Source organism: Helianthus annuus, chromosome 15 (genome assembly GCF_002127325.2).
Source record: "Helianthus annuus cultivar XRQ/B chromosome 15, HanXRQr2.0-SUNRISE, whole genome shotgun sequence".
Lineage (NCBI taxonomy): Eukaryota > Viridiplantae > Streptophyta > Magnoliopsida > Asterales > Asteraceae > Helianthus > Helianthus annuus.
The window spans coordinates 115,015,397-115,159,575 of record NC_035447.2 but is presented as its reverse complement, the minus strand read 5'-3'; the positions used below and the strand labels follow the sequence as shown (position 1 = coordinate 115,159,575).

General features: G+C 36.9%; 4 protein-coding genes and 2 long non-coding RNA genes across 11 annotated transcripts; 3 read left to right on the top strand and 3 right to left on the bottom strand.

Annotated features, from left to right (window-relative positions):
* Positions 1 to 41,947: 41,947 nt before the first annotated feature.
* On the top strand, positions 41,948 to 43,093 carry LOC110914054. The gene has a single exon (XM_022158870.1). It carries the CDS (start codon positions 41,948 to 41,950, stop codon positions 43,091 to 43,093), a length of 1,146 nt encoding a protein of 381 aa, XP_022014562.1.
* A 31,736-nt stretch (positions 43,094 to 74,829) lies between these two features.
* Positions 74,830 to 83,878, top strand: LOC110912213 (protein BREAST CANCER SUSCEPTIBILITY 2 homolog B). 2 transcript variants are annotated; one of them, XM_022156893.2, is made up of 22 exons: positions 74,830 to 75,098; positions 75,537 to 75,692; positions 75,824 to 75,982; positions 76,644 to 76,793; positions 78,314 to 79,072; positions 79,228 to 79,352; positions 79,445 to 79,593; positions 79,736 to 79,858; positions 80,014 to 80,196; positions 80,269 to 80,350; positions 80,443 to 80,493; positions 80,569 to 80,644; positions 80,720 to 80,831; positions 80,920 to 80,991; positions 81,127 to 81,313; positions 81,396 to 81,578; positions 81,703 to 81,845; positions 82,107 to 82,169; positions 82,259 to 82,469; positions 82,626 to 82,793; positions 82,880 to 82,927; positions 83,576 to 83,878. In XM_022156893.2, the coding sequence occupies exons 1-22, from the start codon at positions 74,948 to 74,950 to the stop codon at positions 83,576 to 83,578; spliced, it is 3,354 nt and encodes a 1,117-aa protein (XP_022012585.1). In that variant the 5' UTR covers positions 74,830 to 74,947; the 3' UTR covers positions 83,579 to 83,878. The 2 variants fall into 2 exon arrangements, with proteins under 2 accessions (XP_022012585.1, XP_022012584.1); XM_022156892.2 differs by having other exon boundaries at positions 75,534 to 75,692.
* A 7,673-nt stretch (positions 83,879 to 91,551) lies between these two features.
* LOC110912214 (uncharacterized membrane protein At3g27390) lies at positions 91,552 to 97,701 on the top strand. The gene is made up of 10 exons (XM_022156895.2): positions 91,552 to 91,986; positions 92,764 to 92,872; positions 92,956 to 93,148; positions 93,242 to 93,375; positions 93,462 to 93,750; positions 94,497 to 94,603; positions 94,699 to 94,825; positions 95,945 to 96,116; positions 96,216 to 96,459; positions 97,304 to 97,701. Exons 1-10 carry the CDS (start codon positions 91,893 to 91,895, stop codon positions 97,542 to 97,544), a joined length of 1,710 nt encoding a protein of 569 aa, XP_022012587.1. The 5' UTR covers positions 91,552 to 91,892; the 3' UTR covers positions 97,545 to 97,701.
* Positions 97,702 to 103,075: 5,374 nt separating this feature from the next.
* Positions 103,076 to 105,868, bottom strand: LOC110912215. Of its 3 annotated transcripts, XR_004882586.1 has the most exons (7): positions 105,794 to 105,868; positions 105,531 to 105,633; positions 104,760 to 104,859; positions 104,611 to 104,673; positions 104,343 to 104,517; positions 103,518 to 103,733; positions 103,076 to 103,407 (listed from the first exon to the last, which is right to left on the bottom strand). XR_004882586.1 is itself a non-coding variant. In XM_022156896.2 (5 exons), coding segments are annotated over exons 2-5 (417 nt in total). In that variant the 5' UTR covers positions 104,636 to 104,859; positions 105,441 to 105,580; the 3' UTR covers positions 103,076 to 103,406. The 3 variants fall into 3 exon arrangements, 1 of the variants encoding a protein (XP_022012588.1); XR_004882587.1 differs by lacking the exon at positions 105,794 to 105,868 and having other exon boundaries at positions 105,441 to 105,580; XM_022156896.2 differs by lacking the exon at positions 105,794 to 105,868 and having other exon boundaries at positions 104,611 to 104,859; positions 105,441 to 105,580.
* An 86-nt stretch (positions 105,869 to 105,954) lies between these two features.
* LOC118487673 lies at positions 105,955 to 107,489 on the bottom strand. 3 transcript variants are annotated; one of them, XR_004882590.1, is made up of 5 exons: positions 107,068 to 107,489; positions 106,856 to 106,947; positions 106,476 to 106,635; positions 106,093 to 106,216; positions 105,955 to 106,021 (listed from the first exon to the last, which is right to left on the bottom strand). It is a non-coding gene; the product is annotated as an uncharacterized LOC118487673 (long non-coding RNA). The 3 variants fall into 3 exon arrangements; XR_004882589.1 differs by having other exon boundaries at positions 107,074 to 107,489; XR_004882588.1 differs by having other exon boundaries at positions 106,856 to 107,489.
* A 30,303-nt stretch (positions 107,490 to 137,792) lies between these two features.
* LOC110910092 lies at positions 137,793 to 139,606 on the bottom strand. Its single transcript, XR_002575866.2, has 3 exons — positions 139,486 to 139,606; positions 138,922 to 138,986; positions 137,793 to 137,931 (listed from the first exon to the last, which is right to left on the bottom strand). It is a non-coding gene; the product is annotated as an uncharacterized LOC110910092 (long non-coding RNA).
* Positions 139,607 to 144,179: the final 4,573 nt, after the last annotated feature.

The window sequence follows — 144,179 nt, the reverse complement described above, 5'->3', positions numbered from 1 at the left end:
TGAGAATTAGCATCTACTTTGATTGTAAGTGTATGGAGTAGAGTTTAGCCTAATGATAAGCCTGATAACCTAATTAAACAATAATGCACACGAAACTAGGTAAGTAACTGAATACAACTTTTACAATAAGCTCACGAGATTAAAACCTCACAACGAATGACAAAGTGCGATACTTAAACATCCAGCGGATTCGCAACGAATAATAGAGTATAGCCCGAGTTAGGGCGACACTCAAACATCCTGTCGGAATCACGACGAATGACAAAGTATAACCCGGGTTTGAGCAGCACTTAAACATCCCTCGGATAGTTTCAATCGATCGGATATTAAATCGTATCAGTGATCGAGTTAATACCCTGTATCGTAGCAGCGTTTCGTGCTGTGTGTGTTTTGAAGTAATTGAACGATATCTCAGTGCCTAAATTGAATTTGTACGTCGAACCAACGCCCAAATCTAAGTCCCACACTCCTGAATATATACTGGAAAAACGGCGCGGTCGCGCCACGCGATACCCTGTCGCGCCACGCGACACCCTGTCGCGCCACGCGACGGGGACCCTTTTAGCATAGGGTAGCCACGTCTTTAACTAGCCTTGGTGAGTCGACGGATCGAAGAAACTCGAATTTTACAGCGAGATATGAAGATAATCGTCAAGTAGGGGATACCCCCCCTGAGTTTTAGGGGCCCTGATCCTGATTCCAATTGTTCTGAAAATTTTAGGGTTTATGCAGGATCACTTGGGGGTCTTAATTAGGGTTTCTTATTTGACAAAATAAAATAATAAATAATAGTTTTGGGTGAATCACAAAAAGGGAATAAAACGGTGAGAAAGGGGAATGGACTCTCTTTGTAACTTTAGAGTTCAACTAGAAAACCTCCTGGTATAAATCTTGGGTATAATTTCTGAGCTATTAAAATATATATATATATATATATATATATATATATATATATATATATATATATATATATATATATATATATATATATATATATATAATGCACTCGTGGTAAGTATAGTACCCCTAATTCAACCTTGTCCTTATGTCACGAGAAAGAACCCAAACGAACTTAGTCGGGCAGAGCCTTGACATGCGTTATGGGGCTTAGATCAATCGGAAAGGGTAGTGGTGATCGGGAGTTAAAACACTTAAAACGGGGCATGGCTTTATCATTATTATAGTGTAAATAATAATAATAATAATAATAATAAATATATATAGTAGAGGGCGAGACTTAAACAGAAGAAGAAAGAAGAATGTACACCTTTGACTTGTTTTGATGAGATATATATTTATAGTGGTTCCTACTGCTTTGTAAAGATTACACGTGCCCATTAAAGGTTACTCAACCTTCTATATTGTGCACGTATACATTCAATTCCCATTTGTAAGATTTTTATGATATTATTATATTATTATTATTTACGTAACATGAATAGATAGAATGTTGATTTTTTTTAATTCTTTTATTATTAAATATATTATAATTAATTCAACTGCTTCATTTATTTGGCGCTTATAACTTCTAAAATATAATGTTTTACAAAACAATAAATATGTCATTTAGAATGAGGGTAATTTTATCTACATTTTGAACCAAGTTTCATAAAAATGGAGTAGGTTCAAATATCATGTATTTTTATAATTTATTTATTAAACGGTCTCTAGGCCCGTCTAGGTACTTCATATTTCTAATTTTCAACTTATCCATAATCTACCCATCTAATAATATAAGTTTATATACTTTTATTTTATTTAGAAAGGTTACCCATATACAGGCCAATTAATTATAATATTTCAACCAACTATATAAAATTGTTTTTAAAATTATTTGGGTCGAATAATTATATTAAAAATAAAACTAGTTACTAGTGGCTAATAAATTTAAACAACCTATCATTCTTATATGATAAAAATAGGAATGTTACAATTAAGACTTCTCTCATGATGTGGTTACACATTTGATGTCTCGTCTTTGACATTTAGTCAATGCAACAACTCTTAAGTTGTTTATGTCCAAGAATTTTCATGTATTATCCGTTTAAAACCATATTCTGTTAAACAATGTATAATTGGCGTTATAATTATTTTCACAAAAATAATTTTTACGTCACAAAACAATAAAATACATTGAAATTAAATCATAAGTGCCGAACACTTTGGAAATTAAGCGGAAGCATAGACGATATGTAGATATCAAATATCAAAGTGCTTTGATCTTCAACACTTTATAATCTGACCGAAAACTTATCAACGATATCGTCCCATGGCATGTCTTGAGGTACCCCCTCAATAAGACTCCATGCACTTGTAAGTACAAGTTCCCCATTTCATCTTGAAACTTTAACTTGGACAATTATGCTCAAACAACACCAAGTTGTTTTTCACCAAATAACATGCACGAGACTGTTACTTTGTTTAACAAATGCTACTTCTAGCAAGAGTAGCAGACCATTTGAATTCTAAAAACGAAACGTTTACAAAAAACGTTTTCCAAAGATAAAATTTATAAAATAAACCATTTCTCATCATTTTTAATGCACACATAGGCAATTAAATGTTTACACAAAACATTTCCATTCATTATGGCTTATACAATGTACAGTCTCTAACATTGTGTTTGTGATACACGTTTTCTAACCCACGTGAAAATTTAAGTCATTATATATATATATATATATATATATATATATATATATATATAACATGTCTATTTGGGTTTAGAAATCAGAATTAAAGTTGGTGATAAATCCCACACAACTACACCATCACTTTATGGTGATTTAATTCTTGTATTCTTACTCTTGTAGTTTTCCAATCTCATCAAGTTAGGCACATAGCCTACTTTTAATACAAGAGACGTGATGTGGAAAAGAGTCTCACTTAATTAGAGATTTTGTTAGAGACATAAACTCTAATAAAATTAAAAACTAATAAATTGACATAAAACTCTACTTAAGAGTTTATCTTCCATATGAAAAGTCTAGTAAATAATTATAATTTAATTAAATTATATAAATAACAACACCATCACTTTATTGTGATTTAATTCTTGAAGCCAGTCAAACATCAACTTCAATGTATGACCTTTTATTTCTAAACCATACAAAGCATAATATAAGTGTTTATATTCATTAAAATCATTGCTAAAACAAATTACTTATATAAAATATTTACATAAAACATTTCAAAGCATTTGTATTTTAACCATTTTTTAACAATCATGTTAAAATGAAAGAAATTCTAACGTGCACGTTAGAAATATTAACATTTCAACAAAATGTTAATTCGACTTGCTATAAACACATATATGGTTTGAATAAATAAGTCATTTTCAATACACTCGTTAGAAAGTAAACAATTAAAAAATTGCTTCCAAACTAACGCTTTCCATAAACGTTTCCAACACACATGTTATAAGACAAATGATTTCAAAAATCATTATAAGTCTTATTTGTTCATATCAATACATGGGTGGATGAATAGTCTACTTTAAATAGAGACTAAATTAGAGACATAAAACTCTAATCAAGTAACATAAAACTCTTATTAAAAGACATAAAAACTATACTTAAGAGAATTTAACGTTTACAAAAAAAACATATGGTTTACACCCATAATTCCGGTTTAACACACAAGTTAGAGAATTTAACGTTTACAAAAAACCGTATGGTTTACACTATTAGACATATTCCTAGCCGGCCCTAGTATTATTGCCGTATTTATATTTTCCTATTTTATCTAGGTTTTCCTATTGAGTTTCCTAGTCTATATATTCATTGTAATTATCTTGTTTTCTCAATTAACAAAATACAATTACCTTTGTCAACTTAATTTGGTATCAAGAGCCAGATTCAACCTTTTTTTAACCCTAATCGGCACTATCAAACATCTGCCGATCAACAACATCCAGCCATAATTAACAGCCGATCAAGGATTCTGCTGATCAATCAACCTTCTACCACAACATTCCGGCAATCAACCTTTTGCCGATCTTTTTTCTGTCACAATCAACAGCCGACGTAACTTCTGTCCTTTTTTTAAAAGCCTCGATGGCAGCTATTATCATTTTCTCAAATCAGGAAAAGACCACTCACAATTCACACAAATTTGTTTTCACTCTCAAACCCACCAATTATGGTTATTGGAGGTCCATGATTGAATCATTCCTAACGTCACACAATTTATTTGGGTACGTAGATGGCACTGTTCCATGTCCAGATCAGAAAGTAACCATTGAAAACGCAACTACTAATAACCTGAGTTACGGCCCTTGGATCTCAAACGATGCTCACATCCGAACCCTAATCATCTCTACTGTTTCTGAAGACTTATATCAACATGTTCAAGGACAAACTTCTCGTGAAGTATGGCTGTCATTAGAGCGGGCCTATGCGCCTAATACAACTTCTCATGATTTTATTCTCAAAAGCCAATTACTTCGCATTTACATGAAGGGTGATGAAAAACCCATTGATTATCTTCTCTGGGCACAAGAATATGCAACCGCTCTTGCCAACCTTGGAGAACCGGTAAAAGACAAAGACCTTGTGATGTACACTCTTGCAGGGCTTCGTGAAGAATACAACAGTTTGAAGGGAAGTTTGCTTGGCAGAAAACCACCCATTTCCTTTCATGAGATTTACTCTCTCTTATGTGATCATGATTATGCAGTCACCAAGATCATAAACCCTAATCCACAGGCACTTCTTACTACGGGTTCCCTTGCCTCACCACAACTTTCGGCTACACCTAACCCCTTGCCACCCTCACCTAATCTCGACCAACTCTAACAACAACTTCAAAACATACAACTAATGGCATCTTAATTAGGTTACCAACTTAATCCTACTTCGCCACAAGCACAAGCTTATTTTGAATCTCGCTCCTTCAACAACAACCGTGGTGGTAGAAACACTCGTGGCAGGGGCAACTCACGTGGTTCTTTCACTCCACGCCCAAGAGAGAACAGTGGTAATAGGCAATTTTCATGGGCGTCTACTCAAAACATGGTCTTTGGCCATTGTAACCGTTGTGGCATAGGTCACATACCCTCTCAATGCCCGAATCAGCAAAACAGTCACAATCGGCCTGCTCCTCATGTAGATTTCTCAGCCTTTTCAGCTGCTGCCTCGTCTTCCGGAACTGCTTGGAAGCCTGATACTGGAGCCACACATCATGCCACTCCAAACTTCTCTAGCTTTGACAACTCTGAGGCATATTATGGTAATGATTCTTTACTTGTTGGCAATGGTAATTCTATCCCCATTTTTCACATTGGCTCTTCCAAGATTTATCCTCCTCATAAAACCTTTAAACATTCTGATATCCTTCATGTCACTGAACTTAAACAAAACCTCTTATCTGTTCAGAAATTTTGTACTGATAATGATTTTTCTTTGAATTTCACTCTGCTTATTTTGTTGTGAAAGACGAGTCTACACGCATTACCCTCCTCACGGGCCCCAGTGAACAGGGTCTGTACTCTATCCACCTTCCACAATTCAAGTCTCTACCCAAGGTTGGCTTCACTGATGTCAAAGCTTCTTCGAGTATTTGGCATCAACGCTTAGGACATCCACATGCTCAAGTTTTCAATTCAATTGTTTCTCATTGTTCTTTAGTACTTTATGTTCTTCTTGTTAAATGGGAAAATCTTCTAAATTACATTTACCTGATTCTACTTTTCATAGTCATCATATTTTGGATCTTCTTTACTATGATGTTTGGGGTCCTTCCCCGTCACCATCAATTGATGGTCACCGTTATTTTTTGTTATGTGTTGACCATTGGACTCGTTACATGTGGATTCACCCATTGTCCAAAATATCTAATGTTTCCACCATCCTAACCAATTTTATCACCATGGCTGAACACCAATTCAACACCAAATTAAAATGCCTACAATCTGAAGGGGGAGGCGACTTTCGTCCTCTCGCCAATTTCTGTCGCAACCTTGGTATCATTCATCGCCGTTCTTGCCCTCACACTAGTGAGCAAAATGGTTTTGTTGAGGGTCGCCACAGGCACGTTGTTGAAACGGGTCTCTCCCTCATGGCCCATTCACATCTTCCTCTGCGTTTCTGGCACTTTGCCTTTGAAACAGTCGTTTACATTATAAATCGGCTTCCTTCTCGTGTCAACTCAAACAAATCCCCATTTGAACATGTGTTTGGTTGAAAACCAGATTATTCATTCCTACGTGTCTTTGGCTCTCAGTGTTTCCCATACCTTCGGCCTTACAATCGCCACAAGATTGAATTCCGCTCCACTCCATGTGTCTTTCTTGGCTATAGCCTGTCTCACCATGGCTATCGGTGTTTTGATCCTCTAACCAAAAGAATCTATATTGCTAGACATGTTCGCTTCAACGAACACATTTTTCCTTACACCCCATCCCCAAAACCAAATCCCTCACCACCACCTGAATCCCCTTACATATCCATCTTTCCCGATCCACCGTCCGGGTTCCCGTCCAACCCTACCACACCAACATCCCACTCACCACCACCTACCCCTATGGCCTCCCAACTTCCTACGGCCCCCCAAAACCATACAACACCGCCACCTCACAACCCTCCTACACTACCACCACCTTCTCCACCTCAACAACCTTCCCCACCAGCCGAAACACCCTCCGTGTCACACCCTCAAAATCCACACGCGGAGTATCACCGCTTGGAGGCGTGACTGACCAGGATCAAGCCACCAATCATATTGAACATTGTAAGTAATAAATAAAAATTCAATCCAACAATACGAAAGGTGTTCAAAACAAAACATAGTTAAGTGTTTAGCGGAAGCATAAATATGAAAACCCAACATAAGTATTAAGTTTGAAATATTATAATGTTTTTAACATGGCACCCACTCTCCATGTCCCACAACGACCGCACCTCCCTGTGCAAGCTCCATGAGTACCTATCGACCTGCAAGGCATGTAACAACGAGTAAACAACAAAGTTGAGCGAGTTCACAGTTGATTGTTCAGTTATTGAGTTCGTTTCAGACATCGTAAGTTTTGTTTCCGAATCATGTGTTACCCAGTATCCTTGTTTCCCAAACCTTTACGATATTTAGTGGGGGCTTCCCATGTTGTGTATTACTAGACTAGTTGTATCTATAGGTGTCCTTCCCAATCTGAGGACAGTAGTAAATATGAGATTACGTAGGTTTTACGTAAGTGCCCTTCCTAATCCGAGGACAGTGGTAAGTATGAGGTTACGTAGGTTTTACGTAAGTGCCCTTCCCAATCCAAGGACAGTGGTACGTAGCGAGTACGTAGATTTAGCGCTGGCGTCCTTCCCAATCCGAGGACGGTGGTAAGTAGTCTAGTAGTGGTAAATGTACAAGTTCTGTCGTAGTTATTCAATTCCATTCCCAACCCACCGGGAATCCCATGCCTTAGAAGTGTGAACTCACCTTGGTTTGCTCGGTATGCTAAACTATGTGCTCACAATCAATCAAGGCCTATATTTGGCACGTACACACAATCAGTTGACATTCACAAAGTTCGACTAACAGTCAAGATCATCACGTACATGTAGGTAACAGCTAACACATAGCATTTATCAGTTATACAGGCTCATGCAACCATACTTTACATTTAACAGTACATGACTAACCTAGTTAATCCTTAACAGACTTAACTGAGTTTACTGTGCAGTTTAATAACTCGACGAAACACACTTGTTTCGTCGTGAATCCCCTTCGACGAAACATCCCCTGTTTCGTCATGATTACCCTCGGCGAAACTCTCCTGTTTCGTCGTGCCTGTTTCGTCGTGATTATCCTCTGGCGATACGCATCCGTTTCGTCATCATCGGCATTTCGTCCATTAAGTCAGTTACATAGTGTAACTGATGATTACCCAGAAACCCTAACCGCCGATCATCATCACACAGCAATCATACAATCATACAGCAATCATCGATACCATTTATCATACCAATCATAACAGAATCATGTGTTATAACCTTAAACAATCTAGCATATACGATGGCCATTACATGAGAACAAGTTCACGGATTCAACAATATCAACAACCTATCTCATCGATCAACATCGTATACGGATCAACAACAACAAGAACCCTAATCAATCACTAATCAGATCGTCGTGATTACAAACATTCATCACTATTTATCATCATTAAACCCTATTCTATATCGAACTGTTAATAAGCAAGCATACGAGTCATGCATTCCTGGATCATCACGATACACATACTAATTTCATAAGAAATTAGATATTAGCAAATAACTAACCGAAAGGTATAGGGATTAGAACGAAAGGCCTGAAAGTCTCCAAAGATGACAGTGATGGTTGCCGTCAGTTAACATAGAGGAAAAGAAAGCTAGGGTTTGCAAATCAGCCGAATACGTGTTCTAGAGCTACCCTATATTGTTATATAATCGAGCTGGGCCTTTTATGGGCCTCGGCGTAATAGTGGGCCGGCGAAACGCTGTGTTTCGTCGAGATGAAGACGGCGAAACACTCCCTGTTTCGTCGAAGTGGTTGTTTCGTCAGGTTGTTTCGTCGGGTATAGCTCCGAATCTCAAACAGTTTACAAGTTCATGTAACCAAACACTTTAATCACATTAAATAGGTAACATATCAAATAAACATCTCAACGTATAATCCAACATGTACAATTACAAGGCAAACAAGTCATGTAAGTAAACAACTAAACAATTAACGTGCAATTATTGTGAAGATGGAATCTTGGAAACTCGAGTTGTCATACTCCGAAACCCCACCCCCAGACCCTGTTCGACCTCGGCCTGCCAATCTACGGCAAAATCCTAAACAACCTGATCGATACAACCCTGTTGCCTACACCGCCTCTACCTCCTCTTCCCTACCTGCTGAACCCACCACCTTCTCCATTGCTAACAAGTACCCTGAATGGCGCCATGCTATGTCCGAAGAGTTGGTCGCGCTTTATAAGAATGGCACGTGGACACTTATTCCACCCGTCCCTAATGCTAATGTGGTTGATTGTAAATGGGTTTACAGGTTGAAAACTAATGAAAATGGGAAAATCAGCAAGTACAAAGCACGCTTAGTTGCGAAGGGTTTTCATCAACAACACGGTGTGGACTATCATGAAACCTTTAGTCCTGTCATTAAACCTGCAACAATGAGGACTATTTTATCCTTGGCTGTCACTAATCAATGGTCCCTTAGACAGTTGGACATTCAGACAGCTTTTCTGCATGGTGATCTTGAAGAAACAGTTTATATGCGTCAACCAAAAGGGTTTGTTTGTTTGTCTTCTGAACCAGTCTCTTTATGGCCTTAAAAAGGCCTCGCATGCTTGGTTTAATAAACTGTCCATAACTCTTCTTCAGTTGGGATTTCATGGGTCCAAAACCGACCCCTCCTTGTTTATCCTCAACTCCTCAGGCACCCTGATTTATCTTCTTGTGTATGTTGATGATATTATCATCACTAGGAACAACTCCAATACTGTTAGCATGATTATTGAGCGTCTCAACTGTCTTTTTGAGCTCAAAGACTTGGGGCAACTTCATTATTTCCTAGGGGGTTGAGGTCATTCACAGGAAATCTGATTTGGTTCTATCGTAACAAAAGTACATTGGGGACATTTTACATCGGGCTGGTTTGATGGACTGCAAACCTATCGCCACCCCCATGAGCACCTGATGCGTGTCGGTGTGTATATATTTTAGATATATATTTTAGCCCCTTTTTACACTTTTAGCCAAGTTTTAAATTTATAAAACACGATATTTACTAACACTAAACACACATATGGGCAAGTGCACCCATCGTGGACGTAGTATAGTGTTGGTAAGATACCGAGGTCGTCCAAGGACACAAGAGCTTTTAATACCGGTTTATCCTCAACGTCTAACCAAATCAAAAAGTGAGAAAAATGTTTTAAACTAAGAAAAATAAAAACTAACTAAATGCTGAAAAATAAAATAAAATAAAAAAAACAGATAGACAAGATGAATCACTTGGATCCGACACGTGTATTAGTATAACCTTTGATTATTTTCGCACTTTTGCACTTGTTTAAGAGATTATCTTAGTTATTGTAGTAGGCCCCTCTTTTGAAGGCGACGTTACCCTCAACCCAGTAGTTTGAGTCAGCAAGGATACAATCCTAAAGGGTCGGATTATTGAAAGATAATGAATTAAGTTATTAATGCAAATTGTGGTAGGCCCCGCTTTTGGCGGTGACGTTACCCTCGGCTAAGTAGTCTGAGTCAGCAGGGATACAGTCCTAAATAGCCGGGTTATAGTATTAATAGTAGTTAACTTATGAGGGGGTCAAAGAGTTTGGATCCCCGCCATCCAATACCTATGGGCATTGAAGGAGATCCTACTAAACTTGACCCAGGTCCCAAGCAGGACCTCTAAACGCTGAACAAGGGCAAGACCCTTACCAAACCGTTCCCTTAACCCCCGACCAGGTAGCCAACATACCTCCATATAGACCGTGGAGATATGAATGGTGAAAATCTTTTATTTTATATAGACAGTAAAATAATGCCAAGACACCACGGACAAACGATAAGGAAAGATCACCTTCAACATAAGTAACTAGTTATTAAAGTCATTAATACAAAACCAAATAAAAAGTGCAAAAGATTAAAAATAAAAATTATTATACTAAACACTTGTCTTCACCAAGTGATGTAAGAGACTTAGGCAAACATGGCCTTGATTGTCAAGAACTCTTACTATCAATCTTGGATCCCGAGACGACTCACACACTCTACGATGGACAATGGATGATGGTGGTGGATGATGGTGTTATGGTGGTGGTGGGTGGTGGATGAAGTGTGAGAGAGGTGGTGTGCCAAGGGATGAGAGAGAATGGAACCAAGCTCCTCTATTTATAGGCTGAACAGAAGGCTGGACACGGCCCCGTGCCCGTCTGACATTCTCTCTCTTCATTAATTGTAATTCGCAATTACAATTAATGCGCCTGCTGTACTTTCACCACGCCCCCGTGTCCGCTGGACACGGCCCCGTGGTGGGCAATGGAAGCTTCTACTGGTTTGTCTTTTCTGCTGCTTCCTGGGCACGCCCCCATGTTCGCTGGACACGGGGCGTGTTCAGACTCTGTTTCTTCTCTTTTGCCTTGGGAGGTACCGTTGAGGGTCCGGGCAGTCTACTTTTGTTCCTTTTCTTGTATTTATGGTAGAATTAGTCGTCTTTTTGCTTCTTTTGTGATTTTGAGCTCATTTCATCCTGAAAATACAAAAGGAAGACAAAAACACTCTTTTTCCAACATTAGTACTTAAAAAGGGTTAGTTTTATGCCTTCATTGATGTGATTTATATGTTGCATTTTACACACATCAGCACCTCTCATGTGTTACTCTCAGATGACAGCCCTCCTCTTGACGATCCAAACTCGTTACTGACAGACTGTTGGTGCTCTCCGGTATGCCACTCTGTCGAGGCCGGACATTGCCTTTGTTGTTAATCGAGTTTGCCAGTTTATGCATGCTCCAACCAAAAATCATTGGGCAGCTGTCAAACGTATTCTGTGATACCTAAAAGGTACAACTAACATGGGCCTTCGGATTCGTCATTACATGGGTTATCGGTTACAGGCCTTCTCTGATTCTCATTTTTCCAACGATCTCCAAGCTTTCTCAAATTCTGACTGGGCTGCTTGCCCAATTGTCACACCCCGATATTTCCACGTATTACCGGTGGGCCCGGTGGGGAGTATCGTGACGTAGTTGATATCATCATAGTCATACAGCACAAATTTAAATGCACAGCGGAAGCAAAAGATAGATTTATTTCAACCGAATAAAATTATAATATTAAGTATCACAAACAGTTGAAACAGATCCACAGCCGGATCGAAAGAAAAAGGAAATTTGTTCAACAGACTTAAATGCATCCAAGCTTTGCGAGACTCTTATTGATGCTAAGGAGAGGCCAGCCTATTACGAGTAGTACCTGCACTTAGCCTTTTTGGGAAAATACGTCAGTTTACATTGGTAAATACAATTTAACTGACTCATTTTGAAAATGTTTGAAAATTTATTTGAATGCACGTGGCACAAAAGATTTTTATAACTTGGGATAATTATATATATATATAATCTTGTAAAAGAATTACATGTTTCTTATACGTTCAGTAGCCCGGGTTGAACGCCGGGTTAAAGATTAATTGACACACCACACGGTATAGACCCCCGGCGGGTTATTCCCGAACCGGCGGTTATACCTTATTATTTATAAATGCACTGGCGGGTGTATGCCTACACCCGCGTGCTAAGGTTGTGGCCATTTCTTAAAATGATGCCAAGGATATCCGGGACATGGTCTTTAACCCCCCAAAGGTTTTAAGCAAACAAAACAATTTAAACGGGTCATTTCAATGAATTAACCACCATACAATTAAAGATTCAATGCCCGACCAAGCGGTATTTTATATACCGTACCCCAAGCCCGTATAAGGGAAAATAAGTTAAAAGTATTTACCTTTGCAAGTAATAATCACAATAAGCAAGTGCACATAGCTTTTACCGGGTCTCCTATTCTGGAAAGAAGGTTTATAATAACCTATTAGATTCCTAACGGATCTTTAATTTAGCCTAAGCTTAGACCGGTTAGTTTTAAAGAAAGATACGGTTCAAACGCATGATAAAGCGAGAACCGGAATAGAATGTGATTTAGACCCGACAAGTTGAAGACTTGCTTAATATGGGTAAACTAAACACATTCTGGATTTTGAGACAAAAATGATAAGGTTTGACCCGTTTTGGTCAATTTATGCAAACTAGTTATATAAACCGAACCGAACGCGAATAATGCGTAACGGGTAACCATAAGAGTCATATACAGGTTTCCTAAGTTAATATGACTTAAATATGTTGTGACATCAGTAAGATATCTTCTATTATGCCCAAAATGATTTTAGACTCAAACTATGCCCCGTAGGGGTATTTTGGTTATTTTAAAGGTTATAAAAGAGTTTAAATAATAATCTGAGTTACAGGTCTAATTTAATCAGTAAATATACTTAATTTAATAAGTTATAACAGTAGGGTATCATATATATGTGAATTTTGATAAATTATAACCATACTATGCAACGTAGGGGCATTTTGGTAATTTCACATAAGCCTAAAAGCCCAAAACTGGAAATCTGAGTTTAAAACTTTTGCTTACTGTTAAAATATAAAAATTTACTGAATATATCAGTAGACACCAAACCTTATAAGTTTAAAATAGTTTTAATACATACTATGCGTTAAACACGCTTAAAAAGGCGATTTGGAGCCATTTCCGGGTTTTTAAAGGAAAGCTGATATTTTTATTATTCCAGAAGGCTCAAAACATTTTATTTATTATATTAGATCAGTAGAAAAAGGTTTGGTATCAAAAGGATTTGTAAAACTCATTTTATAGCCCAAAAGGGCAAAACCGACAATAACCGAATTATACTTAGAACTCTAAGTTATGCTCAGCCTAAAAATAAATAAAAATCTCCAAAAATCCCAAAATATTATTTTATATCAGTGGGTAAAAAGTTTGATATAAAAAATTGGGTTTAGATAGGCTATACGCTAATTATGTCATTTAATTAATAAAAAGCTTTCTAATTACGCTAATGAGCATAACTCTTAATCTAGACCTCAAACTGATGTCAAATTTTAGGTACAAGTTTATAAATTAGTAACTAAGGTGTCCACTCCTTTACATTTTCAAAAATCATGTTTTAAGGTGAAAAGGGCATAATAGTCAACATTTAAGCATTTAACGAAAACATGCAAATGATTTAGATAACTAATTAACCAAGTTGTATAATCTCAGAGAGTTATACTTATATGAAACCTGGTCCTAATAAATCTCTAAGGCATTTCTAAACTATGCTAGAACGGGTCAGAACTGAAAGTCAAAGCAGAAGTCAAATTATGCGACTTTCGGTTCCGAACCGAGCATAAACTGAAAATTGTCGGGGTGAACATGTTTAGGCATGTTCTTACATTAATTACCAAGTTATATTAATGATAAAACAGGTTGCATGGATCCTACATTGCTAATTATGCATTAATTTGAAAATAAGCTTTCTGTTGACTTTTTAAAGTTAACTTTGACCCGACAATTGACCTAGTTATAGCGGGAATCAGAGAGTACCCTTTTAAGGGTTTATTACCCACATAATTACCAACTCATAGGTATTTTCAATTCGAGATTTGACTGGACAAATCTTGATAAATCACGAAGTCAAACCTTAATTACGACGGTTTGACTTTTAGCTAATTAACTAAGCTAAACTGAATTAAAAAGGGCTAAGGACACTTACAAGAGTTATAAGTATGATTAGGGATCCTAAGAAGGCTTGTTGCTGATCAGAGAAGCTCCAGAATAATACTTCAAGTGAGTTTGAATGAGCAAGTTCTTAGTGTTGCAACTTCAAGTCCTTATATAGTGAACAAAAATACATGAGATCCTTACAACTAAGTCTAGGACTGATCCCAGATGTAACCATGTGTCCCTATAATGCCAAAACCAGTTGCCAAACTCCTGAATTCGAAAACCACTTAAGTAAGGCGGTGCAACAGGCTGAACAGGCATCTGTCCATTTTCTGCTGCCAGCGACTGTCTTACGGACCGTAAGCCCTTGGCCTTGCGGTCCATAACCGACCTTGGATTACATCACCCAGTTGCAGTGCTTGTGGACCGTAAGCCTAAGGCCATACGGTCCGTATCCGATGACCAGAATCCAAAAACTTGAAAACTTTCAAGCTTTGGCCATGCAACTTTGAAATCTCCGAATCTTATGCTTTCCTTTCAGTGTAGGGACCATGAAGTCAGTCTTTGCATGTCTAGCCATGCACTTACACAACTTGGATCCTTATGGGGAATCTTGTCATGCATTTGAATAAGTTAAATCCTTTTGAATAAGAATTGCGATTATGAACTTGTTGTAACATCATTTAAATACCCAAATTCTTTATAAATTGAATTTATTTATTTAGGAATAACCGGCTAATTACATCAGATGTTTATCATAATGATTTAAGGTCTTGGGATTTATAACTTTGGTCGCTCAGAGGTGTTTTTATAACATGTCGCCCTTTTTAAATCCTACCATACATCTTTTATTTGATCCGGGTTCCTGACACGTTTATCTTACATGACACATGTCTTTATTTCATTGGGTATGATTTTTACGAGGTGTTACATCCTTACCCCCTTAAAATAAATCTCGACCTCGCGATTTACTGGAACAGTTGAGGGTACTTTTCTTTCATGGTAGACTCTACCTCCCACGTATATTCGGGACCTCTGCGGGCATCCCATTTTACCTTTACAATAGGCACATGCTTCCTTCGAAGCTTCTTTACCTGTCGATCCTCAATCGACAAAGGTTTTTCCACAAATTTCAATCTCTCATCTATGTGCACATCTGCATGTGGTATGACTAGCGATTCATCAGCTAGACATTTCTTCAGATTGCAGATGTGGAATACATTGTGAATACCACTGAGCTCTTCAGGTAAGTTTAACTTATAAGCTACTGTTCCTACACACTCGATGATCTCGAATGGTCCTATATACCTTGGGCTTAACTTATCTTTCTTACCAAATCGCATTACCCCCTTCCAGGGTGATACTTTAAGCAAGACTTTATCACCAACCTCAAACTTTAGAGGTTTTCACCTTTTATCAGCATAACTTTTCTGCCTATCCCTGGCAGCTTTCAGGCGGTCATGAATCTGGACAATCTTGTCCGTCGTTTCAAAGACTAGGTCAGGTCCTGATAACTAAGTTTCTCCTACTTCTGCCCAACAAATAGGCGTTCTGCATTTCCTACCATATAATGCCTCAAAAGGCGCAGCCTGAATGCTTGTATGGTAGCTATTGTTATAGGAGAATTCGACCAACGGCAGGTGGTTATCCCAACTACCACCTAAATCAATTACACATGCACGTAGCATGTCCTCCAGAGTCTGAATGGACGCTCACTCTGCCCGTCCGTCTGAGGATGGTAAGACGTACTAAAATTTAAGCGCGTGCCCAAAGATTGTTGAAAACTTTTCTAGAAATGTGATGTGTATCTGGTATCTCTGTCAGAGATAATAGATACTGGTACGCCATGAAGAGCTACAATCTTATCTACGTACAATTGGGCTAACATGTCGGAGCTATAAGTTTCCTTAATGGGAAGGAAATGTGTTGACTTAGTCAGTCTAACTACTATCACCCATATAGTATCATTTCCTTTCTTTGTCCTTGGTAGCTTGGTGATGAAATCCATTGTCACCATTTCCCATTTCCAAGTGGGAATCTCAGGCTGTTGTAGTAAACCTGACGGCTTCTGATGTTCAGCTTTGACTTGCGCGCATGTCAAACATTTAGCCACATAGGCAGCTATAGACTTCTTCAAGCCTATCCACCAATAACTTACCTTCAGATCCTGGTGCATCTTATCAGCTCCAGGATGAACGGAATATTTGGATCTGTGGGCTTCCTGGAGGATGACATCCTGAAGTCCTCCATAAACTGGAACCCATACACGTCCATTTAATCTTAGGATTCCATCCTTGCCGTAGGATAACTGTTCTTCAGTTACTCCTAGCTTTTCCTCAGGGTAGTTAGCTTCCAAGACAGCTTCCTTCTGCGCAGCTAACAACCTTTCATTTAAACTGTTCTTTATCTCGATGCTCTTGGCATTGATTCTTATAGGCTTCACTCTCTCCTTCCTACTTAAGGCATCCGGCAACCACATTCGCCTTGCCTAGATGGTATCTTATCTCACAGTCATAATCATTTAAAGTTTCCATCCACATTCGCTGCCTCATGTTCAAGTCCTTCTGATTGAACAAATGTTGAAGGCTTTTGTGATCAAAATAGATCACACACTTAGTTCCATACAAGTAATGCCTCCATAGTTTTAGTGCGAATACAACATCACCCAACTCCAAATCATGGGTGGTGTAATTCTTTTCGTGCACCTTTAACTGGCGTGAAGCATAGGCAATGACTTTGCCTTTCTGCATAAGCACACATCCCATACCGGTGTGTGATGCATCGCAATATACTACAAACTCATCAATCCCCTCCGGCAATGTCAGTACTGGAGCGTTGCTCAACTTCTGCTTCAGAATATCAAAGGATTCTTGCTGCTTAGGCCCCCAATCAAACTTGCTATTCTTGCGCGTAAGTAAAGTCAGGGGTGCTGTAATTCTTGAGAAGTTTTCGATAAATCGCCTGTAGTATCCTGCCAGTCCTAGGAAGCTGCGTATCTCTGTAGGCGTCTTCGGCTCTTGCCAGTTCATGATAGCTTCAATCTTAGCGGGATCTACTTGGATACCACGCTCACTAACAACATGTCCAAGGAATTGGACTTCACGAAGCCAAAATTCACACTTTGAAATTTTGGCATAGAGCTTTTCTTGATGAAGTAGTTTCAGAATACAATGGAGATGCTTCTCGTGATCAGCTTGACTCTTTGAGTAGATGAGAATGTCGTCGATGAAGACGATGACAAATTTATCCAAGTAAGGCTTGCAAACGCGATTCATGAGATCCATGAATGCGGCTGGTGCATTTGTGAGCCCAAAAGGCATCACTAGGAACTCATAATGACCATAGCGAGTCCTAAATGCAGTCTTGTGTACATCTTTATCTTTAACCTTCAATTCATGATAGCCTGACCACAAATCAATCTTGGAAAAGTAGCTTGCCCCCTGCAATTGATCGAACAGATCGTCGATCCTGGGCAAAGGATACTTATTCTTGATAGTAACCTTATTAAGCTCATGGTAATCGATGCACAGACGCATCGACCCATCCTTCTTCTTAACAAATAGGATTAGCGCTCCCCAAGGAGACGAACCAGGTCTAATAAAACCTTTAGCTAGCAAATCATCTAGCTGCGTCCTCAATTCCTTCATCTCTGTTGGTGCCAACCTATAAGGCGCCCTCGCAACAGGTGCTGCTCCGGGGATGATGTCAATTCTGAATTCTACTTGCCTATCTGGTGGCAAACCAGGTAGTTCTTCAGGGAAAACTTCAGGGTATTCAGAAATGACTGGAATCTCTTCAATCTTGGGCTTCTGCTCATCAATAGTCACATGTGCCATATAAATGACACAACCCTTCTTCAAGCATCTAGATGCCTTGAGCATGGACACCTGCCCAGGTAGTCCATACTGGGTATCTCCCTGAATGGTAAGTGGCTCACCAGACGGAGTCTTGATCACCACTTGCTTCTTATTACAGACAATCTGGGCTTGGTTATGCGATAACCAATCCATATCTATTACTATATCAAAACCGGCTAACTTAAAGGGAAGTAGGGACAAAGGAAAAGGGTGGTTCCTAATGGATATAACACATCCATCTAATACAGTTGAGGCTGTTTCTATGGTTCCATCAGCTAATTCCACCTCATACTTCACACTTAAGGTTTTAACAGGCAATTTCAACAATTCACAAAACTTATTGTCTACAAAAGACTTATCTGCTCCAGAATCAAATAACACTCTTGCATAAACATCATTAATTAGGAAGGTACCTGTTATCACATTGTCGTTCTGGATAGCCTCCTGTGCGTTCATCTGAAAGACCCTTGCATTGGTCTTTTTCCCTTCTTCAGCCTTCTTCGCAAGTTTCGGGCAATTTGACTTAATGTGCCCCTTCTCGTTGCAACTGTAGCATGTTGCGTCCTTCAGCTTCTTGCAATCGAGAGTCTTGTGTTCACTTGACTTACAAATCCCACATGCCCTTGGCTGTAACTGGGATTTCGACTCATACCTGCACTTCCCATAATGATGCTTCTTGCAGGTTTTACACTTGGGCTTGTCACCCATCTGCTGACCCTCCTTCTTAGATCCTGAACCCTTTTTATGGTCATTATTTCCCTTACGCTTCTTATCTGACCGCCGTGAGGTCATCCTCACGTTTTCTTTTCGCAGCATTTGAGTTCCTTAGCGATCTCTGCCTGACCGCGTCCAATGTAAGGGACAATGATATATCTGCTATAGACCGAAAAGTAGCTGGCCGAGAGGCCTTCACGCTTGCCTTAATTTCTGGGGCTAAACCCCCAATGAAACGAGCTATTATTTTGGGTTCCGGGGTCACTAGATAAGGAACCAACCTTGACATTGTATTAAAACTCGTAAGGTAAGCTTGGCAATCCAGGTTCTTCATAACCAACGATAGGAAATCAGAATCAATCTTGTCAACCTCATGCTGAGGGCAGTAGTTCTCCTTGATGAGAGCAACAAATTGATCCCATGTCATATTATACAGTGGAATCTTCCCGGTAGCTTGAATCAACGATCTCCACCAGGCTAGGGCCTCACCCTTGAAAGACTGAGATACAAACTTTACAATATCCCTTTCAGCACATCCACTGATATCTACCACAGTGTCCATTTCATCTAACCATGTCATGCAATCCACTGCCCCTTTTTCCCCAGTGAAATCCCGGGGTTTGCAAGAAACAAAGTATTTATAAGTACAGGACTTAGCACGTGGTTTGTCATCAAATACTATCCTTTTGGATGGAACACTGTTTTGGTTTGAGGAATGTCGACCATCATCTTTCTTTGGCTCTTCTTTCTTAGAGGGTGGCTTGCTATGAGCCTCAGAATGAGTCTTAGGCTTGGAATGCGGAGTGGATAGGGTCCTACATCGAGTCCCACTAGATTCACTATACTGCCGTTCCATAGCTTTTTCAACAACATTATCTACTAATGCTTGCAGTTCTGCTCCGGTCACATGTATCTTAGCGTTTTCATGGTTTTCTACCGGATGACTGTTTACCTCATCAGACCCAGCCATGTAGCTTTAAATGCTACATATAAGAAAATAATGGACAAGGTTTATTTAGAAGCTTTTACAATATTTTATGAATTATTAACCATGGTTTAAATAGCCATTTTGGGTTAATTTGTTAATTATTTATATATTCAGGACCTTTATTACAATCCTATATTATAATTTAATAATAGCACAAAAAGCCTAGTCATACAGACAGATTTAATTTATAAACCAAGATTTTTACAGAATCAAGGTATTTAAGGTTTGAATCAAAGTTCATTACCTTTTTCTAGACAGTGAGTTGTAGGCTACTACTGTCTTTAGTCCCAAGGACATTAATTATAGCCCGTAGGCACTTCATCCATAAGGGATGGTTATAAAAACAAGGGAAATTTGGAATAATCCAAAATAAAGATGACTTATGTGATTTTAGCGAATCACGTTTTGCCAAAAATGTTAACATACTTTCAGATGCTAACAAGAATTGGAATCCTTTATGTAGGTTTTACCATCTTGGCCATGTCTGCAACGACATATAGACTAGGTTTTACCTTTAAGATTCTTTTAATAATTATCACAGAACAATCCTAAATTGAGATGTTAATATGGATCTGAATCTAATTCTTGGCCCTGTCTTAAGATGACACATGGCTAGGTCTTGTCCTTTTTAGATTTTGCCATTTTATTATAATGGTAGATCTTTTAATAGGAATGTTATTTTCATTTATTTTATGTTTTATGTTTATGCATATCATTAACAATAAACATGAAAATTAAAATTAAACCATTCCATTACCAATTCAAACAGTACAAATTTTGCCCTAAACGGGACTTCTACTGAAATAACATGCCCATGCAGGGGCGAAATAAACAAACAACCATACCCACGCAGGGGTCAACAGAAAGACATGCCCACGCAGGGGCAGAATACAAAAAGACAAGCCCACGCAGGGGCTGAGTACAGAAACAAAAATCCACGCAGGGACTTGATTACAACTAAATAAATAAACAAGGGTCTTCAATAATCCCTTCTCTTGGACTTCCCCTTGAGTAGGCCTGCCAAACCTTTGAAGAAGCCTTGACGTTCCCTGCGGTCTTCTTGAACTTCCCGCTCAACTTGGTCCAATCTATCGAGAACCTCTTGTTGGTGTTCTGGCGGGATCAGTTGCGGCCGCGGCGGTGGCTGATACTAGGGGTGTTCAAAATCGGATATCCGGTAATTCGAATATCCGAATTTCGGATATCCGAAAATTTCAGATAGCTATTTTCAATATCCGAATCCGTATCCGAAATTTCGGATATCCAAAATTCGTATACCCGAAATTTCGGATACGAATTCGGATATTAAAACGGATATCCATATACCTAAAAAAATAAAATAAAAATTGTGCAGGATCTCAAATAACAAAGATCTTGAGATGCTTTTTGGATCTATGGTGCTAATATTATGCAGAATCCATTATATGATATTCATGGCCACCAAATGAAGTTATATATAACCGTACATATTAATTTCATAGATAACTCAAATATCTTTTGGATTTCTTATCATTTAAGTCAACAGAAATCTAGAAATCTATCAAGATATTCCAATCGGATTACAAGGACAACATACATAATTTTTTTTTCAAACAATTTCAAGCAGAAGATTTTGAACGATGTCACGATGTCGAGCATTTGAATGATTCGTGATGTCAGGCAGATGATTTCAAAAGATGTCAAGATTCACCATCTCGTGACCGTCGAACTTCTGTAGATTCAAGATTTCTTGAACAATTTCATGAAGATGTTAGATTGAGAGGGGGAGAGTGCTCTGCAGTGGGAAATGGGGATATGTATGCGGCGGAATGTAGAGATAGGGTTTTCAAAAGAATCGTGGATGCATATATATATAGGGGAAGGTTCAAATGAAAACCACTAGTTATTGTGAAAACTAGAAAACTAACTAAAACCCACTAAAAAGGAGGGGGGGAAGACTTTTAATGAAGGAGGGGTAAAATTGGAACAAAAAATATATAACTTTTCAAACATTTCCCATTTCTCTATACGTTATCATTTTAAAACAAAAATGGCACCATAAGATCACAAATTTTCTTATCTTTCATTCAAGTATATTTGAGCATATTTTTTATGACATAAAAAAAGATTTATGGTGTCATCTTGTTTTCAATACTATTATTATAGTAGTGCACATGTGCAATATAACATGTACTACAATGTGCATTACATGCTTAAAATTAGCTTTTTGATTCTAGTTTAGCTTTTAGGGTTAGTTTTTTTGGAGGTTTAGGATTAGGATTAGGTTTTTGGGTGTGGGGGGGGGGGGGGTTTAGGTTTTTGGGGGGTGGGGGTGGGGGGGGGGTTAGGTTTTTTTCGGGTTTATGTTTAGGGTTTAGTTTTAGGTTTTCGGGAGGGTGGGGGTGGGGGGGGTTAGTTTTTTTTTTTTGGGGGGGGGGGTTAGGCTTTTGGTGGGAGGGTGAATTTAGGTTTTGGGGGGGTGGGGTGGGGTGGGGGGTTTAGGTTTTTGGGGGTGTCGGTGGGGGGTGGGTTAAGTGGTTTACGCTTTCCGTATTAGTGCACATGTGCAGTACAACCAAAATTTTTTTTTTTTTTTTAATTTTTTTTCCATATATAAAAAGTAGCGATTTTTCTAAAAAAAATTGTAAAAAAAAAAAAATTTGTATGTTTTTTAGGTTTTTTTAGGCTTTTTTAGTTAGTTTTCGAGTTTTCACAATAAAAGTGGTTTTCATTTGAACCATCCCCTATATATATATATATATGTATATATATATATATATATATATATATATATATATATATATATATATATATATATATATATATATATATATATATATATATATATATATAGGAGAGGGTTTAAATGAGAACGCTAAATATTGTGAGAACCGTGACAACAAATAAAAAAACCACGAGAACTTGGTAAAAAACAATTCAAATTCAAATTTTTTTTCTACACTTATCATTATTATTCTAATACAATGTTAGAAATTCAATTTACACGTTTAAATTTACGTGAATTCGTAAATAAAGAAAATTTACACATGTGTAAGTTTGCCATTTACACATGTGTAAATCTGTTATATTTACACATGTGTAAAAAATCTAAAAAGAGTGATTTTGAAAGGAGAAATGAATTATTTGATGTTATAAATTCTTGTTTTGATGATGTATCTTAATTACAATGAGGTTTGTATTAAAAAAATTGGTTTTGATTGCTTTTTTCGTTCGTTCTCACGGTTCTCGCAATAATATTATTTAATATTTCGGATTCGGATATCCGAAATATCCGAAAATTTTCAATATTACTATCCGAATCCGAATTTTCGGATATCCGAATTTTTGGATATCCGAATTTTCGGATAATTTGGATTCGGAATTTCGGATATTTCGGATTCGGTTTCGGATTCGGATTTTTTTGAACACCCCTAGCTGATACAGTGGTTGAGGAGGTGGCGGATGCTGGTACACATAAGGTGGGTACCCAGTAGTCTAAGGACCACCATAGGGCCCTTCAGGATGAAGAGCATTGTAGTCCCATGCTGCCTGATAAGGATCAACATCCGCATAGTTGTAGTTTGTGTGGGCCGGCTGCTCAAATGGGTTATACGCCGCTGAACCGGCGTATGCAGGGATTGGGTTATCAAAACCCAATGGTGGCGCTACAAGCGCAGAGTCTGCTTCCGAGACGGGGTTTGATGGTCCCCCCATCTGTGGTTCTTCTTCTTGGAGTGGCGGGTAGTGGCTGCCACTCGAGGGTTGAGGAGTGCTGATGCGGACTCTTCCTTGCACGGACATCCGTGTGTTTGATCTTCTCCGCCTTGGTGGATCCGGAGGCGGCTGCTGAACTGGTGGTGGTGGCGGAGTGACTGCCACAAATCGAGAATCCTCGGAAGGATCCTGCTGCTGCTGGTGGTATGGAGACGAGTGCTCAGAGGGGGTAAAATACCACTCAAACTGGTTGAACCTCGCCTGATAACTGTCTGGACCACGATAGGGTGATCCATGAAAAGAAGACCCATCAGAGATTTTGATGGGATGGTTTGGGGTTCCGGTTGCAGGCTCGACGGGGTCCGAGTCCTCGTCCATATCCATGGCGTGATCGCCGGAGAAGTGGTCCTCTGGTCCCAATGGGTTATGTAGGATCGTTTGCTGACCCGATGAGTCGTTCAGAAGAGCACTTAGACTAATCCAGAGGCGGAATTCATTGAATTAGTCTTCGTAAAGCTTGATTTCACTATTTAACGTCTCCTTTATTGATTAATTGTCAGATTACAAGTACTTGGAGACAAACGGACAGAGCTTCGCCTTTACACACACTAACCTCTACCTGGATCGTTCATATGGACCACTATTTATAGACTTTGGGGATCGCTTATAAGACCTGGTCCAATAAGCGACCCATACACTTGCCATATCAGCGGTCCAGCCCATTAACACATTAGCGGTCCAACTAAGATGTCATATGAACGATCCCACTCACTAATTGGGCCACAAAAGCGATCTAAAGCCCAATAAGCGATCCTATCTTAATATATGATTTCTCGTTTACTGTTCACTATACAATTTGCCCTATCCTAAGACTCGAACGAAGATGTAGTCGACAGACAACTGCACCAACAGACTCCCCCTTGAATGTTGACGGAATCTTCAGTGAGAGTCTTTAATCATTTCCAGCTCTTCACTTCTTGTTCGGTCTTCTTCAGGAACTCAGCCTGGAATCAATTTTTTCTTACAGAAACTTCTTCCTGAAATCATATGCCTGGGTCTTTCTCTGGTTTTAACTTTCGTCAGACTCCCCCTATCATCATGCTGGGATCTCTGTCTGGAAATCGTTATCACCATTGAAATCAACTCCTGGCTTTCTCTGTAGCAACCGGATCAGAAGCCTGCAAAACTCAAACACTCTATCACAAATCAAAATAATTGTGATTCAACTTAATGAATCAACTAATCATTTGATAACTTTTTCAAATTAAACACTAATTCACAATTTTGAAATATTTCAATTTCTGATTCAACCTAATGAATCATTTTAAACATTTCAAATGATTTAACCAACCCGTCTGTTCATCAAGTTTAGCCTTTGAGATTTTGAAAATCAGCTCTTCACCATCAGTTGTCAAAAATCTTTTTGGATTTTCAAAACATAAAATGTAAATGCAAAAACAGAAATTTAATGCAAAACAAACATATTTTTGTGAGTTTGTGCAAGAAGATCATATCAGTTTTTGAGACATAACACAAGCACCGTTAAGCCTTTAATCGTTTTAAGTTCTAAACGATTCACGTAGATTGACGATATAATTGTCCTCTTAAATTTTCATACAATTTTCAATCTATTCAGGATACTATTTAGGTATTTTATGAACTTAGTTCAATTCATGTGTCCCACCTCTTGAATATACTCCCGTATCCAGAATCCCAATATTCAGTCTTACAGGTTATGAACACTACAACGATGTCTGTATATAAATTAGGGGAAAAATGCGAGAACTGAGGGATCTCAGGTCAGAACTTCCGTTCAGCAGAGAGATATCAGTTTCGACTTAGCAGTGTGTCCCCTTTAGAGGATCTTTTAGCTACAACAGATGAATATCAATTTTATTGTCTAATCATTCTGAGGGCTATAATGCTATGTTTCAAGCATTTTGCGGAAAGTATTAGCCAAGGACTAGGTCAGAACTACCGTTCAGCAAAAGTCCCGGAATAATACCCCCAGACATCATAGAGTATAAACACCTAATATATCAGAATACGAGACCTTTCAAACGAGATTTCAGGGGTTACCTATATATCCAAGTAGTGTTCCCCACGAATTTCACAAGTTTGAAATTTTAGGTTTATATCCCGAATAAATCTACTAAATGTACAAAAACCTATCGTCACATCATCAGTGAGACCGTTTATCACGTTTGGCATTACATTTCTTTAGCGTGCTGTGATAGTCTACTGATTTACTATCATTTCCTCTTGTTTCGCAACAAAACTCATTTTTACAATTTTTCAATGTTTTTGACATTTTCAAATTTTCTAATTTTTTTAAAATTTTACTCCCCCTAAAATCAAAATATGTTTCAATTTTGATTTTCTGGGAAAATTTGAAACAAACTGTACAAAAATGACAACATGATGAGAATCACTTCAATTCTCCATCCATATGGCATAAACAATCAGAACTCCCCCTCACAACAAACTAATTCCCCATTGTGATCTCAAAACACTTAAGTTTGTTTTAATCAAAATGATTTTTTCGAAAAAATTAGTTTGTGTTCAAACCATTTGTAGGTTCGGGGTTATCTCTTCATCTTGTTTTCTTCAAACATTTTAAAGATTTATCATTCCCAGTTTACCATAAACCATCTGCAGAAAATCAAGTACAAATTAATGTCCCTGATTTACTACATGTAAATCGAAAAATCACCAAAGTGAAATTTCTCAGGAAATGTGCCGATTCATGATCCACGATACCATCTTGGGATCTCCGGCAAGTCAGGTTTTTCATTTAAACAGATTCACCCAAGCCTGACGGTCCTTGGGTGATTTCGAATTCTTGTTCAACAATGGTGGAAAATTTGCATCATCCATTGCTAAACCTGAATTCTCCTTTTTTACCTCAACCAAAGGCTCCCCTGGTTTTAACGAACCAGAATCATTGCCTGAAGGTGGCTTGTCCGACTCTAATCTGTCAGATTCATCGCCGACCTTCTTCTTTTTCTTCTCCTTTTTTGTCCCCAGATTTGTATCTGATGAATTCTTTTTGCTTGTTTTCGCGGCTGAGGGAGTCGATTCATCAGAACTGTTATTCTGTTTATCCCGTGAACCCGAGGACAATATCATCTCAAGATATTCTCTCGCCTTCTTTCTCTTTTTCCTCAGTCTGTCTTTTTGCCCCTGTGAAAGCTTTACTTTCTTTTCTTGAATTGACCGTTCTTGAACTTTGGGTTTCAGAACCTTCTGTTCCTGGGGCTTGACTTTGACTGGAATCTTTGCCGATTTATGAGAATTAGCCCTCAATCTTTCATTCGATCTCCTTGGGCATTCTCTGGCAATGTGACCTTTGATATTGCAATTAAAGCACCTCCTGGTCTCATATCTCCAGTACCGGCAGTTAACAGCAATGTGTCCATGATAGCCGCAGCTGTAACACACTCTGTTATCGTACCCATCACCATTCTGAGTCCAAACACTCAGATCAAAGCATTGTTTGGCTTGGTGATATTTTTTTCTCAAACTTGCTGGATTTGGCTTTGAGGCACTGTGGTCCGACCTGCACCACTTATTACCAACAATTTTAGAATTTTCATTTTTTATATTTTTTAATTTTTTCTTTTGATTGAATGAACGATCTGATGAATTTTTTCTATCTTTTTGAACAATTTTCTCATTTTTAATCTTTTGATTCTGTTCTGCTTTCTTCTTCAAAGGTTTTTGCTTCGAGCATTCACCCTTTTCAGTTGATTGCAGAACAGTTTTCTGAAATTTTTCCTTTTTATCATCAGATTTTTCATCACAATCTTTAACTTTGACAGAGTCAAAGTTTGTGACACAGTCACTTATTGGAACTGAATTGATCGGTTTTGGACAAGGAATATTCAACTTGTCAGATTTAGTCGCAAAACTGATCAATTTCTTTTCAAGTTCATCAATCTTGATCCTTGAACTCTTAGCTTCGTCTTCAAGCTTAGATATTCTTTCAAGATGAGACTTGATTGAATTTTCATTTTCATTTTTCAAATTTTCAAGAACAGTCTTTTCATTTTCCAAAATTTTTATCTGTTCTTGAAATTTTGATTCACTGGCTTTCAGGTTTTTGTTTTCAAGCTTGATCCAGAAATCCTCATCTTCTGACGATTTCTGTTTGTTTTCAAAAACCTTTATATTTTCTTTCAACTTCCTGTTTTCAAATGTCAAACTGTTCAAACCACCCAACAGTTTGTCATTTTCTGCCTTCAACTTTTCACAATTTTCTTGAATCATAAGAATCTGTTTTTCATCAGCCTGCTTCTCTTCTCTCAACTTCTGGATTTCCAATGCCAAACTTTCCGCATCTTTGACAAGTTTGTCATTATCAGTCTTGAAGTTGTCGCATTCGAAGCATACTGTTTTCACAGATTCTTCAACCTTCGGCACTTGTTCTTTCTCTATCTTGTATGTACCTGCACCAAAGATTGTAACAAGATCAAGAGGATTTCTATTATCATCAATATAACAACCTTTTTTCATATCATACACCGACTTTCTTTTTGTTCCCAAACAAAAATTGATTCTTTTGTTTATTTCTTTTATCACTTCTAAATTCAAAGCTTCCAAATTTATTTTTATCTTATCCAATAATTCTCTCTTCTTTTGATAATTCTCATAATCGCGATTTTTAAGTTCGCCGATGAATTTATTCAGAGTTAATTTTGAAAAATTAGAATTTTCTTTCAAATTTTTCAAAACATCATCCCATTCAACTGATAAACCATTAGCGAACTTTGATACCATCTCAGCTTCAGATATTACTATTTGATTTTCCTTCAAATAGTCTATCAAACGATCAAAACGTTTCTCCAGATCATCCAATTTTTCATCTTTTTTACTCAGAAAGCCTTTGAAACGTTCATACCAAATTTCTTTTGATATTTTCTGATAAGAACTACTAAAATATCCTCGATACCAACTATTCATTCTCTCAAGATCATTGTTCTCTTGCACATCAAACCTCATTGTCATTTTACCGAAAATTCCGACAAATCTTTAGTGATCACAAAGGCGAATCAACAATTTGTCAGATAAGCGGCCCAGACAAGTTTGTCGAATAAGCGGTCCAAACAAACTTTTCGAATAAGCGGTTCACAATCAGCCCAAATAAGCGGTCCAGACTTTGTTTGAATAAGCGGTCTAGACAAAGTCTGTTCGAACGGTTCAAGTTGGTCCGAATAAGCGATTCAAGAATGTTCGTATAGGCGGTCCAAAAATATTTCGTTCGAGCGATCCAAGACGTTGTCTGAATGAGCGGTTCCAACCACTAAACCAAATAAGCGGTCCAAGATTCGTCCGTATGAGCGGTTCACACAGTGAATTTGGAGCGGTCCAAAGTCAATTGATCGAATAAGCGATCCAACAATGTATGGATGAGCGGTTCAAGCTATGAATTACGAGCGGTTCAAGAATCCAATTTACGAGCGGTCCAAATCAATTGAACGAATAAGCGGTTCTCAAACGTCCAGAAAAGCGGTCCAAAGATAGTCAATTTCGAGCGGTCCAAAAAGCGAACATCACTCGGATATCAATTTGACCTACTTTTCCTTCGAAATTCAATCTGAAACTTTCCAGGGTTTGTCTAATCACAATTTCGCACAATCTGTGAAAAATTGATCAAATTTCGACCGTGAAATCTTCCCGAATCAGAAAAAGAAGGTGTAGAAGTGAGAATTTCGAGCGAAAATCGAGCTAAACAGCAAGAACTCTTCCTCCTGAGCTCTGATACCACATGTAGGATCGTTTGCTGACCCGATGAGTCGTTCAGAAGAGCACTTAGACTAATCCAGAGGCGGAATTCATTGAATTAGTCTTCGTAAAGCTTGATTTCACTATTTAACGTCTCCTTTATTGATTAATTGTCAGATTACAAGCACTTGGAGACAAACGGACAGAGCTTCGCCTTTACACACACTAACCTCTACCTGGATCGTTCATATGGACCACTATTTATAGACTTTGGGGATCGCTTATAAGACCTGGTCCAATAAGCGACCCATACACTTGCCATATCAGCGGTCCAGCCCAATGACACATTAGCGGTCCAACTAAGATGTCATATGAACGATCCCACTCACTAATTGGGCCACAAAGCGATCTAAAGCCCAATAAGCGATCCTATCTTAATATATGATTTCTCGTTTACTGTTCACTATACAATTTGCCCTATCCTAAGACTCGAACGAAGATGTAGTCGACAGACAACTGCACCAACAGGTTAAAACCCATGGGTTCTTGAATGTAGTTAGCCAGGTTGAACCGGCTCTGAAAAGCAGGAGTGGGGTCATTGAATGAATGGTGCGAATTCGATCACTGAAGAGGTATGAACGAAGGTTGGGCTCATTCTCATACTGAGGCCCAAAAGAATGAAGGTATGATGGTGAGGAGCTTAGGGAGACGGATCGCCTCCCATGTTCAATGTAAGTCCTCCAAGGCTCTTAGGGACTGGTGCTCATGGTGATTGATGGCGTGCGCCGGTGAGAAGGTCCGGCCTCGTGATCATGGCCCGTCACCGTGGCCTTGCCTCTGCCTCTCCGGAATCGTGGCGGCATTGTTAAACCTGTCAACATAAACAAAGATAACAACAAGAATATATATATAAAAGACAAAAAATAAAACAAAACAGAGTTTGTCCAATGTTCTTTGTCTAGACTCGAGGATCGAGGAATGTGCAATTCGTGTAACTGAGATTAAACAAAAAAGGCTAGTGTTTAATTCACTCAGTGTTGGCTCTGATACAAACCTGTCACACCCCGATATTTCCACGTATTACCGGTGGGCCCGGTGGGGAGTATCGTGACGTAGTTGATATCATCATAGTCATACAACACAAATTTAAATGCACAGCGGAAGCAAAAGATAGATTTATTTCAACCGAATAAAATTGTAATATTAAGTATCACAAACAGTTGAAACAGATCCACAGGCGGATCGAAAGAAAAAGGAAATTTGTTCAACAGACTTAAATGCATCCAAGCTTTGCGAGACTCTTATTGATGCTAAGGAAAGGCCAGCCTATTACGAGTAATACCTGCACTTAGCCTTTTTGGGAAAATACGTCAGTTAACACTGGTAAATACAATTTAATTGACTCATTTTGAAAATGTTTGAAAATTGATTTGAATGCACGTGGCACAAAAGATTTTTATAACTTGGGATAATTATATATATATAATCTTGTAAAAGAATTACGTGTTTCTTATACGTTCAGTAGCCCGGGTTGAACACCGGGTTAAAGATTAATTGACACACCACATGGTATAGTCCCGTGGCGGGTTATTCCCGAACCGACGGTTATACCTTATTATTTATAAATGCACTGGCGGGTGTACGCCTACACCCGCGTGCTAAGGTCGTGGCCATTTCTTAAAATGATGCCAAGGATATCCGGGACATGGAAATTAACCCCCCAAAGGTTTTAAGCAAACAAAACAATTTAAACGGGTCATTTCAATGAATTAACCACCATACAATTAAAGATTCAATGCCCGACCAAGCGGTATTTTATATACCGTACCCCAAGCCCGTATAAGGGAAAATAAGTTAAAAGTATTTACCTTTGCAAGTAATAATCACAATAAGCAAGTGCACGTAGCTTTTACCGGGTCTCCTATTCTGGAACGAAGGTTTATAATAACCTATTAGATTCCTAACGGGTCTTTAATTTAGCCTAAGCTTAGACCGGTTAGTTTTAAAGAAAGATACGGTTCAAACGCATGATAAAGCGAGAACCGGAATAGAATGTGATTTAGACCCGACAAGTTGAAGACTTGCTTAATATGGGTAAACTAAACACATTCTGGATTTTGAGACAAAAATGATAAGGTTTGACCCGTTTTGGTCAATTTATGCAAACTAGTTACATAAACCGAATCGAACGCGAATAATGCGTAACGGGTAACCATAAGAGTCATATACAGGTTTCCTAAGTTAATATGACTTAAATATGTTGTGACATCAGTAAGATATCTTCTATTATGCCCAAAATGATTTTAAACTCAAACTATGCCCCGTAGGGGTATTTTGGTCATTTTAAAGGTTATAAAAGAGTTTAAATAATAATCTGAGTTACAGGTATGATTTAATCTGTAAATATACTTAATTTAATAAGTTATAACAGTAGGGTATCAAATATATGTGAAATTTTATCAATTATACCCATACTATGCACCGTATGGGCATTTTGGTAATTTCACATAAGCCTAAAAGCCCAAAACTGAAAATCTGAGTTTAAGACTTTTGCTTACTGTTAAAATATAAAAATTTACTGAATATATCAGTAGACACCAAACCTTATGAGTTTAAAATAGTTTTAATACATACTACGCGTTAAAAACGCTTAAAAAGGCGATTTGGAGCCGTTTTCGGGTTTTTAAAGGAAAGCTGATATTTTTATTATTCCAGAAGGCTCAAAACATTTTATTTATTATATTAGATCAGTAGAAAAAGGTTTGGTATCAAAAGGATTTGTAAAACTCATTTTACAGCCCAAAAGGGCAAAACCGACAATAAACGAATTATACTTAGAACTCTAAGTTATGCTCAGCCTAAAAATAAATAAAAATCTCCAAAAATCCCAAAATATTATTTTATATCAGTGGGTAAAAAGTTTGATATCAAAAATTGGGTTTAGATAGGCTATACGCTAATTATGTCATTTAATTAATAAAAAGCTTTCTAATTACGCTAATGAGCATAACTCTTAATCTAGACCTCAAACTGATGTCAAATTTTAGGTACAAGTTTATAAATTAGTAACTAAGGTTTCCACTCTTTTACATTTTCAAAAATCATGTTTTAAGGTGAAAAGGGCATAATAGTCAACATTTAAGCATTTAACGGAAACATGCAAATGATTTAGATAACTAATGAACCAAGTTGTATAATCTCAGAGAGTTATACTTATATGAAACCTGGTCCTAATAAAGCTCTAAGGCATTTCTAAACTATGCTAGAACGGGTCAGAACTGAAAGTCAAAGCAGAAGTCAAATTATGCGACTTTCGGTTCTGAACCAAGCCTGAACTGAAAATTGTCGGGGTGAACATGTTTAGGCAGTTCTTACGTTAATTACCAAGTTATATTAATGATAAAACAGGTTGCATGGATCCTACATTGCTAATTATGCATTAATTTGAAAATAAGCTTTTTGTTGACTTTTTAAAGTTAACTTTGACCCGACAATTGACCTAGTTATAGTGGGAATCAGAGAGTACCCTTTTAAGGGTTTATTACCCACATAATTATCAACTCATAGGTATATTTATTTCGAGATTTGACTGGACAAATCTTGATAAATCACGAAGTCAAACCTTAATTACGACGGTTTGACTTTTAGCTAATTAACTAAGCTAAACTGAATTAAAAAGGGCTAAGGACACTTACAAGAGTCCTAAGTATGATTAGGGATCCTAAGAAGGCTTGTTGCTGATCAGAGAAGCTCCAGAATAATACTTCAAGTGAGTTTGAATGAGCAAGTTCTTAGTGTTGCAACTTCAAGTCCTTATATAGTGAACAAAATTGCATGAGATCCTTACAACTAAGTCTAGGACTGATCCCAGATGTAACCATGTGTCCCTATAATGCCAAAACCAGTTGCCAAACTCCTGAATTTGAAAACCACTTAAGTAAGGCGGTGCAACAGGCTGAACAGGCATCTGTCCATTTTCTGCTGCCAGTGACTGTCTTACGGACCGTAAGCCCTTGGCCTTGCGGTCCGTAACCGACCTTGGATTACATCACCCAGTTGCAGTGCTTGCGGACCGTAAGCCTAAGGCCATACGGTCCGTATCCGATGACCAGAATCCAAAAACTTGAAAACTTTCAAGCTTTGGCCAAGCAACTTTGAAATCTCCGAATCTTATGCTTTCCTTTCAGTGTAGGGACCATGAAGTCAGTCTTTGCATGTCTAGCCATGCACTTACACAACTTGGATCCTTATGGGGAATCTTGTCATGCATTTGAATAAGTTAAAGCCTTTTAAATAAGAATTTTGATTATGAACTTGTTGTAACATCATTTAAATACCCAAATTCTTTATAAATTGAATTTATTTATTTAGGAATAACCGGCTAATTACATCAGATGTTTATCATAATGATTTAAGGTCTTGGGATTTATAACTTTGGTCGCTCAGAGGTGTTTTTATAACATGTCGCCCTTTTTAAATCCTACCATACATTTTTTATTTGATCCGGGTTCCTGACATGTTTATCTTACATGGCACGTGTCTTTATTTCATTGGGTATGATTTTTACGAGGTGTTACACCAATCGATCATCGCTCTACGGGGGGATTTGCCATTTTCTTGGGCTCTAATCTAATCTCTTGGTCTACCCGCAAACATAAAACAGTTTCTCGCTCCTCAACAGAATTAGAGTACAAAGCCATTGCTGACACCGTTGTTGAATTACTTTGGCTTAAATCTCTTCTTCGTGAACTTGGTTTGATCAGTGAAGCCCCCACACTCTGGTGTGATAACCTTGGAGCCACTTATCTAACAGCAAATCCGGTTTTCCATGCTCGCACTAAACATGTCACGGTTGATTATCATTTTGGGCGTGAACAAGTCTTACAGGGCAACCTCAATGTCAAATTCATCTCTACAGAAGATCAAATAGCTGACATTTTCACAAAGCCTCTACATTCATAAAAGTTTGAGTTTTTACGGTCCAAGTTGTAGATTGCTAACCGCCCTGAACTTACAGGGGAGTATTAGACATATTCCTAGCCGGCCCTAGTATTATTGCCATATTTATGTTTTCCTATTTTATCTAGGTTTTCCTATTGTGTTTCCTAGTCTATATATTCATAGTAATTCTCTTGTTTTCTCAATTAACAAAATACAATTACCTTTGTCAACTTAATTTACACTAATAAACCCAATCTAACACAAAAGTTAGAATAAATTAACAATTCCAATATTCCCAAAATCGTTTCAAGACCAAACGTTTGAACCAAAACTATTCGTTTTGTACCACGTTATAGGATTTAAGATTGTATCTTAATCTCAATAAATTCAAACACAACAAGTTGTACTACATACATATTTCCCAATAAAAAATATTTATAAGATCATAATCTCTAAAAATATTCTGTTTATTATAAATCCTTTCGTGAAACCAAAATCCTTATGAATAAGGTTTTAAGATTGTAGCAACAGTCTTATGAAATTTGTTTTAGTTTTATAAGAATTAGGTTATTTTTTATAAAATATAATTACAAAATATATAATAACGAGACTCTCATTCTTCGTAGGAAATATCATAGTACAATACTGGTTGCAATAACTAAATAAAAAGAATATAAAATATAATTTTATATACCAATCTTGATTCAAGTCGCATCTCTGGTGGGTCCTTCACACGCATTTGATAGCATCCTAGACTCAAGTATTCATTATCTTGAGTCTTGAAAAATACTTATTGACTGCAAAAAAGAGCACAATAAAACGTTGACAATTTTGGTTGAGGCACGTGTTCAACACGCTTCCCTTAAAACAGATTTCGCGCCTCTAATAAAGACGACGCGACTGTTTCCCATGGTACAACAGCCGAAGCAGTATGTACTGCCGAAGACGGCTCACGCGCCCGAGGTTACACCGGGTAATTGTAGTGTTTGAACTTATGGAACAAATAAGGATGTGATGGTGGTGGAAAATAAGTAAAGAGTACTCCTCTCTCTAGTTGGTCTTCAAGTGTTCATCCTCCTTCTAGTATATTCTTGTATCAAGCAATACCATATTCTTATATAACAAAAAGAAGCCCATAGCCTACTAATTGTACAAGAGTTGAGGATTAGTGAACGATTTCACTTAATTAGTCACTTAATTAGAGACTTAAAAACTCTAATAAAACTAATTAAATGTCATCAAAAAGCTCTACTCAAGAGTTTCTCTTTTATTCACCACATGAAGATTCTAATTAATATTTATAATTTCATTAAATTATAAATATATTAAATATTCATTCACCAAATTTCCAAGAAATCTTCTATCACGGGACTTAGCAGTCGCATACACCATTTTTTCTATGTCATGCACAATTTTGTGCCTAAAATAGTTTTTGCCCGGCCCCATTAATCATGTTTTCTTGTGTATTTCTAAAACAACATAAACTATAGTGAGTTTATGCAATGTGTTAACATATAAGAACACCCTAAAACTCACTAGTTCAAACAGCTTAAACTTATTGTTAGGAAGCCAAACCTCGTGCATAATTCTATACATTGAAACTCTACCAAATTCAAGATAATTCAAGCTCACCAAGGTGCAGGTATACCATACGGTTTGATTTATCGTAGGCCAAGTTACTCGATTAATCTACTTGTCTAGAAACTTGATATCCAAATAACCATCATCTTTCTTCTTTTTATTCACAAAATGTTAAAGATTACAAATAAGAAACCTTTTGTACATTGTCATGAAAAAGAAAAAAAGAAAACATGCTGTACAATATACACAGCAATCAAACACCAATCAGTAATAATTTAGAGAATGAAAACGCCTGCCACAGCTGCAACACCCGCAGTGGCGGTGACAGAGAGCTTCGTCGCGGTGGAAGCTCCACTTGCATCGCCACTGCAGTCACCACAGTCACCAAGGACCCTTGTAGCAGCTGCTGCTCCGCTGTTGGATAGTGTAGATGAAGTGGACCGTATGATATCTGATGGGGAGCTATCACCAACGGCGGCAGCGGAGGTTACTGCCACAAAGGCGATGACGATGAGTGCAAGAACCATCATCTGGCGGGCCATTTTTGGTGAATTTATTTGAAAAAAAAAGGGTGAAAAGTGCAGTATTTTTCTCTAGGATGAATAGAGAAATACTGCTTATTTGATGGATGTTTTTGTTGTATGATGTGAAGAGGGTTTTTATAGTCATCCTAGGTGGAAATGGATGGTAAAGCTACTTTGGTGGTTGTCCATGCATAATCAAAATGCCATTAACATTTTGGGAAATTATTGGAGGAGCCCCTTCATTTTCTCTTTGTGTTTTACACATTCAATATGGTTTGATACTTTTTTTACATTGAAATAGCAAATAATTCATAACTTTGTATATTCAAGGATTTGAACCCACAATACTTTGATAGAGGGCAAACAACATACTACTAGACCACTAAGTCAAGGGTTCTAACGGTTTGATGATCCACAAACGGATGTTTATTTGTTTAAATCATGTTATTAAAATAATGATTGTTTTAATGATAATTTGATATGTCATATTTAATATTATGGTTATTTAGTTATGACTTAATAAGATTAAGAAAAACATGTGGGTTGTTTAACATTCTCTAATCTAGTATATTTCATGACAACGGTGAGATACTTAAAATAGCAAGGCTTATCAACTTTGGTCTAGAACTTATATAAGACTATAACTATATTTTGTTCTTCTTTCAAAAAAAAAAAAACTATATTTTGTTCACTAGATATATAATTTAATTTTTTTGTTAAATATGAGAACTAACTAAAAACTTGTAATATTATATATTCATATTTATCCAACTAAAAAACTCATATCTCTCTAAATATTTGAAACCATTATAGATAAAAATAATAATGACTAAACAGACTAAAAGTTTAAGAATATTCGCAATGGATTCAGTTTCTTATCCACTTCCAAGATTGATAGAATCACGTCTAGATATGAAAAGTTTATGAATTATGAGTAGTTCTATTATCTAGCATTAACTACAAGAAGAAGGAAGATGTTACTCATTTTGAGGATGATGGAACCACTATCAGGAATCAAGAACTTGTGGCCGGATGGTCAGAGAAGTGTAGGCCAAATTAGATGTAGGAAATAGGTTCACCTTTTGTAAAATATAATTACAAAATATATCATAACGAGACTCTCGTTATTCGTAGGAAATATCATTGTACAATACCGGTTGCAATAACTAAATAAAAGAATATAAATATAATTATATATACCAATCTTGATTCAAGCCTCATCTCCGGTGGGTCCTTCACGCGCATTTGATAGCATCCTAGACTCGAGTATTCATCATCTTGAGTCTTGAAAAATACTCCTTGACTGCAACAAAGAGCACACTAAAACGTTGACGATTTTGGTTGAGGCACGTGTTCAACACGCTTCCCTTAAAATAGATTTCGCGCCTCTACTAAAGATGACGCGTCTGTCTCCCAGGGTACAACAGCCGAAGCAGTCTGTACTGCCGGAGATGGCTCACCGGCCCAAGGTTACATCTGGTAATTGTAGTGTTTGAACTCATGTGGTGGAAACAAGTAGAGAGTACTCATCTCTTTAGTTGGTGTTCAAGTGTTCATACTACTTCTAGTATTCTTCATGTATCAAGCAATACCCTATTCTTGTTGTAACAAAAAGAAAGGCACATAGCTTACTATTTAAACAAGACTAGTGAAAGGATTCACTTAATTAGTCACTTAATTAGAGACTTAAAACTCTAATAAAACTAATTAAATACTCAAGAGTTACTCTTTTATTTACCACATGAATATTCTAATTAATATTTATAATTTCATTAAATTATAAATGTATTTAATATCCATTCACCAAATTTCCAACAATCCCCCACATGAATGGAGATCATTCAAAACACTTAAAATTTCCAATGTAACCTCGACAGTTGAGTTTTGCATACGATAGGTAGGTGTTACCCTTTGAACCTTCGCTCATGAAATGCACTTAGCCCACTAGCTCTGAGTAGATCTCGATGTCTTTGAACTCGTCTGCCGTTTGTGTAGACGACAATACACTTCACACAAGACTCTCCCTAGCCGGGTCATCTCCTCATAGTCGTGTCCAATAATGGTCATGGAACACTTTCCTGGTTCTGCGAGAGCTCTAGGAATTGTGCCCTCAATTCCATTCGAAGCGACCCCACTTCTCTCTAACATAGATGATTCTCCTTAGATCATTAAAAGCATTGTGGTTATCATGATCTATCCAAATCATTTACCACATATTATGCTTAGCCTCACACTTGTCACTTTTAGGAATGGACTAGGAAGTTTATTAATCTTTATAATAAACTACCTTATTAAATGCGTAGGGTTATTCCGCCACAGTGACCTCGCTTATTCATACAATTAGGTTTTCCTATTGAACTCAATTCTTGGGATCTCCAGTCTACTGAGTTAGGTTTCCATCATATGAACTTCATTTTTCAAGGGCTTCAGTCCCATTCCACAACTTGATCTCTAATAAACCCTCAGGTTGTTGGATCCATAACATTAGTAAATAACTTTGCGTATTTGAGATTAGTTGTCATGATGTGTTCTTAACTCGTAAGTTAATTTTGTCTATTGTCAACTTCTAAGACTATAACCTCAGTGGCCATCTGAATCTGGTTATAACATATGTCTTCGTAAGATATGTGTATCATTTAAGGCAAACACATCTCCATTATACACTACGACCTTTGTGTCCTCCACTGAGTCGTCTATTTGCATTGTTAGATTGGATTACAAAATCCTTATTGCTAAAAACAAATGCAAGACACCCCTCACATTTAAGTGTTATTGGATAACATTTAGATGTGTTAATGAGAACCATTTCTACATACCCTTATAGAGTTGTTTCTTAAATGGTTCCTCCCCCACATTTCTTGCCATTTGATCAACATTTCCGTAACACCACTTATGGCGACATTTATACACATATGATTGAACAAGACCAACCTTATTGTATCAGTGAATTCAACTCATATTGCATTAGCTTACACAAGCTTCCGAGCTGACCAAAGTGTTGGTGCACTACGTCTATTGACTTCGTCTTGTATCGTGTAATAGGATAGAATAGGTTAGAATAACCAGTGCACGAGGTTCGAGAAACGAAATGTGATAAATTAGCATTGAGGTCCGCTTTTATGGACACTGTCCATAAAAGCGAACCACACAAGCTTCACAGGTCCGCTTATAGGACGTCCATATCAGCGAACCAGGAACATTATATATAGGTGCATGGTTATTTCATTTGTAACGGCTCGGAACTTGTAACGAAGTGCTGCCGATTTGCTTCCAGGTTGTAAACATTGTCAGAATTAATACAAGAAGCATTATATTTAGTTTGAGTGTCTAATTCACTGATTCCGCCTTTGAATTGGATAAACAACTCTTCTGAACGACTCATTCAGGGTCAACGACGATCCAACAAGTGGTATCAGAGCTTAGGAGGAAGAGTTCAACTCAAATTTGATCCGTTTTCTGTCTTCTACACCTTCTTTTTCTGTTCGGACAAGTTTCCACGGTTAAAATCGGACGAATTTTTTACAGGACATGTATTATTGAACATAGACAAACCCTTGAAAGTTTTAGACTCAAATTCGGCCTAAAAGTGACCAAAAACCACTCGTGAAACAGATCCGCTTATACGTCAGTGTTGGTCCGCTCCAAAACAGCCCAGGTCCGCTTGAAAACACGTTGATTCGCTCCACTGGTCCGCTCGAATGTACTAGGTTTGCTCGTTTGGTCCGCTTTTGTGACTCTGGTCCGCTCGAAAAACAAGTCTGGTCCGCTTTTACGACACCATTTGGTCCGCTTATAAGACATTGTCTGGTCCGCTGATAAGACATTTTTTTGGTTCGCTTATAAGTCAAGTTGATTGGTTCGCTTATGTGTCAAAGTGGTTCGCTTATCTGTCTTATCTGATTTCGCTCATTCGTTCAATCTGATTTCGTCCAAGTGTCAAGATTATTTCACGACAATCGAGTATTAGTGTATTTCAAAATTACTTGATATTGTTTTAACTGATTCAGTTTGTTTGTTTGCTTCCAGGTTATTGACTTTCAGGTAATTGATAGAGAGTGTGGAACCCGGGTGTTAAAGTATCTAAATTATGTGTTTTAGTGAATTTTGGATGGTTATATATTTCGAACGTTATAACTACGAGTGTTTGTGGTTTCACAGGTAAAACGCGTAATACGGCGGAGTTACAAAGATTAGCGCACAAGTGGGTGTTGAAATGTATTAAAAGGTTTGATAAATTCTAAAGATCAAATGCATGTGAACATGGAGATAAAAAGATATCATTGGGCAATCATTAGAATTATCATATATGATAAAGGAAGACGTGAGTGGACAGAAGGTTTAAAACCGTAACTTACGGTTGGCGTATGTTGAAAATAAAAAGAAACAGAAAGTAACAAACGTAACCTACGGTTTTAAACCGTAGGCTACGGTTAAATAAAAGAGGCTGCAATCACATGTTGGGGGCCCACGATTTTGAACACATTATCATCCTCACGTGGATTGGCAGTGCACTTCTAGAAAGAAAAAAATGGGTAGCCGCCATTTAGAAAACATCATCGTCATCACATATCACACACACATATTGATGGCAGCCAATATTTATTAGCCATTCTTTTGATGACAATAATACACACGTGAAAGTGGGCCGCATCTTGGATTGGGCCAACACTCAACGCACAGAAGGATAAAAGAACTAAAGGAGGCACAACACAAGAAGTCAACATACCAATAATCATTGATCATCCATCACGCAGACTTGTGATTGGGCCGATATTTTTTTGTCCCTTTGGATTGGGCCGCGGGTTCTAACAATCAATCATTATCGACTTTGAGGAGGCAGCCGTACACGGGGTTTTTTTTTTGCTCAAAAATTATCAACACATCATCATCGATCTTCTACCACTCAACCAATTCGATCATGCATTCAACCTCAGCTCGAGCCTGTGAAGATCAACCCACCAACATGCGCGGTTAACCCTCCAGTGAACACTCCGGGTGATGATTCTTGTATTTCACTTTTAATTTAGTTCTGTTTGTTTGAGAATTAGATTGTAATTAGGTGTTGACCGAATTGCATTCACATATATATATATATATATATACAATTTGTGTGACAGACAAATCCTGGTGATAACCAGAAAGACGTATTTATGTTGAATCTAATTGTGCCTTTGCTGATTGAATAATTATTTATGCTTGCGGTTAATATCTCTCTGATCAATTGGTATTATGCTAGGATCTTGTATAAGTAATTGGTTTATGTGACAGATTTACCATTTAATCAGTGGCATCCAAATAAACAATAATTAGATTATTAAGTGTTCACAGAATCTGAATCCCGGAGTGGTCACGTTCCTATCTTTGTTTTCTCATTTTCACAATACTTATTCATAAAAATTACAAAAATAGATAAACTAGCAAATTTCATAAAGTAAGTTTAGATTAGTTAAACGGTATTACACTGACCACATGCTCCTCTGGATTCGATACCTGACTTACCCTGTCTATAGGTAATTTTAGGTTTTTGCATAGACCCGACGACAGTCTATCAAAATGGCGCCGTTGCCGGGGAGCTAGTGCGCTTAGTGTTATATCTTTTATTTGATTTTTTTTATTTATTTTTTTCAATACTACTTTTAGTTTGTTACTTGTGCAGCAACTATGGAATGGGATTATGATGTTGAAGCATGCTCATGTTGCGGGAGTCACAATCACTGGGCTCAAGATTGTCCACGTTCTTACCACCCGGATCATGGCTCCAGAGGATATCAAAATTACAATCAATCCGATAAAGGCGGTAACGAGCAGAATCGAAACGCAATGGAGGAAGATAAGATTTTAGAGTTATTCAAAACCCTCCTCAAGCATGTAGAGGAACTCGCCCAGTCTCTCAAGGAACAGCAAAATATTAATGAATCACTTAACCAACGAATTGAACAACTAACTAATCAGTTTGACAATTTTGCAGAAAGAAAAGCTACAGTTAGCCTGGTTGAGGATGCTGGATCAAAGACAGATAGAGATCCAGGGGAACCGCTCATCCCAATTCAACTTGGGGATCTCAAGACAGATAATGCTTCATTGAATTTTGGAGTTAGTATGAGTGTTCTTCCCGGGTATATTTATGACAGGTATGATTTGGGCCCATTGCAACAGGTTAATGATCCTATGGTTTTAGTTGAATACTCACGAGGAAGGCCCCGAGGGATTTTGAAGGGATTGACTGTAAAGGTAGGTGACTTTTATTATCCTGAAGATTTTGTTGTCTTAGATCCATATACAAAGAAGGAACAACTGAGAGTGATACTTGGCAGACCATTCTTGGCCACTGCAGATGCTCAGATCTGTTGCTGGAAAGGTACAGTTGATATGACATACGGGAGCCGTAAGATTTCTATTGACTTCCTTTCACATTCTTTTGATTATTCATTTATAAATACTTGTTCATGGGATTTTGTTACTAACACGAGTTATTCTCGAGTGTGTGACGATGGCCCGAAAGAGAGTGTTGCTATGATTGACAGGTCTAAAGATGACAAGATCGTGAAGGATAAAGAGGCCAAGTCACCTAGGTGGCTCAAATTGAGAATTAAAAAGCAATTAGCCAAGCGAAAAAAGATGCCACCAAAGGAAGCAACCAAATCCAAGAAGAATCCCATAGAGACACGTACGGGCGAGTTATTATATTCTTTCGATGATACAGATCCAGATAACCCGGATCATTGGGATACCATAAGAGATGATGGATGGATGTGGGATGATAACCATGTGTTTCATACACAGGGGATACTATATGAACCACCATGAGCTTAACCAGATACGGTCTGGCTGAAGACTATAAACTTAGCGCTCTCGGGAGGCAGCCCGAGGATGTAGAGTAGTGTATTTTTTTTGTTTTTCTGTTTTGCGTGATTATTGTTGCAGGTTACCAGGTTAATAATTTCTACGGATGCAATGGTCCAAGTGTGGGGATGTTTGGTGAAATCCCAATACGTCCTAGTTGCAGTGGCGGACAATGCACGGATTAGAGTCAGTCAAAACTGTCCATACTCAATCTCCATTTGGACGGGGATGATCTGAACACTAATCGTAGAGATTGACCCGAGTACTTGTTGGACACGGCCGCGAATGAAATGCTATATAGTCGTGGTGGAACATGACGCATGAGGATTCTACGCTTTAAACCAGGGGAGTCTGTTCCACTTTTATTATTGCATTTTTATTTTTGTTTTTGGTGGTGTTGAACTATTTATGTTTAGGGAATGTGTTTACGTTATTTGTGCTAGGGATAGCCACTCAGGGGGTTGTTAGTTGGTATTCCCGGGTTTTGTTTTAAAAGCACTATACATTGGGGACAATGTATCCCAAGTGTGGGGATGGGGGAGCCCGGGAAGGGATTTGTGGTTAAAGCTTGAAGAGATTGAAATCGATGAAATTTGGTAAAAATTGAAAATTTTGAAAATTTTAAAATTTTTCATCGCCTTAAACAAGCTAATTGGATACGAAAACCTAAAGTTTCAATCACTAATAGGATTCTTACCGGTAGTAAACTAGATTAGTCCCTTGTCATGGTTGTCCCTTTAAGTTTCATGAGAGTAGGTTTAACAAGTGTTTTATAGGAAATGAGTGAAAAGAGATGTCTATCTAGGGGTAACATGTTTTAATTGCATATGCTACATATCATCAACCTTTTTACCTTTTCTTGGTGAGATCTTGAGCCTGTAGATGGATAGGATACATTATATGATGAATTCGTTTGTTAAATGCAGGCTACGTGCTATTCTGTGTTAGAACTTGTATGATTCGATGCATGCTGAGACTGTGGGTTTGACATGTGCACATGTGTGATAAAGGCATTAGGATTTCCCATTACACCTTTTTGTGTTTCTTTCGTGTTATTCACCAATTTCCTTTAGTAGCCCTGTTGAGCCTATCTACATTTCGTTTGTTCGCCCATTGTCTATTGTGAACCGACCGTGATGATATTGTTATGAAAAAGAAAAATTTGAAAAAAAAAAGAAAATGAAGAAAAATAGAAAAAAAAATATGTGAAGGAAAATGAAATGAAAAGAACAAAAATAGAAGTATTGTGAATATTGTATGTGTTCTTGGGTAGAAACCAACCCAATAGTATAAGTTGTGTTGAATAAAATATCACGGTTTGGTTATTGTTTGTTAGCCAATTAGAAAAGAAAATAAAAGAATCCAAAAATAAATTCCTACCTTTACCCTAAGCCCAAAACCCGAAAGTTCTTTTGATATGTGCCATATTAGATGATACGGTGGAGGTGTGATTGTCATACAAGCCTATGATTGCAGGATTTCATGTTTGCTTTTTGGAGTGTTTATATACTAGCACATTACACGCTAGTCCAGATAATAACCAGAGAGGAGAGTACATTGTGAGGGGTGTGTAGCATGTCACACCCCAACCGATGGCGGAAACATCGGGATGAGACGAACAAATCGCTCAAAAGCATCATAACACTATTTGTGACAATATAGATTAAATCAAATTTCATAAATGACTAAATTCAAATACATTGATTCAAATAAAGACAAATTGCAACAAACATGGTTTATTATTAAAATGGGTATCTAGTCCATCCTAACTTGATTCTTCAACATCTTGACTGTCAACCTGCAACATGTATTAAAATAGAGTTTCAATGCAAAAGCAAAGAGCGAGTATACAAGTTTGGTTACATAGCATAATAGAATAAAAACTCATATCCAACATGAATATAATAAAATAGTTTCAACGTGCTAGTTTACGTAGTCCAAGTGATAGCCCAAGTTTCCCAATGCGTTTAAGTACCTAACCCAAAGTTTCACGGGAGGTTGATATGTCTCCTCCTAACAATACCCCAAAGACTAACGGGGAGGTGCATTACTCCTATAGCGCTACTATTGTTAAGGCGGAACTACACACAAGAATTAAACGTTCACATTGCACAAAAAGTCTCAAGATTCACAAGTTTCATGTTTCATGTTTAAATGGATAGAGTAAGTTTCAAATAAGTTTCAAGTGTCGTGTGCGTTTAATATAGAATACATGTTGCACCCAAAGTGTTAAAAGTAGAAATGGGTTCGAGTATACTCACATAATTGCCAAGTCTTCCGATTATCCAAGCGTCGACGAGTGTGAGGGTAGGATGATGGAACACCAGCGTCACCCTATATGGGCAAGCGAAGGTGTATGAGTATTCGGAAATTACGACGGAGGATTCGAAGTAGAACTTAGAGTATAACTAGTCGGTGGTTAAGTATATATATAATTTTTGTATATAAAGTTTATACAAAGGTTTTAATCTAAGTTTATCAAAAATATTATAGGAGTTTTGTCAAATAGAAAAGAAGTTAAATAAATAATTTAAGTAAATAAATTTACATTTATAATTTCTGTTATAAAAATTTAATTGAATCCAGTGCGTTTTCATTAGTGATTCGACCATTAATTAACACAAAATAATAATAGTGTATATGTTATTTATAAAAGTATTAGAACTTCGAAAGGTTTTGTTTTATAAAATTAACGCGTTTCGATTTACGGAATTTTACGAAAAACGGGCAGAGTTTCCTCTGTTTTCGGACGATCCCGACAATACAAGTTGTCGATTTACATGTTCAAAATTCAATATTCAATCAACGGTATAAACTATATACGTAAAAAGTGCCGAAAGTGAATAAATAGATAAATGTATCGGTTCGACGTTAAAGTAACATATACATATATAAAACAATAATAAAAATTAGTGTTGTTTAAATTGTACCGAATCTCGAATGAGCCGTTGGTCCGTTAATCGCCGAGGGTTTGACCGGTTGACTACTGTTGACCGAAACGAAACTGAGTTGAAACGCGAACTAAATTAGAATGATACTTGAAGTTGTAACTTAAATAAACATAACACACATCGGTTTCTAACCTGAACTGAATCGAAGTTGCTGATCCGAGGCTCGAGTGAACGGAAACCTGAACTTGCGGTTTGGACCTGACCCGAGACTGACACGCGATAGAAAACCCAAGTCACAACCGACCAGAAGCTACTGCGTCGCGAAACTCGAACCGGAGCTGGACATCGAATCTGAACCAAGGCTACACCCGAGACCGAATACTGAACTGAATAAAATCGAAACAAAACCTGAACTAAAGTAACCTGAACTGAACCGGCTGAACATAGCTGAAACTGAAACCGAACAGAATCTGTTTTTTTGAGATGAAACTGAAACTTAAGCAAACAAAATTCGATCCCGAATCTAACCTGAACCGCCGACCGAGTCGCGGAACCAAAATCTCCGCCGCCGTCGCCGGCGACGCTGCGTCGTCGGCTATTTCTTTCTTCTGATTTCTCATCTCTCTTCGCTCTCTCTCTCTCTGTGGCCTCGTCATCGTACGCCGCCACCACCACAGTGGTGGCCGGCCTTCCAGCTGAATCGGGTGTGAAGGGGGGGGTGTTGCAGGTGGAATCAAGAAGGTGGGGCTGTGAGGTGAAGGATGAGAGGAGGTGTCAGTGTGTGTGTGGTCGGACATGCGCCGCCGGAGGTCGCCAAGGGTCTTCATCGGAGCAGGCTGCCGGAATCAGTGAGGGAGAGGGACCGAATAAGGGGTCTGGTTTGGGATGTGGCTGCGTGCAAAAGAGATTAGGGTTAGATTTGTTTTTTATATTTTCAATTATTTACACCAATAGTCCCTCAATTTAAGAGTTAACTAAATGTCTAATTAACTTGGTTATCTATGTCATGATGTTTTTAAAAGGATCCAACTTTACAATTAACTAACTAGGTTAGTTTATATTACTAACGCTAAAATTTAACGAGGCTAACTAGATTATTATAAAAATAAACTTTTTAAATTGTAAAATCAATTAATTTAATTAATTAATTAATTAAACAATAAAAAAAAATAATAAAAAAAAATAACCATATTTATAACAAATAAAAATATAAAGATAAAAGATTTTCGACGATGCAGCCGATTAAAATTTTGAAAGAGGCAAGTTTCTAAAAATAGATTTTAAGACTCGATTTCTAAATTAAGAAGGTTATGAAAACGCGGGGCGTTACAGTCTCCCCTCCTTTAGGAAATTTCGTCCCGAAATTTATTCAGAAGGAAGACTTGAAAGGGTTTAGGCAAACAGAAGAGGATTGTTTAAAATTGAGGCTTTGGAGTTTGTGACAACGAAGAACAATCGAGGTATAAGGGCAAACGATTGATCTAATAAAAGATTATGAGTATAAGAATAGCATGAGTATTGTATAGATGAAAGTAGCGGGTTAAGAATGAAGTCTTGTCGCGGATAATCGGATACAAGGCGTTTGTGAGTTGTTTAAAGTTGTATTAAATCCAAAAGTCTATAAAACACTGAATTTCTCATGGCACGTTTTACGAATGTTCGGTAACATGGTGAAAACACTTACATATAGAATGTACCAGCGGCGTATCCATTGTGTTTTGACCATATTACGTCCGTCTCGTATTCGGTGTCATGTTACGTTCCATGTTTTACCATACGCAGTAGTACACTCTATGGTTCTCATGCGCTTATTACTATAATCCCGTGTGCACCCGCGATTATACCAATCGTCGCATGATCCGCATAGATTGTACGAGTTGCGCATGAATCAAGTTATCCATAAATTTTGAAAATAAGATTGTGTGTGTAAAGAGATGTAGCATATAAGCATGTTTGCGTTCCAAAAAGTATAGGACCAACGTAAGCGAATCCCTCGGGTTTCGCTCGCGTACAGGTGCGAGTGTAAAAATTTTGAGTAAAGCGAAAAGCATGATCATGGTATAAGTTTAAACATGGATACGCATGTGAGCATAAACACAAATCGCATGACAAGAGTATGATTACAAGTATAAGCATAACGTGTATGGAAGATGAGTATATATGTGAGCACAAACATGAGTATAAGTATAAACACAAGCGTATGAGTATGAATACGAGTATAAGTGTGAACATAAGATGCATGAGCATAGATATGATTGTGAATATAAGCATAAAACATGAAGGTTAAGTATGAATAAAATACATGTGTATGAATATAAGTGTAACAAAGTTGTAAAAGTGCAAATGAAAACATAACTCGTATGAATATGAATACGAATGTAGTATAGACATGAATGTAAGGACAACGTAAATGTATAATTGTGAGTGTGTGTATAAACGTAAAACGTATGAATTTTGAATCAGGAGTATAACATAAATGTGTAAGTGTGAACATAAGTAAAGGCATAGAATGTATAAGTATGGATGTAGGAAGTAATGATTTTATTTATAGTATAAATCGAAATGCACGAGTTTATGCGCGTAAAAGATTAAAAGTTTTGAGTATGAAAGAAAAAGGGGACGAGTGACGCGCGTGAGATTGTTGGGAGATATTGACTAAAACGTGTAAAATGATATGCATATATAGTTGTTTGAGCAAAACGTGAAGTTAAAATAGATTGAGTTGTCATGAAGCGTAAAATCTAGTTTGTAAATGTAAAAGGGAGTATAAATCATCCATTGACTATGTAAATTTTACTTTGTAGACGAATGGGAATGCTACTATGGTTTTAGAAGAATTTATATAGTCGAAATTATTGGTTCCTACGAAGTTTCCTTACCCACGTGTTTTGAATTTAATTGACGTATCGAGTGAGATTTGAAAAGTTTTTGGGATTAACAAGTTTGCATCGTTTAAGTAACTTTGTATAGGAGAGTTTTGAAGTTTATAGATTCTTGTGAAAAGATTCATCCTTAGGAAAAGGATCTCGATATATGAGCTTAGTGTTTTGCTGGAAAAGCGTCCTTCAATAAAAATGTGTTATTGATTTTGAAAGAAGTTTTAGTAATCGACTGAATAATGTTTGTAATATTTTGTATGAAAGGCTGGTTTGATTCTTAATTGAAAAATAGCATTCTTTAGTATAGTGATGCGAGATGAGCGTGTTTCAGTAATTATGTGAAATATGAACTTTTGTGGGCAATGATTTTATTAGACAGCCTAGGTTGATAAGTAACATTTCGTGAAATTTTGAAAGTCGAGGAATAGCGTTTATGCTATAAGTTAAGAATTTTGTGTGTGTGAGCTATATGAAAATAGATTGTAGGATAGGAAATTCGTTTATATAACAATGCATTTTGAAATAATTAGGGACTTGACTAATGATAAATGATTTAGATATAAACATGATCGTATTTACATAATATAATCTTTTAAAAGAAAGCCTTGGTAACGATCACCTAGGTAAGGGAATCACCCCAAATCCGTTGGTGATGTCGTTGTAAGATGAGAAAAGAAGCGGAGTTAATCATCAAGTTAAGGAAATCACTCCTATCTCGATGATATGTCTCTGCTCGTTGTTATAAAAGCGTAAATAAAATTACGTGAAATCATGCATGCTAATAATGTATATCGTATGAAAAGTAAGAGTATGATGTTGCACAAAAATGAAATCTCGAAAAATTGTTCAAAAGTGACAAAAGATCGAAAATAATAAAGCGTAAGCTCGAATAAAACTTGGATGGTTCCAAACGGAACATTGACTAACCAAAGTGGTCAAAAGATCTTTTGAAATTGAGAAACATGCTTTGGCCTAATAGGTGGAATACTCTCGCCGATATCTCGGTTAACGGTATTCACCCTTCCAGTTACTACATGTTCCCAATCCATCGAAAATGCGAGACTTGGCGGGATTTTTGAAAATCAAGGAGTGGGACTAGTCGACGAGGTGCGGGTTTCACCCCTAGCTTGACGACTTCACACCCTAACTTGAAGAATTTAAATTTGAAATTTCCATTAAGATGTGGATTTCACTCCTAACTTAATGGTGAATTTCGTGCAAAAATAGAATCAAATGGAATGAAAGTCGTTTACCAAATTGTGGGTTTCACGCCTATTTTGGTAAACTCGTCTCGTTTGTACAATACGAGTGTTTTCGAGTTTAAGAAAAAAAAATCGAGTAAACTGCTTTAGAAAAGGGGAGTATGTTAAAGGAATACGCAAACAAGTATAAACACATAAGAATGCACATCAACGACGGTACATAAAGAATAGGACAATAAAACAAGTACCAACACATAGAGATATATGCCAAGAATACACATAAAGAATCGAACAATGGAACAAGTATTAACACATAGTAAAACAAGTATAGCATGTCAAGTGTTAACACTTAAGTGACATATATGTTTGAAAGATGAAAAGAGAACAAATAAAGGCAAATAAGATAGCATGCAAGTAGTTTCAAGCAAAACATGAGAATAAAGCTCTAAAACTATAGACTAGGTTAAAGCATTCCTACTTTTCCTAATTCCCTATAGTTATGGCTCTGATACCAATCTGTCACAACCCAACCGATGGCGGAAACATCGGGATGAGACGAACAAATCGCTCAAAAGCATCATAACACTATTTGTGACAATATAGATTAAATCAAATTTCATAAATGACTAAATTCAAATACATTGATTCAAATAAAGACAAATTGCAACAAACATGGTTTATTATTAAAATGGGTATCTAGTCCATCCTAACTTGATTCTTCAACATCTTGATTGTCAACCTGCAACATGTATTAAAATAGAGTTTCAATGCAAAAGCAAAGAGCGAGTATACAAGTTTGGTTACATAGCATAATAGAATAAAAACTCATATCCAACATGAATATAATAAAATAGTTTCAACATGCTAGTTTACGTAGTCCAAGTGATAGCCCAAGTTTCCCAATGCGTTTAAGTACCTAACCCAAAGTTTCACGGGAGGTTGATATGTCTCCTCCTAACAATACCCCAAAGACTAACGGGGAGGTGCATTACTCCTATAGCGCTACTATTGTTAAGGCGGAACTACACACAAGAATTAAACGTTCACATTGCACAAAAAGTCTCAAGATTCACAAGTTTCATGTTTCATGTTTAAATGGATAGAGTAAGTTTCAAATAAGTTTCAAGTGTCGTGTGCGTTTAATATAGAATACATGTTGCACCCAAAGTGTTAAAAGTAGAAATGGGTTCGAGTATACTCACATAATTGCCAAGTCTTCCGATTATCCAAGCGTCGACGAGTGTGAGGGTAGGATGATGGAACACCAGCGTCACCCTATATGGGCAAGCGAAGGTGTATGAGTATTCGGAAATTACGACGGAGGATTCGAAGTAGAACTTAGAGTATAACTAGTCGGTGGTTAAGTATATATATATAATTTTTGTATATAAAGTTTATACAAAGGTTTTAATCTAAGTTTATCAAAAATATTATAGGAGTTTTGTCAAATAGAAAAGAAGTTAAATAAATAATTTAAGTAAATAAATTTACATTTATAATTTCTGTTATAAAAATTTAATTGAATCCAGTGCGTTTTCATTAGTGATTCGACCATTAATTAACACAAAATAATAATAGTGTATATGTTATTTATAAAAGTATTAGAACTTCGAAAGGTTTTGTTTTATAAAATTAACGCGTTTCGATTTACGGAATTTTACGAAAAACGGGCAGAGTTTCCTCTGTTTTCGGACGATCCCGACAATACAAGTTGTCGATTTACATGTTCAAAATTCAATATTCAATCAACGGTATAAACTATATACGTAAAAAGTGCCGAAAGTGAATAAATAGATAAATGTATCGGTTCGACGTTAAAGTAACATATACATATATAAAACAATAATAAAAATTAGTGTTGTTTAAATTGTACCGAATCTCGAATGAGCCGTTGGTCCGTTAATCGCCGAGGGTTTGACCAGTTGACTACTGTTGACCGAAACGAAACTGAGTTGAAACGCGAACTAAATTAGAATGATACTTGAAGTTGTAACTTAAATAAACATAACACACATCGGTTTCTAACCTGAACTGAATCGAAGTTGCTGATCCGAGGCTCGAGTGAACGGAAACCTGAACTTGCGGTTTAGACCTGACCCGAGACTGACACGCGATAGAAAACCCAAGTCACAACCGACCAGAAGCTACTGCGTCGCGAAACTCGAACCGGAGCTGGACATCGAATCTGAACCAAGGCTACACCCGAGACCGAATACTGAACTGAATAAAATCGAAACAAAACCTGAACTAAAGTAACCTGAACTGAACCGGCTGAACATAGCTGAAACTGAAACCGAACAGAATCTGTTTTTTTGAGATGAAACCGAAACTTAAGCAAACAAAATTCGATCCCGAATCTAACCTGAACCGCCGACCGAGTCGCGGAACCAAAATCTCCGCCGCCGTTGCCGGCGACGCTGCGTCGTCGGCTATTTCTTTCTTCTGATTTCTCATCTCTCTTCGCTCTCTCTCTCTCTCTGTGGCCTCGTCATCGTACGCCGCCACCACCACAGTGGTGGCCGGCCTTCCAGCTGAATCGGGTGTGAAGGGGGGGGGGTGTTGCAGGTGGAATCAAGAAGGTGGGGCTGTGAGGTGAAGGATGAGAGGAGGTGTCAGTGTGTGTGTGGTCGGACAGGCGCCGCCGGAGGTCGCCAAGGGTCTTCATCGGAGCAGGCTGCCGGAATCAGTGAGGGAGAGGGACCGAATAAGGGGTCTGGTTTGGGATGTGGCTGCGTGCAAAAGAGATTAGGGTTAGATTTGTTTTTTATATTTTCAATTATTTACACCAATAGTCCCTCAATTTAAGAGTTAACTAAATGTCTAATTAACTTGGTTATCTATGTCATGATGTTTTTAAAAGGATCCAACTTTACAATTAACTAACTAGGTTAGTTTATATTACTAACGCTAAAATTTAACGAGGCTAACTAGATTATTATAAAAATAAACTTTTTAAATTGAAAAATCAATTAATTTAATTAATTAATTAATTAAACAATAAAAAAAATAATAAAAAAAATAACCATATTTATAACAAATAAAAATATAAAGATAAAAGATTTTCGACGATGCAGCCGATTAAAATTTTGAAAGAGGCAAGTTTCTAAAAATAGATTTTAAGACTCGATTTCTAAATTAAGAAGGTTATGAAAACGCGGGGCGTTACATAGCATGTGTTTAATTGTAAACGTGTTAGTTTTAGATAGACAAGTCTTAAGTTTTTGAAATTGCATCATTTACTTGTCAGACTGTCAATCTCGATTGTGTCAGTCTATGGGATGGGTATGACTTGGGACTGAACAGGTTGAACCGGTTAGGGAGTTTATAGTGATTTGTTAATAAGGTGAGTAATGTTTGTAATGGTTGCTTGAGGACAATCAAGGTTAAGTGTGGGGATGTGATAGAGAGTGTGGAACCCGGGTGTTAAAGTATCTAAATTATGTGTTTTAGTGAATTTTGGATGGTTATATATTTCGAACGTTATAACTACGAGTGTTTGTGGTTTCACAGGTAAAACGCGTAATACGGTGGAGTTACAAAGATTAGCGCACAAGTGGGTGTTGAAATGTATTAAAAGGTTTGATAAATTCTAAAGATCAAATGCATGTGAACATGGAGATAAAAAGATATCATTGGGCAATCATTAGAATTATCATATATGATAAAGGAAGACGTGAGTGGACAGAAGGTTTAAAACCGTAACTTACGGTTGGCGTATGTTGAAAATAAAAAGAAACAGAAAGTAACAAATGTAACCTACGGTTTTAAACCGTAGGCTACGGTTAAATAAAAGAGGCTGCAATCACATGTTGGGGGCCCACGATTTTGAACACATTATCATCCTCACGTGGATTGGCAGTGCACTTCTAGAAAGAAAAAAATGGGTAGCCTCCATTTAGAAAACATCATCGTCATCACATATCACGCACACATATTGATGGCAGCCAATATTTATTAGCCATTCTTTTGATGACAATAATACACACGTGAAAGTGGGCCGCATCTTGGATTGGGCCAACACTCAACGCACAGAAGGATAAAAGAACTAAAGGAGGCACAACACAAGAAGTCAACATACCAATAATCATTGATCATCCATCACGCGGACTTGTGATTGGGCCGATATTTTTTTGTCCCTTTGGATTGGGCCGCGGGTTCTAACAATCAATCATTATCGACTTTGAGGAGGCAGCCGTACACGGGGTTTTTTTTTGGCTCAAAAATTATCAACACATCATCATCGATCTTCTACCACTCAACCAATTCGATCATGCATTCAACCTCAGCTCGAGCCTGTGAAGATCAACCCACCAACATGCGCGGTTAACCCTCCAGTGAACACTCCGGGTGATGATTCTTGTATTTCACTTTTAATTTAGTTCTGTTTGTTTGAGAATTAGATTGTAATTAGGTGTTGACCGAATTGCATTCACATATATATATATATATATACAATTTGTGTGACAGACAAATCCTGGTGATAACCAGAAAGACGTATTTATGTTGAATCTAATTGTGCCTTTGCTGATTGAATAATTATTTATGCTTGCGGTTAATATCTCTCTGATCAATTGGTATTATGCTAGGATCTTGTATAAGTAATTGGTTTATGTGACAGATTTACCATTTAATCAGTGGCATCCAAATAAACAATAATTAGATTATTAAGTGTTCACAGAATCTGAATCCCGGAGTGGTCACGTTCCTATCTTTGTTTTCTCATTTTCACAATACTTATTCATAAAATTACAAAAATAGATAAACTAGCAAATTTCATAAAGTAAGTTTAGATTAGTTAGACGGTATTACACTGACCACATGCTCCTCTGGATTCGATACCTGACTTACCCTGTCTATAGGTAATTTTAGGTTTTTGCATAGACCCGACGACAGTCTATCAGTAATAAAAAATGTCGAACAACGGTGAAGAATTCTACAATACATTCTACAACGCCTTCACTTCCGAATCGTCAGATAGAAGATCTGAGTTGAAAGAATATTCAAAAGAGATTTCGGATAATCTGAAGTTCGAAAACATGTACGGAAGCCAACAGAAGCCACCAAAGTTGATGAAAGTCGAAGACTATAATTGGTGGAAAAACAGATTTGAAGGATGGGTGAAAGCTTTCGCTCCTGAGAGATGGTTAAAGTTAGTAACTGAATATCAAGCACCAGAGAAAGCAGGAGGAGAGTTAATTGAGGAGAAAGATTTTTCAGAAAAAGATGTAAAGAATGTTGTTGCTGAATACAGAATGATAACGTTGATCAAATAGTCAGTGAGAGAGGATATTATTTCATTGCTTGAACAAGAAAAAACGTCAAAGAAATTGTGGGAAGCATTGGAGAGAAAGTGTGTTGGGAGTAACGAGATTGTAAAAAACAAGAAGAAATTGTTGCGTAAAGAGTTTGAAGTGTTCAATTGCATGAAAAATGAATCTGTTTGTAAGATGTTAGAAAGATTTGGACATCTGAAGATGGAGTTGGTTAGGTATAACATTGACTATTCTGAAGAATTGATGGTGGATAAATTGTTTGATGCATTGCCAAATGATCAAGAATGGCAATATTTTGCTCTTATGCTGAAGAATACAATCAAGCCAGATGAGTTAAAGATTGATTTGCTGATTGAAAGGCTTGAAAGTCATGAATTGGAGTTAAAGAGATCTAAAGTTAACAGTCCCGCTTATCAGCAGAATGTGGAGCTTTATTACAGAGGAAATATACCAAATGCTGGTTCTCCAAAAACAGCATTTTCTGCAGAAAGTTCGAACTCAGTCAACAATGAAAGTCTTCACAGTGGTTTTCACAGTGGTTCTTCTTCAAACACTTCAGATCAATCTGCTTCAAAGAATGTATTTCAGTGTAATATCGCAATCGATTTGAAGAATGGGCAGAACTTCAGTGAAGAATCAGCAAAACAACAGATGGTTTTCTTAGCATCTGTACTGGAATCGTATGAAGGCCTCGTCGCAGGGAAGATTGGAAATACCAATTTGACAAAAGAAGAGTATGATCAAATAGACCCCAAGGAGATGGAACTGATGGATATCAGATGGTGCATGGCCAGTGCAGTTCGTCGAGCACAGCGGTTCATGGAGATTACGGGGAGGAAGTCAATTGGAGGGCCATCTACCAAACTGGGTTTTGATAAATCCAAAGTGACATGTTTCAAATGCAAACAAAAAGGTCACTTCAAGCGCGAGTGCAGAAATTCGTATGTTGCTGATGATTCTGAAAACCCGTTCAACGAAGATTATTACAAGAAAGCGATTTACCATCAAAATAAGTCTGAACCACCAAGGTTGAAATAGCAGGAAGAAAAATCAAGGGCTCTTGCAGTCATTTATGATGATGAAGGTTATGACTGGAGCAAAGAAGTTCTTCCAGAACAAGATGCTGTTGGTTATGCATTCGTTGCAAAAGATGATCATGATACCTGGTGGAGAAGAGACAGTGCAAGATGGGAGATTGGCAAGCTGTATGAACCATTTAAGAAGCACAGAGAGCCAAGAGATGGAATGAAGAGTTGGAGTGTTACTTGGACCCACAGGGTAATCCAGTGGTAGATCCGTCAAAAGTTGATTTTGACGCTGTAACCAATGTGTTTCCAAGTGAGCGAATTTTCAACACGAAAAGGCTTTCTGATAAAAGCTATCTGCCAGAGTTGATGAACAAGTTGAGAGAAGTCTTTGAAGCAAGTCTACCGAAGGTGGTAGAGATGAAGAAGAGAAAAGAAGAAGAGTTGAAGAAGATGATTGAAGAGGTAAAGACTGTTGCAAAGCTTGCTGATGAAGAGAATCAAAAAGCTGAGGAAGAACAGAAGCCGAAAGAGATGGAAGAAAAAGTTGAGAAGATACAGGAGACAAAGGCAGCTGAGCACGCCGAGGTGTCAATCACTGAGGTAATAAAATCTTCTGAATTATCAAATGTTGAATTGGTTGTAGAGAAGGAAAATAAGTGCAGGAATTGCATTGAAAAGTGCAAAGCTTGTACTGAAAAAGAAGAAATAATAATAACAAAAGATAATGAAATGAACAAACTTGAAAATTCTTTAAAACTGAAATGTAAAGAAAGGATTGACACAGAGCAAAGGTTAAAATTAAAAGTTGAGAAATTAACACAGAAATGTCATGATTTTGAAAAAGAAAACAAGGTTTTGAAAGAAAAATGTGACACAAAATGTGTTGATTGCATTGAGAAAGAATCTAAGTTTCTAGAGTTACAAAAACAGTATGATTCTTTAAAATGGTCAAGTCAGAGAGTACAAGAAGCTTATGATACTTTGAAGAGCCAAGTCAAAAGTTTTGATCAAAGATTGTCTGAAACTTTAACAACCAAAGAAATGTATGAAAGACAGTTTAAAGAAAAGCAAATTGAATTGAACAAATGTGTTGATGAAATTGCTAATCTTAAACAAGTCTTGGCTGAAAAAGAAAAGATTGTTACAAAACTTCAAAGTTATCATAACTCTTCGTACATTCTTGAACGTATCTTTAACATCACACCAGATGACAAAGATACTAATGATTGTAAAAAGGGTATTGGTTCAGAGTTTCATCAGGTACCACCACCATTGAGAGACAATTATACTTTTTATGATGAGGAAAAGGTGGCAAAGGGTTTGAACATAGCTGACCAATTACCTGAAAGTATCGATGTGATTTACACCAAAACTGATCATGCTAATGATTCAGAGGTGGTGAGTAAGGTGGTTGATAGTGTTTTGAAAGATGAGTCTACAAAAGGAAAGTCTGAATCACAGGATGAAGATGAAGGAAATCTTTATGATGGATATCTGAAAGATACAAAATCCGAGAAGAATTTGAATGATGATTCAAAAGGATTGGTTTATACCATGATTGGATCGGACAAACTATTCTTAGATGTTGTTTTCCCGATTCAGAATGTGATTTCAGAGAAAATTGACAAAGTTTTCAAGATGGTTGAAATTGAAAAATCTGAAATGTCGAAGTTTGCTGGTAAAGGTTTCAAAGGGTCTTATAACAAACCTGGTTCTAAGAAGAAAAACATGAAGTCTGGTTTAGGATATAAGAAGAAACATAATCGAAACAGAACTGAAAGGTCAAATTTTCAGACCAAAATGAGTTTTGTTCAAGGAAAAAGTTTCACCGAAGAAGAAAAACTCAATATTGGAAAACAATCTAATGTAGAGTTTGAGGCCATGAAAAAAAAACAACAACAGCCAAAAGATGTGTCAAAGAAAGTGTGTTTTAAATGTGATCAAATTGGACACGTTGTACGGAAGTGTCAAAATCCAAAGTCTGTTGATGTTGAAAAACAGAAATCTGAGAGTGTGAAACCAAGGTCAACCAGATTTGATTCGAGACAAACTTGGAGGTATAATACAAACAAGTTTGCTTCAAATCAAAATTGGAAATCAAATCCGAACAGGTTCAATTCTAGACAGGCCTGGTATTCTCACACACCCAGATTGAGAACGACACAGAGTCAGAGAACATCGGTTGATGTGACAAAACCTCAAGAGATTTGGAAACCTAAAAATGTTGTTCAAACTCAAAAGGTTCAGAAAGATACAATTTTTTACAAAAGAGGTACTCTGGAAGGTCAAGTGTGGTCGGTTAAGAAACGTGTTGATGTGATAAAAGATGAGAAACAGAAACAAATTTGGAAACCAAAAACTGACACAATAAGTTCAACTTCTGGGATGAAAATGTCTGAGGATTCAGTTTTGGTTGCCTATGATGCAAATTTTCCACCGCTCAAGGCTGAAAACTTTAAAATTCAGGTTGCTAGAATCAAGGTTACACCTAAGGCTGCTGAGGCCTGGGTGGACACCATGTTTGATTAAGCGGTTGGAATTGCCGGAGCTTCCTTTATCGCGAAGCATGAATCGGCATCTATCTTTATTGATTGAAATTTTTGTGTGTAAAATTGTTTGAGTATTTGATAAAGTTTGAATGTGCAGGTGATCGATGATGCTGAAGATTGTAAGAGTGTTGCACAGGAAGAGGTTGAAGATCCCTGGTTTTGGTCAGACAGAGAATTTGTTTGTTGTTTTGTATAAGTTTGTGTTGTGTTTGATGATTGCTGTTTGTTTGTTGGTTGTTTGTTTGTTTGGTTGATGATTGTGATGTTTGATGTTAGTTTACTTTGAATAAGTGGTGATGGACTACGCCGAAACCCTCACGACTGAACAAGCATGATTACTGTCACAGGTTGAAGAACGGTTTTTTAACTGTCAAAATCAATGGGTTGTAAATCATGGGGGTACGTTATATTTTCTGCAAAACAGAGCATGAGATGCAGAAAATGGATGGCGAGACAACGCTATCAGTATCGGTTTGTCAAAATTTTTTATGATTTTGCATTTTAGGGGGAGATAGATTGTCAGAAAATACAAAAACATTAGAAAATTTGAAAAAAAAAAACCAAAAACATGATAAAATTCAAAAAATTTGAGTTTTGCGTAAAAAGAGGAAATGATAGTACATCAATAGACAGTTACAGTATGCTAAAGAATTGTAATGATTATATAGCGTTAAACAGTCTCACTGATGATATGTCGATAGGTTTTTATACACTTAGTAAACTTTTTCGGGATATAAACCTAAATTCAAATACTTGCTTATTTCGTGGGGAACACTACTTGGATATATAGGTAACCCCTGAAATCTTGTTTGAAAGGTCCCATATTCTGAGATACTAGGTCTTTATACTCAGTGATATCTGGGGTATTATTCCGGGACTTCTGCTGTATGGAAGTACTGACCTAGTCCCCGAATAATACTTTCTGCAAATGCTTGAAACACAGCATCGCCCTCAGCAAGCTGATGAAACAATAAAATTGATAGTCGTTGCTGTTGTAATGCTAAAAGATCCTCTAAAGGGGACACACCAAAAGTCGAGCCGTCATCTCTCTGCTGAACGGAAGTTCTGACCTGAGCTCTCACGGTTTCGCATCTAACCCCTTACAGATATCATCTGTGGTATACTCACCTGTAAGACTGAATATCTGGGATTTGGATACGGGAGTATATTCAAGAGGTGGGACACATGAATGAGTTTAAGTCTTAAAACATCTAAATCGTATCCTGAATCAGTTGAAATTTGTATGAAAATTTAAATGGATCAGTATATCGACAATCTAAGAGAATTGTTTAATTCTTAATGTGAATTTAAGCTCAACAGTACTTGTGACTTGTCAAAAACTGATATGATCCTCTGTCGCATATTCAAAACAAAAATATTTTTTGTAAATATGTTTGTACATATTTCTTTACTGCTTTATATTTTCAGAAAATACAAAAAGATTTTGATTTCTGCTTTATTTTCGATAAACCGATGTCTAAGTTGCTGAGTTTCAAAACCTAAGTAAGCTGATTGTGTTTCTGAAAATAAAACAAGTTCATTAATTTGAAACTTGAAATTTCTTGAAAAACTTCAAAAACAGTTTGTGAATATCTTCAAGGTCATTAATTTGAACTTGAATGATTAACTGAGAGGGATTTGGTTGTGTAGGTTGTTAAAATCTTTGTAATAAAGATAGTTTACGATCTGATTTGTTAATATTGTCAAAACTATGAAGTTTGTTGACAGGGGGAGTGTATTAGAGAAGTTGATTGATAATTTCAATATGTTGTTACTTATCATTTGTATGAGTGATTGCAGGAAAGATCCAGACTACGATCCCAAAAGTAAAGTCTAAGGGGGAGTCTGAAGACGAGCTCAAAGTAAACGAAAGTGTGCAAAGAGCCAGATATTATTTCTAAAAGAGCTTGTAGCTGAAAAGCAAGGTGTCGATCCCTAAAAGCACGGAAGCTTGACGAGAGGGGGAGCCTACTGATGATGAAGTTGTAAAGATGATCAAAGAGACAGACTGAAGGATACTTATATTGTTACAATCTGAACAAGTTGGCAAAGATGATCAAGACTGAAGAGGTGGCATAACAGAGAATGTTCACTGAAGACTTCGTCAATATCCGAGGGGGAGTCTGTTGGTGCACTACGTCTATTGACTTCGTCTTGTATCGTGTAATAGGATAGAATAGGTTAGAATAACCAGTGCACGAGGTTCGAGAAACGAAACGTGATAAATTAGCATTGAGGTCCGCTTTTATGGACACTGTCCATAAAAGCGAACCACACAAGCTTCACAGGTCCGCTTATAGGACGTCCATATCAGCGAACCAGGAACACTATATATAGGTGCATGGTTATTTCATTTGTAACGGCTCGGAACTTGTAACGAAGTGCTGCCGATTTGCTTCCAGGTTGTAAACATTGTCAGAATTAATACAAGAAACATTATATTTAGTTTGAGTGTCTAATTCACTGATTCCGCCTTTGAATTGGATAAACAACTCTTCTGAACGACTCATTCAGGGTCAACGACGATCCAACACAAAGCAACACATGTCATTGTCATAAGTTTGTCACCAACTTAGAATAATTCTAATTTAGCATCTAGAATAAGCTTAGACAATGAGTTCTCCTCATTAGCTTTCCGAATAAACTCTTAAAAGTTACATGTCATTTCCTTATAATGAATGAAAATTCTCTCTCAACTTTGTCCTTACACAAATTCTTTTTGTTTTCATACACATTTGAATGTTTATAGTTAATTAGTCTCCGTCAAGACCCATAATTAACCAAGTACTAGTCTAGCATGCTTTAGACTACAGTACTTTAGCATGTGAACAGAAGATGCATCATTCTGATTCTTCACAGCCCTAAGGATATCATATCACTTTGCAACATTCATCCCTTGTTAAGACAAAATAATGAGACTTATTCATAATCCTAAAACATCAATATTTAGGAAGGTCTCATAAATTATTATATATAGCACATAGCTAAATTTCATCATTCATTTAAGGAACATAACTTGATTACCTTTGATCTCCAACAATCTACCATTGACTCATAAGTACTTAAACATAAGTCTTAATCCAAGTCACTTGGTGAACACATTCATCACCAACAAGATGAATGTTCCTTGTCTACACTCACTATTATGTGTGAGATAGAATCATCTAGATCGACACTCAACAACATGGCATTCATAATTTTGCCATAAGTGATTTGTACACATCTATTGTTATTCATTAGGAGATATGTATATTTAGGATGCTCTCCCAAATGAAGGTAAAATCTCCATATAGATCTAACAATAATCATGTGGTAGACGCATCTACTTATAAATCTCGCAAGATTTATTAAAGGTATACAATAACATATAGTACTTTTACTTTCATATGTTAGAATTCACACTTGTGAATTTTTCAATGACTTCTAATGAAGTATGCGACATGAATGTCGTTAGTGTATTTCATCTCAATACACTCACTACGTTCTTTCATTCATCATTCATGATGTGGTTATACATTTGATGTTTCGTCTTTGACTTTTAGTCAATGTAGCAACTCTCAAGTTGTTTATGTCCAAGTATTTTCATGTGCTATCCGTTTAAAATCATATTCTTTTAAACAATGTATAACCGACGTTATAATTATTTTCCAAAAAAATAATTTATACGTCACAACCATTAGTGATTTATTTCTTTGTAAAAAATTGCATGTGTTATCCGAAGATATTGAACACAAAACAATAAAATACATTGGAAACTAAATCATAAGTGGCAATCACTTTTGAAATTTAAACGGAAGCATAGACAATATGTAGACATCAAATAGCAAAGTGCTTTTATCTTCAACACTTTATAATCTGACCGAAATCTTCTCAATAATATCGTCCCATGGCATGTCTTGAGGTACTCCCTCAATAAGACTCCATGCACTTGTAAGTACAAGTTCCCCATTTCGTGTTTAAACTTTAAACTTGGACAATCATGCTCAAAACAACACCAAATTGTTACAAATACTACATTTAAGTAGTAAACTTGAACAATTAAATTTATTCACAACAACACCAAGTTGTTTTTCACCAAATAACATTTTCTAACACGCATGTTAAAAAACGTTATAACAAGCACATTATAGAATTGAACGTTTACATAAAACGTTTTCCAAAGGTATAGTTTATAAAATAAACCATTTCTCATCATCTTTAATGCTCACATAGGCAATTAAATGTTTACATAAAACATTTCTGTTCCGTATGAACAATCTCTAACCTCGTATTCATGATACACATTTTCTAACACACGTGTTAGAAAATTTAAGTCATTTTATATATACCAAACATGACCAAATTAGAGCATTAAATGTCATCATTAAAACTCATCAAATGTCATCATTAAAACTCTACTCAAGAGTTTCACCAAGTTGTTTTTCACCAAATAACATTTTCTAACATGCATGTTAAAAAACGTTATAACAAGCACATTATAGAATTGAACGTTTACATAAAACGTTTTCCAAAGATATAGTTTATAAAATAAACCATTTCTCGTCATCTTTAATGCTCACATAGGCAATTAAATGTTTACATAAAACATTTCTGTTCCTTATGAACAATCTCTAACCTCGTATTCATGATACACATTTTCTAACACACGTGTTAGAAAATTTAAGTCATTTTATATATACCAAACATGACCAAATTAGAGCATTAAATGTCATCATTAAAACTCATCAAATGTCATCATTAAAACTCTACTCAAGAGTTTCACCAAATGAAGAGTTAAGAGTCTCAATAATTATATACTTAAACTCTAATAAAACTCATCAAATATCATCATTAAAACTCTAGTAAAGAGTTTCACCATATGAAGAGTTAAGAGTTTCAATAATTATAGACTTAAACTCTAATAAAACTCATCAAATATCATCATTAAAACTCTACTCAAGAGTTTCACCATATGAAGAGTTCAGAGTCTCAATAATTATAAATTTTAACTCTAATAAAACTCATCAAATGTCATCATTAAAACTCTAGTAAAGTCTCACTTTATTAGAGATTTTATTAGAGAAATAAACTCTAATAAAAACTAATAAATTGACTTGAAACTCTCCTTAAGAGTTTATCTTCCATATGAAGAGTCTAGTAAATGATTTTAATTTCATTAAATTCATATAACTACCACACCATCACTTTATGGTGATTTAATTCCTTGAAGCCAATCAACCATTAACTTCAATGTATGACATTTTATTTCTAAATCATACAAAGCATTAAAACAATGCTATAACAAATTGCTTATATAAAATGTCAACATAAAACATTTCAAAGCATTTGTATTTTAACCATTTTTAACAATCATGTTAAAATGAAAGAAATTCTAACGCGCACGTTAGAAATATTAACATTTCCACAAAATGTTAATCCGACTTGCTAAAAACACATATATGGTTCAAATAAATAAGTCATTTCTAATACACCATTAGAAACTAAACAATTAAAAAATTGCTTCAAACTAACGCGTTTCATGAACGTTTCTAACACACATGTTAGAAAACAAATGATTACCAAAATCATTAAAGACTTATTTGTTCATATCAATCCATGGGTGGATGAATAGTCTACTTTAAATAGAGACTTAATTAGAGACATAAAACTCTAATCAAGTAACATAAAACTCTTATTTAAAGTAATAAAAAACTCTACTTAGGAGAGTTTAACGTTTACAAAAAACATATGGTTTACACCAATAATTCCGGTCTAACACACATGTTAGAGAATTTAATGTTTACAAAAAACGTATGGTTCACACCAATAATTCCGGTCTAACACACATGTTAGAGAATTTAACGTTTACAAAAAACGTATGGTTTACACTAATAAACCCGATCTAACACAAAAGTTAGAAAAATTAACGATTCCCAAAATCGTTTAAAAACCAAACGGTTGAACCAAAACCATTCGTTTTGTACCACGGTATAGGATTTAAGATTGTATCTCAATCTCAAGAAATCCAAACAAAACAAGTTGTACCATATACATATTTCCCAAAAGAAAATATTTACAAGATCATAATCTTTAAAATATATATATATTTTTTATTAAAAATCCTTTTGTGAACCCAAAATCCTTATAAATAAGGTTTTAAGATTGTAGCAACAATCTCATGAAATCTGTTTTAAGTTTGTAGGAAATAGGTTCACCTTTTGTAAAATATAATTACAAAATATATCATAATGAGACTCTCGTTATTCGTAGGAAATATCATTGTACAATACTGGTTGCAATAACTAAATAAAAGAATATAAATATAATTATATATACCAATCTTGATTCAAGCCTCATCTCTGGTGGGTCCTTCACGCGCATTTGATAGCATCCTAGACTCGAGTATTCATCATCTTGAGTCTTGAAAAATATTCCTTGACTGCAACAAAGAGCACACTAAAACATTGACGATTTTGGTTGAGGCACGTGTTCAACACGCTTCCCTTAAAACAGATTTCGCGCCTCTACTAAAGATGACGCGTCTGTCTCCCAGGGTACAACAGCCGAAGCAGTTTGTACTGCCGGAGATGGCTCACCGGCCCAAGGTTACATCCGGTAATTGTAGTGTTTGAACTCATGTGGTGGAAACAAGTAGAGAGTACTCATCTCTCTAGTTGGTGTTCAAGTGTTCATACTACTTCTAGTATTCTTCATGTATCAAGCAATACCATATTCTTGTTGTAACAAAAAGAAAGGCACATAGCCTACTATTTGAACAAGACTAGTGAAAGGATTCACTTAATTAGTCACTTAATTAGAGACTTAAAACTCTAATAAAACTAATTAAATACTCAAGAGTTACTCTTTTATTTACCACATGAATATTCTAATTAATATTTATAATTTCATTAAATTATAAATGTATTTAATATCCATTCACCAAATTTCCAACATTAGATAGGTGGTCTCCGTAACAAGAGTAGAACACACTGTGTAACGGTTGCATCTAGGGGCGGACTGAGCAAAGGAGGTTTGGGTGTCACCCACACGGAATCACCGTCGGGATGATTGGAATCGCTTTCTCTGAGAGGATGGAGAATCACATCTTATTCTTTCTCTTGAACCTAGATCTGCAATTGAGAAAAGAGAAAAGTGGGGATGTAGAGACGGCCGGTTGAAAATAATTCTCTTTTTCCAGCTACAAAAAATGTGTTTGCCCCATATCTCTTGACCTAATAATGAGGTGAAGACCTCTTATATAGGAGACATGGTAACCCTAATCTCAATGGGTCAGGCCTAGTTAGGGGTTGTTTCTACAAGCCCACAGCCTAGTATAGTGTAAACTACATCGCGCTGGGCTTCGCGGTTTAGTACGCAATAATAATAAATATTAATATAAAAAGTGATAAGTAACGGAAATGACCGACCGTTCGGGTCGGGTCCAAGACCATACCCCATCAAGTCCCCCAGTCTAGTGTTGCTCCCTGGCGTGTGAAAGTTCCTAGCCATGCTTGTTGCGTCTGTCTTTATCTGTGAGTAGAGATAATGGAACAGTGAATAGCACGCGATTGTTCATTGTGGGAATTGGCTGGGTAGAGCCTGGCGTGCATTGATCGGTTGCAGGTTACTGTTATTTGTACTGGTACACTTTCATGAGCTTATCATGATTGTGCGTATGTGGGTAGGTCCCAGGCCTAAGCCTTAGAACAGGATGAGTTTTGGCGATTGAGTGTGGGTGTGGTCCAACGCGTGTATGACTTGCGTAACACTTGGGAACATACCCCTTCAAGTCCCCAAGTCCAGTGTTGCTCCCATGCGCGGATGGCAAATGGGTTGAACTCTGGACTAGATGTAGTTTTGTCTTCTAGTGATTTTTGCGAGCGTGGCTCTGCTTTACTGGTGTGCACACAGTCGTGTGGGCTACTATAAAATATTCACCCTTTGGTGTGACTTCTGTTGGTTAGCGCATGGTGCGCGTGTCTTTGGCCATGAGGAATACGTATATATAGTGTTTAAATCTTTGTAAACTGTTGTATACAATATTTGTGCGTGTTAATCCACTTTGTGCAGGTTATCGCGAATGAGAATTGGCGTAAAGTTGCATCAGGGTAATGGAGCGGAAGCCCGAGCTTGCGCTGATCATCAGGTGTGCCACAACAATAATCCGGCGTGGCGCATCGAGTCGCGACTTGTGTAACACCCCGTGTTTTCAATAGTCAAAGTCAAAGTCAAGATTGAAGTCAAAGGATGAAACGATCGCTAATTGCGATCTGTCACTCTTTGATCAACTACTGTTTTGACTTCTTTGACTGTAGATAGTCTATTTTATGTTTTGTTTTAGTTGTATTATGTGAAGTAATTAATCAAAATCGAAGTAATCGAATGTTTAATCGACGCGAAACGTTTTACGACTTTGAATAGTAGGACGTAACAATGCGATAAAGTCAATCAATCAATAATCAAGCTAATCAAATCATCATCGAACTCGAAGCTCGAATTATGCAAACCTTGGTGTTATTATACGTGTGTGTGCCTTATGTGTTACTTGTGCATGCTTACTTTATGTTATGTGTATGGTGATCAATCCAATCAAAACTCGAAACTCAATCGAAATCGAATTACGATAATCGGTAGAAAAGGGATAGTGCGAGATGTAGATGCTTGTATGCAGATATAGTGGTTGGGACTAAAAGTAATTTGAATAGGAAACTCTATCGTATTCGTATCGTCTTCAATCGAAATCGAAATATCAGAAATCATCGCACCAAACGCTCAAAACAGGCAGCTGAACGATCAGGCTCTTAGCCGATCGAACAGCCCAGCCGATCGGACTGACTGTCGGATCGGACAGGCTGTCCGATCGGGATGCCTGGCCGATCGGCCAGCCCTTTCCTCTTTTGGAAGCCCATAAATACCCCTGTCATTATCATCTTTACCGCTTTTGGAAAGCTCTGACCGACCAGCTCGTGCTCTCACCCTTTTTCTCATATTTCTCTTGATTCCGGTAAGATTTCATCCTAAATCTTGTACTTTCTTGATCTATGTACACTCCTACACCCTTCTATCTTTCGAATCTTGACTTTTAACCGTGAAATCATCAAGATTCAAGTGTTCTAGGATGATGTCATCATGGTGTTCTTGTAGAACTTCATGTTTTGGCCTCAATCCACCAAGAATAACTTGGATCTAGCCGATTTCCACATAAACAAACAAAGATCTATCATAGATCTAAACATTTACACAGTGTAAAGGATTGAAAGATGGATTTTTCCAACTTTCTTTCAACTCTTTTACACTCAATGCCTCCAAACCGATAGAAACGAGGCTTGAGCCGACTTACTAATCATTCTAGTAGTAGTGTGGTTCAAGATCCAAGTTCTATCCACGAGGTTCACCGATTTCGGGTTACACGTCAAACCCCGTTCAGAACCGTTCACCGGCCGGACTTGGGTGATTCTTGTCCGAGCAGGATAAACAAGTAAGGACGAAGGTTTTATGGTTTAACTCGTTGTCAAAATACCTCGATATAACGACAAACAGAATCAGAACAGCCAAGTGTTAGACTATCAGGCCGACCAGGTCAGGATGCTGACCGATCGGACAGGCTATCCGAACGGACAGACCAGCCGATCGGATAAGTCAGCCGATCGACCAGGCCAGCCGATCGGCTAGCACATGGCACACACTTTAACAACTTTATGAAGTCTAGTATTGAACAAATGTTAATCGATCGGACTACTGTCTGATTGCATTACTCTTCGGATCATGAGATACTATGCTTCAACACTTGATCGATTTTCAACTTGTTCGACGTATTGGAGTGCCACCCGATCGAACATGCCGTCCGATCAGGTGACACCCTGCTGAGGACTTGTTACTGAAGTACCTGACCGATCGGTTAAGCCGGCCATTCGAACGGTCTGTTCGATCGATCGACCTGAAAGGTAAGGATACTTCAATGTTTTCAAATACTACAACGAAGAAACAATCCACTCAAACAGCCCATCCGATCGGACTTACCGACCGACCAGACAGGCTGTCGGAATGGACTATTAATCGAACGGTCACGCCAACCGACCGGACTTACCGTCCGATCGACTAAGTCGACTGACTCTCCAACACTTGTTTTCATTATACGTGTTACTCATCATTATGCTATCGAACTATTCATGCTAACCCTACTCCCTAGCGCTCCCTTCAATCCATCAACCGTTGTGAGTATACTCGAACCCTTTTTTGCTTTAGCACTTTTGGGTGTTACATACGTTACTTATCTAAATCACAATCGAACACACTACTCAATTATTTTAAACGCTAACCGTTCTGCATGTATTACGTGACTAAATGAATGCTTGTTGTTATGTTTACACGTGGAATGCTGTCTACCTGCCTTAACGACGATAGTACTATAGTTTGGACTCAGCACCCGTTCACACGGGGGTTGTTAAGGACCATTACTTGCATGGATTACGGTGGTAATCATGTATTGCGAACTGCCTCGGGCAGTCAACCAGCAGTCACTGGTATTGATAGATCCATGTCGATAATTAATATGCTTCGTTTTCCTCTGTGTACGTGCTGGTTATGCGTAAACTATTTCGAACTCTATATGCTATTATCAAACCTGTATGCTCACCTTTACATTATATGTATTGACTTTATTTTAACGTATGTGACAGGTGTTTAAGATGCTTACTTGCTAGGGAAGCGAGGCTAGAATAAAGCTCTAGAGCCCAACAAATAGTTGTCTGTAGTGGTCAAGCTAGGGGTCTCTAGAAGCAGATAAACAATTGTTGTATTTCTATTTAAATCTGAGTTGTCGGAATGGAATATTTGACTAGTTGTTATCTGTAATAATTTGTTTGCTATTTGAGGTACGGTATGGGACGTATTATATAAATTGAATAGTGATAATAGTTGTTATGGAAACTTCTGGACAATCTGTTTCGCTCAGTGCCATGCCCCGATGATTCCGCCATCGGTTGGGGTGTGACAGATTGGTATCAGAGCCATAACTATAGAGAATTAGGCTAGACTCGACCTAGTCCAGGTCGACGTCTTAGAGACCTAGACTATAGCTAGGAACCAACAGACCAAGTTTATGTACAGGGACAGGACTACAGGGGGTCAGGAGGGTCCATTGACCCTCCGGCCACCCTAGCCTTCTTAACAATTTGATCGATAATCCAGTGAATTTTTGTATTTTGACCCAAGAATGTTAACTGAAGATTAGTGTAATCCTATAGTAGAGAAAGAAAAAAGAAGATAAATGGTTTGTCTGAGATACTTTAAATGGTACTTTCCACACTTGCAGGAGCATAAATGGAGTTTTGAAGGGTTATTGAAAGAAAATATGAGTATTTTGAGTATTTTACTAATGTAAAAGTGGGGTACAAAAGTAGTCAATTACACGACAAAGTTTTCTTGTCAAATATTTACTTAGTAACTTTTTTTAACTTATTATTCCATATATAAATTAGCAAGTTTTTTGTGCATCATAACTTGTACTTGTACCTTATGCTTGGGGATTTTTTCAAAAAAAAAAAAAAAAAAAAAAAACTTGATTTTTCACTTTCAACCTTAAAGTTTTTTCTTTTATATTTTAATCCATTTGAAATTTTTACTTTTAACTCAAACTTTTTTCATCTTTTGTAATTTAACACAACAATTTATTATTTACAACTTTGGTCCCCCCATACTTTTTATCTTTCGCAAGTTTTCGTTTTACGTTTCGTTCTAAATTTTGCGAGTTAACATGTCGTAGCGTGCATGTGAGGTTCAACGTTTTTGCTCTATTTTTTCATATTTGACAGGCCCGTCGCAACGCGTCTATTTTTTCCCTTTTGAAAACTTCCCCGCAACGGGCATGTCCTGGATCGACTAAGTTATTATTTTGTACGTTTTACGTTTCTGGTTAATTTCTTCGCATTAAGACACTGTAACGGGTGTACGTGGTTCAACGATTTTATTCTCCTTTTCGTTCAGTGTAATTTTACCATTTTATCTATTTTATTTTTACGATGTTGAGAGTCGGTATCGTTGTGGCATTGGTGCTACTTGGCACGGTTTTACGAACGTTTTTAACCTGTTAAATTTTTTACTAATATTTTGTTTCGATTAGCCCTTTATTTCCTTTACTTAAAAACTATTTTTTACGTGCAAATTTTATATACGGGTATGTATAAATATGATTTGTTCTACATTCCGACATAACTTTTTTTATAGACGAGTCAGGTCAAAAATAATACGTTTTTGTTTAAAGAAACCATTTTTACGTTCATATTTTTATGTACGTTTTGGTATAAATTCAAGCAGTTCTACGTTTCGACGTAAACTTTTTTGGGAAATAATTCAGGTCAAATATAATATGTTTTTGTGTTTATTTTATGTATGTTTCGTAAAGTTTTTTTCGAATCGAGTGGAGTCAAATTATGGTTTCTTTTTCTCCTTTTTTTCGAAAGCTTTAATTAATCCCTTTCGATTACACGCGCATATTTTCCTTCATACCCGTTACGTTTTCTATGTATGAGTTGGGTCACATATAATACGTTATGATTGTTCGATATGAATTCCATTTACTTTACGTTTGATCCAATCACAATGCTTATACAGGTTACAATGAGTTCAACTGGATACGTCGAAATGTGTGTTTTCATATGGTTAATGCATCATATAACGTTTGGACTAATCTATTCAATGTTTACGATGTACCCGCGCCGCAATGCGGGCGGATCTTAACCCTAGTTCAAACTTCATTTTTAGTAATAGTTTAATATTGTTATTTTGTTTAACTAGAGATTTTGTTTTGTTTTACTTTATTAGGTTATTTAATATTTAATTTAACTAGCTTTAAAGAAGTTCGCCGCGTTGCGGCGAATTTCTTTTATTATTTAGTCTGTGTTTACATGTGTTTTGATATCACTACGAGCGTGTTGCGAACGGAACTGCTGACAAAAAATAAAAAGAAAATGTAGAAAAAAACACTAAAAGATAAACGAATGAAAATCAACCAAAAAAGTTGTATGGTAACGATGTTGTTCGTATGAAACCCGTGGTCACAGATGAGCAAATTGTTCTGGGTACCGGTACCAAATTTGCTGAACCGAAAGATCTTAAGTAGCAATTCGGTACCGACTTTTGGCATTCCTGGTATCGGTTCACTACCGTTTTTTACCTTCATATACCGGTACCGTAACCGGTATTTTCGGTATCAGTACCGATTCTGTATCGGTTGGCACCGAGCTCATCCCTACCCCTGAAACTAACAAAAAGAAAAAAATTAAAAGTTGAAGAAAAACAAAAAAAAAAGTTGTACGATACCGTTGTTCGTACGGTAACTGTGATTAGGGATGAGCAAACGGTACCAGGTAGCAGTACTGAATTTCCCGACCCAAAAGATTTCCAATATCAATTCGACACCAACTTTAACGTTTTCTGTATTAATACCGGATTTTAACTTCATGTACTGATACCGAACAGGACCGTCTGTTATTTTCGATACCGGTTGATACCAAACTTATCGCAACCTCTGATATGAAAAAAAAAGATTAAAGTTAAAAAGTAAAGAAAATAACTATTATTATAATATTAAAATAAAAGTATTAAAAAACTATATATTATTATAATATTAAAATCACTATTCATTTCATTTTCTTTATTAATATATAGTAAGGGTTAGGATCAAATATAAAATTACAAAGGATAAAATAAATAAGAAGGGTAAAAAAGATTATAGTCCATTGATCTTAGATTTGGAGGGTTGAGATTAGTTGTAGGGAAAAGAAGGACGCATAAAGAGAATCCTATATTTATGGATTTTCTCTCTCTACATGCAAGGCACATGCCAATTCCCCAATTGATTTAAAACGTCCATAACTTTTTCATATGATATATATTTTTTTTAAAAAAGTTCACCATAATAACGAGCGTTTTTTTATCTTTAATATGAGTACCTAAAAAATCATACAATTTTTTAAATATTTTTTTTATAAAAGTCTCTACTTTTCGTTAATATTTAAAAAAAAATTGGATACTAAAAGTAGTGATTTTAATAAAAAAAATATTTAATTTTTTTTGTGTGTTTTTTTTAGATTTTTAAGATTTTTTTAGGTTTTTAGGGGTTTAGCTTTATGGTTTTGTGTGTGTGTGGGGGGGGGGGGTAGGTTTTTTTTTTTTTTTTTTTTTTTTTTTGGGAGGGGGGTGGTTAGTTTTTTTTTTAGATTTTTGGTGATGTAGTGAGTTTATTTTGTTATGTTCACAAATTGTTTAGTTGCTAATATTAAATAAACAATCATATTAACAAACATAGCTTATAAATAAATTTGATTTTAAATTAATACATATAAACCCATTAGCCCATTATCCACTATAACTCATCTTGAAGCCCATCATCAACGCCTGGTCTGTCGCAATTAATAAATATCGCTACTAATCGTCACAAAAATAAATATGTTTGGTGTACTTATTTGGATTTCTTTTCTAAAACAACTAAATACAACCTAAACAAAATCTAGTCTAACAAATTTTGATCCGAGCCAAAGCGATACTTTTTAAATAAGTCAGTTTTACCTGAATTCATTTTCACTCAAAACTATCCTGACTAGAAACTAGTCTGAATCAAACTCGGTTTGACCCGATACCTAACCTAACCTTCCTTTTATGCAAGACATATCTGTTTCGGTCAAAAATCTGATTACGTGTAATGTAATCAAACTTTGAATGTGAGGTAGAGTGCTTGTTGTGTTAGGTGTCTTAAGGACTCCTATGAAATCACAAAGATGCGTTCATTATCAAAGGATTCACTAATTAGAACAAATTACATAGATTTGTTCTTCATGTGGGTAATGCTAACAATTTGCACAATTAATTATAAAATATGAAAAATTGCTTACACAAGACTAATCCATACATTTTGTCTTTGAAGAATAAAGTGATAAGCAAAAGTATTATATCGACTTAAATTGAAAGGGTCGGGTATCCGTAAATTCTTGACAAACCTTGTGACTTTTCCACCTTATTTTAATTTTCATTTGATTTCGAATCTCCACATGCATACATTGTAACTAGGTCAACCTGAGGCCGAACCATTTAACTAAACGTATTCATAACTTTCATCGGAGGTTCGTGTCGTCTCAAAATTCACATTCACACCTAGGGCTGCAAACGAACCGAACGTTCAGCGAACAGTTCGTGAACCGTTCGGCGGGAAGTTCGTTTATGTTCATTCGTTTAATAAACGAACGAACATGAACAAGAAATTTCGTTCGATTAGTTAAATGAACGAACATGAACAGAGGTCTCGTTCGTTCAATTGTGTTCGTGAACGTTCGGTAAGGTGTTCGTGAACGTGTTCGTGAACATTCGTTGATTTGCGTTCGTTTATGTTCGTATGTTTGTGTTTTAATTGAAGATCTTTGTGCTTTCTTATATTTTATTTGTACTTTTTATATTATTAAACTTTTATTTATTTTATTTCCCTAACAATTAAACTATAATACCCACTTTCACCTTGTTTATGCATCAATTCCCTTTCATTTCTCATTATTTACCTCCACGAATATGATCAACCTCCATTCCACAATAAGAGATTTAAGTTCGAGTGCTACTCTCTGGGCCATCTATCATTATCATTCGTCACGTTCGCCAAATTTATTTGTGTTCGTTTGTGTTCGTGAACCGTTCGCGAACACGTTCATTTCCTTAATGAACGAACACGAACATAAAATCTCGTTCGGTAAGTGTTCATGAACCGTTCATGAACACATTTATTTCCTTAACGAACGAACACGAACAAGGCCGTGTTCGTGTTCGTTCGGTTCGTTTACAGCCCTATTCACACCTTATTTTACTTTAAAAAACCAAAGAACTAACAGAAAAAAAATTGTAAAAAGATGCATTTGAAACTTCCCAAATTGATAATTTGATATATCCCGCCTTATGTAAATAAGGGGAAAAATACTCGCTCCATTTTCAGCTCAAACTTCTCCGATCAAACCCTCACCGGCGGTTCGCCGGAAAATGTCTACGTGGCAAGTCTTCTCTGACGCCGGAAACAATTTCAAGTGGCAACGTTCTCACTCTAAACTCTCAACTGAACCACAAAAACCTCCAATTGAAAAACCTAACCCTAATCACCATCTTCCTTCTATTGCCGATCTTTTACTTCAAGGTATTATTGTTCTAAATCTCCATTTCGCATCTCAAAATCGTATATTTGTGTTATATGAATGTTATGAGTAGTTGAGTAGCCTGTAAGAGGTTAATTGTAACATGTTTGTACGCCTATGATTTTTATGAAACGCTGAATTGATGCATTTGAAGTTGATTGAACAGTTACTTGTATTTGTTAATTGATGTGTACTGTGTTCGAGTTCGGTTTGAGACTCGGTTTAAGTGTTTTAGATTAGTAGATACATATTGAGTTGTGTGGTTAAAGGTGTAAAACAATGAAATGAACATAGATAGTAGTGTATACACACATGCACGCACGCACACACACATATATGTCAATTGGTGTGTTTGTTCAATACGAGGCTCGGTTCAAGTGTTTGTGTAGACGTACTAAGTATTGAGTTGTGTAGTTGAAGGTTGATTGTTTTGAAAGCAGGATATGCAAACCTATGTGAGAAACCAGGTGTTGAAGTTGAGACTTCTCCGACGTTCAGAACTGGATCGGGGAAACCGGTTGTTGTGAAGCAGTCTTCCTTGGTGAAAGCGTCGTGTATTCTTGGAGATCAAGACACTGGAGCTAATGCAGATACAGGTTATTTTGTTTGTAAGCTTTTGTTATGGCTGATGAATGTGATTTTAAAGAATTTACTTGAGGAAAACAGGTTTACCTACGCATCTTAGGATATTGCAGTACTGAATGGAGTGTTACTTGTTTTGAAGCAGAGTATTTGAAAGTAGAGGATAATTCAAATGGAGTTAGCACGCCTTTCACATTTCGGACCGGATCAGGGAAACATGTTGATGTTAAGCAGTCATCCATGGCAAAAGCACTATCTATGTTTGGAGGTCAAGATGATGACAACGATGCCTTTGTAGATACAGGTCTGTCATTTACTTATTCTATAATGTTCAAAATAATATTAAAGCCATCTTATAATAAGGTAATGACGCTTGGTATGTGAATTGCTTAAAATGTAGTTTTTTTGCTTGTTCAAGAAAGAAAGATAAAGTGGCATTATGGTTATGGCATGTTATCGTATAAAAGAAACTCATCATGTGACCATAGTATATTTTGAAATTGTATATCTGATTCGTTATTCTGCATTTTTTCCTCATATGCTGGGTTTTATCATGCTCAATAACATTTGTAGCGTTGAAATTTGAGACAGGAAAATGGGCTATATATGTTGCCTCAGTTCAAGAGGTTTTTGATTAAAAGTATCAGAAATTGGTTCCAGAGAGTAGTATTATATACCAGATGATATTTTATTGGAGATTACATTGAAGTTTCAAATATACATAAATATAATATATCTTATTGGTTTGAAAATCACATAAACTGATATTATTGTTTCAACTAATATGTATAAACCTGGGATTTATGCCTTACTATATTTGAGTTAAACTGAGATTCAAGTACTAGTATTTTGATACAGTTGAAGGTGTAATCAGATTGAGCTAACTAAAAGTGTTTTTAAGTTTAAAACAAAATAGAGTTATTGTTTGCTAATCATAACAGCATACTGATTGGTGCTCAAAACAGGATGCTTTAAGGTAGGTGAAGATAAGAATGATAAGGTCGAGACTCCTTTGACATTTCAAACTGGATTGGGGAAATCGGTTGCAGCAAGAAAGTCTTCCTTTGAAAAGGCATTCGCTATTCTTGGAGACCTAGACGAAGAGACTTTTTCAGGTAATGCTTCCATTCTCTTTACTCGTTAAAGCAACTTATTTTTTCTTTTTTATCGTACCCTCAGTTAATTCTTCTCTATCATTCTTTTCAGTTAAAAACATTAAATTTCCAGTTTCCACTTTTTAATAAGTTATTACAGAGACAATGATTTTTTCATGAGGTTTTGAGCATATCAGCATAGTTAAACTCGTATGAGTCAACCCAAATAACACTCAAAACTAGCTGACTTGGTAGTGACAGTGCAACTCATAAATACATGGTCACTGACTTGTGAGTTTATGATGGCTCGGTCCGAGTTGATTTGACTTGTAACTCGTATGCATCAGAAAAATAACAAATAAACACTAGAATTGGATTTTAAATCGAGAACCGAAGAAAATGTTCCAAATATACGCGCCTAAACAAACAGAAGAACAACTACTCAACATGAAATTAACTACATTTACATTGCTGACCTTGCCATTAACTACCAAAGTACCTTACTGATTACTGTATTTAGGCACTTTGGCTCTCACCATAAACCCAGGTTCTTGTAGGACTCATTGACTTACGGCCTTTGCTTTCTGTTTGGTACTTCTCTTTTGGTTATGCTTTGAGGCTTTTATTGATTCTTTATCTCAGACTCGTTGCCTGGGATCTCCCAAAAGTCCACTCATAGTAACTCTTTCTAGGTAGTAGGTGAAAGCCAAGGTCTAAGGTGAGGACAATCGTAATATTCAGTATTCACCTTACCAAATTAATTGATTATAAACTGAATATACATTAACTAGTATAGTAGTATTTAAATACTACTGTGTCATTAATTAATAGATAATAAAACACATTTACAGATTAGGATAATACATACTTTTTTTGTTTGTCCTATTTAGGGGGCTATATCTTTAACAGATAATTTGTGAGTGTATACATCGGTGAATAAAATGGTTCATAAATATTTAGTGGTTCTCAATTTAAGAAGCTAAATATTAGAGCATCAGCTTTACAACATTGTGCATCAGCTCTATTGATGCACAAGCTTATATTTATTTAGAAAATTTGTCAATACATATTTTGTAAATATGATACGTGTTTGTATAAATTCTTGTATACAGTTTTTAATATTGAAGTTAGTTGATAAATTGTTAATTTAACGAAATATAGGAATGTCCTTTAGGATCCTTTTACCTATAAAGTTCATAAGTCTCCAGAATTTGCCAATTAATTAAACAACTGTTATTGATAATTACAACATCCAACAACATAGCCACATCAAAGTATCAAACATTATTTTTTTGCAGCCATTTTTGTTAGAGCTGATTATCTGATTAAGATCGTTTCACATCAAGTAATCACTTTAAAACGCAAAGCCAAAACACACATCACACTACATATATTTTAAGAATTTCTGTAGCAGGAAAATTAGTTCATTTGGCTCGAAATGGCTGTCTGGAACAATCTTTATTTAGAGCCTTACATATTTGACACTAATGATCTCCAATTTTGATTCTGTTATTGTAACACATATCGTTTCAATATGACAGATTGCACAGTCGGTCCAGATAATGGAATCGGATGCATGTTCAAAACAGGGTCAGGGAAAGCCGTAAACATATGTTCTGCAGGTCTCGTTAAAGCCAGAACACTGTTAGGATTGGAAGAAAATTCTCTTCTTGATAACACTTCCAAAGGCCTCGAACAATCAACAAGTGCAACTGCTGGAACGAATTTAGGGTTTCCAGAAGCTAGAAGACCATCACCAGCTATTAAGTTTCAAACAGCTGGCGGAAGATCTATAAAAGTTTCCGGTCATGCATTGAAACAAGCGAGGAGCCTGTTAGGAGATCCTGATTTGGGGAATTTCTTTAAGGAAGGGAACGCTATATTTTCATCGGATATGAACAAAGAAAATAATGTGAATACATCTTTTAGTGATTATATACCAAAAGGAAAATCTAAAGCAAAGCAAATGTCTAATAACTTTATATCACCGTTAAGATCAGTTTCATTTGATAATAAGACTACAGTAAGATCAGAAGATATAGGTCTGAAAAATAATTTGATCAGAGAATTTGATGCAGTGGGACGTGATATCAAGCAGTATAATGATAATACTTTAGGTGGGCCAAAGTCTTTGAATAGGCCATTGGTAGATATTTCAAATACTTTGGGTGCTGAAAATCAACAAGTCACAGGAGAAAAGAGGAAGCTATCAAGTCGGAAGTATCCTTCTCCATTCAAGAAGCCACGAAATTCCAAATTTATCCCTCCGTTAAACAAAAATTCAGCACTAGTTTCTACCGGTAATTTCAAATACATTTGTTCGAGCCTTAAGTGTAAAAGTCAAGCTCAGCTTGTGACTGATTTTTTTCCGGATCAAGGCTTGTCTAGTTTCTTATATATATGTATAGTATTTATATTGAGTTATGTATAAACGTTTATTATTCAATTATATTAGGTACGATGCCCAAAATCTCTGAAGGATCATGCTGCAAAACAAGGGTTTCCACTCGATACCCTTTCCAGTTTACTCGCAAGTACATCAAGGAGTATCTTGGAGAGCCTCCTTTTCTTCATAATGGGGTTAGTCGACCGTAAACATACACACATCCTCTGTTTTTGGATATTCGTTTTCATTTGGCTTGACAGAGTTTGTAATGAGTTTATGTCAATAGTTTGAGAACGTCCCTGAATGGTTAAGAAAGATAAACTCAGAGAACGCGGACAAACACATGTTCGAGGATGAATCTGGTCTAAAATGCATTGGTTTGGATTCTTTCTTTCACATGTTGGCTCAGTCAAGATGTTCAATTCTTTCAAAAGAGTAAGTAGCATAACATCTCTTAATTATTTACTGATTACTTGTTATTATATATCATTTCTTATTCACTTGTGAGGATTATCCATTAATCTATCTGTCTATCTGATTACGATATGCATGAGGGATTTTTTATTTGTAATTGTAGGTGGGTTGCAAATCACTACAGATGGATAGTCTGGAAACTTGCATGCTATGAGAGATGCTATTCTGCCAAATTTTATGGGAAACTTTTGACTGCTTCTAATGTGCTTGAGGAACTGAAATACAGGTTGTTTACGTGAATTAGTTATTTTGACTAGTTGTTGTAAGATGTACATTAATTTGAATTGAAAACAATTTGATATAAAGGTTTGCATTTTGTGAGAACTATCACAAGTCAGAAAGGTAGGAAGTTTTGTGATATGCTATTTATGTTTTATATAGATACGAGAGAGAAGTTAACAATGCTCACCGATCAGCTCTGAAGAGAATTCTAGAAGGAGATGCCCCCGCTTCTTCTCCTTTGGTACTTTGCATTGCATCTATAAAGTTCAAGTGTAATTCAGAACCAGATATAGAGCCATCAAATGCCACTGAAAGTTCAAGCATAGAACTCACAGATGGATGGTAAAGAGTAATTGAGTCTGTAAATTTGCATCTTGTGTATGGGTTTGACCGTTTGACTTTGTTGTCATGTAGGTACTCGATAAAAGCCCTGTTGGATGAATTACTTTTAAAGCAACTCTTTTCCGGAAAATTGTTTGTGGGACAAAAACTTAGGGTACTCAAAACATTCCCCTTCCCCTTAGTTTGTTTACCAACGCTTATTTACTTACGATTCTTTTATTACTAATTTGCAATCATTTTCTGAAGATATGTGGAGCTAGTTTATCTGGTTGGAATGCACCTGTTTCACCCCTTGAGGTAATTGCCGCCTTTAATCTTGTTTGTATCTATTGTTTAACCAATATGGCTTTCTTAAAAAACTTATTTCACTAGGCATCGAGGATGATTAGCTTATGCTTGCACATCAATGGGACATATAGAGCTAATTGGGCTGACCGTTTGGGATTCTGTAAGAATTAGTTACATATATGTGCATTATTTGCTTCCAATTTCAAAATACATGACTGTGTTGCTGTATATCCAGGTAAAAGTGGGTGTGCTCCGTTAGCATTTAAGTGCATTAAAGGTTCTGGAGGGGTAGTTCCCAACACATTAGTTGGAGTCACTCGGATATACCCTGTTCTATACAGGGAGAGGTATGCTGAAGCAAATATGAGATACTATTAAGATTACCTACTTAGTTTCTTATTATATAGATCTTTTTATATTGTTTCTTACTTTTAGGTTAAGTGATGGAGTTTTTGTGGTGAGATCAGAGAGGATGGAAAGCAAAAGGATGCAATTGTATGACCAGAGGTAAATCTGTTTCATCAGTTATACTTACAAGTGGTAATTTCATTTTTTATATGCATTAGTTGTTTATATTTCTAAAAGGGCCAGGATGCCAATAATAAGAAATTAGCTGTTAATTTGATTAACATTAATTTGTAGACGTTCAAGCATCATGGAGGGGGTTATGGCTGAGTTTCAGTCAGGGCTTAAAGGATTCCAAATTGACGACGATGAAGGAGAGAAGATTTCAAAGCTACTAGAACAAGCTGCTGAACCAGAAGTTATTATGGCTGACATGAGTTTAGAGCAGCTCACGTCATTTGCTACTTATCAAGCAAAAATTGAGGTATAACTGTTTATGTCCAATGGGCCAAACAAATTACAAATGTTCTAGCCTGAATATATGAATGTTTGTGGTTGGTTTACAGGCGAGTAGACAGTCAGAGATAGATAAATTAATTGAAAAGGCATTGGAGGAAGCTGGACTAAGTAGGAGGGAAGTCAACACTCTCATGAGGGTGAGAGTAGTTGGGTTGACTAGTCAAAGCTATATTCCGAAGAGCCGCCCACAGCAGGGATTGATAACAATATGGAACCCGACTGAGAAACAGGTGAATCATGTGTCATGCCTTACGATCTAGCTGTTTTTTTACTGTCTTCCATGCTAAAAGTTATAACATATAATTGTGATTCCTCTTTTTCAGTATATCTTTAACCTATCTGTTGTTATTGCAGCAATCAGAGTTGGTTGAAGGGCAAGCATATGCTGTTGCAGGCCTCACACCAATTAACTCTGATACAGGCACTATTTATTTGCGTGCTAGAGGCTCTACAACCCAATGGCGCCCATTATCTCCCTTGGCAATTCAACATTTTCAGTAAGTTCTCATTTAATTTATCTATTTTTTTCAACTTTTCTCATGTGACAGTTTTAACCCATTTACTTATAAGTGGGTTGATTTGATTTTGGTTGTTTAAAAAGGAAACGGATTCAACACTGGCCAAAGTGTATTTCACCATTCTGAATGCATAAAAACTTCGAAACTATTTATTTGGAAAAAGTCAGTATATTATTGAAATATTATTAACTTTGTAATTAATAAAAATATTTGTAACCATTTTGTGTCTTCTTCTTTCAGGCCTTTTTATACTCCTCGGAAAGCGGTATCATTATTACGAATGGGTGAAGTTCCACTCTCTAGGTATTTTTCTTCAACAATGCATGCATGAATTGGTATCTGGAAGTCAACATAGTCAGTTAGTCACCACTCAGTTTCTCATGATTTTTCAGTGAATTTGATGTTGCTGCGTTTGTTATATACGTGGGGGTGGTGCATAAATCTTCTCAGCAGAAAAGGCAATGGGTTTTTGTGGCTGATGGCAGTATTATTTCATCACAACCACACGAGCTGTCAGACGCTTTGCTTGCCATAAGCTTCTGTTCACCATCTGTCGACTGTGATTCCATTGTACCAATCAACTACAATCTTGTAGGATCAACGGTACGTCACATCCATTCTTCATATAACAAGTATCTTTGGTCATTATGATGTTGACTTGAAAAGTCAAATTTGTCTTCTTTTGCAGCCAAGGGCATTTTTGTAAATTATGAGACATAAGCGTGTTGTAAGTAACTTTTTTTTAAATTGTTGATGCAGGTTGGGTTTTGTAATCTCATAAAGGGTGCCAAGGATCAAACGAATCATATATGGGTGGCTGAAGCAACCGACAACTCGACATACTTTCTAAGTTATGACGGTGCCAATTCCAAGCACTTGAAGGATGCAGCTGCTTCTGCTGATCAATGGGCGAAAGCCTCAACCTTGGTATGTATTTTAATTTTTTGGAGTTTTGATAAAAGAATATATGTAGTGAATTTTTATTGGATCTTATTGCAAATTTTTAAATGCAGACGATTGAGAAGTTAAAGGAGAAAGTGTCATCTATTGTTGCCGGAAAGGTATGAAACTATGAAACCTCATTTTACTAATTTGGCTCCCAATGTGACCTGCTTTAAACACCCACCACAGTTAGAGGTGGAAAAACCGGAAGTGGGTAGCAATTTTGACCCATTTTATTGGCATATGGGTTAAATTTGCCTCTAAAAGGGTAAAATTTTAGAGTTGACTGGGATGGAAATGGGTTAAATGTGACCTAAAGTGTATTTAAATGCTTCCAAATCATTTTGTTTTAAAAATCAGATTATGGCTGTAATTATATAATATTTAATCATATTAAAATCATTAGTTGTTTATAAATTTCAAGAAAAAGAAGACAATTTGTATAGGTTGTTTAAAGGTAGCAATTTGACCCATATACTCAAAAGGATCGATTTGGGTTTTACCTCTGACAAGCCAAACATGTAAAACTAGACAAAACAGTTAAAAAAGAACGGGTTAAACAAGTACCACCTCTGACAAGCCAAACATGTAAAACTAGACAAAACAGTTAAAAAAGAACGGGTTAAATGAGTGAAATTATCCGTAAGGTTTCCAAACAATATAATTTTCGTAACAAAAAATGCGGGCCCGTTGGTATGGTATGATGAAAATTGATGGAACTAATTCAAAACGAAAGTTTAACATGTTGATACTTTTACATGATGCAGTAGACAAAGGGAGTACATTTCAAAATCCCACTTTGACTGGCTGAAGACATCTTCAAACAAAATGCAACATCAACCTCAAAATATTAGTAGTGATGTAGATTATTATGATGTAAAATATTTTTGTGTACAAAATGAACAGTGGTACAATATTATAATTGTGATAGCAGGGCGCACAATAGTTTTTTAATCATTGCTGGGACGAAGAACAAAGTGGCATTTTGTAAAGCAATATGGGGTTAATTACACTAGTGGTCATTTTGTAAAGTAATAAGGTTTAATCATTTATAAAAAAGAATTCATGGATTTAGTTGTCATTGTTTGTTGACAGGTGACGCTAATCGTTTTTTTTTGTTTTTGTGTTAAGTTCAGAAAAAAAAACATTATTTATAAGTTATCCTAAAACAAATAAATTATCAACGACCACTCCCTTCTTTGCTTTGTTACGAATCAAGGGCTGTGAGAACCTCAGCCACTTACCCAACTCTTCATTATTAAAAAGTTATTTTTTTTTAACGGACAACGAATCCTTTAAATGAGTTATTAGCGAAATTTCATCACATGGGAATACACTTGCCTTCGAGTTGGGGAAAACACTCACCTAGGGCCGAAGCCCGTGAACACTCACCCCCGAAGGCATGATAGTGCGGTGTGGTAAAACCCCCTCAGTGGCTTAGTTCAAGGATTAAACTAGCAATCGTCGTCTATTTGCCTAGTCTCCCATCATCACCAAGTGCTACCAAAACTAAATAGTAAAGACAGAAATCAAACCTAGGCCACTTGAAACACCAGGTTTTTTCCTTATTGCTCTACCAACTCATTCGGCATTAAATTTCAACGCCAACTATCTTGTAACATTTATGCTGAGAATGACATGTTATTAAAAAAACAATAAGAGAAAATAAAGTAAGAATGCTTTTTTTCATGTTTATATGTAGTACAAAACACATAAGAATATAAATTATATACCCCGTTACAAAGGATGGAAAGTAAACATCGTTAAACTTTTATAATATTTTTTTAAAGTTTGAAATTCACATCTGTTACTTTATATATTATAGATAAGAGATCATGTACAAGAGAGAAATTTCGTACGAAGTGTAGGAGATAATCATGACCACACATTTGTTTTGCTCAATTTAGGAAGATAAGGGTATGGTGGTCTTTTATCCTTTCAACTAGTTTTCTCCTTAAATTTCAAACGGCTATAACTTTTTTCATAAGTTAATATTTTTTTAGTTATGTGAATTCTATATTTGAGGACCACTTAGTCTCAACCATTAATCTTGCAAATCAATGGTCAAACTTATCTCCTACACTTCGTACAATTCTTTCCTCTTGTACAATAACCTTTCTCATAAATTATACACCCTGTTACAAGGATGGAAAGTAAACATGGTTAAACTTTTATAATATTTTTTTTAAAGTTTGAATTTCACATCTATTACCTCTTTAATCTATTTAGTTTTCATCAAATTTGATTTTTCTCTTTTCGTCAACTTTTCTAAAAAAATTGAATACACAAGGGTCTTTAGTTGCCAATGAGATTTTTTTTTTTTGAACGGCAACAACGAAACTTTATTCAACAAAAACGATAGACCAAACCGAATAGCAAGATGCTATACGATCCATCTATCGACTCAAGAGTACATCCAGGGATTACATCGTTACAAGGAATAAATCATCTAGGATCCAAAACAAAACAGAATATAAAAACGTATTGTGCACACACTCTAGGGTGGATCATTCCAAAAACGTGAATTTGCTCCATTCGTTCCATGTTATTCCGTTATGCCTTGTTCTTAGCTTGGTCCACTCAAACGCTTCTACCTTTATCTCTTCCACCAATCTACCCGGGGTAGTGAGCGAGTCGTTGAAAACTTTATTATTTCTATTCTTCCATAAGTGCCATCCGGTTAAGAGATGGATTGCGTATATTATTTTCACCTTCTTTTTGGGCCAGCCCGTTTTCTCAATCAATCTTGTTTGCAGCTCTTCCCCATGGCTTCTGATCGGAATTTTCAACCAAGACCAAACTAGTAACCAAACTTCTTTTGCTATCGGGCACTGTATAATGATATGTTGTGCTGTTTCGGAAGCTATGCTACAGACTTTACAAACCGTTGAATTCATTTGTATTCCCCTCTGACTTAATGCAACTTGTGTCGGTATCTTTTCTTCGATGGCTCTCCAATTGAATAGATTTACCTTGGCCGTGGCCATTGTGCTCCATTCCAATATGTTCGGTACCGCATTCACATCAACGATACCAGCCAATTCTTTCCGGATCTCCTTAACCGAGTAACCCTTCTCTGTGTTGTTCTTCCACCTCCATGTATCCTTGTTTCGTCCCATCTTTTGTTGGAGTAATAGCTCTTTTAGTTCCTCCCACTCGCTTTTTTCTTCTAAGCTGTTTGGAAGTCTACACCACTTCCAATCCCATAAAAGGCCGACATCGTTTCTTATGTAGTTCTGTTGTACCTTGTTTCTTTTATCTTTTGCCAACCCGAACATAAGCGGGAATTCCTCCTTCAAGGGCCGATTGGATGCCCATGAATCCATCCAAAATAAAGTTTTATCCCCTAAACCCACCATGCTTCTTAGGCTGTTTTCAACCGAAATGCCGTTTTTTGTGAACTCTTGTTCCACTCCAACAATCCCTTTCCAAACCCCTGATGACGTTTTCTTTACCGGTATACTTTTCATCGTCCTTCTATTATAATGAAGGGCTTCTATTGCTTTTACCCACAGCTGCTCCGGTTCTTCTTTAAACCTCCACCTCCATTTCATTAATAGTGCCATATTCATTTCTCTAATTCCCCCCACACCGAGACCACCCATATTTTTTGATCCAATTATTCTCTCCCATTTCATCCAACGGATCTTGTTTACACCTCCACCTCCACCCCAAAGAAATCGTCTTCTAATTCCTTCGAGTGTTTTAATCACCATCTTCGGGGCCCTATACAATGATAGGAAGTAATTTGGTAGGGACCCAAGGACTGACTTGATTAGTGTAAGTCTACCCGCAAACGAGAGGAGTTTTGCCTTCCAAATCGACAATCGCTTATTGAATTTATCAATCACATCTTTCCAGTTCCCGACCCTATTCATGTTTAAACCCACCTTTAGACCGAGGTATGTAAAGGGCATATGGCCCATCTTGCAATTCATGGATTGAGCCAAAGATTCGATCTCCGCTTCATTTGGCCCAATACCATAAAGGAAACTTTTATTGTGGTTCACCTTAAGCCCGGACATTAAGAAGAATAATCTCAGGATTCTACGTAATGATAACAGATTTTTCTCGTCCCATGACCCCAAGAAAATGGAGTCATCCGCAAAGAACAAGTGTGATAGACAAGGCCCATTGTTTGGTAATTTTAAACCGGAGTACATACCTAAACGGATCGCCTTTGTCATTAGAACGTGCAAACCTTCCATTGCAATTGTGAACAGGAACGGGGATAGCGGATCTCCCTGTCTTAAGCCTCTCTTGTATTGAAACTCCCCCGTCGGAGATCCGTTAACTAAGACCGACGCTTTTCCAGTGAATAGAATTCCCATTATCCAAGTCTTCCACCGCGAAGGGAAGCCCATATGTGTCAATACTGTGATTAAATACTTCCAGTTTAACGTGTCATATGCTTTCTCTATGTCTGCTTTGAATAGAAAAATTCGGTGCTTTTGTTTTTTTGCCCAGGATACCACTTCATTTAAGACTAGAGGTCCGTCCACAATGTTACGATTTGCAACGAAGGCGGACTGTTCTTTCGCTATAATATCATCAAGCACACCTTTCAACCGATTTGCTAGAGTTTTTGAAACAATCTTGTTTATGACACCTATCAAGGATATGGGTCTGAAATCTGATAAAGTTACCGGGTCACTTACTTTCGGAATTAGTGATATGAAGGAAGCGCTACAAGACTTTTGGATAGACCCGTGTACGTGAAACTGGTCCATCATCTCCATAATGTTGCTTTCCAATTCTTTCCAAAATTTCTTAACAAACGAAAAAGTGAAACCATCTGGGCCCGGGGCCTTGTCTGACCCACAATCCCATACAGCAGCCTTTACCTCATCTTTTGAAAACTTCTCGACTAGAAGTTTCGCTTGAAACTCTGAGATCTTTGAAAACCCTTCTGGCGGCATTCTGGGCCTATTTTCCATCGGTTCTGTGAACTTTTTGCTCATATTACCTTGTATGTACTTCATCACAGTTGGCGGGTCCACAACCCATACCCCATCAATCCACATACCCGAAATTTTATTTCTCGCCACATTGCACTTCATCACTGTATGAAAGTATCTTGAATTCTCATCGCCTTCCGATATCCACTTTGTTCTTGCTTTCTGTTTGTAGTCTTTCGCCTTCCTTCGAAACCATTCCTTTATCTTGCATTTGCTTTCTCTCCACATTTCTATCTCGAAATCCTCAAGTTCTCTTTCCTCGGCCTCTGCATCCAACTTTTTCAACTGCTCCGTTGCTTCCTTGTACTCTTTTTCTTCGATGTCTTTACACTCCCTTCTCCATTTTTTTATCTCTTCCTTTATATTTTTCAATTTAGATGCCAGCATCACGTCTTTGAAACTTTCTTCCACATGTTGTTCGAGACCCTTTTCTATTGCCTCCACCAAACCCGGGGATTCCATCCAACTATTAAAAAATCTAAACGGAGTAGGCCCGTAGTTTTCCTGACCTGTTGCTAGAACCAATGGGCTGTGATCCGACAACGTTCTTTCCAGGGCTCTAAGCGATGCATTCGGCCACTTTGCCATAAAATCTTCGCTAACCAGCGCTCTATCTATCTTGCTACATTTTTTCCCATCCCCCGACATGAAAGTGAATTTTCTACCTGACATTGGATACTCCAGCAAACCTGCTGAACTGATAAAGTTATTAAAATGTTGAGCATTATTGCCGTCGAAATTGGAGTTCCATCTATCATCTGGTACCCGAACTTCGTTAAAATCGCCGATGATCAGCCACATCCCTTGAATCGAGTCCCTTAACACCAGTAGTTTATCCCACAACTGTCTTCTCTCAGTGCCGCTATTAGGAGCATATATATTTACCATCACTATTTCCGTGTTTTCCCCCGTCAGTTCCCCTTTCACCAAAATGAAATTCTGATCCATTATTTCTGTGTTTTTCTTGAATAGGCTTGGATTCCAAATTGATAACAATCCCCCCGACCTCCCTGCTGCATCCACTTTAACATATTCCATAGTCGATTTATTCCAAAAACCACGGATTCTAGACTCTGGCATATTACCCATCTGAGTTTCTTGTAACGCAATGAAACCCACATTATTATCTTTTATTAGACTCCTAACCAACGATGCCTTACCTGGTCCTCCTGCTCCTTTCAAGTTCAACGACGCCCAATTCATTTCTTCATGACATCCACCTGTTCGTCGTTAATGACCTTTGTTACTTGTTCTCTCAATCTTTTCATGTCGATACCTAGTGCCTCCCCAGCCTCCTCTGTATTCTTTATCTCTTCATTTACTACTCTCCTGTTATCTGGATCCGCAATGTATTCTGGATTTGTATCCGGTGCCAACGTACAATCCGATTCCGATTCGTCTTGCCAATCTGAGTCGTATTCATCATCCACTGTGTGGCCCCTGTCTTCCCAAAATTCCTCCATATCTCGTGATAACCTGCTCCTTGTTTTGTTCCTTCTCATCTTGAACTTCATTTTAGTCGTTTTTTTCCTAGGGTTTAATCTAGATTCATCCGACAGTTCCAAACTTATATCCGGGCCTTTTTGTTTCCTGACTTGACCGTTGGGCTTTAGTGCATTATTTCTTACATCAGCAATCCTATTTCTCTTCCTCTTCTTATGGGCCATATCATTTTGTTCGTTGTGGTTTTCTTGGGCCGGCCCAACAGAATCATGAGGTGTATTACCCCTAACCTCCACGTGCTCCTCCAGTTGACTTTCCACCTGTATATCCTCGCTATTATGGTAATCTCTGTAATTAATTCCTTTCGGCGGCATAGTGTTGGAATCAGTGTCCGTTTTTTTGGGTCCAGCATTCTTTGGCTTTTTCGCTACCTCCTCTTTCCTAGGTAACCCTTGGGATGTTTCCACCTCCCCTGATCTTTCGTGTTCCCCAGGTGACCCTTGGGTTGTTTCTTTCACCGGCGACGGAATCACCGGGGTAGCCTGATTTTGATCATCCGACCTGTTTTTGTCGTTCTTCTCGGATGGCTCCGGTGACCCACCTTCTTCAGCTTTTGATATGAAACTAGGTGCCCAAGACTCATTTATCTCAGAGACCCATACGTCAAATTTTTGCCCCTTCCATGTGATCCCGATTTTTTCTTCGATTTTTTTGCCTTGATACACCAAGACACCGACAACATCCATAGCAAGGTTTAAATCCCATGTGTCCGCTGTGGATCCACTGATCACCCTACCATATCTTCCGGCTATCTCGTTCATGGTTGAATTGCACCATAGTTGTAGAGGCACCCCTTTGATTGACAGCCAAGCCACACGTTGATACGGTATCACTTGCCCCTCCCAAACCTGTAGGTTTGCTAAATCCTTTTCCTATACCCTTCTTGTTCCTTCAAGGAAATCTAGCATTACCTTCTCTTCTTTAAAAGTGGCAATAAAACTTAACCCTCCTGTGAATCTTAAGAAACCACCTTGACTTCTAACATGAGTCCTTAATGTTTGAGCTTTCTTCAGCCCTCCTAAGTCTTTGAAACACCCCACAAATGACTTTCGTTTCCACTCTTTGCACGTTTCTGCATCTTTGTGAAAGTGTAGCATTTCGATATTCTCCTGTTGCATCTTATTGTTTCTCCTGTTGCCTAAAAGAGCATCCTTCCAGTGGTTTTGACCGCCCCCATAGCCCATCCCATTTTGTGTCTGTCTTGACTCCCCTTGTTGTCTCTGAACTGACTGCCTCTGATTATCTCCAACTGGATCTTTGTCATTCTTTTGCCAGGAGTATCCATTGTAGTTCTTCATTTTCTTGTTTACATAGTTGAACTTTGCTACGTTTGCCTTAAATCTTCCATCTTTCACGTCCAACATGTTTATTGCTTTCACAAGTTTATCGGCATCCCTGACAAACGCGAACCTAAGGAAGCCAAATCTTCTGCCCAACGTGTCTTTCTTTTTTGCAATATAGGCATCGACCAACCACCCTATATTCCTGCATTCTGTCCATAAGTCTGCATCCGTCATCCATGCAGGTATGTTGGTAACGTAAAATGTCGTGGCATCTTCTCTTCTAGGTTTTCCATCTGTTCCCCCTCCTGCTTTCGTGTTTTGGCCCTCCTGTGGTAACTCCCCCTCCTCCACCACCCCGTTATTTTTCTCCTTCGACATAATGAATGGTTAGATGTGTCTGGGTTTGAATCTGGGTTATGATAGGGTAAAAGGGAAACCAGCCAAACCGAATAAGCGCAAACAGCCCTGCTAACAAACTCGTTATGAACGGAGAGGTGAAAGTTCTCCGGACAATCACCGGCTGTTATACAAAGCCTGGGCTTAGAACGGAATTGGACTGGACGACGAAGGGGAAGAGAAGAAACAATCCGGGAACGGATAAGCGCGAGCAGCTCTGCTAACAAAACTCGTTATGAATCGGAGGGGTGAGGGTCCTCCGATCAATCACCGGCTGTTATGCAGTGCCTGGGCTAGATCCGCCGGAGAGACTCTTCGTTAGTAGAGCTTTAGTTGCCAATGAGATGGTGGTTCCGATACAGTAAACTTCGTCAATAGCCCATTTAAGGTATTCGTGTCGCACGGAAAATCACGTGGTATCTCTTAATTAATATATTTTATTTAATTGGAAAAAAAAATAAACTTTTAGGCCCGACACAGGTTTTTAATGAAAAAAAGAAGTTCCTGTCCTGATCATTACAAAAATATCTCCTCAGTCACCACTCACCTCACCGTCCTTCATTTTTAACTACAAAAACTAACTTATAGTAAAACAGATTCTATGTTCTTGAGAGTTCAAATTCCGAACTTCCATGAAAACAATTTAAAAAACCCACTTATTTGTCGAACTATTCTGGGAATATAATATAATAATATATGAAAGAGCTGCTAATATTAATATAATATACCCCAAACTTCAATTATCAATACCATTTTTTATTCTTGTCATAAAGATTTGTGTCATCCAGACATGAATATCACCAACTGAAGTTCTTTCTTCAAATAATAATTCTAGTATTGCTATTCGGTTTGCAAGATTCGGGTCGGGTTTTTATGTGGGTTTTTCGAGATCTCAAGTGAGTGGAACTCAAAAGAAGAAGAAGAAAAGGAAACCTGCAACTTTAATGGAACCTTCAATATGGGGTTGGAAATCTTTAGGGCATTTCATCCTCTTCTTGCCTTATTTCATTGGTCTTCTACTTCTTGGCTTCATTAAAGGTTGCTACTTTTAATCTTTGGTTTGGTTTTGTTTTGTCATATATGTTATTTAGGGAAATTAACCCGTAACATTCGGGACGGGTACTCATGTTTTCGGGCAGGGATGTACCGTATCGAAAGTACCGGTGTCGAAAGTACCGGTACCGAAAAACGTGAAAAGTGGGTACCGGTACCGAATATACTGGTACCGGTACAGTTTTACCTATAAATACGGTACCGGTACTGAAAAATAAGGAAAGTAGGCACCGATATCGAATATACCCGATACTGTTATCAAATGCTCATCCCTATTTTCGGGTATGGTATTGGGTGAAACTTGACTGGATTACTAGAAATATACATATGTGTTTATCTGAACCATATGCGGAAGCAATTTAACTTTATTTGTTTTTGGGTAATAGTGTAAGTTACTAATCCACTAACATTTTTTTTTATATTAATTTCTTTAAGTAATAAACTTATATAAAAATTAAAATAGTAAGAAATGTAGTTGAAAATCCTGAATTTTTAACAAACTAACATGTATACCCGATACCACCTGTCACACGTAGTTATCCCAGAAATACCCTATAGGAGTATTGGGTGGGGTATGGAATACAGTTTTACAATCAAGTATCGGGGTATGGGACTGAATGACCGATACCCGTCTCACTGTCATCCCTAATTTTAGTTTTATTTGAGGGTATTTAAGCAACCCATTTCAAATTACAACCAAACAAGCTCCACTTGAATGGTAAATTTTGTGGGTGTCTTGAAAAATTGTTTCTTTGATTTCAGGAATCATCTTGGCTCCAATTGTATGTGTTATTATGACATTAGGAAACTCTGCTATTGTAATTGGTCTATGGCCAGCACATGTTGTGTGGTCTTACTTTTGCATATTGAGGTACATTCTGTAACCATTTCAGTTCTTGAAATCCTTGTTTATGTTCAGTTGTTCATAAAGTTTTTATATTCGGTTAATCGCAGCGCTAAACGATTAGGGCCCGTGATGAAAGTGGTTGTATGCGTATTTATCACACCAGTCATGGCTTTCTGGCCCGTCGGAATTGTTGTTGGTAGCGTTCTTGGTGGTTTGGCTTATGGGTTTCTCGGGCCAATGTTTGGAACTTTTAAGGCGGTTGGTGAAGGGAAAACCGACCAATTTATCCATTGTATTATAGTAAGTAAGAAAGCGACAGTTAGTAGTTACATATGTTGTTTGTTTTATTATGTTGTATGTCAGATCAAGAATACGTTCGGTTGTTCTTGTCAGGATGGAACTTGGGACACTGTCGAATGGAGCTTTACATTTGTCAGGGACTTTTGTGATGTATGCTTATATTCGTACTTCTCGATGATGAACGACCTCCGAAAACAAGGCCTGCCCGAGGCTAAAATTGAGATTAGGTAACTGAATATCAATCATGTTGTATGCGTGTTAAAAACTTAAAACAAATGTCTGGCATGACCCGACCCGTAATTTGTATTTGTAGGGTGGTTTATCTTCCTATAGCCATTGTCCTCGGGTTACTAGGACTCGTGGTTGACTTTCCAGTGATCACGGTTATAGCCGCACTGAAAAGTCCATACATGTTGTTCAAAGGTTGGCACCGTTTGTTTCAAGATTGTGTGGGTCGAGAAGGTCCGTTCTTGGAGACCATTTGTGTGCCGTTCGCAGGTCTAGCCATCTTGCTATGGCCATTGGCTGTAGCTGGAGCCGTGTTATGCTCCATGGTCTCTGGTATTGTCCTCGGTTTGTATGCGGCTGTGATTGTTTATCAGGTCATTATTACAAATCTCATATCAAGTCTTGACCATAAAAGTCAAAATTGCATTTTTTCCATCATTTTTGTAGGAGTAAAATGCCACTTTCTTCTATGAGGTTTGGCCAGTTTTGCGACTTTCGTCCTTTGTTTTTTCGCATTTGGATCCAAAAGGTTTGAAATCTTGCCATTTTCATCCGACTTGTTAACTCCATCCATTTTTCTCCATTAAGTAGTCAGGGGAATTTCGTTCTTGTTATTAACTTAAAGGGCAATTCGGTTTTTTTCACTTTATGTACAAGTATTCAAAAGACCGAATTGCCCTTTAAGTTAACAATAAAGACGGAAATACCGCTGACTTCACGGAGAAAAATGGACGGAGTTAACGAGCCAGATGAAAATGGCAAGATTTCAAACCTTTTGGACCCAGATGCGAAAAAACAGGGATGAAAATGACATTTAACTCTTTTTGTAGTGAGGCAGGTTTGGGTCGAAAAGGCTATTTTTGGGTCACATCAGGTTGGGTTGACCTAAACACGTTTGGTCTGACCTGACCGTTTTTTATAACAATGAATGTGTTGTGATCAACAATACTATATATTACAATAATATTCTGAATTTAGAATAAAGTGATTTAGGACGATGTACGCATTATTTAACTGTTTGACCCAATTTCTTTAAAGCCCAATTGAAACATAACCCCCGTTCATAACTACATTGATCAATAACATGATCTCATTTCTAACCTTGACTTTATGCAAACAGGAATCGTCTTTCTACCTCGGGCTTTGCTATATAGTAGCTGCATTGTCGCTCTACGATGAATACAGCAACGATGTTCTTGACATGCCTGAGGGATCTTGCTTTCCCAAGTAATACTGATGTTATGCAACGTATATATGTGTGTGTGTGTGCGTGCGCGCACACTTACTTTTATATATATTGGCTAATATTTTCGTTTCAACAGACCTAAGTATCGACGTAACCCTGGATTGTCCGCTTCAAGTTCTTTCTCGATGGGGGGTTCTTCTAGAAGTGTACCATCACGGGCCGGATCTGTTAGGGTCCCCATGATTGAATTGAAGTCATTCGAGGTTTGCTCCTACAATATATTTTACTTTAACAGATTATCGACAGTTAGTAGTTACACATCTATACTATATAATAAAAGAAACCTGTTTTGGGACACTTGCCATTCTCTCATTTAATTGTTTATTAGTATAGATACTAATAATAATAATAATATTTAATCTAAATTAATACAAAATTTTATTATTAATAATATTTAATCAAATCTGAAATCTAATCTAATAAAAAATAAAAATTATATCACTAATTCATCGCAAACATTGTAACCTTACCTCGATTCACTTTTATTTTCATTCAAATCAAATTACATGGATTCACCGTATTCTTCAATTGAATTTAATAATAGAATCTAATACAAATTTTTATTATCAATAATATTTATTCAAATCTAATAAGAATTCATAAGAATTACAAAGTTGATATTAACTTTCAAATAATTAAAAAAATCCACCTAACATCACAAATGTATCTGTTACATTCGATTAATTAATTTTTTCAACAATCACTATTATCTTTATCATTCAGTACGGTTAACCGATTTATCATCATACAACCTCCCACCTATTCAATCATATGATTTTTCAATCTTATATATTAACTAAATAAATAAAGATTAATATTAATCTTATCCTACTTTAAATATAAAAAAATCCGTTAGTTCAGATTAATATTCAATCTTATCCTACTTTAAATATAAAAAATTCCGTTAGTTTTTTTAAATATATTTTTTATTATTTGATATATAAAATCATATTTATTCAACCCATGTAATAAACGGGGGTTTTTAAAAATATAACTTTTTTTTTATTTGGTAAACAATATTACATTTATTCAACCCGTGTAATACAATGGTTTTAAAGATATAATTTTTTTATTATTTAGTATATAATATTACATTTATTCAACCCGTACAATACATATGATTCGTATAGATATAACTTATTTTATTATTTAATATATAAAATTACATTTTTTCAACCCGTGCAATAAAGGAGGCTTTTAAAAAGATAATGTTTTATTATTTGGTATATAAAATTCATTTATTCACCCCGTGTAATACACGGGGTTATAACCTAGTAGAAAAATAAAATAAAAAAATGATTGCTTGATATACACTTGTGTAGTTGTTTGATAGTTTCTTCAAAGAATGCCGCCGACTAGGCGAACACTTGGTGTTGGAAGGATTAATAACTGTAAAAGAGATTGAAGATCCACAGTCGGTTAGTCTATCGGCTTATTGTACCTACCAAGGACTTCTACGGTCAGCAAAAGTCAACAGTCCAGGTTTAATCATGTGTAAGTACCTACAAACTTTTATTATTATTATCATAATTTTATATTAACTTTGATAAATATGATTAAGTTTAGCAATGATTTTTCCTTTTTTTACGCTAGCTGAAAATGGTCCGGAGTTAACTCTTGCAAACAGACCCAAAGATACGTTCCATGATTGGTTCTTGAACCCGCTTTTGGTCATAAAAGACCAAATCAAAGCACAAAATCTCACAGAATCCGAAGAAGTCTACTTGGGGAAGTTAATTTTGTTGGGTGGTAACGCAGAGAAGTTGAAAAATACCAACATTGGTCCGCCGCCTGAGTCTGAGCTTAGACGAGCTGAACTTGAAGCACTAGCTCGAAGGTAAATTTATGGGTCGGGTCAAAATGGGTTTGGGTTAAGTCCAACGGTATTTTTAGTTGTATTAAGTAAGATATAGTTATAAAACTGATGCTATTAAAAATAGTAACTTATGTTTTTATTATAATTATTTAAGATGTTGTAAGCATTCGAATACATAGTGTGCGATTTCCGTGTTTAACGTGTTTCTTTTTTGCTAAGTGTTTCTATTTAACTGTGTGGACCATAGAGTTAGGGGTGTAAACAAGTCTAGCCAAGCTCGAACTCGCCTAAGCTCGTTTAACTTACGAGAGCTTGGCTCGTGTATAGTTTTTCAAGCTCGAGCGTGTCTTGGACTCGACTCATTTGTTATTTAATAACTAATTTATATGCATTTTTAATTTTTTTTTTATATATTAATAGTTAAAAAGTTTACATATGAGATAATGTATATTTAGTTATTTATCGTAATTTTATATACAATAATAATAATAATACATAAATATATATTAAACATAGTATATAAAAATTATATACATAATAGGCTCTTTTAGGCTCGGGCTCATTTATTAAACAAGCTTATTTTTAGGCTCGAGCTCGGGCTCAGAGGTCGTTTAAACTTGGCTCGATTCAAACTTTTAACGAGCCAATCTCAAGTAGCTCACGAGCGGCTTGGCTTGTTTACACCCCTACACAGAAGGAAGATATATAGGCCAAAAGGTTAAATAATATAATAATCTAACTTTTTCAAATAGAACAGTTATATAGTTGTAAATTTTAAATAAACTTTGAAAGACTTTCTTCTTATCTTTTTATAAGAGTGTTCTTCTGTAAGTTTTTACTAAATCTTGGTGGTTGGTATACAAAGGGTTCAAGGGATCACAAAGTCTATATCAAGGTATCCAACTTACAGAAGAAGATTTGACAATATGATGAAGGCAATATTTGAAGAACTCGATAAGAAGAACGGTAGCTACAAAGGACCTCAAACTGTTCGCAGGTCGAAAAGCACGTATGGTCGCATTTTTGGCTCACAACGATCGTTTAGAAACAAAAGTAGCCGCGGGGTTAGGCAAGAAGAAGCAAGAGATGTTAATAATAATGTATAACTAGATTGAAAAAGTATCTATTTTTATGAATTCACACCTGCACCACAATGGGGCCATTCAAGATTCTTTTTGTTTTTACATCTTGTGATCTGCAGTTGGAAGTATATTGCTTGATGGAATCAATGGTGAAAATGGTACTTTCTTTCTTGTGTGAAAATGTTTTGCTTAAAAGGAGTTATGGATGGAAACAAACAAACAAACTTATGATATATTCAGAATTTACAATTAATGAAATTAAGTTAGGAAATTTCAGTTAAGTTAGGAATTTCATTCAAAATGGTTATAATCGATTTTTTCTCTTAACATTTGTAAACTGCATTTTATTTGAATTATATATATGTTTTTTTTTAATAAAACACGCTAAAGCTTGTGCAGAGAACCAACATGTTTTTGTCCCTTTTGCCTTTGACACATTTGGCTCCCTAGCGCCAGAAGCTATCCTATTTCTGACCAGGGTCTAACGGGTCATCCACAACAATTGTTCAATCTCAGGGGGACGGGGTTTTGTCTTTGGTAGATTAGGGTTTGCAATTCAGAAAGAGTTGGCGGCACAGCTTGTTGCCTGTCTACCTTCTGTTTTGATGTAACTTGACAAATATAAATGAAATAAACTATCTTTTTATTTAAAAAAAATAAAAAATAAACTCATACTTGCAAGAACACAAAATTTAATTTCTAGCCTATGTAACATCTATAAGGGATACCACTACTAAATAGAGCAATTTATAAGGAAAGCTAGTCTTGGGTAATGTGCATGAATGTAATTTTTGGAGTAAATTGCCATTTTAGTTCTTGAGTTTTGTTTAAATTTGCCATTTTAGTCCAAATAGTTTTTTTTTTGCCTCTGGGTCCCTGACTTTTCCCTTTTCTTGCCATTTTGATCACATACACTAACTCCATCCAAAAACTCCATCTTTAACCAGGGGTATTTTGGGGATTTTCATTTTAAATGTTTTCAATTGCCATTTTGATCCAATTCCAAAAAATCAAAAAAATTCCAAAAAATTCTAAAAAATAATAAAAAGTGTTTTCAGCTCGAAACGGTTCAGTTCGAAACGGTTCAGCTCGAAACGGTTCGCTCGAAACGGTACGGGTCGAAACGGTTCAGCTCGAAACGGTTCGGTTCGAAACGGTACGGGTCGAAACGGTTTGCGTCGAAACGGTTCAGATCGAAACGGTTCGGTTCGAAACGGTTCGGTTCGTAACGGTTCGGTTCGAAACGGTTCAGCTCGAAACGGTTCGGCTCGAAACGGTTCGGCTCGAAACGGTTCGGCTCGAAACGGTTCAGCTTGAAACGGTTCAGCTCGAAACGGTTCGCGTCGAAACGGTTCAGCTCGAAACGGTACGGGTCGGAACGGTTCAGTTCGAAACGGTTCCGCTCGAAACGGTACGGGTCGAAACGGTTCAGCTCGAAATGGTTCGGTTCGAAACGGTACGGGTCGAAATGGCAATTGAAAACATTTAAAATGAAAATCCCCAAAATACCCCTGGTTAAAGATGGAGTTTTTGGATGGAGTTAGTGTATGTGATTAAAATGGCAACAAAAGGGAAAAGTCAGGGACCCAGAGGCAAAAAAAAAAACTATTTGGACTAAAATGGCAAATTTGGACAAAACTCAGGGACTAAAATGGCAATTTACTCTAATTTTTGTGACATAACATGAAAATTGGTATCGTCTTGTAAATGAAATATATCCTAAATGAGCTACTTTAGTACGTTTTTTACATATCCACATAACCTAAAGATGATGGAAATTAAACTTCAACATAGGTTTGCAAGACATCGATAGGGCCTTTGATGTCCTCTAACCTCGATGGAAATTGTACGAGGTTCAATAAAAGCTTGAAAGTAATAAGCAATATAATGTATGCAAACTGTCCCAATGATGAAGATTAGGAGGAACCACCAACTTACGAACGTGAGGCTCCCAACAACATTTCAACTGGTATTGTTCACAAGTTTACGTGATAGTGAAAATCATTAAGGCTGCACGGTGTGGGGAGCAGCCTTGGAGCGTCCCCTACCGGCGACGCACCTCCAGAAATTTTGGCCCCCCTTGCCGGCGTCCAAATCATCGGGTGGAAGACGTTCAAGCCGTCCCACTAGAGGACAAAACCTTCTCAGTTCACACACACACATATATACATATAACATATACATATATTTTAGGTCCATCCTCCATTTCCATACCTCCATCCTCACACCCGATCTACGCGACGCCTACGTGACGGACCATTCTCCAAGTGAGGACTATCACCACACTGTTGATATGTTCTGTTTAAACATAATGGAAAACATGAATAACATACCTGTTACAGCAGACAGGCCAGCAGAGAATCCAGTCAGAGATGCAGCCATTGAGTTCGACATACTTGTCAGGATGATCTGGTTCCTCCTTAGGGTGTAAGATTATGATGGTGATGAACCGAAACAAGGGAGGGTTTCGGTTATGGAGAGGGAGACGATTGTGATGTTATGAGGGTTGTGAAATTGTATAAGTTGTGTAACCCTTAAACTCTCTAATAATCTTCTTATATATACACCCAAAAGGAAACCTAATTAGTTAATAAGGGTAATATATTCCATCAACAATTACCAACTAATTATTAATAGGTTATTAATATATTTTGATCTATATAATATAAATGATTATAATGACTACAAGATTAAATATTATAATAATAATATATTTAATCTCTCACACACACTACAGACTAAGTACTTCAAGACAATTTAATGGAACATATTTGGTTTCTTATAGACTCGTTAAATACTTCAAGACAATTTAGTAGAATGTCTCGTTTCTTATAGATTAATTATTAGGTTAGAACCCTGTGTAATATACGGGTTGAATAAATGTAATTTTATATACCAAATAATAAAAAAATATATATTTAAAAACCTCATTTATTACACGGGTTGAATAAATGTAATTTTATATACCAAATAATAAAACAATATATCTTTAAAAATCTCGTTTATTACATGGATTGAATAAATGTAATTTTATATATTAAATAATAAAAAGTTATATCTTTAAAAACCTAGTGTATTATACCAATTGAGTAAATTTAATTTTATATATTAAATAATGAAAAAAGTTACATTTTTAAGAACCTCATGTATTGTATGGATTGAGCACATGTAATTTTATATACCAATCAATAAAAAGTTATATCTTGTTATATCTTTATAAACCATGTATATTATACGGATTGAATAAATCTAATTTTATATACCACATAATAAAAAAAGTTATAATTTTTAAAAACGTGGTGTATTACACGAGTTGCATAAAACACGAAAATAAAAGTAATAAACATTGATTAATGTTTTTGTTTACCCCTTATAAACATTTTGAAATAGGTTCTACCTTTAATTACTTTAGTTTAATAAAATAAATAAATCAGTTACATCATATTAATTTATATTTTGTGTACGTCTTTTGTTAATTTCAGGATAGATAATTTTGAAATCTAATAAATATTTCAAAATATTATATTATCTCCTATACGAATTGCTTAAATTTATATTAAATTTAATTTTATAATTATCTTTTAATTAATATTAATTATCTATAATTAAGTAGGAGAGAGATGATAAAACTAAAAAATAGATAGCTCCAAAGAATGATATGTGCCCCCATTAGTTTTTTTTTATTATATAGTATAGATATATGTTTTCTAATAGTTTAATTTATGTCATGTATTTGTTATTTTTTTAGTTATGTCATGTTTAACATTTGTATTTTTTAATTATATAATCTATAATTTGTATTTTTGAAATATATTATATATCTTTTAGATCTTAAAATATATTGTTAAAGTTTAATATATATTTGTTTTTGAGTAAATTACTATTTTGGCCCCTGTGGTTTAACCAGTTTAACTATTTCAGTTCAAAAAAATCTTTTAACATATTAGACCCTGAGATTGCATTTTATAACGGTTTGGCCCCTAACACTAACCATGTTACTTTTTTCTAGTTAAATCTAAGGATATTATAGTCCTTTTATAGCTTAGGGGTTGTTTATGTAAGTTATAAAGTTCTTTTAATATTTTTATTTGTGTAATGACTTAATTTCTTTATTTCATGATTATTATTTAACAACATACGTTTTAAATATACTAATAAATACATATTTCTTTAACAATTTGTTTTTTTATAAATGTCGTTTAAAAAAAATGTTTTTAACCTTTTTAAAATCGTTCCTTTTTAAAATGTTAGTTTTTAAAATCATTCTTTTTTAAGTCCTCGTTTTTTATAAATTGAACAGTTCATTTTTACCGGTCTTTTTAAAACAATATGTTTTTTAAACTATTCATTTTAAAGTCATTCTTTTTAAAATCGTATATTTTTAAAGCATTTCTTTTAGAATCGTTATTGTAAAGCGTTACTTTTATTTTTAAATCGTTATTTGAATCATTTATCCTTTTTAAAATCCTCCATTTTTGGACTGTTTGTTTGTTCGAAATTCGTTATTTTTTAAACCTTTTTTGTACTAAAATCATTCGCTTTTTAAAACCTTATGTTTTTAACATAATAAAATTTATTCGCTTTTTAAAACCTTATATGTTTAACAAAACAAATGGTATTAAAAATTATGTTAAAAACATAAGATTTTAAAAAGCGAATGATTTTAGTATACAAAGGTTTAAAAAATAAACGAATTTCGAACAAACAAGCAACCCAAAAATGGAGGATTTTAAAAAGGATAAACGATTCAAATAACGCTTTAAAAAATAAAAGTAACGCTTTACAAAAACGTTTCTAAAAGAAACACTTTAAAATAAACGGTTTTAAAAACGAAAGACTTTTAAAAAGTTTAAAAAACATATGATTTTAAAAAGGATAGTAAAAATGAACTGTTCAATTTATGTAAAATATGGGGACTTAAAAAGTACAATTTTAAAAACAAACAATTTAAAAAAGGAACGATTTTAAAAACGATAAACGGTTTAAAAAGGTTATTTTTAAACGACATTTATAAAAAAACAAATTGTTAAAGAAATATGTATATTTATATATTTAAAGCGTATTTTTAATAAGAATTGTTAAATAAAGAAATAAAAAATTTAGTAATTACACAAATAAAAATATTAAAAGAATTTTATAACTTACATAAACAGCTCCTAAGCTATAAAAGAACCATAATACCCTCAGGCTTAACTGGAAAAAAGTAGCATAGTTAGTGTTAGGGGCCAAAACTGTTATAAAATGCAATATTAGGGTCTGATATGTCAAAAGATTCTTTTTTGAACTGAAAGGATTAAACTGGTTAAAACACAGAGACCAAAATAGTAATTTACTCTTTATTTAAGTACATTTTATTAGCTTAAACAATATGAAGTTAATAAATTATTTTTTAAACAATTAACTCACTTACCCTTTAATTTACTTTTAAATCTACACAAATGTTCATCATAAGACCACAATTATTATCTTTAATTCTAGTTTTAAATCTACACAAATATTTTTCATAATACCAAAACTCTCAATCACTTAAAGGATGGATGCCTTTAATACACACTTTAATAACATTTTTATATTAAAAAATAAAAGGTATAAAAAAGTTTAACTATGAAAAAAACCATCATTGTTCTATATAACACTAGCCTAAGATCCCGCGAGTTTCGCGGGTGGCTTACCACAAACATATAATATCTACTGGCATTTTCCAACAAAGAGGTCATTTTCCAATAAAATACAGGCAGTTCTCAGAGGTATGATAAAACGAAGCTCGGATTCAATTGAGTCGCCCAGTTTTCCCTTCAAAATAGCATTGTCATTAGCCATTACTTTACATTATCCGGGTGTAATGCATCGGGACGTGTTATGAAAACATCCAATCTAGAGAGAGCCTCTGTAAAAATGGCAAAAGAATGCTATATTAATGTTCAAAATAGCGCAAAAAATGCACCATTAATGTAAAAATCTTCGCTTAATGTTCAAAATAGTGAAAAAAAACCCTACCACCAACATATGCAGCGGCGGAGCTTGGCCAAAATGTTCAAAATAGTGAAAAAAAACCCTACCACCAGTAATGACATTTGACCCCTTAAATGTAGATGGTTGGTATTACCCTTCTCATTAACAAACACATGTCCGTCAAAGAACTCTGCAAACTCGATAACATCCTCTGGTCGTTTAAAGTCGATGTAGGCTCGGGAATAGGATTGAAACTTCAGACTGCAAAACATGTTCAATTGAATTTGTTAGAAGAATATGCATAAAAGAGACGCTTTCAAGAAACAATGGCACATTTGGAAAGAGTTCCACATTCTGAAGCAGGTAGAACTGTTACAATGGTAGCAAGATTTTAAGTGACAAAAGATTCTTCCCTGATACAGGATTCGAGTTGATTATTTATTCTAATAGATGTTGTGGTCCTTTGGGCTCCAAAACAAATCAGATATATATACTAAATGTCTGGGTCAAGATACACCCATAAATATAGTCCATGATGTTTTATGTTGTTTTCTGCATATATTCTAAGACCACTTTATGATATAAGGGTGTGTTTGGTTTAGGAATTTAGAATGAAAGTGATAGTATTTGTTTGCTTTGCTTTGCTGTGATAAGTTATACAATTCGATTTCAAAACCATAAAGTATGGGTATTTTGGTCACTTTAGATGAATTATTAGACCACCTCTCATCCTCCTCTCTTTTTGCCTCCTGATCTTCATTTTGAATAATAATCAGTTAAATTTTTAATTCGAGTTTGCCAGTTTTGACCAAGTCTTGTTTTGACCCACTTCCAGTTTTGCATAACTCAACTAGTTTTGCATAACTCAACTGAAGTGTTGTTTCTGAATCGGTGTCATCGGATCCATAGTAGCATACGGTATCCGGCAAAACCCGGTCATGCTTCGAGTGGGCAGCACTGCTATTGGAACAACATGAGTGTATTCTAGGAAACCAAGTTGACCAGGTTGTCGAGTCAACTGTATGAAGCACTTTAAGTTTTCCATCTGCAGCATACACTTCAGATTGTTAAAGATTAAACAAACATTTAGCAAAAAAAAAAAAAAACTTAATAGAATTTGATGCTGTAACGCGATTACCTCTCCTTGAAGAACATCGTTTCATAAGCAAGTTCTCGTTCCTTTGCGATTTGAATGTTCAATCTCCTCAAACAGCATAGCATCATGAACACAAGATTCACAAACTAAAAATTTATTAAATTCCCATTAATTTAAAGATAGATCAAAACCTTATTTTCTTTGATTAAAACTAAGCCATCAGTTAGTTGTTTCTCTAGTTGGTGCAGTTGCTGAACGCTTGCACCGCCAAGGTTGTGGCCCATAAGCCGCCTACACCATAAACACAAAAACTATAAGAAAAATCACATATATACCCAAAGACTGCATTACATAACATAACGAATAAAAACAAAGATGAAATTTGTGAAAAAGACTAACGCAACAACAAAAATTAAGGCTGACAACAATGAGCTGCTGTTGATCTGATGCGGCCGATGATGATTGACCAAACAACAGCCTGGAAGCTACTGTTGTTGATCGACTATTGCTTTTGCTGCTCTTACATGTAATGGATATCTAACAGTATCAACAACTACGCATAAAGAGTATTTTTTAAGATGCGATTCTAGGCATACCCTTATTGTTTAACATAGATATATAATATGAAAAGTTATTTGGCTTAAAGAAACTCAGATAACCGAATATCTATGATATTCGTAACTTTTTCTTTTTCATACTCGACACTAAATAAGAATTTCTATGGTTTAAGATATTATTACTGTTAGATATCCATTACAAACAGCTGATACTGGTTTGAAAAGTAGATGTGTATTGCCCTTACGCCACTATCACTTTCCAGTTTGTATAATAGAATGTCCGTGTAAATATTGAAGTTGTGTATGCTGACGTACCTGATGCTCTATTGACTGAGGCGAAAAGCCAACATTCGCAACAAACCAAACCAAAAAATCAAAGAAATAGGAGAAGAGCATCGCGCATACCCGACAACCTCTGATCACCACCATTATCGGGTTCGCAGCAGAACCCTAGCCGCCGCCGCAGGACCAACGTTCTCCGTCATCAGGTGAACCGAACGCTAAACCGCTGTAGAAAATCAAACTGTATTGGTTAAAGATTGCAATAATTAAAATCCACTGAGCTTTACGTAAACCCTATGTTAGAAACGATAAACCCAACTCCGATTGATAAAAATAGGTTGAACAATAAAGAACAAACCCAAGAAGGGTAAATCAAGAAAGCTCACATGGATATAATAATCTTCTTGGCGTCCTTTGTGACGGACCATTGGAACTCCATAACACCCATTAAGGGTACTTCAAACAAAAATATTAAGAAATTAATTACCATTTGAGAATGCATTATATGTATTTTATAAAACAAATTAGAAAAACGCTAAAATGTAGACTTGCCACTTATATGGAGAACAATAACCACATCCCTTGCCATTTCTATGCTCCAATTTCAAAGCAACCTGCATCCCAATATGTTGATAAAATAAACCCTTGAAATACATATACAATAATAACTGTTAAACTGTTGTACCTCAACAGGGCCTGTGTTTCCCAAACTACCAATCACCTTTCTTCCTACATAAACTTGACCAAAGCCTCCTTTACCAAGTTTTCTTTCTAACCTGTATGTATGTAGGAGAATTGCCAACTTTAACCTGAAACAATAAACCAAAATCTTGAAAATCATGAAAAATCTGAATTTCGTAATTAAAAAAATATAAATACTTTCAGCGTTTATGATACTAACAAAAAAAAAAAAAAACAAAATATATCGTGATTTCCAGTTGATTAACAAAGGTATCGGATCCTACCATTACACATAAACATACATATGGGTAGGGTTCAATATATTAACAAAATAAGCTGAAACAAAAACACTTTTATTAATATGTATAGATACAGATATTGTCTCACCAGCATATGCATAAACGTTGTCTTCCCAATGCCATTATCACCAAGCATTACTACGATTCAGACTTGTCCCCACCGTAATACAATTCAAACTTTTTGTGAGCAAATCAATAGGCAAACCAGAAGTAAGATGTATGCGATATCTAGGGCTTCAAAAACAACCCTACACAGTTCATACAAAGGAAAAAAACATCAAACTAATATAATTGTAAATAATAAATTGTCATCAATGATGGATGATTGTGTACCGCAAAACCCTAATCGCACCCTAAATTAATCAAATTAAAAACATTACAATGAAGAATCATAATACAATGAAAGTATAAATTTCACAAAAGGAAAACAACAAAAATGTAGGCAAAGATAGATTACAAAGAAATTACCTGATTAATTAACATTCTAGAAAAGAAAGGGACCGTTCTTGGACCATACAAACCCTAGCCACCAGTGAAAAGCTTTTTAGACATCAAAACGGCTGAAATAAAAGAGAAACACATAAAGATATCTTCAGATTGCATAGGGTTTATGAGATTTGAAATGGGATTGCGATGAGGAAATGGAAACCCTATCTACATATTCACAAACACAGAAATACCATCACCAGCAACGGATATGAGGTCTAGCGAGAAAAGGAAATGGCTGTAATGGAATTGGCGCTCAATCTCTTTGAGGGAGTGGTTTTTGATACCAATCCTCCTTGCAGCAACCGACTCAAGAGAGAAAGTAAAACCCTAATCGTTCAGGACATCAATGAGTAGGATTACGCATTACATATATCAAAATAAGGAAAAAAATCGATGAAGAAACAGAGGAATACATAATTATTAATAGATCTAGGGTTCTTGATACCAATCCTCCTTCATCGATTTTGATTGCTAGTATTCAATTGAAGATGGTGATGGATTGGAGGGTGGAGCATTGGTTTTGAAACGGCTGTACAATAAAAGCCAATAAAAGCCAAAGGCGGTACAATCAAAGAGAAACATGGGAAGTGATCGATGTATATTGCCGCCCAAAGAAGAATTCTGTGGAATATTAAGTTGACAGGTGGCAAAAAGAAGTTTAAGCAAATGCCAAGTGGCCAAAATTGTTTTGTTTTAATATAAGTAATAGATTTATGGTAAGATCTTAGGTACAATATAATATTTACCCATGATTTGAACTTAATTACAAAATTACCATTTACCCATGACTTTATGATAGTTGTTTTTGGAAAATTATCTATATGTCTTAAAAGACGTAGTCAGTGGCTTTTACGTCACCGACACCCAACATTTAAAAAGTGACAAAACCACCCTTAATTTTGAATTTTCACAATTATACATCTTACATCTTTGTCACAAATCAAAACACCTCATACTTTGAGACTGCATACTTTCATCCTTGTCATATTCACCCATTTTAGTTTCTAACGTTTAAAGTTCCCCCGTATTTTCATTCTTTGACTTGAAAAAAACGACTTCCTAAGGTGCTTATTTTTATATACGTGTCGGTATCAATTCATGTTTCAACCTAAAGTTTTAGAAATGAGTAGGGTAAAATATAACATGCGCCTTTAGTTTCTAACGTTTCAAGTTCACACTGTATCTTCATTCTTTTACTTAAAAAAGAACGATTTCCTCACGTTTTTTTTTATGTATATACCAGTAAAAGTTCACGCTTGGACCTAAAGTTTTTGGAAATGATTCAGATAAATTAGAACGTTTAATGTTTATTTTCATGACACGTGCTTATTTTTATGTACGAAATCTAAAGTTTTCGGAAATAAGTCGGGTCAGATATAATACGTTTTAAGCTAATTTTTATGTACGATTTAAGATGGTCTACGCTTTCAAACGATTTCCTCATGTGCTTATTTTTATATACGCCGGGTTAGATATAATATGTTTTCATGCTTATTCTTATGTACGATTTAAACGGGTCAATGTGTTGACGTAAATATCAAAAACGCTATTTCCACACATGCTAATTTTTATGTACGATACCTAAAGTTTTTGAAAATGAAATACGGGTCAAATATAATACGTTTTCATACTTATTTTTATGTACGGTAAAGTTGGTCTACTTTTTGATGTAGATTAAAAAAATCTATTTCCTCACGTGCTTACTTTTACGTACGTTTCGGGTTAAATTCAGGTTTTGACGTAAACGGTATAAATTCACTTTTTGACATTTTTTTTTTCAGAAACCAGTCGGGTCATTTATAATACGTTTTCAGTTGGTCTACATTTTTACGTAAGAATTACTGTAAGTTTTGACACTTCTAAGTCTTTATACAATAGTAATGGTGGTATTGTGGTTAAATCGAACCCATTAAACGAACCTACCCGGGTTTAGTTCCGTTTTTTATACGGTATAAATTTGATTTACTTCACTTATTAATCCAACTGTAATGCTCATATAGGTTACATTAAGTTATATCGGATATGACGAAACACGTGGTTTTACATGGGAACGCATTACATAACACTTTGACTAATCCATTCGACGTTTACGATGTGCCCGCGCCGCAACACGCGCGGGTCTTATTGCTAGTCAAATATTAAATATCAAATAGTAGTGGTATTTGTCACTTTCAAAATTATATCTGTGGTATATCCGTACAAATGTATAATCAATCATCTTGGTATAAATTTGAGGTTGTACGTCTTTGACTACACTTTACGTCACGTAGCGGTATAAATTCGCATTGTTACTTTACGTTTTTACCGGTTTTTGTCGATGTTTGCTTACCTAGCATGGGACGAGGGTTAACCAAACGAATTCCCGCCGCGTATGGCGGGGTGTTTTTGCTAGTTAATAAGGCTGGGTGGTGTGGAGTGGCGTCCCACATCTGTAGGATCGTGTGCTGACCCGAACGAGTCGTTCAGAGGCTTTCTCCTTGGTTTCAGGTGCGGAATAACAAGAAACTAAGGTAGAAACAGCAGGCAAATCACTTTAACTACTTGTTTTACTGATTTCAAACGTTTACAGCTCAAAACTCGCACCGGCAGAACTTCGGCACGATTTCTATGCAACTGTTCCAACTGGAGTCGCCTTTAGGGTATTTATAGGGATCTGGGACCGCTTATTGGACAGGCCCAATAAGCGGCCCATATAAGATGTCTCATAAGCGGTCCATAAGGTTTGCTGTTCGAGCGGTCCAAACTTGTTACCACTCGAGCGGTTCACCTCATTAGCCTAATGAGCGGTCTAGCCCATTAAATGACCACTAAAGCGATCCAACTATCTAATATGACTCTAAAAGCGGCCCAACATCTAAAACCTATACATTTTCACTATTTCTCGTATTTCGAGCCCAGATCTAACGTTCTAAGACAATGACTCGATACAAGACGGAATCAGCAGATGTAGTGCACCAACAGACTCCCCCTCAGATGTTGATGGAGTCGACTATCGAGTCACAACATGCTGTATCTTCAGTTCTTCAGTCTTGATCAGTCTTTGGGCTTCACTCTCTTTATCATTCTATCATTCTAAGACACGAACGAAGATGTAGTCGACAGACAACTGCACCAACAGACTCCCCCTTGAATGTTGACGGAATCTTTAGTGAGAGTCTTCAAACAATCACAACTCTTCAATCTTGTTCGGCCTCCTTCAGGAACTCAGTCTGGAATAATATCTTCTTCAGGAATTCCTTCCTGGAATCACATGCCTGGATCATTCTCTGGCTCTAACTTTCATCAGACTCCCCCTATCATAATGCTGGGATCTCTGTCTGGAAATCGTTATCACCATTGAAATCAACTCCTGGCTTTCTCTGTTTAAGCTCTCCTCTGGTTCTGATGTGTCTCCTGGCTATTCGTAGCAACAGGATCAGAAACCTGCAAAACTCAACCATACTATCACAAACTAATACAATTTGCAATTCAATTTAATGACACAACAAATCATATAAGAAAAATTATGAAGATCAAACTGTAGGTTACCATTCAACTTAGTTATCAAGTTAATGAACCAAATTTGCATTTCAAATCTTCACAATTTAACACACTCTCTCAAACCACAAGTTCAACATGTTTAGCACTCGAAATGTCAAATATCAGTTCTTCACATTCTGTTGTCGAAAATCTTTTTATAGTTTTTGAATATCAAACAAAAATACAATATTTTTAGATTTTTGCATTTTGAGAAATACAGAAATGAACACTATTTTTGAGAGATTGTGCAAGAGGATCATATCGGTTTTTTAGACATATCACCAACACCGTTGATCTTGATTAATCAACAAATGTTAAAAACAAATTTACTTCTGATTGTCAGTATTGTTGTCCACTTAAACCTCTACACAAGTTTTCAATCAATTCAAGATACGTATTTAATGTATTAGCACTTAAACTTATTTGAGTGTCCCACCTCTTGAATATACTCTCGTATCCAGATCCCAATATTCTGATCTACAGGTAAGTATAACTACAAATGATATCTGTATATAAATTAGGGGAAAAATGCGAGAACTGAGGGATCTCAGGTCAGAACTTCCGTTCAGCAGAGAGATATCAGCTTCGACTTAGCAGTGGGTCCCCTTTAGAGGATCTTTTCAGCTACAACAACTGATCATCAATTTTATTGTCTAATCAGCTGAGGGCTTTATGCTATGTTTCAAGCATATGAAGAAAGTATTAGCCAGGGAGTAGGTCAGAACTACCGTTCAGCAGAAGTCCCGGAATAATACCCCAGACATCATAGAGTATTATCACCTAGTATATCAGTATACGAGACCTTTCAAACGAGATTTCAGGGGTTACCTATATATCCAAGTAGTGTTCCCCACAAAATAAGTAAGTTTGAATTTAGGTTTATATCTCGAATACAATTTACTAACTGTGTGAAGCCTACTGACACATCATTAGTAAGACTTGTTTAAAAACAATTTTGTCTTTACAAATCTCTAGCATGCTGTGATAGTCCACCAATGTACTATCATCTCCTCTGTTTGCAACAAAACTCATTTTCATTTTTCAATTTTTTTTAAATTTTTCAAAATTTTAATACTCCCCCTAAAATCAAAATATGTTTCAATTTTGATTTTCTGAAGAAAAAAAATTGAAAACAAACTATACAAGAAACTTGACAACATAATGTGAATTGCCTCAATTCACCATTCTTGTGCACAAACAATCAGAACTCCCCCTCACAACAAACTATTTTCCCATAATGGTTTCAAAACACTTAAGTTTGTTTCAATCAAAATGGTTTTTCCGGAAAAATTAGTTTGTGTTCCAACCATCTGTAAGTTCGGGGATATCTCTTCATCTTGTTTTCTTCAAACATTTCAAAGATTTATCATTTCCAGTTTGATCATAAACCATCAGTAGAAAATCAAGTACAACTTAATGTCCCTGATTTACCACATTTGAGACGAAAAATCACCAAAGTGAAATTTCTCAAGAAATGTGCCGATTCATGATCCACGATACCATCTTGGGATCTCCGGCAAGTCAGGTTTTTCTATTTAAACAATTTCACCCAAGCCTGACTGCCCTTGGGTGACTTTGAATTCTTGCTCAACAATGGTGGAAAATTTGCATCATCCATTGCTAAACTAGAATTCTCAACTTTTACCTCAACCAATGGCTCCTCTGGTTTTACCATACCAGAATCATTGCCTGCAGGTGGCTTGTCCGACTTTGATCTGTCAGATTCATCGCCGACCTTCTCCTTTTTCTTCTTTTCCTCTTTAGTCCTCAGATTTGTATCTGATGAATCTGTCTTGCAAGACTTTGCAATCGAGGAAATTGATTCATCAGAACTTTTACTCTTTCTCTTTGGTGAACCCGAGGACAAAATTCTCTCTAAATATTCTCTCGCTTTCTTCCTCTTCTTCCTCAGTCGGTCTTTCTGCCCCTGTGAAAGTTTAACTTTCTTTTCCTGAATTGACTGTACTGGAACTTTAGGTTTCAGAACCTTTTGCTCCTGGGGCTTGACTTTGACTGGAATTTTTGCCATTTTCTGAGAATTAGCCCTCAATCTTTCATTCGATTTCCTCGGGCAATCTCTGGCAATGTGACCTTTGATGTTGTAGTTAAAGCACCTCCTGGTCTCATAACTCCAATACTGGCAGTTAACAGCAATGTGTCCGTGATATCCACAACTATAACACATTCTGTTATCGTACCTATCACCATTTTTAGTCCAAACACTCAGATCAAAACATTGTTTGGCTTGGTGATACTCCTTCCTCAACCTTGCTGGATTTGACTTTGAAGCACTGTGATCTGTCCTGCACCCAACAATTTTTGAATTTTCATTTTTTAAATCTTTTGATTTTTGATTGCGATTGGATGATTTAACTGATGAGTTTTTTCTTTCATTTTTAAATTTTTGTTTCTGTTTTACAATCTTCTTCACAGGTTTCTGCTTAGAGCATTCTCCCTTTTCAGTCGAGTGTAAAACAGTTTTCTGAAATTTTTCTTTTAATTTCAAAAATTTCTCCTTTTTCTTAATTTCAGCATCAGATTCTGTCTCAGACTCATCTGCTGAATAAAATTCCTCATTTTCATCATCAGTTTTCTCATCACAATCTTCAACTTTTTCACTTATCGGTATAGAATTGATTGGTTTTGGACAGGGAAAATTCAAAACATCAGATTTAGTCACAAAACCTTTCAATTTCTTCTCAAGTTCATCAATTTTGTTCCTTGAATTCTCAGCTTCAATTTCAAGCTGAGATATTCTCCCAAAATGAGACTTGATAGTTTTCTCATTCTCAATTTTCAAATTTTCAAGAACAGATTTTTCGTCCATCAAAACTTTTATCTGTTCCTGAAATTTTGATTCATTCGTTTTCAGATTTTTGTTTTCTAACTTGATCCAGAAATCTTCATCTTCTGATGATTTCTGTTTGCTTTCAAGCTCTTTTTCCAACTTTTTGATTTTCACTTGAGCGTACTCACCTTCTTTTTCAAGTTTAATGATTTTCTGAAGATGGGAATTTAACACTTTCTGTTTTTCAATGTTGTTTTTACTAAACACATTTCTCCCATCTTCAAGAATTTTCATTTGATTTTGAAAATCTTTCTCAATTTTTGATTTTTCAATTTCAAAATTCTTAATTTTCTCTCCAAAAACCTTTTCTTTTTCTTTCAATTTCTTATTTTCAAAAGTCAAACTGTTCAAACCATCCAACAAATTGTCATTTTCAGCTTTAAGTTTCTCACAAATACTCTGAACCATAAGAATCTGTTTTTCAGCAGCATGCTTCTCGTGTTTCAACTTGTTGACTTTAGATGCCAAACTTTCTGTGTCTTTCATGAGTTTGTCATTGTTTGTCTTCAAGTTGTCACATTTAGAGCATCCTAATGTAGAACTTAAAGATCCAGACTTTACAGATTCTCTGATTTCTGAAGCTTCCTCTTTCTTTTCATCGTTAATTTTCATCTGTTCTTCAATTTTTCCAATGAGTTGACTAATTGTCAGACTAGAAAACTCTTCAGAACGTTTTAATTTTGAGATGTAATTTTCCCATTCCTCTTGAGGTAACGCATTGACAAATTTTTCGACCCGTTCCTCTGATGCTTTGGTTAAACCAACTTCGGACATAGAATTAACAAGTTGTATATATCTCTCAATGATACATCTTGTGCTTTCTCCTGGAAAACCTGAAAATGAATCAAACTCTTTCGTTAGTACTCTTCTTTTATCACATTCTTCTTGAGTCATGTTAAAGATATTGAACCCCATGATTTGGTTAAGCAAAACTGCACGATATACACTTGGACCAGACTTTGACTGATAAGCGGTCCAGATCAGCGGTTCACACTTAGTCCAAATAAGCGATTCAGAAAAGGTGTTCAAATAAGCGATCCAAATAAGCGATCCACCAAATGTCCGAATAAGCGGTTCAGTATCGGTCCAGATAAGCGGTTCGAGAAGTTGTCCGGATGAGCGGTTCAAGAGCAATCCGACCGAATGAGCGGTCCTTAACACGTACGAATAAGCGGTTCAGGATTGGTCCAATAAGCGATCCGGAGTAATTTCCGAAGAGCGATTCAACTTCGGACGATGATTCGACCCACTATTTCTTTGATTTTCAACCCCAAACTTTCAAGGGTTTGTCATGGTACTATTTTGCACAATCTGTGAGAATTTGAACGAATTCTGACCGTGAAATCTTCCCGAACCAGAAAAAGAAGGTGTAGAAGTAAGAAAAAGTGACAAAATCCAGCTAATTTCTGCAGAGAACCTCCTCCTGAGCTCTGATACCACTTGTAGGATCGTGTGCTGACCCGAACGAGTCGTTCAGAGGCTTTCTCCTTGGTTTCAGGTGCGGAATAACAAGAAACTAAGGTAGAAACAGCAGGCAAATCACTTTAACTACTTGTTTTACTGATTTCAAACGTTTACAGCTCAAAACTCGCACCGGCAGAACTTCGGCACGATTTCTATGCAACTGTTCCAACTGGAGTCGCCTTTAGGGTATTTATAGGGATCTGGGACCGCTTATTGGACAGGCCCAATAAGCGGCCCATATAAGATGTCTCATAAGCGGTCCATAAGGTTTGCCGTTCGAGCGGTCCAAACTTGTTACCACTCGAGCGGTTCACCTCATTAGCCTAATGAGCGGTCTAGCCCATTAAATGACCACTAAAGCGATCCAACTATCTAATATGACTCTAAAAGCGGCCCAACATCTAAAACCTATACATTTTCACTATTTCTCGTATTTCGAGCCCAGATCTAACGTTCTAAGACAATGACTCGATACAAGACGGAATCAGCAGATGTAGTGCACCAACAACATCCACATTAGCCAATAACGCCCTGATGGCCCCCCATGTCCACCCTGTGGGCGTCAAAGGGGGGCGCTAAAGGGGCGCCAAAGAGGCCCTTGTAAGTGTAATGACGAGCGTTAATAGGGAGGCTCTTGTAAACCCCATGTTACAGGTGAGGAAGCCAATCAAAACCTCACATTAGGAGGGGGCGCCATTCATAGCCAAACCACACCAGGTGGCCTAAGCCCCCTAGTGTGGCGGTATATGCCGCCGAAGTCGTACATGGCGCCCTATAGCAGGGCTGGCAAATCGTGTCTTAGAAGGTTTAACAGGTGTCTGATAACGCAAACAACAAAAATTTTAAACATGAATACGACTCGTTTAACTACTTTATATCCAATGTCTATAAGACAGATGTATATTTTATGCACCTAGAAGGAGAAATAATGGATCCTAAGTTTCAAATTTTGATTATTTTTAAAAACGTAAAAAATCACATGGTGTACTTTTCTGTTATCGTGTCTTAGCAGGTTACCTACAGGTTACCTATTGCAAGCCCTACCCTATAGCGCCTGACCACACCGCTACGGCCGGTGCTATGGGTGAGTGATTTTGTTTCCCCGTTAAAATTTTCACGCCACGAAGTTTATTGTTTTCAAAATTTATGACTGTTGAACGGTCATATTTATTAAAAAAAATTCTCCTAAAATCTCTATATATATCCACTTTAAACTTTAACATTTCACACTCAACCAAAAACATCCTATAGTTCCATTTACAAAAATAATACTTCTATAATGGGCTCGTCTTCATCGGTAGATTCGTATACCGATCTTTACCGAAGATTTTTTTTCATCCGAAGAAATCACAGAGGAGGAAGAAGCGGTTACGAGTGAATGTGCCCTCGCGATTCAAGCCATGCAACACGTTAGTCGTTCTCCTCTAGCCCTATTTTGAGGCACACTTTTATTTTGCGAGACCGTGAAGCTGCAAACGAGCGTTTGATGAAAGATTATTTTGATCTGACACAGGTTCATGTCCCCGATGTTTTTAGGCGCTGGTTTAGGATGAGCCAAAGGTTATTTTTGTGCATGAATGATGATTTGGAAGCTAAGTATGACAACTTCAAGCAAAGAATGGATGCGAGAGTATATCTAGGATTCACCTTAATTCAAAAGGTAACTTCCGCGTTACGTATACTCGCCTACAGAAACACGTACGACATCAACGACGAGTATTTAAAGATGGGGGAGAAAACAACACGCGATAGCGTGGAACATTTCTGCTTAGGTATATTTTCACTCACTCTTATATATTTAATTTTATTTTAAAGTACAATACAAATAAAATACGGTTATATAAAATTTTTAGTTTTTAGGTATATGCCAGTTATATGGAAAACGTTACTTGAGAAATCCGACTTGGAACGACCTTCAACAAATATACAAGGTGCATTTAGAAAAAACATGAAATACATGGCATGATTGGTAGTTTGGATCGTCGTCAATCGCGTTGATATAACTGTCCAACCGCATAGCGAGGTTAACATACACACGATGACCAGAAAGGACCAACGTTAGTTTTACAAGCGGTTGCATCATACGGCCTTTGGGTTTGGTCGGCTTTCTTTGATCTTGTCGGGTGTATGAACGACATTAATACCTTCGAGTGTTCACCACTGCTAGAGGGTTACATTTCTGGCACGATACCGAAAGCCGGGTTTCATGCAAATGGGAACGACTACGTGATAGCAGCGGGTTCGGGTCATTCAAAACGGGTGGGCCAATGACTAGGGTTGCAAACAAACCAAACGTTCGGCGAACAGTTCGTGAACTGTTCGGCGGGAAGTTCGTTTGTGTTTGTTCGTTTATTAAACAAACGAACACGAACAAGAAATTTCATTCATTTAGCTAAATAAACGAATATGAACAGAGGCCACGTTCGTTCATTTATGTTCATGAACGTTAGATAACGTGTTCATTTGTGTTTGATAGTTCAGTAGCGTTTTTAGTTTTTATATTTTATTTAAATACTTCAAAATTGCGACAAATAAAATATTTTATAAGTGTTAGCGTATTATATATTCTGTTCATGGACGTTTGTTTGTGTTCGTTTTTTCCATTGGTGTTCATTAACATTAGTTTGTGTTTATTTGTGTTCATCAACGTTCCTTTTCGTTCGTCGCCTAAAATTAACAAACAAACACAAATGAACATGAACAAGTTTATTTCCTTAACAAACAGGCACAAACAAAAAATCTCGTTCGGTAAGTGCTCATGAAAAGTTCGTGAACACGTATATTTCTTAACAAACGAACACGTGTTCGTGTTCATTTGCAGCCCTACCAATGACCATGGGCTACGGTTGCAGCAAAATGGAGTTCCATTATGGAGAACCCCATGTTCACATATTTTACATTATTAGTGTTATAATTTTTTTTCTTTCTAAATTAGTTTTATTTATGGTTAGATGTAGGCAAACGTGGGTGGAAGTTTTCCATCAATTTATGTACTGTAAGTTTGTTCGAAAAATAGACAGTGAGTTTTGAGTAAAGAATTTCTGTTGGGTATTTTTCTCTCAATGGATTTTGAGAGTAATTAATTCTTCTATACTAGTTCAACTGTGGCAATTGAATGGTGTTTTTGGAGCCTAGATTAGAATCAAGTGGTGTATATGTATCTTGATTCTCATTTAGTTTGCCCTAATCGGTTTCTTGTGTGGTATTTCTGTATCACAAGAGACCATTAGATCTATCCTTTTTATTTAGAGTTTTAATTTTATAGCTGTTACCGAACCGATTGCTATCACTACGAGCATGGATACTATTTGGGCGATGGTATATACCTGGAGTATTCAAATATTGTGAAAACGTTTTCTGAAACGCTTGATGTAAAAAGGCAATATTTAGAAGAAAAATTACAAGAGTTTTCGCGAAAGGACATCGAGAGGTGTTTTAGCAACGATGCATTTTATTAGAAATCCTTGTCGTACGTGGAATAAGGAAAAAATTGGAATGGTCATATATGCTTGCATCATAATGCATAATATGATTATAGAAGACGATGGAAAAGCAATATACCAAAACTATTTTCCAGAAGATGTCGTTGAAGGAACGCAAGCAACAATAGAAGAGATAATCTTAAATGGTCAACTATTGCATTCTAAGGAAATACATAACGCGTTAAAGGCGGATTTGGTTGAGCATGCTTGGGCGATTCGCCTAATTTGACACGATGGGGACGTCGAACAAGACTCCGAGGAAGAAGAAGGAGAAGAATCAAAGTTGGAAACTTTGAAGACGGAGGTTTGGATGACGGAGAAAACGAAGAGGAAGAAGGAGACAACGACGATAAAGGTGATTGGGTGTAATACTGGTAGGATCTGAGTTTGAATTGTTTATGTTTGTTTAAAAGATGAACAAATGGAAGATGATAAAAAGATGAAATAATTGCAGCCGAATGATGTAAACTTTATAACACAAACAATGGAAGATATGCTTTCATCATGAATACTTTTGTTGAACAATTGAATACACAAACGATTCATGTATGCATGAATTATAACTCCCCCTCAGCCTGAGATCACAGTGTTTGTTCGTACAAAATGCAAGTGTGTGAAGTGATCTGATAGAACAGTACAGGCACTGTCTATTTATAGTACAAACCTAACCACTGTGGAATCTTTGCTGACGTCACCTAGACAATGACATCTAACAACATTAACAAACTCTAAACTCTGCTAAGGCTAAACACTGTTTACAATACAAAGACTGATTCCAAGACTCTGTTGATTCTATCCTCTGATGAGCTCAAACCTCTGATGAAGCTTTATTCAAAGGGTGATCAGACCTTTGCTTCCAGCAGACCTTTACCTTCTTTAGTGGTTTAACTTCAACAGTACATTGTAAACCAGCAGAGCTTTGTCTTGTAGCAGACCTTAGAATTAGCAGTTGTTTAAATGCCTTTGTCATTGGGGGAAGAAGGAATCCAAAACACTGTTATTCTGGATCAGTAATTTGCAGAACTGTTTTCGCTTTGTATAATCTGTTCTCAAGATGGGATCCACATGAGCCAACAAATACTAATAATATCCCGCTTACTTGCTTGGGTATTACTGTGGGGATAATATGAATAGAATTAACAACTGGACTCCAATAATTGAGGTTTTTGATAAAAGGTTGTCGGTTTGGGAAGCTAAAACTATTTCGATAGGGAGGGGGGGCTTACTCTGATTAATTCAGTCCTAGAGAGTCTCCCTATCTATTACTTCTCTTTATATGAGGTCCCCGTCGGTATAATTAAGATTCTAGAAGCAAAAATGAGAAAGTTTCTTTGGGTGGGATCTAGTGATATTAACAAAATGAATTGGGTGGCTTGGGATTGGGTCACTTGGCCCAAGACAAAAGGGGGGTTGGATATTAACAGGCCCTCCTGTTTAAGTGGGGATGGAGGTATAGGGTAGAAAATAAAAATATGTGGAGGAAAGTGGTGGAAGCTTGCCATTGTAAAAGAAACCAAAGAAGCTTCCTTCCGCTTAACGAAAACATTGCGGGGTGTTGGAAAAATATCGTGAATTTGATTTCCAAATTGAAATTAAACGGGAAGGGATTAAATCGGATGATTTTGGGTAAGGTGGGGAACAAGGATGATATTCGTTTTTGGATAGACACATGGGTGGGCGATCTTCCTTTCATGGAAAAATGGCCACATCTGTTCAGTTTGGAATTGTTTAAAATATGCAGGGTTGTTGATAGAATATAAGCGGTCCAAGAAAATGGAGGTTTTTCATGGAATTGGTCTAGACAGCCCGAGTCTGATGTTGGGCTTAAGGAATGGCAGGAATGTCAAGATGTTCTCAACATGGTGAGGCTTTCCAATGATAAGGATTCATGGTATTGGAACGATGGCAATCAGGATGGTTTCTCGGTGAAGTCCGCTAGAAAGGCTTTAATAGAGGAACTAGCCATGTTCCTAATTTTGATTGTTGTAAATGGGTGCCTCTCAAATGTAATATTGTGGCATGGAGAGGCAACTTGGATAGGCATGCAATGAGAGTTAACTTAAGAAGAAGGAACGTGGATATTACATCGGTTATGTGCCTTTTTGAGACAATTATGTTACGTATCTTATTTTTATTTTTATTACTATTGTTAAGTCAAGGGATTAGTATGCTATTTTGGTTTAGTTTGGGGTGTCTTATGTAAGTTTCTTATTTATTTATTTGGGGTTACGTATGGAATGGAAAGGAAGCATAATTTGAGTCAAATATCTCTCTATCTCTTAGTTTTCTTTCTCCCCAAGGTTTTAACCCTATCAAGGGTATCAGAGCTCCCGTCCGATTCCTCATCGGAATTCCTTGCCGCCGCCATGACTAACACCCGCAATAATGAAATTGACAACACCCTCAAGTCCCATGGTAAGGCAATCAGCGACATCCAAGCTGCGTTAGCGGCCCTGATGAAGCAACAGGAACAATCTTCAAAGCAGCAGGAAGAGATTTTGAAGGCGGTGCATGACAAAGCCGTGCAGTCGTCGGGTAGTTCCTTCGGGTCCTTCTCCGGCCCAGATGGTGACTCACGAACATCCAAACCATTCCGTATCGGTAAGATCGACTTCCCTAAATTTTCGGGGGACGATGTTGAGGGGTGGGTCTATCGCTGCGAACATTTTTTTCGATGGATGACACCCCCGATGACTCGAAATTACGTTGTGCTGCGGTTCACTTGGAAGGCGATGCCCTCCAATGGCACCGTGCCTACTTGAAGACCCGTAATGCCACGGTTGCCGAGGTCCCATAGGCAGACTATGTTCGTTCGATCTCTGCCCGTTTTTCTGATGCAATGTTTGAAGACCCTATGGAAGAGATTGCATCTCTCGTTCAACTTACTGATGACGCCAAGGGTCTACAAGAATATAATTCAGGTTTTGATCGTTTGCTTAACAAGGTTACCGTTAGCGAACTTTATGCCGTTAGCCTATATTTGAAGGGTTTGAAGCCGGAAATAAAAGGGCCGGTAAAAATGTTCAAGCCTCAGACACTACGTGAGGCGTATGGGTTAGCAAGAATTCAAACTATGAACAACACATGCTTGATGAAGCGTTTCAACGCTGTGGAGGATGGGCTGCAACCTGAAGACGTCAAAATAACACCTCCCGTTAATGGTTCAAAACTACCCTTCTTGCCAAGTCCAACAACCGAGCCATCAAGTTCTACACCGGGAATCTTAGATCGAGGCGTTTGACGAGTGATGAACTTAAGCAACAAAGGGCAAAGGGGGAATGTTTCTGGTGTACCGAAAGGTTCGTTCCGGGGCACAAATGTAAGAAAAAACAACTTTACATACTTGAAGTGGTAGATGATGAAAAACAAGAAACGGAAGAGGATGAAGACAAGGCTTCTTGAAGTACTTTTTGAGGGCAAAAAGTAGGTTAAGGGGGAGTATTGTTACGTATCTTATTTTTATTTTTATTACTATTGTTAAGTCAAGGGATTAGTACGCTATTTTGGTTTAGTTTGGGGTGTCTTATGTAAGTTTCTTATTTATTTATTTGGGGTTACGTATGGAATGGAAATGAAGAAACACGTAACTAATTTTACTGTTAATTAGTTTGGTTTATGTTTCAACCATAAGGGTTAATCTTCTTTGGTTTCCTGAACTCCTTAATGACCGGTTAATCCTGCAAAACAGAAACACCGTTAGCTCGTTAAGAGGGGAATATGGGGGTTTCCCTCTTAACCAGACTCCAATGTGAGAATAAGTATCTGCTTTGAGGAGATTAATGTCACGACCCCCAACCCCACACTGGCCGGAATCGGGAGCTGCGAGCAGCCAAGTGGTACCGGTGGTTATTTTTGAAAACATTGCAGCGGAAATTTCATCAGGACCGTGAGTTAGGAAAAATATCAGAGTTTAGAAACACCGGATTTTAAAAAATAGATGGGATAAACCCATGTTTTACAAAGGTAGCTTTAATATGGGATAACCCCGATTACATAAAACAACTTTAATTTAATTTAATTGATAAATCAAGCCACTTCTGTAAGTCTTTTGGTGCCGTATCCAACTCTTATTCCGATCTACTGCAATTACCTGAAACGCGTTTTAAAAAGGTTCTGTCAGCAGGAAATACTGAGTGAATCATTCTTTTTGTCTAAAACGACACATTGTTATAATTTACAGTATTAAGAGCGATTACAGTGTTTCTATATGTCAACCATATACCCACGGTATTTGTCACTCGACCACCTATTGGCTACCTCGTTGTCCAATGGTGTCTGTGACTATGGTCATATCACCCCTTGGCTAACCCGTTGTCCAATGGTGACGGTTATCAAGTAATGTATACAAAACCCCACATACCGCTGTAATGAAGACTACAAAGACTTAATCCCAGTAATTATAACTTTGAAAACAAACATGATTTTGAAAGCAAGTTTGGTAAAAAGAGAATGACTCACAGTATAAGCATGATTTAGCAAGCTTCTTGATTCTATTCCTTCTGATAATTAAGCGTATACTTTATTGTTCTGAATCTTCTGATGATTTAACAACTTGTTTGATTGTAATTGTGTAGTTGGGAGTATTCTGGTAGTTAAACATATAGTTTAACAGAATGGAATACGTATTTATGTAAAAGCCAAATCAAACCTAACGGTAGTCATGAGATTCGAACCTTAACAAAATTCACAAAGTATAGTACTTTTGGCATCCGTTTAACGAACTCACAAAGTATAGTACTTTGGCATCCGTTTAACGAACTCACAAAGTATAGTATTTTGGAATCCGTTAGTTGGTTCCTGAATCGATCAGACAGAACATTGCTTTGGTGATTATTGGTTAGAACACCAACGTATAGAGAGAAGAATAGAAGAAATGAACAAAGGAAATGAATTCCTAAGCTTCCTATTTATAGGTAAGAAGTATGAAACTTCTAGGAAGTTTCCTATAGCTTTTCTAGGAAGTTACCTATACATTTTCTAGGAAGCTTCCTACCCACATATATCTATCCTCTTACACCTTCCTAGCACCTCCTTTGATATTATCTATTTTATATTTATATATCTATATATTTATTTTTCATGTATATCTATATTTAGGTGATTAATAAATCTCACGTAGCTTAATTAATCTTGCTCAGCTTAATTAATCTTGCTTAGCTTAATTAATTAATCATACTTAACTTAATTAATCATACTTAACTTAATTAATAATGCTTAACTGATTAATTAATCTTATTTAACTTGATTAAGTTTAACTTATTTATTAAGGTTTCTTAATTGCTAAGTTATCTCAACAACTAAGTGTACGTAATTAGTACGTTTAATAAATTTATTTAACTACGAAATTCTATTAGCTATTAAATATTCTAGCAGCTCCCTGATTACGAGTTCTAATTTCTAGACACAATAGAACTCGTATTAGTGTATTAACTCAATTCAACTTTAACGAGATCAAAACCCTCACAATGAATGACAAAGGCATAGCCCAATTACGGGCAGCATTTAAACATCCATCGGATAGTTTCAATCGATCGGACATTGAATCGTACCAGTGACTAGAGTTATCACCCTAATACGGGCAGAGTTTCGGGATTTTGAATATAATACCCGAGCTAGTATTTTGCTATAATAGAAGCTAAAAGAAGAAAATAATTGAGCGACTTTGAATTGAAACTATCGGCTGCTATATATAGGCTGGAAGCAGGGCGCCTCGCGGCCCGCGTAACCTTAACGGAACACTTACGCGGCCCGCGTGGGAGTGTGGATCAGATCGAAGGTTGCTGAGTCATTGGTGGTCGCGACACGTGGACAATACGTGTCCCTTAAGCTTATCCGGAGATCTGCCTTGCTGTCGCGGCCCGCGTAGACTACCATTGTGTCATACGCGGCCCGCGTGGACTCCAATTTCTTGATTTCTTGGTTTTTCACAAGGATTAGGGTTTCAGGGGTCCGGGTTTCCACTTACGGAGCGTTTTAGGATATTTTTGTGCGAGTCGTTACATCCTCCCCACCTTGTTTTAAATCTCGTCCTCGAGATTTGGGCTACGATATTTCTTTTAGAGTTATGTAACGTCTTAGTTAATAAAATAATATTAAGGTAAATGATACATAATCAAAACATCAGATTTTGTGAATATGAGTTGTACAATAAATAGTATTCAATGGTTCAACTGAATTAGTTCAAGAAATCGATGTCAAACGAACGATGTGAAATTATATAATTTCCAAGGTTACTAGGTTCAAGCCAAAAAAGATATATGCTCAATAGATGTCTAAGTTGAATGTTGTGAATGACTTAGGAACAATAGGATTTACTATCAAAAGAAAACTTACTTTGATTATTAACTGAGAAAGATTCAGGATCAACAAGTTTAAATGAAATAGAAGTACGAAAATGATTTGTCAACTGAGAAAAATAATTGTCAAATGAACGAGATGAAATGATATATTTTCCAAGGTGATTAGGTTTACTGAGTTCAACAATAGAGGAAATTCAACCAATAGAATTCTTTAATGAACGTTCAGAATATACAAATCAACTATAGAATTTACTACCAATGGAAACTTGCATGGGTTGTTATATGATTGAAACTTGAATCAATAAACACAAATGGATAGTATCACGAAATAATTTGTCAATTAATGAACCAATAAATGAATAAGGTAACATCAAAGTGTTGACATTGTTGAATTGCAAGGATACACCGAAATGAAATACAACCGACCCTGGTGTATCATCGTCTTAATACATAATTGCATTAAGACTATTTTTAAAAGATGAGTCAAATGAAAGACTTACATGGTTTTTCGTGGTTCGTACGATTATGATTAGCCCAAGCTACAAGTTTATACCGACGCCGCAAGGGGTCGCAAGGATAGAAATAGCTTAATAATTATGGTGATCGAACAAATTCACCGTTTTCATAATCAACTGAAAGTTTTAATGAAATAAATTTGGATATTCATTTTGAATAGGGATTTTCAATTTCTGATGAAAGACCAAATGAATATTATAGAATTTTCGATCAAGGATGAATGAATCTTTAGAGGTACACCGGAATATGATATGAATTTGTGTACTCTTATCTTAACACATAATTGTATTAAGACTGTTTAAGATAATGAACCAACAGAAATTAAATAAATAAATAAATCCGTACATCAGAGGTGAAAATGAGATTAACTCAAACATCAAGTAAATGAAAATGCCACCACAAGGTGTCGTAGTGATCGAAATAATAATAGCAGTGACTGGACGAGTTCACCGTATTTTAAATAAATGAAAGTTCAACAAAGTAAGTCCGAATGTTTGTTTCAAACAAATCTAGTAGGATTTTCGATTGAAATTGAAACAATTAAATAATGTTTTTCGATCAAAGATGATAAAGTAATAGGATCACAAATGCTCAATGGATGTTGTAAGAACCATTAAGAGATACACTGAAATATGACATGAATTTGTGTATCATTATCTTAGCACACGATTGTGTTAAGATTGCTTTTATAGAATAAACCAACAAAGCGGATTCAATATAAATAAATAAATCCGTATATGATGTATCCAAACGAGTTTAGCGCAAGCTTCAAATTTGGGAAAACGTCACCACAAGGTGATCGTGATCAAAGAAACAATTTAATGAAGTCGAGGACCAAACAAACCTGTTATGGTTCAAAACAAATGAAGTGCTTGTTGGGATTAATTTGAATATGATGGCTTCAATTCATCATTTGGGACTTTGAATTGAATATGTAATGCGAGTAAGTTCAAACAGTTGAACTTGGTTTAAACAAAATGAGAAAGTTCTGACATGGTTATAACAAAAACCATGTATACCATTCAAAAGAAAATCGAGTTTTTCAAGAAATTCATCGATTAGATATCAAAGAGTCATCGTTTTGTAAAAACTCGATTTACAAATGCAAAGATCAAGTATAGTGAAACGATATTTGAGTTTGGATAAAATAACAAATTGGAATGAAGCCCTCCAGTGGTCTTCATAAATCAAACGAACCATATGTGCAACAAACAGTGCATGTGTAACGTGTGGATTTACCAAGAAATGAAATAGATCAATATTCGCTACTATGAAAGAAATCCTCATGGTATGATGACCATTAGGGGAAGTAGAAATGCGAAGGTCAACTCATTATATGCAGAAGTCAGGATTTCAACGAAAGAAATATAATAACTTTATCTGGAATTTCGTGTGATAACCGTTGTTAAGTGACGTTATCATGGAATGTCGAATATTGCATATTTTGTCGTCAATGAAATAGGGAGATTGTACCAATATGTGACTTCTTTTGCAGTGCCAATAATTATGACTCTGATTATACTGTGCACTGATGGTTGTAAAAATCTTGTTCCAACGTACCTCAGCGAGATTCATGTCGTTTGTAGGAATCATGTGGCAAGGTGCTGCTTCTTGATCAGTATTTCTCCCACTGCCGGGATTAGCATTGTTGTTGCTGTGCCCAACCATGTTTTCAAAAGGCCTTGCCTCGAAAGTCGGGTGTGATATACTTCGACGTCTGCTTGCGTATAGTTTAAGTTTCATGTGTATTTTTGTGTACTAGCACAACTTTGCGTTAATAGTTTATGGTAACGCATTGAAGATTCTTATACTTTTGATGGCGTCCCAACTTAGAGGGTTTCCATTGTTTATATTATCGCACGAGTTACGAGGCAGATGATCAAACGAAATAATGTTTGATATCGGAATCATAGATATATGCAAGAGATTCCTCATAAAGAAATCTAGAATTATTATTGACACATATGCTTGTGCTTTATTCTTAATCATCAATTGTTATGGTTTTTGGAATTCCTTATAGATATACATATCTATATAATCATATATTTCACATGGTGTAATATACATACCCTTCATAAGGTCAATGTATTTAACAGATTCTTATTTCCAAAAACAAGTCAGATATCAGGTCATGATACTATTTAAGGAAAACTTGTCACTTGTTTGACATATTATATACCTTCTTACTCGGTTCTAGCCGGAGAGGTAACCCCGTTATATCCGGACAAACTGGGGAGTCTGCTACACCATACCCAGTCTTGCCGGAGAATTTTTTTTGTATTTCCCATAAATAGTATTTTTCTTAAATCATGATTTGGAAAGTGCATTATGACTTTCAACAAAGATTAAGCAAATTAGTCTTTACCTGACGGATCATGTTTTAGAACAAAGTACTACCAATAAATAAGAAATAACAACGTTCTAGTTATTATTCTCAAGGCATACCAAAACCTATCATACTTTATTTACACAAGTATTTTAGCTTATCTCGAAGCTTATACTAAGGCATCTTTTCTTAAGTTCCAGTCTAAATATTATCCTGAGTGCTACCAATTAATAGCAATCTCCTAACTCTTTTATATAAGCTTTAGGTATTATTATCACAACACTTATTGGCTTAAGTCAGTGGCTCTAATACCACCTTCTGTCACGACCCCCAACCCCACCCTGGCCGGAATCAGGAGCCGCGAGCAGCCAAGTGGTACCGGTGGTTATTTTTGAAAACATTGCAGCGGAAATTTCATCAGGACCGTGAGTTAGGAAAAATATCAGAGTTTAGAAACACCGGATTTTAAAAAATAGATGGGATAAACCCATGTTTTACAAAGGTAGCTTTAACATGGGATAACTCGGATTACATAAAACAACTTTAATTTAATTTAATTGATAAATCAAGCCACTTCTGTAAGTCTTTTGGCGCCGTATCCAACTCTTATTCCGATCTACTGCAATTACCTGAAACGCGTTTTAAAAAAGTTTTGTCAGCAAGAAATACTGAGTGAATCATTCTTTTTGTCTAAAATGACACATTGTTATAGTTTACAGTATTAAGAGCGATTACAATGTTTCTATATGTCAACAATATACCCACGGTATTTGTCACTCGACCACCTATTGGCTACCTCGTTGTCCAATGGTGTCTGTGACTATGGTTATATCACCCCTTGGCTTACCCGTTGTCCAATGGTGACGGTTATCAAGTAATGTATACAAAACCCCACATACCGGCTGTAATGAAGACTACAAAGACTTAATCCCTGTAATTATAACTTTGAAAACAAACATGATTTTGAAAGCAAGTTTGGTAAAAACAGAATGACTCACAATATAAGCATGATTTAGCAAGCTTCTTGATTCTATTCCTTCTGATAATTAAGCGTATACTTTATTGTTCTGGATCTTCTGATGATTTAACAGCTTGTTTGATTGTAATTGTGTAGTTGGGATTATTCTGGTAGTTAAACATATAGTTTAACAGAATGGAATACGTATTTGTGTAAAAGCCAAATCAAACCTAACAGTAGTCATGAGATTCGAACCTTAACAAAATTCACAAAGTATAGTACTTTTGGCATCCGTTTAACGAACTCACAAAGTATAGTACTTTGGCATCCGTTTAATGAACTCACAAAGTATAGTATTTTGGAATCCGTTAGTTGGTTCCTGAATCGATCGGACAGAACATCGCTTTGGTGATTATTGGTTAGAACACCAACGTATAGAGAGAAGAATAGAATAAATGAACAAAGGAAATGAATTGCTATAGCTTTTCTAGGAAGTTTCCTATAGCTTTTCTAGGAAGTTACCTATACATTTTCTAGGAAGCTTCCTACCCACATATATCTATCCTCTTACACCTTCCTAGCACCTTCCTTTGATATTATCTATTTTATATTTATATATCTATATATTTATTTTTCATGTATATCTATATTTAGGTGATTAATTAATCTTGCTCAGCTTAATTAATCTTGCTTAGCTTAATTAATTAATCATACTTAACTTAATTAATCATACTTAACTTAGTTAATCATGCTTAACTGATTAATTAATCTTATTTAATTTGATTAAGTTTAACTTATTTATTAAGGTTTCTTAATTGCTAAGTTATCTCAACAACTAAGTGTACGTAATTAGTACGTTTAATAAATTTATTTAACTACGAAATTCTATTAGCTATTAAATATTCTAGCAGCTCCCTGATTACGAGTTCTAATTTCTAGACACAATAGAACTCGTATTAGTGTATTAACTCAATTCAACTTTAACGAGATCAAAACCCTCACAATGAATGACAAAGGCATAGCCCAATCACGGGCATCACTTAAACATCCATCGGATAGTTTCAATCGATCGGACATTGAATCGTACCAGTGACTAGAGTTATCACCCTAATACGGGCAGAGTTTCGGGATTTAGAATATAATACCCGAGCTAGTATTTTGCTATAATAGAAGTTAAAAGAAGAAAATAATTGAGCGACTTTGAATTGAAACTATCGGCTGCTATATATAGGCTGGAAGCAGGGCGCCTCGCGGCCCGCGTAACCTTAACGGAACACTTACACGACCCGCGTGGGAGTGTTGATCAGATCGAAGGTTGCTGAGTCATTGGTGGTCGCGACACGTGGACAATACGTGTCCCTTAAGCTTATCCGGAGATCTGCTTGCTGTCGCGGCCCGCGTAGACTACCATTGTGTCTTACGCGGCCCGCGTGGACTCCAATTTCTTGATTTCTTGGTTTTTCACAAGGATTAGGGTTTCAGGGGTCCGGGTTTCCACTTACGGAGCGTTTTAGGATATTTTTGTGCGAGTCGTTACAATTAAAGGGAGTAAAGAGTGAGTAGAGGGAATGGAATGTTTAACTTGTGAACTGAGGTCTCTATTTATAGCCGGAGAGGTGTAAGAGGATGTGGGCTGATGGGCCTTGTGCCGGAAGGCGACAACATAGCGGATATGCTCCTTGTCTTACTGGTGTTGACCGTTAGTGGATTCTAGAAGTTCTCCGGTGCTGGCGCACCTTGAATGGAGCCACGTGTCACTGCTGTCGGCCTTGTCTTCCCTCTGCCATCAGCAGGTAAGTGGAGATCGTGGGGCAGGTGTCTCTGCCCTTTGATCGGTGCCACGTAATCGTCCTTCAGTACTTTCTGTCTCCTGCACGTCAGACGATCGTGGAGCATGATTTAGCAGAGCCTGAAGGACGCGGATTGGCCCTTTCTTCTGCCACTTGTACCTTACGTATATTCTGAAGTGTCCTTTCGCCATATCCCTGCACGACCCTTGTTGCACATGAAACTGACCTGCGCATGGTATGGGCGGTTGGAGGCTCGTCTTCAGGATGTTAAGTGTTGAACTTAGTGTTTTCTCTTGTTTAGACCCTGCGCGTGGTCAATAAATGCTGAAGTAACCCGCGCGAGGATGTTAAGTGTTGAACTTAGTGTTTTCTGATTGGTAACGTGCGCGGTGATCTCGGCACGTTTACCCATCGCATTAAATGCGATGGGTATATATATCCGATGAGATGAGGGAGGAGATCACTTCCTCTTCTATTGCTGCTATTTTCTCTCTTTACTTTCTGCAGATCTTCAAATCTTCAAGTGGTCTATAGCAGATTTTTTTGAAGATTCTTCATCACATCTTCAAGTTTAGAGCATTCAGTCGTTTATACTCAAGACTATGGATGCAGAACATCAGGAAGATAATCCCGGTGAGGAAGGTCCTGTCCCTGTCCTTAAATGGGACTTAGGGTTATTCGAACAGATTGTACGGAGTTTCCGGTTTCCACCGGAATGGGATGCCAAGTACCCCGGTCAGAATCTAACGGCCGCTGATGCACCGCCGGGGTACATCACGTTGTTTGAAGTTTTCTTTCATCAGGGAAACTTCTGGTTGCCGGCGACGAATTTCATGGCCCATATTCTTCAGTTTTATGGGTTTCATATCTCATAGATGAGTCCTCCCGGGATGGTCAGGGTTCGACATTTCGAGTTCCTTTGCCGATCGCATGATATTGAGCCCACTGTGGAAAAATTCAGGGTCTTCTACTAACTGATCAGAAATATGGGCTTCTACTCGTTCTCTAGTCGAGGGGCTGCGAAGAACATACTTCTGAACCCTCCTAAGAGTTTCCATGACTGGAAACCAAAGTTCTTTTTTATTCACGAGGAAGTGATACCAATCGCCATGACCTTCCGCGCATGGACTGAGCCGATTTTGAAGGAGGATCTGGCGATTCCTAAGCAAGAAATTGGTATCTGAAGCTTACTGCCACCCCAAACCGAGTGTTTGGTGAGAACGTCCTGGTAGCGGCGCAAATCAGTGACCAGTGGTCGGCGGATAGCAAGGACGTTCCAATCTTGAAGTTTGATGATAGGGGTTAGTTACTTCTTCAATTCCTTTGATCTTCTTGTTTTATAACATGTGCTTATCTATGTAATTTCGCGTGTAGAGGCGCATCTGTACCAAGCTGCCTTCCCCACCTTTGGTGGGTCCATGGGCGTGCGCCCGCTTAGGGCTGGAGAAGAATACTGGTATGACCAGATTAAAGGTCATTTTATGTATCCAGTTGCTGATGCTTTCGCTGATACACCCACTGCAACCGAAGGTGCGCATATACCTAACCCTCGACCTCTGTGCGCTTTGACTTCTGCTGGGAAAGAGATTGTTTATCTTTCCAGCGAGGAGTCTGTCGGATCTTCCAATGGAGAGTTAAGTTCCTGGTCTACCATCTTTTCAGGTGTGCTGCGCGACTTGGGTATTGACCCGGAAGAAAAGAAGAAGAAGCCAAAGAAGAAGAGGATTATCACCATCAATGCTGATGTGACTAGCAGGAAGGGTGGAAGTAGCCGCGCAACCGCTGGTGTTGCTGATAAAGGTACCATCCGCCTTCATCAAAGTAACTTAGAAGATTACGTTATTATCAGTGACTCATTTGAAGGTTTATCGCGCGTAGGCGAGAAGAAGACAGGAGCTGCTGGTTCAAAGAGCTCAGGGAGCGCGGGTTCTCGCAACCCTGATGCTGGGGCCACTCCATCTTCTTTTGCGCATGAAGAAGAAGAGGACGAAGAAGAAGTAGAGGAGGAGGAAGTGCCTGCTGTGAAGTTGATCAGGAAAAGGAGCAGGGAGGCTGCGGTTGGTGCTTCTGTAATGCCAAAGCCTGGTGGAGTCCATCTGATCGGAAAAAAGAGCAACTTGCGCTCTTTTTACAGATTTTCTCCTGGTTAGTTTCTTGGATCTTACTTTTACGTCCCTTTGTCAACTCTCTTTACATTTTATTTTTGCAGAGGCCAAAAAGAAGACCCCTGAAAAGAAGGGTGTCGTCATCACCGAACCCGCAGAGCCGGCGCATAAAAGGCCTAGGGTTACCATCAAACCCCTTAAGGCGGCTGGGGCAGAAACCGATAAGGAGAAGAAAACTGCTAAGGAGAAGAAAAAGGTTGGGGAGAAAGAGAAGGAGAAAACCAAGGAGAAACCTGTTGAAATGGCTGTTGGAGCTGATCCAAAGGATACCGGGGCTGCTGCTGCAACTGTTAGTGATAAAGCGCAAGGTCCGGAGGTTGTTCATATCACGGGGCTTGACCAACCCCATCATGAGAAGAGGAAGGAACCTGAAATTGAGAAAGTTACTCAAACTGTGCAACCTGATGCCCCGCAACATTCCGTTAAGGTCACTTCCAGCGCTGGGGGATCAGGTCCGCATGTTGTAGGTGGTGCGAGCTCTGGTGGCGCTGCAGGGTTTATGCCACAAAACATTGGCCCGAAGGATACCCTTGGTGATATTTACTACAAAACTTACACCGAGGAGGCGCGCGACAATGCTCCACACCAAGCTCCTTGGGGTCTGAAGCAGAAAGATACATTTAATGAGTTTGGCCCTTGCAGAGATTGGTTTTTGAATTCTTTCCCTCCTGGTGAGGTTAATCGTCAAAGGGCACAGAGTCACGATGGGCTATTTCAAGCATACGTTGTCGGAGAAGCCAATACTCGCGCCGCCAACCACCAGATTGTACGTGAATGGCGCACAATTGTCAAAGAGCGAGCTGAATGGGAGAAATATCGTGAGCGCCTTGTGAGGCAGGTGAAGGAGTTTGAGAAAGCTAATTCTAAGTTTGATGAGGAGAAGGCCAAGTTCGAAGCTGACAGGAAGTCAAAGGAGTGGGGCCGCGAGGGCCTTTGGAGCAAGCTTCGCACTGCTGAGGTCCTTTTAGCGAAGGAGCGTGCTGACTGGAAGAAGATCTGTGCGAAAGACAACGAACGCATATACGCGGCTCGAGCTAAAATTACCGATCTTGAAGGTAAAGTTACGGAGTTGAAAGGGAAGGTTGAGGATGCGCAAGCTGCTAAGGAGCAAGCTGAGGTGCGTAAAGCGTTATCCTTTCTTGTTCCCGTGTTTTTGCTTGTAGAACTACGTTTTTTTTATCTTTTTCAGGATGAGTTTAAGGCTACAATATCTAGTAAGGATAAAGATCTGGCTGCTAAGGATTTTGAAATTGTAGAGTTAAAACGTCGCTTGCGAGAACAAGTTGACAAAAACGAGTCCTTGGAGATTGATCTTGAAGCCGAGAAAGGAAAAGCTGCTTCTGCTGAGGAGGCCAAGCAAAAGGCCGAGGAAGCGCGCGCCATAAGTTCATCTGCCCTTAATGTGGCGCAGAATAACTACGCTGAGGCCCAGGGCATTGTTGACATCCTGGTCTTCGAAGCTGAATGGATGCGTGGCAGGGGATTAGTTCTGGTATTGTCTTCTTTTTTTGTTTTAACTTAGGTTTTATTTGCTAAACTAGATTTCTCATATGTTTCTTTTGGTGTAGATGGCTAACTCTATCCTAAACGCTGGTGAGTTGGACGGAGCTGTTGCTGCTCTAATATATGCCTTTCGCGCGGTTGGTCACCGTGGAGGTTATCTGGAATGTGCGCAACATGTTGAAGAGATGTTTGGTCAAGAATTTGACACTAGCCATTGCTCTGTGACCAGTGAAGTTGATGCCGAGTTGGCTCGCACTGAAAATGCTTACGATCATCTGTCATTGCCTGTTATGGACTTAGTGGCAAAGGCCTTAGAGCATGACGACTTGTGCCAGCGTCTAAAGGCCATTCTCGACCCCCCGATAACTGTTGAATTATCTGTTGAAGAGGAGGTGGCGGGCGATGGTAGTGATGGTGATGGTCAACATGATGGTGAAGGCGATGGTGATGGTCATGAATAGATAGGGTTGATAGGCTGTGCCTTGTAATTTTATTTTTGGACGTTACATGTAGCTATTTGCGCGGTCACGCTTGTTTTGCTTCGTACTGATGATATGTTACTTTTTCCATGTAATCGTTGCGCGATTGCGCCTGTTTAATATAATGTTTAGGTTTGCTTTTCCTTTGTCCAGTTACAATTATTGCACTATTGTTAGAAACTTTGGTTAAGTTAGCGCAAATAAATGTAAGTGTGGCTCTTATGCGAGTGTAACTGCCAGGTCTCGCGCTATGCTCGCGGAGGACCTTGGAGGCGTAACTCAAGAGCTCGTAATTTATTGAAGTGTTTTCGTGCTAATCAAAAGTTTAACATGCATTTGTAACGTAGAAGTCATCATGATAAAAGAAAACATAAGGCATATGCTTTCATTGATTTGAGAAACACGCGCTTAGGCCAACGTACATCGTAAACAAGTAGGGCGTTTAGCCAACATAGAAATCAGAAAGGCGCGTGGCCAACATAAGAAAGTAAAGGCGCAAGGCCAAAGGTAGTTACATATAGCACTTGCGCAATTGCTACGCATTCCACGTGCGCGGGATGATGTATCCATCCAGAGTGCGCAATTTGTATGCCCATTTCCCTAGCACTTCATGCACCAAGTATGGGCCCTCCCATTTGGGTGCTAGTTTTCCTGGGCGTTCAGCGTTTGAAGCTTCGTTGTCTCTGAAGACGTATTCTCTTGGAGTGAAGGTACAAATGCGGACTCTCGCATTATAGTACCTTTCCAGCTGTGTCTTGTATTTTGCTTCTTTAATACGCGCAATCTCGTGTCTTTCTTCCAGTAAATCCAAGTCAAGACGGCGCTCTGCTTCATTATCAACCGTGTTGACTGCTGTCAAGCACGGTGAGGGGAGTCCAACTTCAGCTGGGATAACTACCTCCGAGCCGTATACTAGGCTAAAAGGAGTTTCGCCAGTGCTTGTCTTTGGCATGGTTCGGTGAGCCCACAGGATGCTTGGGAGCTCATCTACCCAACCTCTTCTCTTTGTGCCCAGTCGGGCTTTTATCCCCTCGACGATACTTTTGTTGACACTTTCCACCTGACCATTGCCTTGAGGATGCGCAACAGAGGAGAAAGTATGCTCAATCTTCATTTCCTTCATCCAATTTTGAAGATCCTCGGAAGCAAAATTGGTACCATTGTCTGTGACGATTTTGAATGGGAGACGAAATCTGCAAATGATGTGTTCCCAGATAAACTTGTGCACCATCATTGCAGTAGTTGAGGCGAGAGCTTTGGCCTCCACCCACTTAGTAAAATAATCAACGGCCACGATTATGAACTTCACGGCTCCCGGAGCGTCAGGGAAAGGTCCCACCATATCAATTCCCCACTGCTGGAAAGGCCAAGCAGTGGATACAGGGATGAGATCGTTCTTCGGGCACAGGGTTTTCGGGGAGTGTCTTTGACATGAGTCACATTTGCGCAACTCCTTTAGAGCATCGACATGCATCCCTGGCCAGTAATAACCAGCATTCATAATCTTCGCGACAACCATGCGTGGGCCTGCATGGATGCCACAGATCCCTTCATGAATCTCTCTAATCAAGTAATTCGCGTCTTGGGGGTCCACACAGCGCAATAAGGGCCCCAAGAAGGACTTCTGGTATAAAATACCACCATTCATCTCATAATGCAGGGCCTTGTTTTGAATCTTACTTGCCTCTGCTTTGCTCTCCGGGAGTATTCCTTCTTGCAGATATTGAATTATAGGGGTCATCCAAGATGGCTGCCCTACTTCGATCACATTTACCTGGCGCAGCAGGACTAATGGATTCTTGAGTACTTTAATCCTTACATCTTTGGCTAGATGTTGAAAGGAAGTTGAAGCGAGCTTGCTCAAAGCGTATGCTGGTTTGTTTTCGGAGCCATTGATGTGAACTACCTTGTATGACTTGAATTGCTGAAGCAATTCTTTCGCCTGATCCACATATAAGGCCATAACTTCACCTTTTGCATCATAAATTCCGTTGATTTGACTGGCGATCAAAAGCGAATCGACATGTGCTTGTAGATTTTGAGCTCCCATTTTTATGGCGAGGCGCAAGCCTGCCAGGAATGCCTCATATTCTGCCTCATTGTTGGTGTTCTTGAAATCCAACTTGATGGCGTATGTAAATTCATGCTTCTCGGGGCTTACTAGGCGCAACCCTGCTCCTGCGCCGTCCTCATTTGATGCCCCATCAGTGTACAGTAGCCACAGCTCATTAGATGTGTCTTTTGCGGGAGTCTCAACAATCTCACAATCTTTGATTTTTTCCACTGGGACTTCTGTGACGAAGTCTGCTAAGACTTGACCCTTGATGGCTGGGCGCGACCTATACAAGATGTTGTGGCCCCCCAGTTCGATCGCCCATTTTGCTAACCGCCCAGACGTCTCTGGTTTTTGCAATATTGTGCCGATGTGAAAGTTGGTAAGTACTGTGATTACGTGCCCTGTAAAGTATCTGCGCAGCCTTCTAGAAGCATGAAGCAGCGCCAGTACCAACTTTTCCATTGTTGAATATCTCGTTTCTGTATCGGTAAGTACCCTACTGACATAATAAATTGGAGTTTGTACTCTGTTTCTTTCTACCATCAATACCGACCCTACTGCCTTATCCGAAGAAGATAAGTACAGTATGAGTGGTTCCTTCTCGTACGGCGCGGTCAGAGTAGGGAGCTTTATCAAACATTCCTTCATCTGCTGGAATGCGGCTTCTGCCTCGTGTGCACTTGAATTCTTGCTTCTTCACGCAGTTGCGCAAGGTGCTGATAAAAGGATATGACTTTGCGGCGTGGATTGATAGGAAACGGTTGAGCGCGGCTAAACGGCCGGCTAATCGTTGCATCTCCTTGATTGTTTTTGGCGACGACATTCGCTCTATTGCTTGAACCTTCTCTGGGTTTACTTTGAAGACGCCATTTGTGACTATGAAGCCTAAAAACTTCCCTTCTTCCATACCAAAGGAACATTTGGCAGGATTCAACTTCATGTTCACACTTCTCAAGGAGTTGAACGTTTTCTCAATATCCTTTAGCATTTGGTCCTCTTCTGGACTCTTGATTACCAGATCATCGATGTAGACCTCGATGTGTTTTCCAATATCATCAGCGAAGATTTTATCCATCAGGCGCTGGTATGTCGCGCCGGCATTCTTGAGACCGAACGACATCTTTGTATAACAGAAGATGCCGAGATCGGTTCTGAAAGCTGTCTTGTCTTCGTATTCGAGCTTCATTTGAACCTGGTGGTACCCTTGTAACAATCTAGGAAGCATATCCATCTGTATGGTGCGAGAGAGTCTATCTTTTTGTCAATCTCAGGCAAAGAGTAACAATCTTTAGGGCATGCCTTGTTCAGATCGGTATAATCGACGCACATTCTCCATCCTCCATTTGACTTCTATACCATTACGGGGTTTGTGTAACACCCGTGTTGTTTCCTTAGAATTTAGCGTAAATACGCATGGATTTTATAGAAAATGGTACATTACTTCAAAACAAGTACAAATTTTAAGTTTCAAGTGATCACATATTAGTGGATTACTTAACTAGTTACAACATTCAGAACACGATTAGAAAATTGTTTACATTATAGACATTGTCTAAAACAAGGTTAATCTAATGCGGAAGCTTCAAAAGATTGTGTTCGGTTCGGAAGCATCGACTTGATCATCATCCACGTACTTGCAATACCTAAAAGCTAGAAATTTTGACAAATATTAGTATTAGAGTTCTTAGAAAATTTGCATAATCAAAACTACGCTCAAAAACGGATTCGATTAATTAAGATATACAACAATCAACAATTTTGACTGGGCTCTACCGTAACTTACGGTAGCCACCGTAAGTTACGGTAGCTCCTGGGCAGCACTGGTTCTACCGTAAAACAGTAGGAATCTGCTGTAGCCTTTTTACCTCTACCGTAGGTTACGGTAGCTACCGTAACTTACGGTAGATTCTGCAACTTTATGTTTTGACTTAAAATAACCATAACTTTTCGCTCGGTTGTCCGTTTTAGGTGATTCTTTTTCCTATACGTCTATAAATTCATTACCGACGTGTCTATCATATTTGTCATACCTAAAATTGGATTTACGGGCCGAATGAATAAAAGTCACTTATGCATCATTCGACCCTTTTTAAGTTACACTCATTTTACTTCCCCCTTTTTTTTAATTAGTAAACATATGGCGCTTGTTACCTAACTTCCGGGGCTTATTATCACCAGCACTTCATTACCAAACCTATGGCGTCATGCTCTTGTGATCATTATCGTCATCGCTATCTACTTAAAACATTAACACTACAATGTTCACCATTATCCGACCCGTTTGGCTCATCTATGGAATCCCCCATTATGATGACTACAAACCAATTCTTAACCTACGGATTTAAGTAACGAACATGGTCGATACAATCAACACAACTTCTATTCTACAATGTAACCATACATAATTAAATAACAATTCACTTAATTTAACGGGTCAAGTTACATATATTCATAATTCGTCAATGACGTTCGTGTCACTCCAACACTACCATTTTGACCATTAGTTTAACCCGTTCTTTGTCTAGTGAATTCCATTACTTCTTAGACTCACCAAACGCAACTATTTTCGCTATAACAACATTAGACATATTTACGACTAGGCTTATCTACATAAATGTAACAAGACGACAAGTCGCGTACCTTTCAAGCACCCCTTTCAAGCGCGTCACCACCGGCTTGTCCACTTGACGCTCCGGTTTCTTTTCCTATAGAGTTTCATCATAACCCGTTTAGAACTCTTTTGTTTATATAATACGCATAATTTGCCATAACTATACAAACACGCGTTTTAGCTCAAATTTCCAGTTTTAATCCTCTTTTAGGCATTTTCACAAACACCTTAAGGGCATAATTCTTCACAATTTATAATGAAGTTCAACACTTGTTATTTAGCCAAGATAAATATCAATTTAAGCTAATTCACATCAATTTTCATATTACTCAATCTAAACTTGTTTCATAGAACCCAATTTATACTAAGATAACATCATAATCCTAATGTTCATCATACTTCTACAAACCCATTTATCACTTTAAATGGTGATTATGGATTTCAAAGAATTAGGCAAAATTTCAACAAGTAATTGACTAGGGTTTATCCCTAGACACTATTTCATTCAAAACAACTAAAATGCAACATCAAATCCTGAATTCCATGGATTCACTCAGAAATTTGGGTGAAGATTTTACATAGAAATTACATACCTTATGATCCCTACAACAAGGTGATCACTAATCTATATCAGATTTCGATTTGAACTTGATTTGAGCCTTCAATTAATGGTTTTTGTGAAAGTTAGGGTTTGGAGGAGAACCCCCTTGCCGCTCCTGCCATTTGATAGACCAGACACACCATTTGGGTGTGTTTGGTGGGTTTTTAATTTGTTTTTTATTTTATTAAGTTTCAAATCTAACAATATAATCCCCTCCACTTTGGTTTGGTTTATAACTTGGGCATTTTTAGTTCTTTCATGTGTTACTACGAGGCTTATAGCTAACTGGGTTATTTATTTCCTAGTTAGCTTGTTCTCGTTTACTCTGTACTTTATAACTTTATTATAACGTTTTATAAAATTTCGGGGTGTTACAAGTCCACCCCCCTTAAAAAGGGTTTCGTCCCCGAAACCAGAGTACGTACCAAAAAGTATGGGGTAAAGACGTCTCATTTCCTCTTCGGATTCCATGTGGTATCCGAACTTTTTCTATGCTCCCATTTGACCTTTACTTGATCATTTTCTTTGTTTCTCAACTTCTTTACCTTGCGATCTAGAATCGCAATCGGCTTTTTGGCATAATTGAGGCTGTTATCCACCTCGATATCGTCGTAGGGGATATAAGCAGTTTCGTCAGCTAAACATTTTCGGAGACGTGATATGTGGAACGTGCTATGTATCCCACTCAATCTCTCGGTCATTTTGAAACGATAAGCTATCTTACCAATCCTTTCGAAAATTCTAATTGGCTCAATAAACCTTGGGCTTAACATTACTTGACTGTAAATTACCTTGCTGTCTAGACTAATTAGTCACCGTTTTTACCTCTTACCTCGACTTTCGGGCGTACTATTTTGCAGTCACTAGCCCCTTGCGTGCTTATAATTTCATATCTAGTCGTTCACGCTACAACTTGATTTTATTCTATGTTACTTTTTGTGTCCGTGATCATATCACGTCATGTTTAGTTTTACATTGGCTTTTCATTATTAAGAATCTTTGCTTCGAATGCATCGCCTTACATCTTTCGGTGTTAAGACCTCTATTCTTTATCATTAACCATTTTCTAATTTTTCTCATAGTATTTATATGTGTTAGAACATCGTTTCTTACATACCAATCAATTATATCAAAATTTGACGACAATAATTATTCTTCTCCGTTATCATTTTGTGTGGAAAATCGTAACAGGTTCCCACGCTTCTATTTTGTCGACCCGTAGGTTCCTTTACTTAGCCCGATAGACCATTTTGTTAGATCTTCGCCTCTTTTTAAGGTGGGACCCTATGGTTTGTTTCTTCGTATTTGTGACCCGATGGTCATTTTGGTCCCGTAGACCTTTATATTGTTTATGACCCGAAGGTTATAGTGATCCCGTAGATCACTTTCTACTTGTGTCTTTATTTAATTGTATATATATACATATGGCGTCAAGGCACCCCCTTTTAAGTTTAGAAAAATTTATTTTCGCTTTTTGGAATTCATTTGACCTTAACCATAGTCTAAGGCTACACTCATTTTCTTTCGGATTATCTTTCCGACTCTTTGACTTCTTACGTCGTATTCACGACTGTTTATCCCACTCGTTCCGTTATTTGGTTTATGCCCCTACTTTCTTTTCAACCCGTTACCCGGGTTCTTTATCGTGTTGTTTTTAACATCCCAGTTTTATTGGTTTGCATTTTTCCTTTCCATACTCTTTTATGACCTATCACATTGGTTTAGTAGTATTTCGCATTTTCATTATTCGGGTTATGCTTACTTGGAATATCAAGTATTATACTTTATTCGGCCCGTCCAGTGTTAAAATAGTTGAACTTAATTATCAAAATTTCTGTTTTTGCAAAGTTTTATTGTCCTTTAGTCATAACTCTTAATCCAAGTCTTTGACTTTTAATCTACGTCCTTTTCCTGTTGTTAGGGACCCTTGGGTCTGTTTCTTTCACTAATGTTCCGAAAGCCCATTTCTTAAGTCTTATCTGGTAAAACCACTGTTGTGGTTATTCAGCTTTTGGGGTTTACCCGTTCTTATTCTAACACTTTCATAAGGTTTATTTTACTAGGCTTTTATATAATCACATCCATTACTGCTATCATCATTCCTTCTCATGAGGATTTGATTAATAATGTATTACTTGGATGGTTACCCATACCCAAGTTTCTAAATTTGCATTTATTAATACTTTATTATTCATAGTAGCGAATAATACGTATCATTCATTTAACTTCTTTTTCGCGGATATTCTCGGTCCGAATTTTAATTTCTCATCCTTAACCTTAATCCTATTGCAATAATAACAGAATTAACCCATTTAATTTTATTATTGTTTATCGTTGCATGAAATTTATCTACATCGTCTGTTGATGTAAATGACGCTCCTACGCGTTTTATTTAGTTCGGCCAAGTCTATAACCTTGTCTTCGCTATTTATTATTATTGTAATTTCCGGGTTCGAGTGTACACGCACTCCTTCCCATTGCAATATCTATCGAGATTACTTTTACCTCGATGCTCAATGTACTGTTTCAGCACCTCTTATAAACAATAGAACTTTTATTATTACCCATTTCTATTTCTCAAAGCATAGGTAATTTCGTTAACGCGAATGTAGGATGTTGAATAAATCGATATAAAACTAGCGATTTATTTGCACTTGTAATAATTAAAAATTCACGCTGAAATTTAATTTACAAGACTATACCTGAAGCGACATCAGGTTCTGCTTTAGCCTCTGTGGCTGTTATATAAAACAACTTTGTCCTTGATTTCTGGGCATCAGACTTTGTGTCGGTTGTGTCCTTGGTTCCAAGCTTCTCTGGACATCTAGACTTCTTATGTCTTCGCCTACCACATGTGCCCTTGTGGATTTTTCCACAAAATTTACACTGATGTACTGCACTTTTTGTAACTCCTTTCTTGGGAGCTTTATTAGACTTGGATTTCTTTATGGGACTTGGATTCATATCCAACACCCTCCTTTCTTCTATTTCTTGTAATATGTTGTCTTTCAATTTAGCCATCATATCGTCCACCACTGGCACGATTATGGTTTGTAATCTATCAATATACTGTGATAGACCATTTTCTAGAGCTTTTCCGATTGCCTCGGAAATCTTAGCTTTCATTTGTTCAGTCAATTGAGATGTCGAATCATCTCCGGTTACTCCAGACATTTCTTTAACTGAAACATCCATAATGGTTGATCAATAATTATTAAATTCATTTCCATCTTATTATACGGAAATTTATATCATGCTCACTTAATCATAAGTAATGTGTTGTTCCTTTTCGGTTTGGTCAAGTACATATTTCGCCTTGCCTTTCTTACTTAGTGTATTTCCCAGGTTCGAGCGTATTTATACACTCCTTCCATACACTTTTCACATATTTCATATCGCTTAATTTTATCTAAACTCAATTATAAGTAACTCTTACCGGATGTCTTGAAACTGAAATGTGTATATCAATTATTAAGCATCTCTTTTATAACGTAACTTTATTTGCTTTGGTTTAGCCAAGTTCGTAACTTGCTTTGACCGTTCTCATTTAGTGCACTTTCCGGGCTTGAGTGTATTAACGCAATATTCCCGTGCACATTAGTTTCCTTTTTCTAATATTCAAATAGAATCTACTAAATGACTAATTCTTACCGGATGATTGATCAAGATTGAACCGAACACTTTGTTGACAACCTTAAGCTCTGATTACCAACTTGTAACACCCGTCTTGTTTCCTTGAGAATTTAGCGTAAATACGCGTGGATTTTATAGAAAATGGTACATTACTTCAAAATAATTACAAATTTTAAGTTTCAAGTGATCACATATTAGTGGATTACTTAACTAGTTCCAACATTCAGAACACGATTAGAAAATTGTTTACATTATAGACATTGTCTAAAACAAGGTTAATCTAATGCGGAAGCTTCAAAAGATTGTGTTCTGTTCGGAAGCATCGATTTGATCATCATCCACGTACTTGCAATACCTAAAAGCTGGAAATTTTGACAAATATTAGTATTAGAGTTCTTAGAAAATTTGCATAATCGAAACTACGCTCAAAAACGGATTCGATTAATTAAGATATACAACAATCAGCAATTTTGACTGGGCTCTACCGTAACTTACGGTAGCCACCGTAAGTTACGGTAGCTCCTGGGCAGCACTGGTTCTACCGTAAAACAGTAGGAATCTGCCGTAGCTTTTTTACCTCTACCGTAAGTTACGGTAGCTACCGTAACTTACGGTAGATTCTGCAACTTTATGTTTTGACTTAAAATGACCATAACTTTTCGCTCGGTTGTCCGTTTTAGGTGATTCTTTTTCCTATACGTCTGTAAATTCATTACCGACGTTTCTATTATATTTGTCATACCAAAAATTGGATTTACGGGCCGAACGAATAAAAGTCACTTATGCATCATTCGACCCTTTTAAGTTACACTCATTTTACTTCCCCCTTTTTTTAATTAGTAAACATATGGTGCTTGTTACCCAACTTCCGGGGCTTATTATCACCGGCACTTCATTACCAAACCTATGGCTTCATGCTCTTGTGATCATTATCGCCATCGCTATCTACTTAAAACATTAACACTACAATGTTCACCATTATCCGACCCGTTTGGCTCATCTATGGAATCCCCCATTATGATGACTACCAAACGACTACAAACCAATTCTTAA

Coding starts and splice junctions, on each gene's coding strand:
- LOC110912213 (XM_022156892.2), top strand. CDS start 74,948: ATGTCTACGTGGCAAGTCTTCTCTGACGCCGGAAACAATTTCAAGTGG. Junction 76,794..78,313: donor AGACGAAGAGACTTTTTCAG/GTAATGCTTCCA, acceptor TCAATATGACAG/ATTGCACAGTCGGTCCAGAT. Junction 82,794..82,879: donor GGGCGAAAGCCTCAACCTTG/GTATGTATTTTA, acceptor TTTTAAATGCAG/ACGATTGAGAAGTTAAAGGA.
- LOC110912214 (XM_022156895.2), top strand. CDS start 91,893: ATGGAACCTTCAATATGGGGTTGGAAATCTTTAGGGCATTTCATCCTC. Junction 94,604..94,698: donor GAGGGATCTTGCTTTCCCAA/GTAATACTGATG, acceptor TCGTTTCAACAG/ACCTAAGTATCGACGTAACC. Junction 96,460..97,303: donor CTTGAAGCACTAGCTCGAAG/GTAAATTTATGG, acceptor TGGTATACAAAG/GGTTCAAGGGATCACAAAGT.
- LOC110912215 (XM_022156896.2), bottom strand. CDS start 104,635: ATGAAACGATGTTCTTCAAGGAGAG. Junction 104,518..104,610: donor ACGATGTTCTTCAAGGAGAG/GTAATCGCGTTA, acceptor TGTATGCTGCAG/ATGGAAAACTTAAAGTGCTT. Junction 103,734..104,342: donor GATTCAGAAACAACACTTCA/GTTGAGTTATGC, acceptor CATGTTTTGCAG/TCTGAAGTTTCAATCCTATT.
- LOC110914054 (XM_022158870.1), top strand. CDS start 41,948: ATGGAATGGGATTATGATGTTGAAGCATGCTCATGTTGCGGGAGTCAC.